The sequence below is a fragment of the Micromys minutus genome (genome assembly GCF_963924665.1).
Source record: "Micromys minutus genome assembly, chromosome: 22".
NCBI classification, from domain to species: domain Eukaryota; kingdom Metazoa; phylum Chordata; class Mammalia; order Rodentia; family Muridae; genus Micromys; species Micromys minutus.
This window is the reverse complement of record NC_137957.1, coordinates 40,311,170-40,455,348: the sequence shown is the minus strand read 5'-3', so window position 1 is coordinate 40,455,348 and position 144,179 is coordinate 40,311,170. Positions and strand designations below refer to the sequence as shown.

Below are 144,179 nucleotides of genomic sequence, written 5' to 3'. Positions count from 1 at the left end.
TACCACTGAGCTATACACTCAACCCTTAAAAAAATGTTTTTTCTGCTAAACCAACAGGTCCTCCGCCTTTGGGTTTTGACCTCTTGAGGCGTCTAAATACCCTTTCACAAGGATCAGTATCATATTCCCTGCATACCAGATATTTATATTACAGCTTATAGCAGTAGCAATGACAGTTATGAAGTAGCAACAAAAATATTTTTATGTTTGGGGTCACCATAACATGAAGAACTGTATTAAAGGGTCAAAGCATTAGGAAGGTTGAGAACCACTGAGCTAGAACCTTTCTAATTCTTAGCTCTCTATAAAGAACATGTTTGCACACTCTGGTATATTTATTTATGTGTAGTCTTCTCTTGTAATTCTTCAGTTCTATGCTCTTCTGTGTTCAAAATGTGGCTGGGCTGAGATTGGCTTGGGAATATGTAGGGAGCGCTGAAGCCCTGTTGCTGGAAGTCAGCACACGTGGGAGACGGAGCTCCCTCTTCCCTGAGATTCTGTGGCAGATGCGAACCCTAAAAGGATCTAAACTAAAAGGAATAGAAATTACAGTATTGAGAACACACAGTCAGCCGACTGTGTAGCGGTGTGTGATACCACTCCGCCATCAGTAGATGCCAAGGAGAGCTAGCACACAGTCAGCCAGACTGACCAGGAAGCAGGCACACCAGGGATGTGAAGAAAAGAAGGTTGTGTTGTGAAACAAACACTGGGGATTCCCTCCACTCTCACCACAGATGAGTAAGACGTATGTCGGCACGTGACCTGGAGCGTGATGAGTCCACTTCCTGATTCTCTCAGCCATTTAATGAAACTACAGTCCCTGAGCCCTCTACTAGAGTACGAGATGGTCTCAGTGGAGTGGAGATTCCTGGGGAAGGGGTTGGGAAATCCCCCACTGCCACTACCAAGTGGGAAATCTACAAAGAAATCCTGGTCCTTTGTGAGCTGACCACTGACAATGGCACAAGCATTGTTTACGGATGCATGCATTCCTCTTGTTCTGATTCTCGTTTTCTCTAACTCAAAGCAGCTCCAGTCTACTTGACTCTAAGTGGCAATAGATGAAGGTGTGAGGACACAGAAAGCTGCTAAGGCTGCACTGTAATGCATCCTCTGGCTCCTCTTAGACCGACAGGGTGGGGTTGCCGCCCTCATTGAGAGGGGACCCTGTTCTATCCAGCCAGTTGACTCTGGGCCAAAAGTTGAGACATATAACAAATGTCCTTGATTGAATTTTTTTTAAGTAGCATTTCGAGCCCTGTGGTCCTTTCACGCCAATGCTTCCCACAAAAACAAAAACAAAAACCATAGCTGGATTAACACTGCTGTGGTTCCTTTATACGTCCCTAAAAAATCAACCAAGCTATAAACCAAAGGTGGGTGGGTACCCAGAGATTAATATTATTTTCTCCTATAATTAATCCTGATTAATGTTATTTCTTGGAATGGGTGGTATATCAAATCAGTCTCATGTTTGGACAGTTAGGAAGTAGGCATTTCAGATTTTTTTCATAGATTGCTTCACTGGGTTTATATGTGTCCAGTCATCTATCCCTGGGGAAGGCTAGTTCTAAAGCCTGTGTAGATTCACAAAGCCACTGACATTCATGTGTCTGCTATAAAGTGATATAGTATGTGTATATGCTATTTACATACATAGTATCATGCACCCTTTATATAATCATACAATGTCAGTGCTATGTAAATGTTTTCCACAGTGTATTATTTGGGAAGTAGACACAAGAAAAGACATCAAGATACAGTTTTTCCTACCCATCCAGAATCACTAATAGCTAATTTTATTTAGGCACCCTTCCAAAATAACAAAGGTAGCAATAACATTTAAGGGTGTGGCCTTTGGATCCAGCCTAGGTCACATCTAGGGGTGTGGTCTTTATAGTCAGCCTATTTTTGACTCCAAGGTTGGTCCCTAGCTTCACAATTTGAACAAGAATACCACTGATCCTTGTTTTCCTTGTCCATAACATAGAGATAGTAGCAGTGCCCATGTCCTGTAGCTAATGTCAGGATTCAGTGAGGCACCATATGCCTACTTTATAATGCATGTTTTCAATAAGTCATAGACTCTAAGGATATTACGAACAGGAGGGACAGCTGTGATACAATATTCTTGCCATTGGTCCCTTGGTTAGGATTTATGTCTCAGGCTTTGGTTCTCAAAATACCTTTAGTGTTTCTTTATTCCACATCTGAGAGGAAAAGTAAAATTTCATATAAATGCACACCTACATTTATTGTGTGCCTGCTGTGAGCCACATACAGGTCCCTGATCTCTAAGCACTGCAGAGCTACTTGGGTTATAAACAAGTAATTACACTAAAATTATATCCCTGTCATCTTGAGGCTGTCCCAGTGCCCAGCAGAATGGGGTCTCCCAGAGGAGAGGTACTGGGCTAGAGACTGAACATTTACTTGTGAGAACATGTGGTAAGTTTGGAGGCATGACAACTCATTAATTCATTAACTCACTTCAGAAGGATGAGCCTTGGGCATTAGGCAGGCATCTGCAATAAAAGCAGCCTGCCATTCCTCAAGCTCTGTATCCATGGGTTTAACCAGCCACAGATTAAAGATTCTCTGTAAAGAACTGACTCTGTACTGAACATGTACTGACTTATTTTCCTTGTCATTGTCCCCTAACCAGTGTTGTACAGTGAGGTATTTGGATGGAATATACATTTGCTCAGTATTTCAAGTCATCTAGAGATGGCATAGAACATATAGGGGTGCTAACAGGTAATGTACAAATACCACCCCATTTTATATGCGATACTTGAGCATCTTCAGTTCAGTCCAAATACACATGGATGGCTGTACTGAGTTTATTCAGCCAAGGAAATGGGCACATTCATTTGAGAAAGATTTTCAACAGCAAGCCTCTTAAACTTGTCTTGATTTTGGCAAGAGCCCCATTTCTAAGGCTTCAAGAGCTGGTAAGGAATTTACTGTAGCTTCCACTACACACATCAGATGTTGAAGAAGAGGAAATCTGGAAAGCCTATCTCTATTTTCTTGCCAAGTATCTCAGGGGCCTTTCATTATCCCAGTGGGTGGATGTGAGAGGCCATACCTGGCCAGAAACCTTAGAAGGTGAATCCAACAAGCTCACTCCGTGCCACTGTCTGAGGCCTCCATGGGAAACCTGGTCTTTTTACCAGGAAGCAAGTCATGACTTGGTGGCCATGCCAAGCCTCCTATACTTGGGGTGAAGCATGGCATTAAACCTTAATAAATATGGTGGGCTGTTCTACCACCTTCCAAAGTATTATCTTTGAAGAAGGTATAATGACATGTAAAAGCTGTTCATGATGCAGCGTTACATAAAAAGCAACTTATAAAAAGTGCACATAAAATATTATCCAGATTTGATATCTAAATTCACATATAAATATTCATATAGTTTATAAAGTACATGAATGTGTACACAAATATAAACTATAGCAGTAGCTACATCCCAGCAGTGGAATTTTATAGGTAAACCTAACTTTGTTCTGTATTCGATATATCTCCAACATTGTCTACACATACTCCTATTATAATTAGGGAAAGTGACCTCCCTCTCTCTCAGCATAAATTAGCAATAAAGAAAGAATCTGCATATTGGCCAGTCAATATGTCAGTTCTGATCTGGATAAACCTCTTGGTAGAGGGGCTCCTCCTGTTCCTAAATACTGATGATTATGATTAGGTGAAGTGTATTTCTATAAACCAGTCGAGTAGTTCCTAGGAGGTCCTTGAGAAATTAGCTGTAGGTAAAGCTAAAGAGATGTCAATAGAATCTGTGAATACACCCAGAATATTCTCAGTTATTTTTGCCTCCGAACGTGGGTGAAGCAAGTTGTAGAGGAAGCTTATTCCCAGCTTTTGGAACACAAGAATTCAAACAAAATAAAGACAAGGGGAACCGTAGCCTCTGGAGGCCATACTGACAACCCAGACAGAAGACACTTTCCTCCATCCCAAGGCTGTCACGGTGTTGGCATTTGCTCAGCAGGTCTTTCTGTGGGAAAAGAGATAAAATAACAAGATGGCCCATCTTGATCTTAAGGTACAGGTTCCTTATCTTAGGGACCTACTGTAGCTTTCTTCTTCATTTTATCTAACACCTGCTGGGTACCAACCATATACGAAGCTCCTAGAGTTGCAAGGTTGAAGGAGACAAGAACCCTTCAAGGCACCCAGTCAACTAGGGAATCAGAGCTACAGAGGGCAAATCCTGACATGCCATAAAATAGCAAAGTTATGCCCAAGGGGTGAGGGACTACAAGAAAGAGACCCTGGCTTAGCCTGGGGTAACAGGAAAGGAAAGTCAGCAAGAACCTTGAGGAGCTCATACCTGGAGGGCGTGTCTCCAAAGATGAGCAGAAATTCACAAGTACAGATTGCAGACAAGAAAGGGGTACAGACTGGGTAAAATGCTTGGCCGTTTGTAATATTTTTGAGGAGGTGATTGTTGGAAGGAAAAGCTTTTCACGGTATCAGGACCGACGTCAGGTACTTGAGGATATGAGGCAAGGTCTCCATTACGAAGCTGCACCCCAGCATTCTTTATTTATTACTTTAAAAAACAGGGCACTGCCCATTGCCTACACTGGCCTTGAGCTCACTTTGTAGCCCAGGCAGGCCTTAAAGTTGCAATCCTCCTGCCTCAGCCTCTTTGATGATCTCGGATTGAAGGCCTGCATCTCCAAGGCCCAGCTAAAATAATGGTATCTCCTAAGATGACGGCAAACCTTGGTGATTGCCTCCTGAAGCTTTAACTGAAGAATTGTTGCAGTCCCCCATCTGGTCTTTGCCAGTTCCTGTTTAGCATGGCTTCAACTATGCGTATCCCTCTGGGACCTCTAATCCTTTACTCATTGATTATATCGCTGACTGGGTGGAGGACTGACATCAGCTTTTCCCCCAGAGAATCCTAGAGCCCCCAGGATAGAAGGAAACCAACAAAAAAAATCCACTTTTCCTTTTCCTCCTTCTTTTCCTCTTCTTCCTCCTTCTCCTCCTCCTCCTCTTCTAAATTTATTTTTTTATTATTTTATGAGTGTTTTGCCCACATGTAGGTCTGTACACCACATGCAGGGCCTTGAGACTGAGGAGGTAGTGAGCCTCTACCTGAGTGCTAGGGAATTGAATCTGCATCCTTTGCAACAACAAGAGCTCTTAACCACTGGGCCCTCGCAGCCTCTTCTCTGTCTCTTCAGCAACACTGGTGAGCATGATAAAGATGTCATCCCTGATGTGCGTAGCAGATGCAGAAAAATCTAAGGTTCACAGTCTACCATTGGAGCCACCTGAGGCTAATCAGGGCGTTAATTAATAATTATTATTAATTAAATAATAATTAATTAATAATTGTTATTGATTAAATAATAGTTAATTAATAATTCTCTGCTCCTGCCTACCAGGTGAAGGCACAGTCCTTGTCATTGAATGTCTGATCCAAACACCTTGCTGGTTTCAAGGAGCCCATGCTGATCTCATGAAGTACTCCTGTTAAGGACTAGCCATATCTAGGGTGTAGTTTCCAGTGCTATGGAACCAACACGTTTCATGATCCCGGTCATGACAATGTGGCCACTGGTTTTCTGATCCTAATGGGAAGTGTAGCTAGACAGGTTGGAATTGTCTTCTCCTAAAGCATGCTTCCCTTTATGACTAGGGGACCCTTCCAACCTCAGCTCACTTCCCTTAGTGTCACACTTACCTAATGGTGTGAATGCCATATCTACCACATTCTTATCAGCATGTTATCAGGAATGGGCTAAGCAAAGTAACCCCTTTGATAATTGTTAAAGTACATGGGCACGCTGCCTTGCTGCGTCCTATACACGATTCAGGATGTGCCCATTAATAGATGCAATAGGCATAAATGTATGGGGACACACAGATGTAAACTATGGAAAATACAGACTAGAGTCCAGACCAGAGTTCTAGAATATCCAAGTTCTAGTGCCCGTTGACTGCAGAGCACTGCATGGTTATCAAGACCAAGTAATACATAGGCCTCTGAACTTCTGGAGGTCAAGGTGAATGGCAGGATCTCTTTGAAAGGAAAGTATACACTTTCACCACAAAAAGCAAATCCCCAGTGAGGCTTAAGTCAGAAAGGATGTCCTTCCCCCTGGTACCCGTGAAGTAGTATTGTTTCTCCATGAGCATCTATACAATGATGTTCTACAACATGGTATCTTAAGAAGGGCAAAAAGAGTGACATCATTCTTGACTTGAATGTGATCATGCCCCCTTTTAATCAGCGTCACTGATTGTGAGTTCCTCATAGACAGAAAGGATATAATTTGGCCTGTATAAGACCTTGTGAGGGTTACAGAGTCCACAGACAGTTCTCAACCTTCCCAATGCTGTGACACTTTGATACAGTGCTTCATCTTGTGGTGACCCCCCCCCCCGCAACCATAAAATTATGCTGTTGATACTTCATAACTCTAATTTTACTGCTGTTGTAAATTGTAATATCAATATATAATATTCAGGATATCTAATATAGGAACCCAAAGGGCTCAAAACCCACAGGTTGAGAACTGCTAGTCTCTGGGACACTATACGGTCCTGTGTCAGTTGCTTAGAAGATTTAGACATAGATTTAGATTTATATCTAGATGTTTCATTGAGATGGGGGAAATGTGGTACATCCCCAGCCCACAGAGGTCAGAGTTGGTGCTACATTCCAACCCCATACAACCATGAGAGTGGACAGAGTATCCACAGGTGAAAGGCCACAAAGCCATGTTTTCTTGGTGGAGCTCGACAGAAGTTAGGCCAAAGACGATTTGATTCTTTCTTTTGTACTTGGAGAAGAGTCTTAGGAGGCTTCAGATTACAGTTGGTACTGGATATTTTAAAATTTACCCGAGCAGATGTTAGAATTGACATCCAATGTGAAAACTGAGAGTCTAAGCAAGATTCATGACCAAATAGATGGCCAGCCTGCTGATCCATGGAGGTGAGCCAGGCTAACACCTGCACGCACGTCCTGAATCATGCTGGAAAACCATCCCCAGTGTTCTCAGCCAGAGGAGGAAAAGGAGGCCTAGAGCCCCAAGGGGAAGCATGAAGAATGACCAGGATGAGTTTCAACATCAAAAGAGAAAAAAGTATTCATCTTCACTTAAATGAAGTTTAAGAGAAGTCATCCACGGCGAGGGTGTAGCTCCTCGATAGAACACCTGCCTAGCGGGTGCGAGGCGCTGAGTGTGATCCTTGGCATTTGCAGATGGAGAAGAGGATGGGGAAAGGAGGAGGGAGAGAAAGAGAGAGAAGGAGGGAGGAAGAGGGAGTGAAGCCTTCTACAAACATAACAGCCATGAAAGCTGGTGTTAATGTTTCAAGACATACATGTTTTCCATACATGTGTTTTTACATCCTCTCTAATGCATGATCCCACTATATGGCCCGGGCTGTCCTAGAACTAGGGACCTTTATGCCTCTGTTCTCTGAGCACTCAGGATTACAGGTGTGCACCGGCAGGCCCAGCTTTTACATCGCTTCTAACCCGCTCTTTTCAGTCATTCAGTTTTCAACTTTCTTTAAAGATTGATTTATTATTGTATGTATATGAGAGTTCTACCTGAATATATGCCTGCATACCAGATTACATTGCAGCCTCTCCCCTGCCCCTCCTTCCATCTTAAATGGCTTCCCGGTATTCCATTGCATGGTACCATGTGCAGTATGAGATGTTCATGAAATTTTTAATGCATCATAATGAATACACTTAGACGCAATGTCATCGAACCCTTGAGCCTAACAGATTTTCAATTACATGTTCCATTCCCTGGGTACCAGAGCCTTTTCTGGGGGAGTGGGAGGGGTACAAGTTGCGTACACTGTATAATACAGTTTTCCAAGTCAGACTGGGATGCAGGAGAACGGGGTACGTTTCTCTTTGATCCTCCTTTGTAGCCAAAAAGAAGCTTAGTGGGACCTTTGGCCCCTTCATCATTGGATGAGCATTTTATGAACACGATAGGTTAGACCCAGGTCAGGGGCAAGGCCGCAACAAGTTCAGCAAACATCCTGATGTGAAGCTGCAACCCTGGCTGCCTGGAAGAATCCACAGTTAATACCAGTGACCTGCACACCCCCAGTTTGCAAAAGAAAAATAAGTTTGCATCTACTGGATTCCATTAGACTTCACACTTGAGGTAGGATGGTCCCTTATGCTTCTTATCCACACATAGGTGTCCTTAGGGAAGATGAAAAGAAAGAAAAGGTGTGATTTTTTAATGTGTACCTCATTTTTGTCCCCACTGAATTGGGACTCCCTGCCTTTATCCTCAGTGATACAGCCTGTCTAGAGCACTTTTCATGGCACGTGGCACACAGGACATTTATGTTGACCCTTTCTGACATTGGGCTTGATATTGTTAATGAGTCTCAAAATGATCCAGTAAGATAGATAGCTATGTATGATAAGAAAACGGAGGGTCAGAGTAAGTGCCTGCCATGATTACCCCCATAACCATACCAAATATACATTACACATGCATGTCACTGTCCTTCACTGGACTGTGTAGTGTAGAAAGCATTCAAAGCCACTTGCCATGTGTCCCTGGAGATTTATGGCGGGCAGTTAAACTGGAGATTGAACCTACAGCCTTGAATGTGCTGGCTAAGCATTCCACCACTGAGCCACATCCTCAGGTCCCAGGTGACTGTCTGCTCATAAGCCACAAAGATGCAGGAGAAGCCTAGGTCACAGCTACATAGCATTTGAGAGTTCTGAGGTAACAAAGACAAACCTAAAGGAATTCCAGTTTATACCCACAGGTGGCCGTAACACAAGATGAGCCTGGCCAGGCTGACTTCAAAGGTTCGAAACATGGGAAGGAATGACTGTGACCTTTGACAGGGACAGACCCCAGATTTCAACTTCTCGGTAGCCACGGATAGGGTAGGATGACTCCGGGATTGGACTCCCATGCCAAACACTGCCCACCACAGCTCAGAGACTGGGGGCTTTGCTTCACACACTGCCTGAGCCCGGGAGGGTTCAGCCAGCCTTCCTTTGTTATTTATGGCAATCTGTTATAGATTGTATAATAAGCACCATGCAAGATGAGGGCACAAAAGCAGCCTCTGCTTCATTATCCTCATAGTTCTCTGAGTCCGCAATTCTGAGGTTCTGCTCTTTGCTCCACCATATCTGGGGTCTCTGTTTGGATGGTTGTAGATGTTCAGCTTATGGTCCCCCCGGGCCTTGAGGTTCCTCCATGTATTTGGTGCCAGATGGCGCCATAAGTCCTACATCTGAGGGCTAGGCTGGGAAATGTGAGGTGGCTGGACTGGTCTAGCCTCAGTCCTTAGGCAGCACCTCCCCCGGCTCTCTCGGCATCCAATCATAGTGGCCTCAGAGTAGTCAGACTTCGTACAGTCCTGACTCCCAGAGCAAGTGCTACCCAGGCAGGAGCTGTCAGACTCCTCCCTTCTGTGCAACAGTAAAATTGCCTTCACATTACTCATGGTAATTAGCGTATTAATATAATGACTATACTTAATGTATAATTAAGTTCTGCTACAATATGGTTTTCTATGCTGGCCTTACAGTGTCCAGCCCTGGGGAAAACCATTCTCCTTCCATTGTGCATGGTGGGGCTGACACAGCTGAGGCAGGCACTATGAGGCTGAAACCAATACACTGGAACATGTGTGCTCAGTCAGGGTCAGGGGATGGCTCCATGGGAGGAGCACCTGCCTGCTCAGGGCCCTGGGTTCCATCCTGGAGAAGAAAGAAAGAGGGGAAGAGAAAGAGGACAGAAGTAGAAAGCAAGAAGGAAGGAAGGGAGGGAGGGTGAGACGGAGGGAGGATGAGAGGGAGGAAGTCGGGATGGAATGCCCTCAGGTCCTATGTGACAATACCTATTCCCTGTAGGTCCTGGTACAGAGACAAACAGAATGGTACAGCCCTCACTACAGGTCTCAGTGCCCAGGGCCCCCCCCCCCCCATCCAGCATCCATGTTTCAAATATTAAGGCTACAGAAAAGACAGAAAGGTAACATGCTGGCACACACCTTTAATCCCAGCACTTGGGAGGCAAAGGCAGGCAAATCTCTGTAAGTTTGAGGCTAGCCTGGTCTACAGAGCTAGTTCCAGCGACAACCAGGGAGAAACAAAGAAACCCTGTCTCAGAGAGAATGCTTAGGGGAGGAAGGGAAGGAGGGAGGGAGGGAGGGGAAGGGGGAAGGGAGGGAGGGGCAGGGGAGAAGAGACACCTGTCATTCCAGCTCTGGAAGGCTGAGGCAGGATGAATGCCTCAAGTTCGAAGCCAGTGGAGGCCAGTGATCTGGTCTCCCTTTCTTCCTTGGGGACTTTCCTAACACCAGTCATTCATTTAGAAAAAGGACAAAACATCTAACCTTGTATCATGCAGAAGCTTTTGGTTTCCCCTAGTAACCCATAGTAACCGTTTAAAAAAAACCTCAGGCACTCAGAGGAGCAGCTTTGGCTTCCATGTGAAGACGCTGTGGTCTCACACAGCTCTCACTCTCAGGAAGTTGTCTGAGGCGAGTCGTGAAGGATTCTGCACGCTAAGCTCACTGCGCCTGTGCGCAGAGGCTTCCTGTTTGCTTCTCACCAGGCTCAGAATACCAGCCACCTTCACAGAAAGAACTGCACCATCCTGACACCAGGGAAGTCAGAAGCCCCCCCCCCCTTGGACTTCCACAGACCCCACCCCCACCTCCGTCCCGCTAGTGCCCCTCCCCCCCAGCACTCCACCACCACCACCACCCTGAGGCAAAGCTGCCAGTGACTGGTGCACAGTGTAGGCAGAGGAGAGGGCTCAGCCCTCTTTGTACAGTGATGGTCAGAGCTGCCTCCCAACCCTCCTCCACTATCATTTGTTGGTGTATTGCTAATTTACTTGTCTGACTCATCCTTGGAGGCAAACATGGTTTAGTGTTCATCGAGGGGAAGTGTGTGGCCTAGCTGTGCAAGGGACAGGATGACAGAATCAATGTCCAGCTGATAGGCGCATGAAGACTGACTCACCCTCTGTCCGACCAGCTCTCAAGATCATAGGCATTGCCCCACATGGGTCCAAGACCAGGACACTTGATAGAGCTTTGACCTAAAGTCCAGCTGGTCAAGTCTTGGTGAGACTCTTCCCCATGGCCTTGGAAAGCCACCCCATGTCATCCATCCTCTCTGAGTGCTGAGGACAGCAGGAATCCCTAACACTTCTCAGAGCATGCTGGGAAGGAGTGGGGGAGGGGAGGTAATAAGAACAGGAAGACATAGTAAGTACACTTTCAGCAGAAACAGAGTGCTACCTGCATTCTGGAGAAAAAGAAATAGCAAGTCATTGTACGGATGGTCACAGAACGAAAAACTTGAGACAGACAATGGCTGTCCCTAGCCGGGGCAGAGGCACTGAGAACATTCTCAGGCTGAGCGTGTGGCTCAATGTCAAGCATTTGCTAAGCATGCACGAGGCTACAGGTACAGTCCCCGGGCATGTTCTGGGTAGACCTGTAGGCACCCACTTCTATGATGCTTTCTGACGGACGGATGTTGTGGCTCAGATCCCGCCTTTGCGCGGGCTAATGTCATGTTGTCCCTGTGGGAGAAGATAAGGGGAAACTGCGTGTGGGAGTGAATGCAGATGTCAAGAGTAAGTGTGAGAAGAAAGGCAGGAACAACCCTGGGAGAACCGGTCTGTGCAAAGGATGTATATCCAAGGAGAGGTTTGGTGTGGTCTCCTGGCCTGACAAACTCTGTCTCTTGGTGATTTGATGATAAAATATAGAGCATAAACCCTTGGGGAGTACAAAAACCTCAAGAAATAGACAGATAATTAGCTCTGTTTGAACAATGTTTGCATGCTCAGTGCCGCAACTGTGAGACTCCACACCAGCATGACTAATGCCTCTCCCCCGGCCTAAATTAGATTCTGATTGTGTTTCATATATATTCACTGCACCACAGATGTTTGAGGTAGAAAAGACCCAAAGTTCTCGGGAACACCTCCCATGGAGTGTGTGGGATCATCTTTGACTGGGATGCTCCAAACACAGGGATGGCGTCGCTACTGACCCCTGTCCCCATCCAAGTCTCAGGAGCAAAGAAGCCACTCACAAGAGAGCTATACCTGGAGGAGCCCCCAGGGCTGGTGGGCTGCAAGAGGACTCGGCTTATTAGGAATTAATGGGGGAGGTCTGGCAGCCTAGCTCTACAAAAGGACGCTACCTCCCTGGCTAATGTCCAGAATGCCCCATTCTGACAGATTTCCCGAGTCACCACAGCTGCTGGTGGGGTAGTTCAAGGTCCACGCTGTTCCTTAGCCATCCATTCACTCTGACCCTTCGTGTACCTATAGTAAATACTTTTAATGTTGGTTTGTTTGTTTGTTTGTTCTTATAGAATTTAGCCTATGAAATCATCCTAACTCTGGGACAGGCATTTGAGGTCGCTTACCAGCTAGCTCTACAAGCAAGAAAAGGGGGCCATTCCTCCACACTTCCAGAGAGCTTTGAGAACAAGCCCTCGAAACCCATCCCAAAGCCCCGAGTTAGCATCCGCAAGTCAGTGGTAAGTATAACACTGAGACATCTCTAGGCCTGCAGCCAGAGGGAAGGGGGTTGCAAACAGAACCTGGTGCGGGTGAGGGAGGCCTTTAGAATTCAGCCTGTCCTCCCCTGCCCTTTCCCATGGTCTCCTGCTGGCATGTGACCACCATTCCTGCAGGCTCAAAGAACCCTCTCCCCAGAACCCAAAATAGAGAAAAATCTCATTTTCTCTGCCACCTGCAGCAACAGTCTTGCGAGAGCAGAACACTAGCTGCTGCTTCTGGCTTACCCCAGCTCACCAGAAGGCCTAGGAGAGTCTGGGGGCAGCCTTCTCTGAGGCCTTGCCTGCCACTCAACCACGGGACAAGCCTCTGCTCTCCAGAGAGATGTACCCTGGCACCCTCCTGGCAAAAGCTAGATACCGCAGCTTCTGTGTCTTTCAGAAGGCCACGGCATCATCTTCAAGATGCCTGGGCCACAGCCTGTGTGCCTTCCCTCTGGACAGCTGAAGCTCTCCCCAGCCTAGTAACTGTTAGAAGGTGATACCCCCTCCTCCTTGTCATCTGCCTCCCTCCAGGAACTTCCTCCCTTCCCTCCCTCCCACAGGCTCCGCAGACATCCTGTCCCAACAGGCTGGTATGACTTCAAAGCGGCCGCCTCTGGTAGTAGCAACACCCCAAAGCTGGAAGGCTCCCAGCCAGCTTCCCATCTGTTCCAGCTACCATCCTGCATCTTAGACTCTCTGGGATTGGCACCGGGCAGGCCCCCAGAATGCGTTGCCCCCTCTCACCCCGCAATCTTTCCATCTGCTACATTCTCCTCCTCCCAGCAGCTCTCGGCCTCCGTGTCATGAGGAAATAGACTTTTTTTTTTAAACCTCCAAAGAGAGGTTCCTTCCGTGGGATGATGTGGCTTCTCTGGATTACACCTTTGGGGTCCCTCTCCTGTCTCTGCTCTTGGTAACCTCAGCACCCATGGGATGATCTCTCAGCATCTGACCTCTTCAAGTCCCTGACCTTGTCCTCCTGCATCCCAGAAGGCCTCTGCTGATTGGCCATTACCAGCGGCTGCTGCACCTCTCAAATCCCACGCCACACTCCTACCTGACCCTCCTGCCTCAACACCTCCCCAGCCCATGCTCCCTGCTTTCCATCCCCAGTCCTTGACACATCGCAGAACCCTAGAAATGTCTGCCGGATGTGTTTTTAAGCATCTCCACCTTCAGGTTTAGCCAGTGCAGATCCTTGCTTCTCTACCCCTGTCCCCAGCCCAGTAAATGACACAACACTTCACCATGCTGCTTGTCGCCAAAGTCCCCAAGTCACCTTGACTGCTGTTGTACCCGCACCCCAGCCCATGAGCAGAGGCTAATCTTTGCTCCCCTGGAACACACCTCCAGCCTGCCCACTCCTCCATCACCCCCCTAATCTGCCCAGTACACACCCCTCCCAGTGACCCCCTTTCTCCACACAGCAAAAAACATGGCACTCTTAAAATACCAGAACCTAATCTCCCATCACACTCCCTAAGTATATACCTAAGTGTATGCTACTCAGTTCTACTGAAGTCTTGACACCACCTATGATTGCTCTCTTCCACCCACCCCACCCCCACCTCTGAATTCTGCACGGCCCCATGGTATCATTCAGGTTTTAGCTGCATGTTTTTCCTGACCACGAAGATGCCTGGGTCACACTGTAGCCGCTGTTCATTCTGTGTAGTACTGACTGGCTTTCTGCTTACCGCTTACTTCTGCCTCTCTCCCTGCACACAAATGTCCGCTCCATGAAGTACGCTGGCATGCTGCCACCCCAGGGTCAGGCCCGTAGCAGCATTCACGAGAACCTGTGCTTACAGACATGAGGTGGTGAGGGTGGACGTCACGGATGTGTCTTTGAGTAGGATGATTAGGCTTCCGAGAGTCGAGGGACGCACAGCATGCTTGTGGGGACTGTCACTCAGACCACTATATTCCTTCTCGAGTGGGCTGGAAAAGTCTGTTCACTGCACGAACTCCTCCCAGCTGGCTTTCCTGCTGTCCACATAGACTCCTCCCAGAGGAACACAATGGGTTTGTTGCCGTAAGGGCTCATAGAATATTCATCTAGATGCCCTCTCTGGGAAAGAGGGGAGTACACAGTCTTTACCTGGCTCAGGATCCAGGCCCCCACCAGACTTCAGAATTCTCATATCCTCGGCTCTGGTTGTTTACTATCAGGAAAGGCACAGCGCTCCTAAAAGCCCCTTTCTCGTTCTATGATGGCACAGTGGAAAACGTGGCAGAAGGCAGCCAGATAGGCACATAAGCCCAGGCCCTGCAGCCTCCGGCAGGTTAAAAAGCAGATAGAGGAAGACCAAGCAGGCCTTCCAGAAATTCCCTGGCCCAGTTTACAGAGCCATGATGTCCAAAGGATGAGCAAGCCATTGGGGAAAGAGCTTAACTCCGGCCCGACAGAGCTCAGACCTTAGCTACTGCTTCGGGAATGACATGCTTGGCTTTATGTAAAGCTCACCGACATCTGAACCCAGGACAGAGTCTGCCAAGGCCCAGCCTGACAGGCCCTTGCTGACCTCTTCCCTTCCTCTGTCTCTGGTACATCCCTCTCTGCCACTTTCCACGCCCCCTGGGATCTGTACCTGCTTTCTGGCCACCCCAGTTCCATTCTTATCCAGGTCGAGCACGCAGTGTCTGAACAGCATTTACTGACTGTACAATTAATTCTTTATTGTAATGCCTGCTTTGCATCGGACTGCCAAGGGCTTTCCCAGTTTTGGAGAAAATAGCAATAAAGTTAACAAAAATCCCACCTTTATGGGCATCCATTGTGGAAGAGGGAGTGGACAGGTGACATGTGTCTGTGTCAGGAAGCAATCGGAAGGGAGAAGCTAAAAAGTTAAGGTGCCATTTGTAGAGGGTGTGGCAAGTACAGCTTCTAGGAGAGGAAGTGCTGGAACCAAGAACTGGACCACATTGACTAGGAGGCCACAGGGAAAGAGCAGAGGCCTCATTCAGGGATGGGCGCCCCAGGGCCAGCTCCAGGACAGCGTGGCTGGAGCTCAGAAAGGCAGCAGGCAAGCGGGCGGGGCGCCACGAGGTCCTCCTGAGGATGTAGGGTTCTTTCGGATCCCGAGATGGGGAGGTGGGAACCGCCGCTGCTCCCCTGCCTCTGCGCCCCGGGGGCGGGGCCGGGTCTCACTCGCGTCACCCTTGCAGGCCCCTGCAGAGTCGCTGTGCAGTACAGGTGCGAAAGCGCGGACGCCGCCGGGGCCGCCCCGCAGCGCGGCTGGGCGAGCGGGGCCCGAGGTGGGGGTCCAGCGGCGCCCACGCGGCCGCGCCGCCGCCCAGCTGCCGGATAACGGGCATCAGCCTTTCTGTTTTAAAGCAGATCGACCCTTCTGAGCAAAAGACTCTGGCCAATCTGCCGTGGATTGTGGAGCCGGGGCAAGAAGCCAAGAGGGGCATTAATACCAAGTATGAAACCACGATTTTCTGATACCCGCCGCCCCGTCCTCGCGGTGCCTTGCTCGCCAAGCAGTCCCCGCAGCAGGCTTTCCTTCGCGCCTCCGTGTCCACCCGCCCCGGGAGGAAGACCGCTCCAGCTCGCGTGGCCTCGTCACGGGCGGAAGGGCGACGGCCATCCCTAGGGAGCCTTCTGCCAGCGAGACTTTGACGCCCCTTAGAGGCGCGAGGGGGGCTGCGCGGGGCGCCCCAACTCCGCTACCACCGCCTCCTCCGAGGTACTGCTCAACTGCCCCCGTACTTGCTTTGCTTTAGTTGGGGGGAGAATACCTTTCTAAAAGTGAAGGGTGGGGACAGGGAGGGTCTCCAGTACTGCCTAAAAGTCTAAACATCGTGGGTTTAAGTTTTCATGGTCAGCCATTTCGAAGGGAAAGTCAGAACAGTACTACCCCCCCCCCCCGCACCTGTAAAGTCATTGTATTACTGAGTACAATTTCATGCAAAAAGACAAAGCAACCCTCACCAGGAAATTTGTCCCCACCCCACCCGATTTCTATATTTGTGGATTTTATATGTAATCAACTATGTCAGATAAAGGAAACCTTTATTGAATGATTCAAAAATTTAAAAAGTGATTTAAAACAGAGGAATTTATTATGCACAGAAAAAAAAATGTGTCTTGTATTAAATATTTTTATTAAAAGAACGTTTCATTAATGCATTCATAAGAAAACTAGGTTTGTTGTGCGGGATGTTTCTGGTTTCGTTTCAAATGACTACATTCCTACAGCCCTGAGGACCGGGCTCAGTTGTGGGGAAACCCTGATGCCCTTGCCTCAAAAGCAGAACAGGCTCAGGGGTGACCCAAAGTGCTGACTCAGCCACAGCCTGCATATGTGGTTTTTTGGGGGTTGCTTTGGGTTTTTTTGTTTTGTTTTGATTTAAGCCTTTAAGGAATTTTAATGAACATGTTTAACAAAACAAAAAAAAAAAAAAAAAAGAATAAATGCTAGGGCTCCTGCTGCCAAGATTTCTGTCAAGGAAATCTTGTTTGAGAGCAATGTTAATAAAATTCTATTGCAAAGTTCTTTTCTAGAAAAAAGAAATAACACAAAAAAAAGAAGAAATTCCAAAGTAATAAAAACTTTTCTTGAAACAGATTTTAAAAAAAAATGTTTGCTTACTATTTGATTAAATAAACTTACTTACGTTTCTTTAAGGTATTTTAATTTTTTAAATGTCTCTGTGGAGTATTTGTATGATACCATAATGTATATTTCTGTAGAAACAAATTATATAAACAGTATCAATATCATTATAGAAAAATAACATTTTAATGTATATTGTTCTAACCAATCATATTGTGACTCATTTTGAAGTTCATTATAGCGATATTGATAAATTGTGAACTTGTCTTAATGTTTTTTTATTAACCAATATTATTTTAAACCTGAGATTATCACATTCATCAGTTGGTGAGTTTGGAAGAAAAACTAAATTTCATTTCAACTGACAAATGTATATGGTTTTAGTTCAGTGTTGAAGAATTTTAATACAATATTAAATTACTTGAACTGAATAGTTCCTTGTATATATTTTGCCTATTCACTGTTGATATGTATGTAGTAAACAGAGAAGAGAATAACATTAAAATATGGTACCAAAAGGAACTTGTATAGGAGCAAAGCCGTCAGTAGCTTTGCTGACTCACAAGCATATGTGTAAATAAGCTTGGGCTTCCAGTTATAAATTTTGTAATTTTTGTCATTATTTATATCCTATATTTAAAAAAAAAAGCACACAAAAATAAAACAGAAGTTGTACAGTGGCTGGTGCCTGGCATCGTTCTGTGAGCACCTCCCCACTCCCACTGAGGAGCAGGACCAAAGGCCCAGCCCTCTCCACAGATAGAGACTTGTTTTCAATTGGCAGCATCAGTGAGAAAAAAAAAAAAAAAAAAAAAAAAAAACTTGCTCATTTCCAAGTTCACAAAGTCTGAAAAAGAAACACTGTCTTCTGAAGCTTGAATTTCAGCCATCAGACACCATGTCCTTTGCACTGTCTTTTTTAAAGTGGCATGTAAGGGGGAAATTGGCAAGATGGACATTTCTAAAACAGAGGGGAACACACACACACACACACACAGGCACACACACACACACGCACTGCTTATGTAGCTTAACGTATAGTTTGCTGGGGAAAGCATCCCCTGCACACCCTTTACATCCTTGAGTCCTTGCATCTTTTTCCTGAAACACGTGCACCGCTATCAAGTGGGTGATGGGCCATCAGAGCTGCGCTGAGTCTGTGGTCGGTGGTACCCATGCTACAGGTCCCTCAACCTCCCTCACCCACTGTCCAGTCCATGACTGCTACCCTCGAAAGCCCAAAGCAGTCTTAGGGTGCTCTCTGCCTGTCATTCAGAGGCCTGGGACTTTGAGCCCAAAAGAGCTGAGCCTGTGAAAGCTGAACTACAATGGTCCCTGGGGCCTGGGGTACCTCAGGCTGGGGTTTTCTACTCTGATGCTTCCACTGGGCCAGTCTGTTCCTTGATTTCTATTTCCTCTGTGCATCACAAGCGTTTTTTGTATCCACAATGATTCCAGCATGAAGTACGCAGCACACTCCAGTTAGGAGAAATTAAGACACAACACTAGCATAGTGGTGATACGAGAGCGTCTTCTTGCCCTGGCACCAGCTTGAAGGGGCAGTTAGGATGAAGCCATGTGGCAGAGTTAGCCCCCTCCAGACAGGGGGTACAGCAGACAGTTGTGGTGAGCCTCAGTGAGAAAGGCAGGGGTAACCCTGATCTCCCTCTCCGCTCTTCACCCAAACCTAAGGGCAGAGCACAAGAGCAGCCCATGGCCAGAGCAAGGCAGGGAACGAAAGGGACGTGCCTGAAGCAGAAAAGCCAGCTCAGGCGTGGGAGACAGGATCTATGGCTGATTTTGTTTAAAGCGAAGGTCGGATGTTTGAGAAATACGGTAACCTGCGGTTGAGAGTGACAAGCCCTTAAATGCTAACATTAATCAAAGGAGAACTTCAAATGGCCCCCTTTACAGAAGGACTTGAATTGAATGGATCCATTTAATTTTCTTCTTATTAAATGGTGTTCTGTAATAAATCTATGAAAGTTCTGCTCGGCCTTGTTAACAAGTCATGGAGGTGGTTTTCCGCAGGTGGAACCGCTTGGGAATGTTGCCAGCCTACCTAATGTTTTGGACGAGATGGAATAGACATTTAAGCTTAAAGGGTGTGTGGCTACATTCCTGAGAATCAGTAAACATTTGCACTTGGACTCCAAGTAAATGTTGCTTCTGTTTTTGAAATGGATTGAAGATGTGGGGAGTAGCCTAGTTTCCAGTGAGCTAGACTGTAATGTCTACGTTCAGAAATCTGTATGGAATAAAGCCTCTTTGCTGATGTTACATCTTTAGGCTCTCTGTGTCTACTGGCCATTCCTATGAAGAGCAGCGTGGTGGTTATAAACATTGTCTTAATAGAAACAGTGACCAACAACACGGCCGGCAGCATCTCTTCAGCCAGCCTCTGCCAGCCGACCCACCCCACTGCTCCCCACAAACCCACTTGACCTCATAAATGTTTACTGCAGCTGGCCCTAGGAGCAGAGCTCTCTTTCCCATAGAAGTCCTCAAGCAAAGAAGAACCTGTGTACAGGGGTCAGGCCTGTTACCTGGTCGCCATTCAGCATACAGGGACGTTTCCCTGTCCCCACAGGATTTGACTGAGCTTTCCTGGCTTCATCTCAGGTCACTATTTACTGGGAACTCACACCCTTCTCCTTCCTCCTGCTTCTGGCCATCATTCCAGACTCAACACACTGTCTTTGGTGTGTAACTCAGGGATTCGTGGCTATACATTTCAGATGTCCATTGTCAAAACTGTCTGGCCTTTCTTCTCCCAGCCCCCCAGAGACCTGTGTTTATAAAAGCTGCCTGTGCCTTGAAACTTTCCAAGAGGGGGTCGTGATGGAGGGAAGGAGGAGGGGGGAGATGAGGCTAAGCCATTCTATGCTGCTCACCTCCAGTGGGGTCACCCAGCTGTCTTCTGCAGCTGCAACTTCATGAATGGCCCTACTCAATTCAGCCAACCGGAGAAAGGTTGGAGTCGGGCGATTGACACGCAAGGGTCCCCAGAGTTCAGAAAAGTTCTACATCATCTTACTGACCTGGTGGAAGAGCTGAGGTGAGACAGGCTTACACACAAACAGCTCACAACGTGGCACTAAAAGTCGTTGAAAGCAACCCATATTCACCACCCAATATAACTGTCCTTCGAGGTCCCCGTGGCTCTGTCCCTGTAGGTGCAGAACGTGCTACTCTCCCTCCCAAGGGGCCACAAGGCAGAACTGAGGAACAACTGAGGCAGCCCCAGGAAGAAGCTACATCGACTGATTTCTTCACATGTCTCAAAAGCACAAGTCTAGTTTTTTGGGGTTTTTTTTTTGTCTGTTTGTTTTGTTTTTTTTTAAGAGCGATAGTGAGAGTCCCGATATGTTGAATGTTGAGTTGGGAAACTGAGATAAAGGACCGCATCCTGGCATGCTTTATCAGCATTCCCAGGGTATGCTCTCGTCAGAGACCTGGGGTGATGAGTAGGGATGGCCTTTAAGAGGCAACTATGCCTGAGCTCCAACCGATTGTCAAGAGTAGAAAGGAAGACCCTGCATCCACAGGCTTCCTAAGAAAGCCGAGTTCTTACAGGAAAGTGACACATCTTGAAATGTTAGCAGCTAACTCATTGTTCCAACGTGGGGGTCAGTGAGATGGGTAGCTCAGCAAAAAAAGGTACTTGCCAGGAAAACCTGAATTCCATTCCTGGGACCCACCTCAAGGTTGAAGAAGAGAGCCAACGCCATAAAGTTGCCCTCTGACGCCCACGTGCATGTAGCACCAGACAGCGAGGGTGGAGGAGGTAGAGGTTAGTGGCTGGAGGTTTGTTGCTGTATCAGAGTATCTATTATAAACTGAATTTAGTGACGGGAATACCAGGCAGAGGCATGGCTCCTAAGGGAGTGGTTGAATTCTCCTTCCTGCCGCATGAATGTCAGAGATGGTCAGTCCAGGCCATGGCAGAAAGGACTCTGTCCAGCCTGAGTGTGGCAAACAGGGCTCTGGGAGACCTTGCCCTCCTCCCCAATTCCCTCTGCCTTGATTTAAAGAAGAAAAAAACAAACAAACAAAAACAAAACAAAAAAAAAAACCCAAAAAAAACAAGGTTGATTACATTCCTAAAGCTGGCCCCTAAGGTCTAGTCCCTTATTTGGCCATTTCCTCCTCCTGAGGCTGACTACCAAAGTCCAACTATCAAAGTATTGAAGTCTAGCAATCAAAAGCCCCCTTTGGCTCATCTAATTAACATGCCAAATTAAAATTAAACACCTCATTCTAACATGGGGTTTCTCCTTGTCCCTTTATTAACTGTCATTTGCCTTTGGGCCACATCTGTCCCCTCTCTATCCAGAGGCAGTCCTTTGTCCTCAGGGACAAATACCCCTTCCCGGTCTCCCTTGATCCTTTCCTCCCCTCTCTCTTGTTCCTTATCTCCCTCTTCCTTTTTCTCCTGTCTTGGTCCCTTACCCCTGCCTTCTATCCCTCTGGGGCAAGTAAACCTCTGTGCTGAGAACTTGGTCTGAGAACTTGGCCCTGGGGTTCTGAGCCAGTACTTTTCCCTTCAGTGGTAGTTGTCATCTTCCTATTCCTTAGGTTCTTCTGGATCCTCACACTGCCAACCTGAGCGTACGGCTTCTGGCCTCAGTATTGGGAAGACTTCGTTGTCTCATTGTGGCCGACAGAACACCATTCTGAGTATTCACATTCCGGGCAGGAGAAAAGACAGTCAGGACTAAAGGGGGTACTGTTGCCTTGATGACCAGGCTTTTAAGAACTTTCCAGAGAGCTCCACCCTCCAATTTCATAAGGCTCACTGACCACCCTCGTTACTACAAAGAAAAAGATGGTTAAGCAATATAAGGGTTGTTAATGAAGAAAAGGGGGGGACACTGGATTTGGTGGCCAGGAAGAGGCCACCACAGGAATAGATAAAAGGTAAACTCGCACAGGCTGGGACTGAGAAGGCAGAGACTGCAGAGGGTACTGGTGATGATCATGGCAGAGTTGCTCAATGAAACCTAACTAGGGAAAAGCCCTAAGCCCCAACCCGTGCTGGCACACACCGGTGCTGCCGGGCTTCTGGAACAAGCTTAAGGACCATCTCATACACTCACTACAGGTGCATTCAGCTGTAGTGCTGAGGGGACAGGCCTGGCCAGGCATCACGGCCAACGGCAAAGGGGGTACCAGAATCACATGGGAACTTTAAAAGCTATTGCCTGGGTCCAGTCTCCTGAGGAGCAATTCTGGATACTTCAGTGAGAAAAATGAGAAGCAGGACCGGCCCCAGAACTGCTCACACCAGCCCTTCCTGCTGAAGCAGATCCTTAAGAAAATGAAACCATGTGCTGTCACACAGCTAAGAACATCAATACAGACAACACAGCTCACTGGCCAACCTGGGTCGGCACACCCAAGCCACATGCCAGGCAAACCCAGGGTCTTAAGTATCCCTTATTCCCAATCCTCCTTGACTGCTCCATTGAAGTACACACAGCCTAAAGGGAATGGAGTTTAGAACAGTTGGGGAGAGAGTAGATGGTAATTTTCCTGATGAGCTGAGGCTCTCTTGAAAGCCAACGGCCATGGAGGGATGGATGGAAACGCAAGCTTCTTAGACAAAGCTGTGTTTCCTGGTGCAGAAGCAGCTTGAGCCTAATCCATAGATGAAGAATCTTAGACAGGACAGGAAGGAAGTTTGTGACAGCGGCAAAGAGACTCACTGAGTCATTTACTGACACTTATGTCATATGCCTGACATGTTCTTTGCTTTCCATAAGTCCTATATCCCTGGCACATTTCCTATCTGATGGATGAGGAAACCAAACGGAAGGAAAAAATAAAGTGAGGAGTTCCAAAGCAGAGGCCGGGAGAGGGCTTTCCTTGGAAGTTTTGAGGACCTGAGTTTGTGCCCCCAGAACCTAGGTAAAAGACATGGTGGGTTAACCTGTAATGCCTGTGTAGAGGAGAGAGGGTACGTAGATCCCTGAGAGATCACTGGCCAGCCAGCCTAGGCTTGTTGGCAAACTCCAAGCCAGTGAGAGACAAACAAAAACTAGATGGCTGAAACCTAAGAAACAACATCCGATATTGATTGTCCCCTGGCCTACATGTCCAAACATGCATGCACATGTGCATATATGCTACAGACACATAAACATGTGCACACATAGGTTTCAAATTAGAAACAAGCCCCTTGAAGGGAGAGTCAGGCAGGGTTAAGGCTAACAACTTCCCACCCTCGATGTCGCAGTCACCTGAGCGCTAAGAGCAATCTGGGGCAGCCGCCAAGTACTGGCAAATTCAAAGCATCCAGGCCTCTGTTGTCCAACAGGCTCTTATCAGTGTGGCTGAAGAGCATCCCAGTGAGCACCAAGAGAGGGAAATCTGACTACAGGAAGGTCCTTGGGAAGAGAAAATGTCTGATGTTGACTGTGGGAGTGGGCAGCTGACGCGTAGCTCACGCTGCTTAGAGCAGACACACAGAATGCGTGAGCGCAGACCCTCCTGACCCCAGCTTCCGCAGAAGGCTGAGTTACCACGGGAGGCAGTTAGATACCCTACTTCCTGCCCCCCCACGTGCATGCATGCGTGCGTACGTACGTACATGCGTGCGTGCGTGTAGCGCTGTTTAGAGATTCAGTTAGATCATGTGTGGAGAGCACCATGTCCCCTGCATAGCACTGAGGGCACTCTCAGGAAGCACTGCTCTCCATTCCTTCCTCCTAAACTGTATTTGTTAGTCTCGGGAGTTAGTCCACGCACCGCTGGAGAGGTGGCTCAGTTGGTAGAGTGCTTGCCTATTACGAAAGAAGACCTTTTAAAAAAAAACTACAGCACTGCATAAAAAACAAAGACACATACTTAAAATCCCAGCACTAGAACAAGTGGTTCAGAAGTTCAAGGTCGTCCTGGACTATATGAGTTTGAAGCCAGCTTAGGCTACTAGGCTACATGAAAGTCCGTCTTTTAAAAGAATTTAAGTTTGTGGACAAACGAGTCCATGGGGAGGAGAGTGGAACCACTGAGGACAAGGCGAGGAGGCTAGCATCGCAGTCAAACTAGGGGACAGAAAGAACATCTCATCACACAAGCTGGTGGGTGATCTTCCCCGGTTACTGACACTCGAGCCTGTGGCCATGCCCACTCGGCACACCCAGGCTGTTCATCTCCACAAAACCCAGCCAGGTCCCACCTGAAACCAGTTACTCAGTCCAGTGGGTCTGGGCTTCCCAAAAATGGAAAACCAAGGTTGGATGCTAGCCCAGGCTTCATCGCTGGTGCCTGGGGGCTAGTGTTTCCAAAACCTGGATGTACCAATATAATCCCAACACGTGGGTGATAGAAGCAAGAGAATTGGAAGTTTGAAACAAGCCTGGAATGAGTCCTTGTCCCAGTAAAAGGGGGATGGGGGGGCGAAGAATAACAAAATGGCTCAGTGAGTGAAGATGTTTGCTACCAAGCCTGATGATATCAGTTCTAAATTCAGTCTCCAGGTGGACTGACTCCTGTCCTCTGACCTCCACCCTCATCCAGGGCATGAGTGCATACACATACACACTGGTTAACACACATGCACACATCCGTGCAGGAGCACACAGGCACACACACACCGATAAGTAAATGTAACAAACAAATCTAATTTAAAGACTGGGGATGCCTAGCCTACAAATCTCCAGCTCTGTGGAGATGAAGGGAGGGTGACCCATGCCTGGAGTGGTCAGGAAGCGCTTCTGAGGGTGACTGGATGTGATGCCCCCACGCTCCCAGTCAAGTCCTTCGAGTCTCCCAAGTGCCCCGAAATCTCTGCTCGGCAGCTCAGACTACACACCCAGAGTGGAGCCTCAGATGCCCTTCGTCCAAGGTGATGGGAAATGACAGGAGTCATCCCCTAGTCACCATCACCTGTACACTATGTGCCATCTGCCGTGTTCCCAGGCCTGACATCCTGACCTCACGGCTGAATTTACAATGGACACTGGCAACTCACTTCCTGGAATTGTAGATGAAAATTCCCCAACTTTTAGTCTCCTGGTACTAGTAAGGAGACCCAGGAGCAAATTGCTGTCCAATACTAAGAGATTTCAAAGTCCTAGTCTCTGATGGGCATCACATTTGATCCAATTCGTCATCCCCTTCCATTTGAACAGATGCCTGGAAGACTATTTTTCCCAAAGTCAATCTCATAGCTCCGGAGTAATGGAGGTTCTCATTCAGGCATCTTAATAACTGCTTAGCTCATCCACAGACCTGCAGGGAGGAGACTGAGCAAGGAATCTTTTCCAGTGACCATCTTCAGAGACTAGGAACTCTTTAAAAGGCACTTCTCCTTCTCTAAGGTCACCAGGAAAATTATAACATAGAGCATTTGTTGAATAATAGATGGCCTCTCCTGCAGAATTCGACACTCTGGGGATATGTTTATTCATTCCCTATAATTTAGTAGCAAACCTCTTTCATCCAAGTGAAGTTTTACAATCCCCTAATGACATTTCACAGGAAAATGATAACAAGGACCATAAAGAAGACTCCAGTGCTACATTACAACACGATTCATCACCTTTGCAATAACCTCATGGCTGGGGGAGCACAGAGAATCTTGTGCGCATCCAGGCACTTGGGAACTTCAATCATGCAACATTCACTAAGGTTCTAGTGGCGGGGCAAGCTACCTTAGGCCCTGGTGTTAAAGAAAGCATAACTTCCTTGCAAGAGTGTATGATCTAACAGGGGACCCAGTCTTCAACTAAGCAACATCAGTATGAAGAAAGAGAGGTGGCAACAGAAAAAGGATATCAGGAGAGGTGGGACAGACCATCAACCTTTGAAGGTTGTTTCAAACTATATATGAAAGATGATGTCCAGAAAAATTAAAATAGGGGCTCAGAAGGAAGAGAACAGGCCACGAAAAGCCATCGAGCCAAGAGAGCATCCAGCACACAGGCCCAGGGTCATGGATTAGTTTGTCCAGAGACGTTCAAAAGTAAGATTAGGAAAAGCCATGGAAAAGAGCACAAATGGGGGTTGGGAGAGATGGCTCATCAGTTAAGAGTGGATACTGCTCTTCCAGACAATCTAAGCTTGGCTCCCAGCTCCCGTGACGGATGGGTCCACAGAGAGCATTCTGTACTGTGTAAGTAGAGGGGAGCTTGCAGGCAGCAGACATTCCTTGCTTTCTTCTTGCTGTGGGCATAATGTGACCAGCTTCTTCAACCTCCTGCTGCCTTGACTTCACCACTTTGGTGGACTATACCCTGAGCGGTGAGCCAAAATAAACACTTAAGTTGCTTTTGTCTATATTTTCCCACAGCAACAGGAAAAGTAACCAGTATGGGATAGATTCAGTAAGAAAGGTTCAAGCCAAGAAGGAGGAAAAGGAGTCTCAAGAATGAAAATCAGATTTCTAGATGAGAGCTTGTGCCAGTCAAGATTGTGGGCAGTTGTGATGGTTTGTATAAGCTTGATCCAGGGAGTGGCACTATTAGGAGGTGTGGTCTTATTGGGGTAGGTGTGGCCTTGTTGGAGTAGGTGTGTCACTGTGGGTGTGGGCTTTAAGACCCTTGTCCTAGCTGTCTGGAAGCCAGTCTTTTCCTAGCAGCCTTCAGATGAAGATGTAGAACTCTTTCAGCTTCTCCTGCACCATGCCTGCCTGGATGCTGCCATGCTCCCACCTTGATGATAATAGACTGAACCTCTGAACCTGTAAGCCAGCCCCAATTAAATGAGATGTCTTTAGAAGAGTTGCCTTGGCCATGGTATCCGCTCACAGCAGTAAAACCCTAACTAAGACAGAAGTTGGTACCAGGACTGGGGCATTGCTGTGATAGATTTAACAATGCTTTTCTTTGGAAGAATGTGTATTTGGGGACTTTGAATTTGGAAAGCAGTGGAATCCTTTCTGTGGTGTTTAATGGGCTATCCTAGTAGGAATATGGGAGACTTTGTTGCTGAGAGTGATTTGAACTGTGTAAACCTGACCCAAGAGGTTTCAGTGGAGAAGAATTTCAGTATATGGCCTAGAGACTGTTCTGTGGTATTTTGGTGAAGAATGTGGCTGCTAAATTTGTCATTGTCCAAAGAGTCTGTCTGTGGTTAAGATGAAGAGATTTAGATAAATTGCTTTGAAAAAGGAAGACTCAAAACACCCTGGTCTAAATTCTGTTGTGTGGTTACTAAAAGTTCACAGTTGAAAAGTGTTGTGATAAAAAGGAGCAAGCCGGGAAAGGAAAAATACAAAATATATGGTTTAAGTATTAAAGGGGCACCAGGAAGTAGAGGAGCTGAATCCTACATTCTAGGGGATAACAGATTAAGGAAGTAGGACTTTGGGACAATAACCTACCCAGCTGAGTTTAGATCCAGGCATGGTGGTACGAATCTTTAATCCCAGCAGACAAAACCAAGCAGATCTCTGAGTTCATGATCAATCTGCAGGGCACATCTCAGGACAACTAAACTTAGGGAGTGGAAGTTTTAGAAAATAGAAAGCTGGTAATAGAATAAGGGGACCATGTTCCAGCCCCAGCAAGCAGCAGAACTTGGCAGTTTGGGCCATGTGGCTCCTCTGGCTTTAGAGTCCAGAATAGAAGGGACTATTTCAACAATTGGTGCTGGTTAGCTGGAGCTAAGAGATTAGTGGTGATTAAGACGGGAACAGCATCGCTGAGGTGAGATCTGGAAAGTGTTTTCTGAGAGCTCAAAGAAACTGTGTTCCAGAGAGAGCCAGGGTTGTACCTCATGCTGCAGCTGTACTTAGTAATGTGTAAGAATCACCCAGGTGATGATGATTTTGAAGCATGAAGGGGTCATGGAAAGCAACTGAGGCTTGGCACTGTGAGAGAGGCCATGGAAGGCCATTGGTGAAGGTGCAGCCTCAGTTGCAGTTGATGGCCCAGGACTGAAGGGGTCATGAAAAGGAGTTAAGGCTTAGTACCATGAAGAAAGCCTATGAGAAGCTATTAGTGAAGCCTTGTAGTAGCAAAAGTCCCAGCATACTAAAGATGCCAGTACCACAGGATGATCACCAAGAACAGCACCAGCAATGGAGTCAACCAGAGCCTAGCTGGAGATATGACCCAAGCCCTTTAGAGGAGCCCAAACATTGGAACAAGAAGCTTTAATGTTGAAGCTGCCTTGGAGACGCCAAAATGTTCGAGATGTCAGAGCCATGGAATATCTTCTGAGGAAAGCTGCTAACAGGGAGTGGAACCAGCCCAGGAGAAAGAACTTTGTTGCAGTCAAAAAAGATGAAAACGGATATCTGAAGACCACTTTGACATAGAGATACAGAGTTAGGAGTTTGCCCAGCTGGTTTCCTGTCTTCTTATAGTTAAGGGAATGTATGAAACTTGAACTTTGGACTTTTAACATTGTTGAGACTGCTATAGACTATGGAGGCTTTGGAAGTTGGACTAAATGTACTTTTTTATTATGCTGTTGGTAGGTATGGCCCTATAGACTCATGTGTTTGAAAAGCCTATGGGGGCCATGGAGTGGAATGCTATGGTTTATATGTGTTCATCCCAGGCACTGTCAGGAAGTGTGGCCTTGTCAGAGTAAGTGTATCACTGTGGGCATGGGCTTTAAGACCCTCATCCTAGCTGCCTGGAAGCCAGTCTTTTCCTAGCAGCCTTCAGATGAAGATGTAGCACTCTCAGCTTTTCCTGCACTATGCCTGCCTGGATTCTGCCATGCTCCTGCCTTGATGATAATAGACTGAACCTCTGAACCTGTAAGCCAGCACCAATTAAATGACCTTTATAAGAGTTGCCTTGGTCATGGTATCTGTTCACGGCAGTAAAACCCTAACAAAGACAGCAGTATATACTGGTGGTAGGCAAAGGCTCCGAGAGAGTTCACAGGGTGAAGCTAAGTGACCACTTCATACATATTGAAGCACTGAGGGAGGTCTGAGAAAGCAGATAAACAATCAGTTCAGTACACAATATGCACATAGAGAACTAAGCAATAGATGGAAGAGGGAAGATACACACACATACACACACATATATACACACACACATAAACACACATACACACACATACACACACACACACACACACACACACACGGTATACCTTTTGAGAAGTCACAATATTTTTGTTTCCTCTAAGTCACAGTGTTTTAACAGCCCAAGAGCCTATAGCTCTAAGCTATGGGTAACAACTGGTTGAGTTCATAAAACTGAGTTCTATGACTGTGCTATAACCATTGCACAAATGTGCAAACCCTCTAGGCTCCTACAATTGCTGGATTGTTTCAAAACTTCCTTTGACAGAAGATTCAAACAGCAGAAATGCTGCAGCTTTCAAATTCTTAGGCCCAGCTCTCTTAGACAATAAGTTTGGTCATTAATTTCCCTCTGTGAGGAATTTCGCCTTTATTTCTCTGCTGGCCCTCAAAAGTATCTCAACAATCTCAACAACCCACAGGAAAAAAGCTTAAATCATTTTGGAGATGTTTAGCATCCTTAGACATCAGGGAGATGCAAATTTAAACTACATGCAGCGTTCATCTCACCTCAGCCAGAGCTACGTTCAAGAAAACAAACAGGAACAGATGCTAGTGAGAGCTGGGGGAAGGAAGCTTCTCGTCCACTGTGGTGAGGGTGCAAACAGATACAGCCACTAAGGAAATCAGTGTGGGGCTTCTCAAAAACCATAAATAGAAGTTCCGTATGACCCAGATTTACCACTTCTGGGCATATATCCAATGGATCCCACATCCTACAACAGAGCAACTTGCTAAGCCTTGTTCATTGCTGCTTGATGCATAACAGTTAGGAAATGGGGGCAGCCTAGGTATCCATCAACTGACAGGTGGATCATGAAAATGTTCCTATAAACACACAGTGGAATTTCTTTTCATTTTATGCATGAGTGCTTTATCTGCGTGCAAGTCTGAACATCACACGTGTGCCTGGTGCTCATGGAGGTCAGAAGAGGGTACCGGGTCCCCTGAACTCTTGAGTGCTAGAAATCAAACAGGTCTTCTGCAAGAATAACCACTGAGCCATCCTTTCATCTGCAGACTAGAATTTTACTCAAGGGTATTCCATAGATTCCCCAAACAGTACAGATGTAAATGTTGTTCTTGGCCACCTATCAGAACTTTACGGTAAAACCACTTACCTGAGTTACAGGACACGAAAATAAAAATCAAGCTGGAAGTGACCTAAAAGTTTCCTCCATATTGGTACGAGTTTACAGTACTGGGAGGTGCTATGCAGAGAGTTTGGGGAGGGGTAGAGTGAGGAAGAGGAGAGTCAAACAGTCTCACCAAGTTGTAGGCTGTAGGCTATAGTAGTGATGATATAATGACTGGTCTGGCACCATAGCAACATGAAATGCTGTAGGCGTGGCCAATGCTGTTTAATTGGGTTGAAGATCTATTCCACAAGACCAGCATTCATGCTTGGTACTGTTAACTGAGCAAAGAACCCTTGGCTAGGTAGATCGAACCCACTATTATTTTGCTAAGTAAATCAAACTGTCTTCTAAAAATTTATCGTTATATTCGTAAATTAGTGCAGCCCTCAACCCTTGTCAGCAAAGCTGCTTTTGGCAGAGGTCAGTGGTTAATATAAAGACTGTCGAGTGCCGGGCCCTAAGTGGGGCATATACATCATGCTCATCACCTACAAGACTCAGAGATCATGGGAAAGTGGCAGAAAGACTAAAAGAACCAGAGGTTGAAGAGAATGACTGGAAGAGGTGATCAAAATACCCCACCCTTGCTGAAGTGTCGGGGCAGTTGATTGCTGCTGGGGGAGGCAGAGTCAGGTTTTTCCTGGAATGTGGCCCCCAGTAAGTTGCCCATATTCTCAGCGTGGCCTTGAACCCATGCACATACTAGCAGCACTAGCTAGACTAGCTGAGCTTCAAAAAGGAAAGGGCATCAAACTTGTCACAGTGGCACCGGCCTGAACTCTCAGAACTCGGAATGCGGATCTCTGTCACTTCAAGGCCACCCTGGTCTACAGAGCAAGATCCAAAATAGTGAGACTCTGTCTCAAAAAACACTGAATGTGTGTATGAAATCTTCAAAGAATTTAAAAAATTTTAAAGTACTTTGGGCTCACAGGTGATGAGCATATTTAGAATTTTGGCTTTCCGGCTAGAAATAAGGAGATGTACGACCATGACTTTGTAAGCAAACTTAGCTAAGTTTAAGTAAGTTATAATTGCTCCCAAGAATGTACTCTATTTTTACAAAAGTAGTATTGGTTTATAGCACATGAAATATTAAAGGTATTTTAATTAATACAGAAAATAGTTTCATGATTCACTAACAGGACCAAGCAAAGACAATGATTTTCCTTCAGATGTTTTTGTTTTTGTTTTTGTTTTTTTAAGATATGATTTAAAATGTTATCTTGGGTGTATGGGCTATTTTTTTAACTGTGTAAATTATTTATCTGAAAGTCAGTTTCTGGTTGCAGTTTCTGGGCTCCAGCAATAAGAATGCCAAGAAAATACACACCACTGTCCTAATGTTCAGTGTTTGGTCTTTAAACATATTAAGATAAACTGATAGTGATTGTCATTGTTTTTGGTAATTCTATGATATGCATTTGAAATCTCGGAAATAAAATGAAGATACCAAAGGAGAACTCACACAATAGGAAAGTCCTTAATACTACCATTGTTTACGGAGAAACGGAATAAGAAGTATCCACCAGGAGGACAGAATAATGTAAGAGAGTCAGAAGATGGAGCTCAAGACTGAAGAATAGCTAACGGTCAAATACCACTAAAAAAGAGGGGTTAAAGTATGATATCAAAAAGAGAAAAACTCAAGAGAGAATAAAACACAAGTTGCACAATGAGGAACATGTCAACAGACGGCCTTATGACAGAACTGTATAAAAAGACACGAGTCTGAGAAAGGTATTTGTAAGAATGTGGGCGAGAGAGAAGGAGGGAAGGTTTTAAAAAGGGGCTGGGGGGGGTGGCAGGCAGTGGTGGCACACGCCTATAATCCCAGCACTTGGGAAGGCGGGCAGATCTCTTAGTTGCAGGCTAGCCTGGTCTACAGAGTAAATTCCAGAACATCCAGGGTTACACAGAGCAACCCTGTCCAGAAAAATCAAAACAAACAAGAAAAAAGCCAAAAGACAAAAAGGAGAGAGAGAACAGTCAGAACACACATACACACATTGAAATCGTCAAAGAACAAACTTAGCTATTTAAAATAAGAGTCTCTGAAAATATTTTTAAAGGAGACACAAAGTGGGGGTAAGAAAGGCAAAAATCATACAATCATCTCAATACATTCAGAAAAGGCATTTGATGAAAACCCAAATCTTTCTTCATAATAAAGAAATGAATGACAGAGTAGAGGAACCAGGCCACCACACAATAAAACATGTCAATGACATTATACTGTGTGGGAGAACATTCAAAATATATCTAACAAAATCAGGAACTAAACAAGGGTGCCCACTTTCTCTAATTCACTGTTGCTTCAAGTCTCAGCTGGAGCAATAAAGACAAAAAGAAAAAAGAAAGAAAAGAAAAGAAAACGGATATAAGTCAGAAAAGAAGTCAAAACACTCCTATTTGGAGATGAAATATTTTACCAGAAAATTCTCACATCTAATAAACACCTTCAGCGATGTGAAATAATACAAGACCAACACAAAGATTAGTAGCTTTCCTCTACAGTAACGGACATTCATGAGACATGAGTGTGAGAAAGAAATCATGGGATAATTCCCATTCTCAACTGCCTTAAGATAAAAAGAGAAGTAAGCTAATAAGATGAACAGTTTTCAAAGAATGAAATATAAGTAACCAATACACATATAAAAATGGTCAGGCTTGTCGGAACACCGTCCGAGAAAGGAGTTTTGTGAGAATTCCGAGTGCTTGTAACTACAAGAAAACAACAAAGAATCCCATGGCCCCAGTTTCCTCAAACACACAAAATTGTTCTTGAAATGCACTCTCACACTCTTCCCAGGGGTAGCACATAGGACGGAGTTTACTTCAGTATATTCATTACAGCTGGCTGTGGGCATCTGTTCATGTGCCTCCTGTTCTTGCATGTGTGGCCTGTGTGGTTATTCAGTTCACTCATGTGACCTTTCTTAACCTCCAGAGTATAAATTGTCTGATGCTCTGAATAAAGTTATCTATCGCATGAGACTTCATTTATTGGCTCCACTCTCCCAGGTACCCAGTGACACAGCCTCACTAGCCATCAGAGAAAGAAAATTTTAAGTAACAAGGAGATTCTGTCTCATCAGAGTGGCAATTAAAAATTTTTAAACACACCAGGTGTGATGGTACACACCTTTAGTTCCAGCATTTGTTAACAAGGTAGGTAAAGTAAGTTCAAGATCAGCCTAGACTACACAAGAACTCCGGGGCTACAGAGCGAGACCCTTAATTTTAAACTAAGCAAAACAAATTCTGCTAAGAATGTGAGGAAAAGGAAATTTTATACACAGCTGGAGGGGATGTAAACTAAACCAACCACTACGGAAGATTCTCAGAAAGACTAAAATAGTAGGTAGGTTATGGACCAAACCTAGATGTCCAAAAAACAAAATAGATAAAGAAAATGTGGCTATGTATACACAATGGAATTCTTCACAGCCCTAAAGGAGGAAACTATGTTATATAAAAATCAATGTACCTGGAGATAATCTGAAAGATCCCCGAATTTGGGGAAGCCCCTCACTCTAGTACCAGAAGAACTCAAACCCAAGAACTCACAGAGAGCCTATCTTGCTGCAATCAGGCAAGAGGTTTATTCAGGGGAGAAGGGGAGGCCAGAGCTCTGGGGATGACACATATCTCAAGCAGGAGCTACAGGAGTCGATCCCGAACTCAATTAGGGGACATACTTATAGGGAAAATTACATAAGCAGTTAGCAACAAGCACATAACAATTTCATTGGTTCATTCAAATTGGCACACTCTGTCTATTTTGGATATGATTCAACCCCAGACCACTCTGTTTTGGGGCACACTGACCTCCATACTAGTTTTTCTCAGGACTACAGAGCCAGGCCTTATCCAGACCAGGTGGTCTGCGGTTTTTATTCTCAGCCTTGAGACATACTTGTCCTCAAGGCAGGGTCAGTGGGGCTAACTTAAAATTTTAACTCTTTCATTCCCCACTTCTTTTAGTGGTTAGTTCTAATCTTAGAACTCTGTATCTTTAGTTTACTTGCAGTCCCTTAATGCATCATATTGCTAGCGAAGCATTAAAATCTGCACTGCACTAACTCTTTCCCTAACAAAAGCTACTAACTTATTAAGGATGCATGGTCTAAATGTAAGAAGCAAAAGCAAAATTAAAAGAGGCCCCACTAATGAGGAGATTAAAGCAGTCAGCCATGGGGATCTGTTAAACTATTTTTTAAACCATGTTTTTTGTTTTTTTCTCAGCTTACTCATAGAGTCTTTAATCACCCCTGAATGATCTACGTTAAAGCAACATTCTTCTCTTAAGGCAGCAACTAGCCCTCTATCTTTAAGGAACAGTAAGTCTAGTCCCCTTCGGTTTTGCAACACCATACGTTAAAGATGTTAAAAGAACGTAGAAAGGACACAAAGTGCTGTGAGATCTCCTCTAAAAAGAAGAATCAGAAAGCAGGATAGCATGGAACAAAAAGCCTTCCAACCAAGACTGCTTTATCCAGCAAAGCTGTGTTTAAAATTCACAGAGGAATAGAGACATCTCCAAAAACACACAAACTAAAGCCATTCATGGCATCAAGCAGGAAGTGTGTGTGTGTGTGTGTTCACATGTAGGTATGTCCATGTGTATGAGAAGGCCTGAGGCCAATATCCGGTGTTGCTCTTGATTTCACTTACCTTATTTTTGGAGACAGTGTCTCTCTGTCAACCTGGAGTTCATCAAGTCAGCTACCCTGGCTGGCCAGTGAATCCCAGGGCTGAGATTAGAGGCTGTTTTGTATGGGTTCTGAGAATCCAACAAAACTCCTCATGGTTTTTGATTTTTTTTTTTTTTTTTTTTTTTTGGAGACAGTTCCTCCATTGTAGCCCTGGCTGTCTTGGAACTCACTCTGTAGACCAGGATAGCCTCTAACTCAGAGATCTGCCTACAGCCGCTTCCCGAGTGCTGAGATTAAAGGCATGTGCCACCACCACCTGGCTACTCCCATCCTACCCCTGAAGGCTATTATCAGTCTCCTAACAGCTGGGAAAAGGAGCAAGGAAGAACTCTGAAATCAAAATTATTTTCCAAAAATTTCAGGAATTTTATTTTTGTTTTTAAAATTCATGTTTAAACAGTATTCCAAGGAAAAAATAATAACACATGTAAATTATAAATACAAAAGGTCTTCAAAGCACATATAACATGATACAAAACCGTCTTCACATATTCAAAGTCCAATGTAATTTCTCACATAAACAGTTCAGCAAGGAGAGGGCTACAAGTGGTCATCCAGGCTACAAGGGCTACAGGCCACACCTTCCCGGTCAGCGGGGAGCTGTGGTATGAACCACAGCGGACTCCTTCCTCTGGTTACTTTCTCTCCACGTTAAGACAAAGACCAAGACTTTTTAAAAACTGACGGTTACTGTTTCACTTCAGCAACAAAACACATAAGCCACTAACCTTATCTGAACATCAAAGTTTGATTTGTTCTCAGCAAGTTCTAAGCAAGACATACCTCTTCAAATATGTATTTTATAAAATTAAGATTTTTCACTTATCACATTAGCTTAAGTCACAGCAAATATGTAAATTGGTTCTTCAACCTAACAAAAAAGATTTAAAAAAAAAAACTTCCTTAACTCTATAAAAAACTTTATTCACTCTTATTTATAGCTCCTAAAAATGCCCAGTGGGAATATCTAATCTAAAAGCCACCGAAGGGCTGGGCATGTAGCCCAGGGGTAGAGTGCTTGTCTAGTGTGTACAAGGCCCTGGCTTCAATCTTCAGCACCATAAGAAGTAAAATCTAAACATGAATCCTCAGTCCCTCTGCCCACACCACAGCTGGTAATGTGCATCAGCGACAGAAACAGCTTTGCTGACTACCAACTACTAATGTTAAGACACATTAATTCCTATTTGCAAAATAAAAATATTTGATTTTTTATTTTATATGAAACATACATCTCTATTGTCTTCAGTAATATTTCAGGTGACAGTGATCAACCTTCAGCTTCAATTAAAGATTCTAAAAAGAGGTTAAAAACAAGACTAGATACCGATGTTGCAAAGTTTTTTTCTGCATTAAAAGACACCTCTCCCAGCTACTTAGGAGTCTGATGCAGGAAAATCACAATTACTGCATAATACAATGAGCTCTTGTTTCCCTGGATGACATGGGTGTATGTATGGGGGGAGGCAGGGTTCTGTGACTCTTGAAAGTCATAAAGAAAACAGCATTGGTGATGACCTACAAGTAAAGAGATCTCAGCCGGAAGTGTGTGTTGCTGTTTCACACGTCACTGGCTTACTAACACCTAGCTATGGAGAAGAGGTTAAAAGAGGTCAAGCTTAGTCAAGTAGTAAGTATAAAACTGAGAGACAGGTGGTGGTGGCAGAGGCAGACCAATCTCTTGAGTTCGAGGCTAGCCTGGTCTACATATTGAGTGCCAAGATAGCCAGGACTATATAGACCCACACTTTAAAAAACAAACCAAACAGCTGGAGAGTGCAGGTTGGCGCCCAATTCAAAGACATTGACAACCAGAGTCCAGCCAAATACAGAGCTATCATCTGGTACAGAGAGAGAGAGAATCTCTCTAACACCTGACTAGCTCATAGAAAGAACTGCTGAAATCCAACACTCACCGAGTTCTCAAAAGAAATGTTTCGGACTGTGCACAGTGACACAATCTCTCAACGCAAATTTAAAGAGTTCGGATAAGCAACATGATTTGTTTGGAAAACCATACCCCCTGGGGTAAGTGTGGTTCAAACAACTGACCACCATCACCTTTCAGCCTAGCCTGCAGAACAATAGCATCACCAAACAGGATTCCTCCAAAGATGCTCATTAATTCTGCCAACCAATCAGAATGCATCAAGGAAGTTTAGCAATAGTGCAGAAGATACATATTTACATTTTATTTGCGTGTTAAGGACAAATTGTTAACACCAGTGATGACTGTATTTAAAAAATAGAGTAAGAGCGTGTTCCTTTGTTTAACTATTCATCCAGCTATACACAGTACTGACTGGGCCGTAAACACTTCTGATGTTTGCAATACTGCAACACAATTCACAGCTTTATAAAAAGTGAACGCAGAATTCCAAATTTTTTCCAATTTGAAATTAAGGAGCTGAACTACATTATTGCTTAGCCATTTTACTCTAAAACCTGTAAAATATATAAAATGCCAAGATTATCAACAGTCACATATGTTCTGAAGTCAGGGGACACATGTATTTTCTTGAGATTTGTTCCATTTGTGTAGAAGGTCTGCAAGGACTCCCCAGTGATAACGTTCCACCACTGTTCAGACAAAAAGAGAACTTTTGTTAGACTGGTAATTTCACTGTACTGTAATTTGTAAAGCTGGCTTCATCCTTTAGCAACTATTCCTGATTCTTTTTTTTTTTTTTTAATTATTGGATATATTTTATTTACATTTCAAATGTTATCCCCTTGCCTGGTTTCTCCTCCATAAACCCCCATTCCATCCTCCCTCCCCCTGCTTCTATGAGTGCCCCACCCACCCACCTCCTCCTGTCTCCTGCCCTGACATTCCAATAAACTGGGGCATTGAGCCTTGGCAGGCCCAAGTGCTTCTCCTCCCATTGATGCCCAACAAGGCCATCCTCTGCTACATATGCAGTTGGAACCATAGGTCCATCCATGGGTACTCTTTGGATAGTGCTTCAATCCTTGGGAGCTCTGGTTGGTTGGTACTGTTTATGGGGTTGAAACCCCTTCAGCTTCTTTAATGTTTTCTCTAACTCCCTGTTTTCAGTTCAATGGTTGGCTGTGAACATCCGCCTCTGTATTTGTCATGATCTGGCAGAGCCTCTCAGGAGAAGCTATATCAGGCTCCTGTCAGCATGTACTTCTTGGCATCAGCAATATTGTCTGGGTTTGTTGCCTGTATAAGGGCTGGATCTCCAGGCACAAAAGTCTCTGGATGGCCTTTGCTTTGGTCTCTGCTTCAAACGCTGTCTCTGTATTTTCTCTTGTGGATATATTTGCTCCCCCTTCTAAAAAGGACTGAAATATCTGCACTTTGGTCTTCCTTCTTCTTGAGCTTCATGTGGTCTGTAAATTGTATCTTGGGTAATCCGAGCTTTTGGGTTAATATCCACTTATCAGTGAGTGCATAACGTGTAGTATTTGTGACTGGGTTACCTCACTCAGGATGAAATTTTCTAGTTTCATCCATTTGCCTAAGAATTTCATGAAGTCATTGTTTTTAATAGCAGAGTAGTACTCCATTGTGTAAATGTACCATATTTTCTGTATCCATTTCTCTGTTGAAGGGCTTCTGAGTTCTTTCCAGCTTCTGGCTATTATAAATAAGGCTGCTATGAACATGGTGGAACATGTGTCCTTGTTATATGTTGGAGCATCTTTTGAGTATCCACATTCTTGCCAGCATCTGCTGTCACCTGAGTTTTTTATCTTAACCATTCTGACTGGTGAGAGGTGAAATCTCAGGGTTGTTTTGATTTGCATTTCCCTGATGACTAGGGATGTTGAGCACTTCTTTAAGTGCTTCTTAGTCATTTGGTATTCCTCAGTTGAGAACTCTGTTTAGCTCTTTCTTCATTTTTTAAATAGGGTTATTTGATTCTCTGGAGTCTAACTTCTTGAGTTCTTTGTATATATTGGATACTAGCCCTCTATCAGATGTAGGATTGGTAAAGATCTTTTCCCAGTCTTTTGGTTGCCATTTTGTCCTATTAACAGTGTCCTTTGCCTTACAGAAGCTTCAAGGTTTTATGAGGTCCCATTTGTCGATTCTTGATCTTAGAGCATAAGACATTGGTGTTCTATTCAGGAAATTTTTCCCAGTGCCCATGTGTTCAAAGCTCTTCCCCACTTTCTCTTCTATTAGTTTCAGAGTACCTGGTTTTATGTGGAGGTCCTTGATCCACTTGGACTTGAGCTTTGTACAGGAGATAAGAATGGATTGATTTGCATTCTTCTACATGCTGACTTCCAGTTGGACCAGCACCATTTATTGAAAATGCTGTCTTTTTTCCACTGGATCATTTTAGCTCCTTTGTCAAAGATCAAGTGGACCATACGTGTGTGGATTTATTTCTGGGTCTTCAATTCTATTCCATTGATCTACCTTCCTGTCTCTGTACCAATACCATACAGTTTTTTACCACTATTGCTCTGTAATACAACTTGAGGTTAGAGATGGTGATTCCCCCAGAAGTTCCTTTATTGTTGAGAATAGTGTTCAAAATCCTGGGCTTTTTGTTATTCCAAATGATTTTGCAAATTGCTCTTTCTAACTCTGCGAAGAATGGAGTTGGGACTTTGATGGGATTACATTGAATCTGTAGATTGCTTTTGGCAAAATGTCCATCTTTACTATATTAATCCTGCCAATCCATAAGCATGGAAAATCTTTTTATCACCTGAGATCTTCTTCAATTTCATCTTCAGAGACTTGAAGTTCTTGTCATGCAGATCTTTCGCTTGCTTGGTTAGAGTCACACCAAGTATTTTATATTACTTGTGGCTATAGTAAAGAGTGTCATTTCCCTAATTTCCTTCTCAGCCTGTTTATCCTTTGAGTAGAGAGAAGAAGGCTACTGATTTGTTTGAGTTAATTTTATATCCAGCCACTTTGCTGAAGTTGTTTATCAGCTGTAGTTCTCTGGTGGAATTTTTGGGGTCACTTAAATATATTCTTGATTCTTAGGCCAAGCAATAAGCAGGAATGGCACCTGAGCAGGACTCCTGCTGACAACTGTACCAGCGGTTCAGCCTTGTTGATTAGCCCTGGTGATGACCTCATGACCAAGTCTGCACCCAGGGCCACTGTAAGGCATTCCAGAGAAACAATAGCCAGTAGAGAGCTAGTTACACAGTGTGTACTGTGGAGGGTTTCTCCGTGGAATGGACACATGACTGCTTCTCTTCACTAAAATAGCCTTCTAGAGTGTACTCCAACCCATACCCAGAGTATTCATAGTACAGACAAAGAACCGTCTTTCTCCAGAAGCCCTTTCTCCAGAAGTGATGTAGGCTATCTATGTGACAGTCTATGCTGAATGCTGATCCCATCAAATGAAGCAGATGCTCTGACATCCTTCCCTTTCCATCACTGAATTCATCAAGAGTATAACACTTATTTTACCGAATGGTGTTCACAAAACTTGCAGTCCTATCTCAGAGCTAAGCTGAGGGAAGAGATAATGCACACAAACGTGGTTTAGAAAAGCTCAGTGTACCAAGAGCCTGAGCATCACAGCCAGAACAGTGTGCTCACGTACGTGCTCAGGACAGAGCCTGGAATGACAGGCAGAGCCTTGCCCATGAGACTGCGTTGAGTATCTGTCTTTATTCTTTGTAGTAGAACCTAATAAAACACATAGCGCATGGAGTTTGGTAAAGCTCACTAAAGAAGCATGCACTTCCTGAAACTGCACCATAACCAAAACCATGGAGAATGTATCCAGCCCAAGGAGACTCACTTGTTTTTAGAGACTAAGGCTTGTAAATTTCATCTCCTAGACCCAACTGCCTCACTTTAGGGAACCTGGGCTCCTGAGAGAATCAAGACTCAGGAGACAGTGGAAGTGGACAGCAAAAGTGGAACAGTTTTTGACTCTCAAATGCAATTTCCCCCTACACACACACACACACACACACACACACACACACACACACACACACAAAGAAAACACTATAGTAGCCACGGGAACAGTATGGACTGGAAATACATGATTTCATAACAGCAGCTAACACAGGGTTTTCAGAGTAATGAATTACTCAACATGATTCTACCACTATAGATACACGTTACCAGAGATTTATCCAAACTCACAAAATGTGCAACATCAAGCCTGATCCTTATGCAAACTCTGCACTTTATGCAATGACAATACATCAGAGAAAATCTATCAGTTGTAACACACATGAATATCTGATGCTGATATTGAAGAAGCCTGAGTATGCTTAGAAGCAAAAGATACATAAATGCAATGTGTACTGTGGTGCTATTATCACTGCACCCTTCTCATAGACGAAACAGAGTAAACCTGTCGAGAGGCAGAGCTGGGATCTGTACTAGGGCAGTTCTGTCCCCAGCCCCACTCATCAATAGTGACAGTGATCTTCTGCCTCTGAGTACACAATGCCTTCATTTACGACCATGTGTTACACATTCTAGCAGTCTGAGTGATGATATGTTTTCATTTATAGTAATTCTGAAAGGTAAGAACATTTTTACTGCCAGACACCTATTTTATCTTATAGGCACTCATACTGCTCAGATTTTAAAGTAAACAGACCCAAAAGGCCTAATTTCTTGGCCACTCTAGCAGCTGTTTCTTCTTACTCCTAATTTGTTCTGTGCCTTTGGATGGTCTCATTAACATGCTGGGTAGATGCAGGCTGGGTTATAACATAATTAGTTTAACCATGCTAGCAATCAAACCAGAAGGCAAAGCACTGATTGTCACTTCAATATACAGACCACACATACAGCCTATAGCTTCTTCTAGCCTCAAGACACAACCTTCACAATACAACAGCAGATCCATCCTGCTACTTCATTTCAAGGTTTGCCAAGAACTCTGAAAAGCTGCTCTTGATCTTCAGAATATCCTAAGAGCCAGATATGCTCATGTGGGGCAGTCTACAGAGCCCAGAGAATATAGAGGCCTGGTGTCAAAGCTGGGTAGCTAAGCTTTTAGCAGCGAAAGACTCAGCTTCCAACACAAAGACTGCAGCATCCCTCCTCGAAGCACCATCCTCAGAGCTCAGAGTTTTTATCTTTATAGTAATGGGGGACAAATGGCATTGCTAGTCCAGGAACTCTTGATGACTAAATGAAAGTGTGCCCCAAAAGGTATGCATTAATACAGCATTAGGAGACTTTTATTTCCAATGCCGGCTGTAGCGATATTATCTCTCACACTGAAAGCATCCCCTCACTGATCTTTTATAAGCTGGATAGTTGAGTAAAACTGCAGTAATGTGGGACCCTCCTAACCAAGACTTACTTCAAACACAGCTGAGCTCTCCACTGGGAGATAATGAGAATCAGCTTTACCTGTCTGTGTTCAGTAAACAGCAGCCAGCTCACAAAACCTTATGGGAACCGATGTAAGTGGCAAAGCTTACAGAATGCAAGCGGCCAGCATAATGCACGGTCACCCTTTCACAAACGACCTGCCCCTTGCTCTCCGCTGTGCCTCCACTTCGATCTTGCAAAATTCTCTCAGGCTCCTCCTATACTTTAGGAATTTTGTTTCCCATTTGTTTCCCGTACGGAACACTAGCCACCACAGGAAAGGGACAAGCCTTAAATATGTACCACAGCACACGACAGGCACTAAGCAGGTCTTACTGAATGGATAAATGGGCCAATAAATAACCTTTGTGTCCTTTAACATGGTTAAGCAACCAAGACTTGGAACTCATAGTTACTAATCACAACGTTTTAGGGAAGTTATTAGCCATCCTGAAAATCACTTTTGCTCATCTATAACCCAAAGCATTAGAAAGATGATTAGTGGACTGATAGAAATAAAACTGCAGATTATAAATTAAAACCCTGCTACTATTACTACCAAGAAAGAGAATTTCACCAAATACATTTTTCAAATAATTACAACAAAAATATTTACTGATGAGTGCCATGGGGGATGAAGTTGGGTCGTGTAGGTTCTGATGGGAGAAGAGAGCTTCACACGGCTGCCACCACCAAAGACTCTGAGACCGGGAGAAAGTGGCCTTGCAGATGTCAGTCTCACCACTGCAAAGCTGGGGTAACAACAACGCAACTGAAAAACGGTCCGTGAAAACCACTTAGATTTGACCGCTCTTTCCTTCACACCCTCAAGTAACTCTTACCTTAAGATATCCTCCAGCAGAGACAAGCATTTTACTGTCAGGAGAGAAGCAAACATCAGTCACCCAGCCTCCATGGGTAGCAGTTCCTTCTTCTACTGAAATCGGAGCACACAGATGAAGGAGCTGGCCATTTGAGACATTCCATATCTACATAAACATAATACATATCCATGAACAAGGTAACCCTGCAGGTTTGCCAGTTTCACAGTATACATATACACCATCTGTGATAGATCTGAAAAGCGTTCTTTTTTTTTTTTTACTTTTTATTACTATTTTTATTGAATATTCTCTGTATTTACATTTCTTTTTTTTTAAACGACTTTATTTTACAAAACAAAGATAAATGTACAGATTTTAATGAAAAGCATTCTTTAAAAGCGAAAAGAATAGTGTGCGGGATCAGAGTGTAGAGGCATAGTGGCACACACCTGATTTTAGTTGCTCGGGAGGCAGAGGCCGAAAGATTTGAGTTCAGATGGTAGGTAACATGATGAGGCCTATATCAAAAGGTGAGACAGTAAAGGAGGGTGTTCTCTGAAATTCTAGGCAATGTGTGAATAAGACAGATCAAGAATTATAATATTTATTATAATCATACTGTTCCTGGAAAGTCAGGCAGAATCTCGACTCCTGTAAGTCCAAACTCTCCTGATTCTCCGCCTGATGCCTGCCTACTCCTCTGCTAGGCCTAATGCCTCCACTTAAGGACAAAAAAAAATAAGAAACCCACCACCAGAAATAAAAAATATCCTCCTCAAAAATACTGGTTACCAAGGCTGCAGAGATGGCTTAACAATTAAAAGCACTTACTGTTCTTCCAGAGGACCCGGGTTCAGTTCCCAGCACCCATATAGTGGCTCACAACCATCTGCAACTCCAGAACCAAGAAATCAGACACCCCTCAAAAACCAGATATAATGTGAGCCTCAGTAGAGCTTCATTAACAAAGACAGACAGTCCAAATACGACTGTAACAAATCCAAGAAGATATGCTAACTAACCAGTACAGTACTGGACAGATCTCTACTTTGAACAAAAGACAAAGCAGAATTTGCAATTCATTTATGACTGTACCATTATTTGGTACAGAGAACCAAATGTAAATACTTACCCACAGAGGTATAAAATGTCTACCTAATGTTTATTTATCTTTAATTGTATTTGGGGAGTTTTTGTTTTGTTTTTGAGATAGGATCTTACCATGTAGCCCTGGCTGGCCTAGAACTCATTTTATATGATTAGGCTGGCTTCAAATTCATAGATGCACTTGCCTCTGCCTTCAGTGTTGGGATTAAAGGTGTACACCAACACAGCACCTGACTTCTCAACTGTAAAATGCAATCTTTCCTGGGGTGAATTCAGTAGCTGTGAATATAGTGTGCACAAGAAACAGAGCAAAGAATGCTCCATCCAACCAAAACCCAGGGCCTGTGCATTCCTCCCATTAAAAGAGGTCTCCCCAATGTTAAGCTCCTGTAATCCCAGCTAAAACAGGAAGATCTGGAGTCAGCCTGGCCTGAGTTGAGCCTAAGCTATACTGCAAGACTCTCTTTCAAAAACCATCAGATGACCAATCTAGTACGGGGAAGAATGCCAGCCTAAGCTGAAGAGGAAAAGCTACCTCAGCCAGCGCCCTACCCTGATTTCTCCATTGTCATCTCCAGTTGCCAACAGGATGCCGTCCATTGAGAAGGCAGAGCAGCGGACACAGCCGTTATGGCCCTTCAGCTCATGAAGAGGAGACAGGAGTTCAAAACTCCAGATCTGGAAGGCAATTCAGATTGTTTAGGAATGGGAAATACAGTCTAAACATCTATAAGGCCCATCCTGGTGCTAAACAGCCAGAAAGTCAATCACGCGCAAGTGAAAACATCTGGTGGGGCAGAAGCTTTCACAAGATGCCCAATCTCTAACCTGCAACCTTGTCATTGTGTGGGGATTTCCCTTGAATTAGATTCTCCAAGTTAAATGTAGCTTTCTTACCTTTGTATTAAGGCTTAAAAAAAGAAACAGAGAATGAGTTAAGGACAGTTTACAGGGTGAGGCAGATGGTCCCTCTACTAAATCCTTGTGACCTCCAACAACTCAGTTTCTCCAGCTTCAGTTTCTGCACTTGTAAAGGGGGGAATGATTCCCATGGTGTGATGATTAGATAGGATTACAGGGGGCTGGAGAGATGGCTCAGTGGTTAAGAGCACTGACTGCTCTTCCAGAGGTCCTGAGTTCAATTCCCAGCAACCACACGGTGGCTCACAACCATTTGTAATGGGATCCGACGCCCTCTTCTGGTGTGTCTGAAGACAGCTACAGTGTACTCACATACATAAAATAAATAAACAAATATTTTTTAAAGAAAGGATTACAAAGGACCAAATACTGGCACAGGACAGAACACACGGACAAAACTCTTTGAAGATTAGTCACCACACTGCCCTACAATATTACTGCTGGGCAAATTCAGTCTTTTTATAACAGGGGGTGAAGGGTAGAGGGAGGGTTGAGGGAGGACAGGGTCCAAGCTGGCTTGAAGCTCACAGAGCTCCTCCTGCCTCTAAAGCTATGAACTACCAGACCTGACTTGCTGTCTTTCTCCCCCCACCCACACCCCAATATTCTCTCTGTGGTTCTGTTATTGCCATTTAGCTAGAACTCAGTGAAAACTATCATGTTCCAGCACTCCCAACTAAGAACCTATGAGATGGAGTAGACATAGTCCCTTTCCTTGACGTTGTTAATCTAGAAAGTGAGCTTGGGACTACTTTGTGAGCACCTGAAATGCTCCAAAGAGCACAAATAAAATGCAATGAAACCTCTGAAGGCAGAGCAGCTAATGCTGCCTGGGGGGTCAGGAAAAGCTTCACCAAAGAGCCAACAAGAAACAGGGGTCTAAAATGTTGTGCCACACCTTGCACATGGAGATGGAGGTGGGGATAAGCAGAAACAGGAAATGGCTATAAAGAAAGGCAGCACAGGTCTCAGAGCCCGCCCACCAGCCTTATGTGGTAACAGGGAAGTGAAGGAGGTGCCCACCAGTCAACAGGCATGGCCTTTGGGAACAAGGATGAGCAGAGGGAACCAAAGCACTGAGCCATGAACAAGAGCACCAAAGGCAGCTAGGTAATGATGTCATTAACAAAGATGGGGGACGGAGAAGAAAACGTAGTGCCGAGAGTCCCTGAGCTGGAAGCACTTCAAAAGTACCAGCTTATACCAAGTGAATAAAGACTGTGTCTACTTACACCCCTTTCGGTTGCTTTTACTGCATATAGAGATTCAATTTGATTATAAATAAAAAGTTATCTTTTTTCTTTTTCTTAATACTTTAAGAATTAAGAGAGTGAGAAATTAAGAATTATTTCTTAAATCTCCCATAAAGAAGAATCAGAATTACTAAATATTACTCATTTAAACAGCACATGAATGCTAATGAGCATCCTCCAAAAGCTCACAGTCCTCTAGCTTTAGTTTCTACATGTGTGGAATTGGAGCAGGGACACCTGTATATATATATATCAGGAACAATGACACCTGTATATGCCTATATATATATATGTAGCAGGAACAATGACACCTGTATGCTCCTATATATATAGCAGGAACAATGACAGCTGTGATGTGATCAAGTAAGAGGTCAGAGAGAGAGAACTCAGCCTCACGAGCAGAACCTCCTGTAAAAAGCTGACAAGCAGCCTACATCTGCAGTGGCAGCATTGCTATGGCAGGGGGAGGGGGAGGGGAACAGGAAACCCACCTGGAAGCCTGTGGTCTGGAGCATACAGCACAGCAAAGGCAGCAGAAACAATGAGAAGCCCTGCCCCCCCTTACATACACACAAAAGATAAGTAAAACCTTAAGAATACATGATACACATATGTAAACCACATCTGTGACCGTCCTCCCCTATACACTGTTTGTACTCATAAGAATAACCAATACTGTAAGTTTTACACATGGACACTTCAAGTGACTAACTGACCTTGGCAGTCTTATCAGCAGAGGTAGAGGAAAACTTGGTCGCATCAGAAGAGATAGCACAGGAAAGCACTGTGCCCTGATGACAGGTAAAGTCTCTTTCTATTCTTCCGGTCACGACATTCCACACCTTAGGGGGAAAAGGTTAGGTGACACTTTTAAGAACATTTTTTCTCATTCATGATGGAACACAACTGTAGCTCCAGGGTAAGGGGGAGCAGAAACAGGCAAACTTGAGCTACACAGGACTTCAAGAAAGCAAAGGATACCTGTTTAGTGTGTGCAAAGCCCAAGGTTTGATTCCTAGAATCACAAAACAAGGAGAGGGGAGGGGAAGGGAAGAAAGGACGCCTTGAAGAGAAGGGTCAGTGAGAGGAGACTGAAAAGGTTCAGTGGTCAAGAGCACTGGCCACTTTCCCAGAGGATCCAGGTTTGGTTTCCAGTACCTACAAGGTTGCTCACAACTACAGATCTCCAGTTCCAGGAGATTCCACGATTTCAGCTTCCATAGGTACCGCATCCATACAGCACACAGATATAAATGCAAGCAAAACACCCACACAAACAAAATTCTTAAAAAAAAAATCTTAGCTACGAAACTTACCCAAAAATCAAGTTTTAGTACAGTAGTTGGTTCTGATCGTGTGGGCTCCTTTTAACATAAATGCTTACAAGCATACAACAGATGAAGGTGACCACACTGAACAGAAAACGAGCATAATACTGAATTTTTTTCATTTAGTTACTTAACATTCCGTGTGCTTTAAAGCTGTCAAATTATAATTACTGCAACATCAGAATGTTTTCTTTAAAAGAACAGTCTGGGGCTGGGTATGGTGGTGCACATGCCTTTAGTTCAGGAAACTCAGGAGGCAGGTGGATCTTTGCAAGTTCAAGACCAGCCTGGTTGGTCTACATATCAAGTTCCAAACCAACCAGGGCTATATAGTGAGACCCTGCTTCGAAATAACATACATACACACACACATACATACATACATACATACATACATACATACATACATACATACATACATTTAATCTGGCATTTGGGTCTGGAAAGGTGATATACTAGCTAGAATCACTAACTGCTCTTCAAGAGAGGCTGGATTCAGCTCTCAGCACCCAGCTCACAAACATCCGTAATTTCAGTTCTGGAGGATCTAAGGCTCCTTGCTCTCTTCTGGGCTCTGAGGACACCAACCACACAGATACAAGGTCCACAGACAAATTCATGCAAGTCAAACACCCACACTCATAGTAAAACAAAATAAATTCAAAGAATATTTTCAAAATAGTTTTTAAAAAAAAAACAAAACATTTCTTTAAAATCTGGTATGCAAATTACCTTCACTGTTCCATCAAATGACCAAGAAAGCAATCTTGAATCTCTCAGGAGCCTGAAGTCCTTTACTGTTTCCTGATGGGCTTGCAAAAATACATAGTCCTCTGTCTGCCAATTCCATACCTTAATACCAAAGAAATAAGACCGTCACAAACCTTCCCCAATAAGAGAGTGTATTCTGTTCCTAGTCTTTAACCATCATAGCATTTCAAACAGAGACGTAACCAAGAATGCTGTTCCCATGTTCTACAAAGAAAAAAAAGTTGAAGTTAATTAGCTTGATAAGGGGGCAAAATAAAATACTTTCCTCCTAAATAAAATTTGTTTTCTTCAGTTGCTTAGAGAGTAGTTAATTAAACCACAGGATAGGACAAAAAAAAAAAAAAAAAAAAAAACCTACAATATGCCAGTGAGCTCACCATCTGATTAAATTTTCCAGAGAAAATTGTCCCCATTGTGTACAGATTTGCAAGTCTGCATGTTGGGTAATGCTAGAGACTGTCACCAGTAAAACTGCTGTACTGCCCAGAAAGGTCAGTGAGCCAGAGAAGTGTAAACACAGGTCATAGAGCTTCTGAGCTTCCAAAGCCTGAGACAGCCCTTACTTAGTTCTCAGCACAAAGGAAGAAACAATAGGCACTGTTGTGCATACGCGGCTTGGGGAAGACACTCTTAGCTACAAGAGAGAGGGAGGAGTTGAAGCAGTGCCAGCAGCTGGGACAAAATAACAAACAAGAGCATCTGAGGCACAGCAGTGAACAGAGATTTCTATGTCATGTCAATATGCGGAATGTCCGTTACTAAATCAAAGCAGCAGTGTTTGCCGGCCTTTCCATCCTTAACTTCAATTAATTTAATAAACGTGTTTCCAAATAAGGCAAATATGAATTAAACAAGGGCCTACCATGAACAAACCTAAGAAATAAGACAATTTAAAAAAAAAAAATCCCTCACCAAGATATTAACTACTGAAGTAAAAGCAATATGAAATTCAAAATAATGATTCCTTAAAGACTGTTTGGTAGAGGCCAAGACTCAAAGGTGTGAAAGTGAGCTCAGCAGTTTAAGAGCACTGGCTGCTTTTGCAGAGGACTTGGGCTCCATTCCCAGTACCCACTAGGCACACGCATAATGCATATGCATGCATGCAGACACACACTCATAAAACAAATAACTTTAAGAGTTTAAAGAAAGATTTGCCAACAAGAATGCATACTGCATTCACAAATGCAGTGAATTTAAAAGGCCGGAAAAGAATTGCAAGAAACAGTCTTGAGAGTCAGGGTCCATGGATGCAGAAGATCAAACAGTTTACGAAAGAATATGAAGACTTAACAAAGCACCAGCTCCCACACAGTAGATACAGCGTTAGCATTCTGGCTCCGGTCTGAGCAAATGTCAAACAGGCAAAGTCATGAAAACAATATCACGTCTTATTTGCCTTTCTTTAGGCTCTACCACGCACAGGCCATCTTCCCCACGAGGTCTTGGTTTTGGATCTCTTCCTGTCTTCCAGTTTGGGGCATTCATTCAAAGCAGGCACACTAGGGGTAGACTCTGCTGTGCAAGAGTCACTGCAGAAGAGGAACCGGAAGTGAGACAGTGCTCTAAAGGAGCATGGGTGATGAGAAACGTCAGTATTCTAAAAGCTCACTGATAGAGGCTGGGAGCTGAGGTATGATAGTCTCCTAGGCTTTTCTGGCTCCCCAAATCATTCTAAAAGGTCACAGCGCCCCGTATGGCAAGGCATAAACACCCTAAGCCATTTCCACTAGGAAGGTGCTGGCTCCCTCCTTCCCTTTCTGGACTTGAGCAGTCTTGAGGATCAATGGCTACTCTTAACTCTTTTCCAGTCTTAACAGCCTGGGCTGTGCCTCATTCAAAGATCAGCCTGACTGAGGTTCTTGTTGCCCTCTACCTCAGGAAATCAAGAGAGCCTTTCTGAATGTGTACTACGGAGAGCTTCCGAAAGGTGATGACAGTGGTGCTTTTAACTGGACTCGGACATACTGTGTTAGTTAAGTCATCTTAGTATAATAGATAAAGTTCTTGTACCATTAATCAAAGGCACTGAAGTTAAATTTGGAGATGCCTACCGTCAGCAATCATTTTTGTGAGTAAACCTACTACAGAATTTTTTTCAGCTTCGGAAATACAATTCAAGTTTTTCAAAAGCTGTTTGGGCATTGTCTATGGTCCCAGCACTGGGGAAGATGGGGAGAAGGGTCACAAGTTTGAAGCAGGACACCAACAGAAAAACACAAAAGCAGCAGTAAACACTTAATTTCTCATACCTTTAAGAATCAATATATTTTTATAAATCAGGTAAACATAGCTAATATATGTACCTCATTTACCTCAAGGGAGAGTGACAAAAGGTACCCAAACAGACCAGTTTTCACAAGGCTCAATGCTATCCGGTGAGTATATTCTTCTAATGCTAGCAATAACTCCGGCCAGACAGAGATTCACTAAAGCTATACCTCAGGCTGGTGATACAAAAGAATTTAAACACACCTTCATTCAGTCATTTACTAAAATAAAGCCAGGTACAACAGCACACACCTGCAATGCCACCCAGCACTGGGGCAAAAGAGCCAGAAGAATCAGGAGTTCAAAGCCAGCCATCGTTACATAGTGAGTTCAAGACCAACCTAAGCTACAGGAAACCCAGACAAAACACCACATGCACAAAGAAAAAAACAAACCAAAAATCTCAACCCATCATATTTTAGAAAAAAAAAAAAAAAAAAACAGTTTCTTTTACAGGAAACACTAGAATTCTTTGCATGGTTCTCGCTTTGGTAACACACAAGCTAAAATTGGAACTACAGAAAAAACAGCATAGATCCTGTTCAAAAATGACAGGCAAATCATGAAGTAGTCCATTTCTTTTTAAAGAAGATTTATTTATTTATTTACTTATTTATTTATTTTATGTATGAGTATACTACTGCTGTTCTCAGACACACCAGAAGAGGGCATCAGGTCCCATTACAGATGGTTGTGAGCCACCATGTGGTTGCTGGGAATTGAACTCAGGACCTCTGGAAGAGCAGCCAGTGTTCTTAACCGCTGAGCCATCTCTCCAGCCCCCCCCCCCACCCTTTTTTTAAAGAGAAAATTTCTTTATGTGGCCCTAGTTGTCTTGGAACTCACTGTATAAACAAGGCTGGTCTCATATCTACCCTCCTCTGCTTCCCAAGTGCTTAAATTAAAAGTGTGCACCACCACACCCAACAGCAGCCCATACTTTTTAAGCCTCGCAGTCTAAGTTGGATCCCTGGAATCCACAGGGCAGAAGAGAACCATGTCTTGCACACTGTACTCTGACCTCCACATGACTCCTTATAGTGCATATGTGTGAGCCTCCACATAAAGTAAGCACATTTTAAAAGCACCGTACATATAAAAACCATTCTAAGTAGTCCACAAAAAGAAGATAAAGTATAACTTGTATTTTTAAAAATAACTCCTATTCTAAAAATATTTCTAAAGATTATTTCTCCCTCTGGCTGAGAATATCTCCAAATAGGTCATAAAACCCTAGGAATTTATGTTCACACCCTATAGAATGTCCCAACAGGATTTATCTGATGTAGTTAAATTTCCTCCTTTTCAAAGACATCTGGAGAGGAAGAAATGTGACTATGACATGAACTTCACAGTTAATAAAGATGTATCCTGGGAGCTTACAGTGAAGTTTCTGTATTAAAGCCAGATTTCATCCAGCCCTACACCTTCTCAAACACACACACAACAAAACTGTTTTTCTGCTACAGTCTTTACTGGGACAGTCAAGAGCTACCATCATGGGAAAGGTGAACTAAATTAGGACTGGAGTGTAACTCAGCAGCAGAGCACTTGCTAGGATAGGGAGCAGTGATGTATGCCTTTTTCGCCCTGGTGCTCACGACACACAGGCAGAGGCAGGGGACCTTTCTGAGTTCAAGGCCAACCTGGGCTACATAACAGGTTTGAAGTGAAGCTTGAGCTATATAGTGAGAGCCCTATCTTAAAAAAAAAAAAAAAAAAAAAAAAAAAAAAAAAAAAAAAAAAAACCAAAAAGGAGGAGGAGGAGGAAGAGGGGGGGGGGCTGTTCTTGGACATTAAAACTGTTACGATAGAAAAAATCAGTAAGAAGGTTGGAAATATAAAAGGTGAAGAAAATTCCGGAATATAAAGCACAGGGAAGAAAGTTTAAATACATAAAACTACAAATGTTATGGTACATGCCTAGACCCAGGAAATGGAAGGAGAGGTCATCCTCAGCTACCTGGTAAGTTCAAATCCAGCCTGGGCTATAAAGGACCCTGCCTCAAACAATAAACTAAAACTGAGGACAAGAGGGCTGGCCTGGGAACCACATATGTAAATAATGAGTTTTACAAAAAGAGAATCAAAGTGGACCAGAAAAGGAAAAAGAGGTAATTTAAGTCAAGTCTGAATTTAAGAGTACTTTTCCTTGAAAGAACAAAACGGAAGGCAGCAAGCGTACACCAAGGCACAGCATCATGAAATTCCACAACTCTGAGGCCAACAGGGAAGATTTCAAAATCTTCCACAAAGATCTAAAAATGTGAATGGTGGTGCGTGCCTTTAGTCCCGGCACTGGGAGACAGAAGCAAGAGGAGTGCTGTGAGTTCAAGGCCAGCCTGGTCTACAGAGTGAGCCAGGCAGAGCTGCACAGTGATCCTGTCCCAATAACAAGGCAAACAAACAAAAACAGAATGATTTTAGACTTCTCAATATAAATTTTGGAACTTGGAGCAAAAGGGGAAGCAAGAATTTTAAAGTTTTAAGGTAAAATAATTTCTAGCCACGCGTGCTTGTAATCCCAGCATTCAAGAAGCTGAGGCAAAGACAATAGGGTACCGTATAGCGAGGTTCGGGACAGCCTGGCTACACAGGAAGAGCCTATCTTAAAATAGAAATAAAATAAAAGGATAAAAAATAAATAAAAGGCAGGAATTGCGTCCGTGATACCCTTTAGTATAGAAGGCAGGAAGTGCATCCATGATACCCTTTAGTATAGAAGACAGGAAGTGCGTCCATGATACCCTTTAGTATAGAAGACAGGAAAGTGCGTCCATGATACCCTTTAGTATAGAAGGCAGGAAGTGCGTCCATGATACTGTTAGTATACCGTGTGCGAGGTCATGGTGATGAGACTGAGGGTCTGAACCTCACACCGGTTCTATCACACCACCATGACGGGGGTCTGGGTGAATTTATGCAGGCACGTGTGTTGGAGACAGGCGAGGTGGGAAGAGAACAAATGCTGAGTCCTCACTATTGGATCCCGCAGTTCTCCAAGTGGAAGATTAAAAATAGCTCAGCAAGCGTGCCATATGGAGGCATGAAGGTAAACATCAGAAGACACGATCTCAAAGATCTAAAAATACCTAAGGATCTAAAACCTACCCATGGTGGTTCTGAAGAATACGCAATGGGGAGGGTCTGTGCTTCACAGCCTTGGAATAAGCAGCTTATTAGCTTAAGTATGTGGACTAGGACTTCATAAAAACTAAATGAAGTTTAAAAGAATATGGAGTAAGCTCAAAGTCTTGATATATATAATTATGGCAAACTACTCATGTTTTTGAGCAGAAGTTTATCAGCACAACAAACACTTTTCTTGATAGGACAGGAAGAATGATGTAAATTGAGCTGGACAGGGTGGTACACGTCTGTAATCCCAGCACTCACGTGGCTGAGACAGGAAGTTTGCCAAAAGTTCAAAGAAAGCCTGGTCTGCACAAAGCAAGGTCTAGGCTATAGAGACCTACATGGCAAGGCCTTGTATCAGGAAAGAATAAAGATACAAAAAAACAAAACAGGACAAAAATTTAAGACAGAATGTAGTTATGAAAATAAAATTACACAAAATGGCAAAAATATATTTATACATAGAAATAAATACCAAGCCAAGATAAATACTTAACTCAAAATAAAAAAAAAAAAAAAAAAAAAAAAAAAAAAAAAAAAACCTTCTCAGGGGACTGCCAACCATGTGCCACACCCACAGAAAAACAGGAACATGAATGGACTCCATAAAGCGCATGTGCACAGTTGGAATGTAGACCAAGCTTTGGCACAGGGTTGAAACAGAAGTGTTCTGCTATTCCTCCTCTAATAGTACAAACGTTAGTTACTCACCTGAATCACAGAATCTTCAGAACTTGAAATCAGCATCTTCCCATCAGCTGTGAACTGGATGTGCCGTACAGCTTTCTTATGCCCAATCCCAGAAGTAAAAACTCTGTTGTTTGGAAGTTCTATAATCTGCAAAACAGACACACACAAAAAACGCACACAGAAAAAATTAATACAAAGAAATTAGCAACACTTAGGTACTATACCCCCACCAATGTATACATATGCAGATGTCACTCACACGCCTTACTCCGCCCCCAGCTCCAATCAAGTATTCACTAGAAAAGCCAAATGGCTGGAGGAACCAATGGGTCCTCTCAGTGCTCAAGGACTCAAGTCAGAAAAGCAGGTGACAGCCAAGCTCAGTCTCCACAATAAAAGTGGCAATTTTGGATGAACGAGAAAGGATAAAAACCTTGGATAAAACCACGTGATAAAGGTCAGGGTTATCTACATACAAACTGATTTCCACTGCAATAGCTTTTCTGCATCAGTGTCTGATTCTTTTCATGTATTGGTTGTGCGAGGTAAGTTCAGAATGTCGTGGGGGGGGTGGGGTGAACAGGTATTCACCTAACATCAAATGTAGAAAAGCAGTGGGCACAGAGGGTCCTGTACTGACATTCTCGAAAGTCCAGAAATGACATCACTGGCTATTTCTAAGAGAGGGAAATGCTTTCTGTACAGTGGGCTAAACGTGTTTAGTTTTTTACTATGTATAGGACAGCAAGACAACTAGACAATGAGAAACACAGAAAGGCGGAGAGGCAGGAATACTGTGCGAAGACACTCATGGAGGACAAGGTGTAGTCTGTGGAACATGGCAACCAGATCCCAGGAAGGTCTGCTTGGTCTTCAGGTGTGCAATGCCAAGCACATGGTTAGTGTTGAGTAAGTACCTCTAGTCGCAGCTCTCAGACCTGAACTAAATACCTTAATGCCTCCATCTTCATCTCCAAATGCAACGTACTCAAGATGTGGGCTTAGGCAGCAGCAGCTCACTTGAGCTTCAGGCAGGTAATCAATCTGGCCTGTTTTTCCAGCAATGAGCTAATGAAAACAGAAGGCAAGTCGGTTATTAGGTGCGTATGCATTTTTCTGTTGTTATTCTTCGGAAGAGAGGCTTCAACTGCAAAGTAAAAGAAAGTACAGAAAATACCCAAAAGTTCTCCGGGAGACAACAAAGGCTGCTCCCAAACTCGGCAGCGGCATTTAGCACTTTGCCCTTTCATTTTACTTCCCTTACGTGGCTCAAATACATTTTCATAAAATAAAACAAGCTTTAAAGAGGTTTGAAGAGCAGCTGCTGAGCCCACCACCTGAGACACATCTGTCTGATACGCAGGCTCACAGCTAGCCCCACATCCTGTCTTTTATTTCTTCCCAAAGTCTGTTTTAATAGGGTGATCATTTGTTATAATACACTTTTCTAAGATCTTCAAAGGGGCTGTGAAACAGGCCTGAGACAGACATTACACACAATGATAACTCAAAATTGAAATTTATATTCTCCGAATCACTCACAAAGCAGGATAAATTAAGATTCCTTCCTTCCTTTGAGGGCATGGAAATAGATCTTACAGAAGAAACTTGAAAGCATGATTCGTGTCACTGAACTTGTAATACTTAAACTAAGATTATCCAATTTCATAACTACTACCTAATGCTAATGATTGTTTTTTTTAAATCCAAAAAAAAAAAATGAGCACCTCAATTAAAAGATATGACCTCAGGAAATACTTCTCAAGCTTAAACCAATTATCAGATACCTTCCTAACTTATGATCTAAAAATCTGAATTATTTCTCAACATGGCACATACAATGAAATTATTTCTGATACAATGATTATAAGGTTAATTAGTAATGTGAAGCTTTTCCTTTAAAACAGTTTGCCCAAAATTCTCTGATCTATTAGGTATTTACAATCAAGACTAAATCACCCCAGGCTGCTAGGGAAGAAGAGTCATCACCGCTCTTACCTCATGGTGGCCTTTCACTACAGCTCAGACCTGTTAAGGAGACTGTGCAATAGCAAAATGACTTCTGTGGGTGGCCTGATGATGCTTGTATTCTAATGCTAATTTGGGGTCCCCAAGACTGGGCCCAGAGACCAGAGAATCAGCACACACTAGCTAAGTGGCCCGGACCCCAGTTAATTGTGATTGGTAAATAAAGATGCCAACAGCCAATAGCTGGGCAGAAGAGGTGGGGTTGAGGTTTTTGAGGGGTTTAGAAGGAGGAAGAAAAGGCCACCATGGGGTAAAAGGAGAATGCACAGAAAAGGAGAAAGGAGAAGATGCCATGGATTAGCTGAGCTATAAAAACATGGCCCTGAGGGCTACCCAACTGAGTTAAGAGCAGCCCAGATGGAACATAGTAAATAGTAAGAAATAACTCGGAGTTACTATGATAGGAAAGTAGATTCTAACAGCTTGGAGGGTAGGCAGCTGCCCAGCTGTTGTGCTGATTAAGGATTGTTGTAAATATAAAGGTTATGAGTATGTCTTTCATCTGAGAACTCAATAACCAAGGCGGAGTAGAAGCCCTGGGTTGGGATTTTAAATATTTACTACAACTGACAACTAAGCTCTTTTGATTGGATTTATGGATTGGTCCATAATGGGAATTCATACCTGGGACTGTAAACCTAGTGGTCAAAACCCCACGGTTGGGCTGGAGAGGTGGTTCAGTGGTTAAGAGCACTGACTGCTCTTCCAGAGGTCCTCAGTTTAATTCCCAGCAACCACATGGTGGCTCATAACCACTTATAATGAGATATGATGCCCTCTTCTTGTGTGTCTGAAGACAGCTACAGTGTACATTAAATAATTAATATACATTAAATAAATAAATTTTTAATTTAAAAAATTTTAAAAACATGGCGTAAGAGGTCACAGGCTCTAAGCAGGGAACCTACTACTGTAAGTGTTGTCAAACTGCCTTCTAAACAGTGTAAGTATGCATTTTTATATCCAGAGACTAATTCATGCTGCTCTCAACCTTGATCAAAGAGGCTTCTTTTTGCAATGAGCAGTAGTTAATGCAGAGACCCATAGCTAGTAACAGTGCTGAGAATTTAGTCACTATTCGGCCTGTATAAGGCACCTATAGCTCCTCCTCCAAGGCTCAGAGAACAACATGGAAGAGGGGACTACAAGAATGTAAAAACTAGGGAATGGAGAGGTATGTCATAAAACACTGTCTCCTGAATATAACTGTTGCAGGCATGAAATCACAGTAACTATGGTTACCTCCATAATCTCTCTACATGCATTAGACCCTTTAACAAATCCATTGTTAGCAAGCGAGAGGGGAGAGAGGAAGTCATCTTCTTCAGCTGGGTCACCACTGACTGATTGCCATACCCCAATTACTAACACCCAATCCATATTAACCTCAGTAGGACACACATGTCACACACACAGAAAGGTAGGTAGGCAATTTGTTGGGGAAAAAGGGGGGCTCAGTTAAGGTGGAAAATAAGTGAGAGGAGGTAATGGGGTATATATAACCAAAATGCACCATATACATACATATATACATGGATGTGTGTGTGTGTGTGTGTGTGTGTGTGTGTGTGTATGTTGAACTACTGAAAACTGATGATCTTCCTCCACAAAAATCAAATTCAACCCTTTTTACTTAATAAATTAAAATTTCTAAGTTTAATCTAAAGAAACTATTATTTGTCCCTTAAACTGTCCTTTAAACTGTGACATTCAGCAAAATAACATTTTTATAATCAGGCAACCTTTGCCATCCTTTGGTTATGACAACTGTTACCAAAAGGCTACATAGGCTTGATTTTACACAATACAATCAAGGAGACAATAAACTTGGAAAGAACTATAATAGAAATATCCCAAGCGAAAGGCTCAGTCTATTAAAATAACATTAAGTAAGGAATTCACATTCAATTTCCTGTCCAAGTTCATACCATAAATACAGAACCTTGATCAACATATTGAGAAGGTAGCGTGTGAACTTACAAAATACAAATCATGACAAACTTAGAGATGTTTTATAACTTGACTCTAAAACCCAGAATAGTAGAAGACAAGTTACCAATGATTTCAGGCAGGAATCTCTTCAACAGAGATTCTGCCTTAACCTAGACCGAGCTGACAGACTGCTGCTTAAGATGAAAGGGACTGAAAGGTGACAAGTGAGCTTCAGAGAAGTGACAAGGTTCAGTTACCCTCACAGAGCAGCTGGTACTGGTCTGATGTGCACTGGGCAAGGTGCTAGGCCAGAGCACTAAGGCTTTGGTACCCCAGCCCCGCCTGCTCTCTGCTTGTCTCCCCAGCTCTCCGTGTGTCCTCTCCTCATCCTACCTCACTCCTGCCCCTTCACATGCGCTCTTTCTCCCCATATGAAGTATAAATCAATAGACTCTGGAGCTGGAGAGATGGCTCAGTGGTTAAGAGCACTTGCTGCTCTTGCAGAGAGCCAGGGGTCAGTTTCCAGCACCCACATGGTAACTCAAAATGGTCTGTAACTCCAGCTCCAGGAAATGCAATGCTGGCCTCTGTGGGTACTGCACACAGAGATATTGAGTTAAACACACATGCACATATTAAAAATAAAATTTTGAGAGAGAAAAAGAAAATCCAACAGATAGGATTATCAGTGCTAATGCATTCCCTAGAAACTAGCAAGGTATTTCAAAGGCTAGGGTTTAGTTCAGTGCTAAGAGTGTTTCCTTCGCATGCATAAGGTCCTGGGTCTGTTCCCCATTACCACCCTGGGGGAAAGTGAGATTAATACAGATTATGTTTTAATCTAAGTACTAATGAAAGGCTCAAAGATAGCTACAAAATCATCCCGAGGACTGCTCATCCTCATCTATGATAGGGTTTCTGTCCTCTCCAGGCCTCTCTCTCAAAAGAATCTCAGGAACAGAGGTGATCTTTCCCAGTTTATGTGAGAGCCACACTGATTCCAGTGACATACTGTCTTTGGCTGCCTCCCTTACCACCCCTCTTAACCACAACTCAGTCACCCAGCTCCTCACAACGATATCTCCTATGAAGGTCTAACAACCAACTGTTCTGTATGGAGAACACCATGGAGACAGCCTCTGTGTCAAGTGAGCATTCTTGCGGCTCTCAGCACCTCCAATGCTGGCCCTCCTTCCAGGACTTCTGTTCAGAGGCCACTTTACTTGGGCCCCCAACTCAGTGGTGCTGACCTGCTAGATGACAATGTCCCTTAGGTTATCTGCTAACAATCACAACCACTCGGAGGCTCAAAAATACCATTCCTATCAGAGGACCTGTGGGACTACTGTCTGTAGCTACAGGGAGATCAGTCTAAGGTAAGCTGTTTGGATCCTTAAGCAACATAGCTATTCTAATATTATTAACACAGCCGTTCTCTCTCCAGGACTAGTACGTATTTAAAGATCCTGAGCAAACGTGTGACTGAGTGAATTAATGAGCAGGATGATTGGGTATGTACAGTCTAGCTCGCTCCACCTCAGCTCTGATGACTGAGACTCCTCCACTTAAGACGATTTGCACTCCCAAAGGCCTTGTTTTCCTTTTCCTGAAGAAAACAAAAGCTTCAGTCTGTATGTTTCCCCCTTGCCCATCCTGAGACACAGACCAATCGCTGCGGTGAGCAAGTTCAAACTTGTCTTTCTGGAGGTCTCAGGACCCCGTGCGAATCGAAAGATGTAATTGCAGACAGACTCTGAGAGAAACAAGGTTAAAGAAGGGGAGGTAGCATCTTACTTAAACCTCAACCCAGGAGCCATGCAGTTATTTAGCAAATGCCTTGTAGGCACCTGTAGGACCATATAATTAATTGTGCCTCATTCTAAACCCAAAAACAAATAGGGAAAAAAAGGCTGAGTTCAAGCAAACATTTCCAATATTTTTCAAAGCATACTCACTTGTAGACCTCTTATGTTGTCAACTGCAAGGACCATCATTTCGTTTTCTTGGAACATGACATCTATTTCCTGCTTTAACATGATGGCAGAGTTCTTGCATACCTTTTTTGTCTCCCAGACCTGAGTAAGAGATAAAGGAACTAAAGTAACTGTGATACTGTATAGACAACTCAGTCTTAAAGCAAGGTAACAAACTGTGATTAACAGTTAAAAGACATATGGTATACATATTCTTAGGCTATAAAACAACAATAAATATGTATTAACACATACTATAGTAAGAAATAGTTACTATCACATGAGTTGTGGGCTCTGAAGTCAAAATGTCTCTGTGAATTCTACTTTAACAGCACCAACAAAAAAAAAAAAAAAAAAAAAAAAAAAGCCAAAAAAAACCAAAAGCAAAAATGCTGTGACATTAGGGAGGTTAGCCCAGGCTAACACCTATCTACAGTAAGATACAGAGCTCACAGCAGAGTGTAAATCATGGGTCACTAAACAACCTGTGCTCTGGCATAGTTTTCTTTTTCTTCCTTCCTTCCTTCCTTCCTTCCTTCCTTCCTTCCTTCCTTCCTTCCTTTTATAAACAAGGCCTTCTTGACAAGGGAAGCCATGAGTTGATTTACATTCTAGGTCAAGTCTAGGAAAATGGTGCATAAAGTAGCAATGGCCTTTCTGGGCTTTTCCGGCACTCAATGTTTCATGCTCTTTTCCTATTGTGAGAATGGGTAAGTCAGTACATGTATAGTACTTTGTACAATGCGTGACAAGTAATAACATTAAATACATTTTAGCTGTGGTTGTATAAAACACTGTACTGGATGTTACAAGCACCAACTAGAATTCCTGAACTCAAAAAGCTGAATGTAATTCTAAAATATATAAATAAGTCAAGGGGCAGTGGAACACTAGAAGGATGGAATAAATCAAATATTTTATAAGTCAGAATTTGACAGGCATCAACCAAAAGTGACACTGAATTACATCACATTCCCCTGAGCAAAGAAGGCTTGGGTAGACTTGAGATGGTGACAACTCTAAGTAGAGAGCCGGAAATAAGTTCGATCAAACTTAAGAAGCTACTTCAGGAACAGAACAAGCAGGGTATCTGGGAATGTTACCTATCAATAAACTGACGGACAGTCTGATCATATGGTGGAGGGTCTGGGCAGCAGACTTAGAGAGTCTATTTACTTTAATAAGCAAAAGAGCCACTGTCTGTTTTGGAGCAAAAATGACATAATCATAAATGTGGGTGTGTCTCAGTGGTAGAAGCCTGAGGCTCTGGGCCTAATCCCCAACACCAATCAAACAAAATAACAGTGAAACTGTAGTGTGTGTATGTGCGTGTGCATGTATGTGTGTGCGCGCGCGCGCAAGCATGTGTCGTACATATATATACATATATACATACATATATATACATATACATATATCCATTATATTACATCATGCAATAAAGTAAGAGAGGAAACATGTCAGAGCCTAACACCTCTCACGACAGAAAGGCAATAGATCTGAAACAGAATGGAATAAGAGAGATAAATAACAATCGAAAGGTAAAACACATGAGCTCTGAGAACTATCAAGTAATTCATGAGATTTCAAGAGGAAGAAGTCAAGCCTTCCCAGGAACCCGTGGTGTACAAGCAGTCTACTCGCTGGTCTTTGCTCAGCAAAGTCAATGAGATGTCGGGTAAAGGAGACATGACTCCTGGAACAGCACTTTTCTAGGAGGTATGTGTGTGTGTATATATATATACCAAGTAGCTTTGTATTTCACGTCCCTTAATACATCCCAAAAAGTTTCTTTCTCTATAAATTTAATTTAAATGTTTGAAATTAAAAATCTCATCATTTCTCACCCTTATTGTTTGGTCATCGGAAGCCGTCAAGAATGATGAGCCATCAGGAGAAAACATCACACCATGAACCCAACTTAAATGCCCTCTACAGTCAGCCACCTTTAAGCGGGAGTCTATGTTCCACAACTACAGAGTAAGCAAAAAACATCGAAAATCACATTCATAAACAGTTTAATATAGCAAACATACTAGAAAGAACAATAATAAGCCAGCCGGACTATCTCAACAGATAAAGCCCCAAAACACATTATCAAAATTTAAAACTGTATTATACATAAATGATTTATTGTATAACCATAGTTTTAACAGTAAATAAACAGAAGGAAGAAAAATTGCCATGTTGGTACAGGTCACATTTTACATTTAGTGAGCACACAGCCCTGGGTTCATTCTACAACACACACACACACACACACACACACACACACACACACACACATTCTCTCTCTCCCTCTCTCTCTTTCCCTCTCCCCACCTCAAAAAAAAAAAACAATTAATGAATATAGTTAGTGTACATAAGAAAAATACCTAGAAAGTGGTAGGAAAACTAACAGAATATATTGTAAGTAGTCACATAATGGAATATTATGAAAAATGGGATGAGAAAAACATCCCTGAAATAACTAAGCCCTATGACATCTATTAAAAGAAAAAAATGAAGAACATACTATTTTTTTTTTTATTTAAGGATTGAATGTATGAAATGCTCAAACAATAAATAAGAGCATTTCTTTAGTTACAAAGTCTGAGAGGGGAGTTTGGTCAGTAAGCCCAGCATGGTGGCAGACGATCGGAAGCTCAGAGTCATTCTTGGCTATGTAGAGGATGTGAGCCTAGCCTGGGCTCCATCAGAATGTCTCAAATGAAAAAGGTGGAAAAGAGACAAGAAAAGGAAGCACATGAACATATAGATGGCTGTAGATACATGCGTGCCCATGCATACAGAAACCTGCTTACACATGCAACACGACGCTGCCGGAGTGGGGACATGGGGGGAGGAAAGAGGCAGTGACAGTGAGATCCCTCTGAGAACAACTTTTTATAGAGCTGACTCTAGAGTCATGCGCATGTTTTATCAGTTTTTTTAAACCAATCTAAAAATAACAGGATGCGTATAAGCAGTTTCCATATAAGCTCTCTTGCATATAATTCTCTCTCTAATACTGTCATCCAACCTTCGTCTGAGCTGCTGCACAACCCTACACTAATTGTAGCATGTACACAGTTCCCTTTCAGCCCGGGCCTTCGACAACCTGTCAGTCGGTCACCGTCCAGGCAGCATTTGTCCTGGGCCCTGCTGTACACCCCTCCAATATACTCCAGCCTAACGAAGGACTGTATGTGTCTGAGTTCCTCTCATTACACTGTGAATCACAGACCGACTTTATGGTTTCAGAATTAGCAGGGACAGAACAAGGACTTCATCACATACCCAGTGGTTCTCACTTGCTGAGGTCTGCTTACAAAATGACTGCATGAAAAGCCTGCCTTATCTCAAGAGTCTAAACTGGGAAATGCCGCAATAAAGAACGGAAATTAGAGTAATCCCACAACTGAAAGATCTCAAGAATCCCTGTTCCTTCCTGCCTTTAATTTGGTTCTCTCTCAGTTGTCACTCTGAGCTTCCACAGCAAAGCCCTTACATTTCAAGAAGGAAGACATTCATTGTTTCCTGGAGCTAGCTTTCTAAGAATGGCAGTGGGTAAAGGGCTTAGAGGTGATGGGAAGCCCAGAACTGTAAACATAAACAAGTCGTTTCTAAGCATTGTTTTATTTGTGCTTGGCAACATCAATGCTCTCCTAACTAATCAGATATACAGCTTCCATCTTACCCTACTCAAATGATCTAAGGGTCTAAACTAACTCATTTATCTTACAAAGAACAGCATCTGGAGCCGGGAGATGGCTCAGTAGGTGAGAATGCTTGTTCTGCAAGCACAAGAACCTGAATTTGAATTCTCAGCACCCATGTGAAAAGCCAAATGTGTGTAGCCCCAGCACTAAGAGCGAGACACAGGCAGATCCGGAGATCCCCGACCAGCCAGCGTAGTCAAAGCAGTGAGATTTTGTTCAGTGTGAGACTGTCTCAAAACAATAAGGAGGCAGGTGATGGAGGAAAACGCCCTCTGGTCTCTGCATGTACACTTAGTCAGATGTTTATACCACACACACACAAATACACACACACACACACACACACACACACACACACACAGAGGAGTGGGGGGACATTAAAACAAAAAAAAAAAAAAAAAAAAAAAATGCCATTCCATGGTTTCTTCACCAAGCACACACTAGATATTCAATAAATGCTGGGTAAATGGTCTTGTCATCCCATCATTGTAAAACCATGTCTCCAATCGCATTAAAATAATAAAGCTAGCCATATAATTGGATGGCCCAACGCTATATGTTATTAGGCTATGAAGAAAACACCATTTTCCAAGAAAGCATCCTCAGCCTCAGCAGGTAAGGCAGACACTCTTGTCATCCTTGGATCTCTGGAGACCCAGATTACACTGAATAAACTCAACTACTCACCTCCACACAGTACTGAGACAGGGCAATCACTGCCAAATGGTCGTAGGGGGAGAAGTCACAGTATTGGATGGTGCTGTGATGACCTGTATGGATCTCTGCCAATAGCCCACTAGTATGAATATCAAAAAGCTGTCAAAATAAAGAGATAGCTATAAAAGACATCTTAAATTATACCTGCCTAAATCTAAATTTATTTTTAAATGATGTTCCTCCTACCTGAAATATAAGATGTAAGTCCTGAAACCCTACAGTTACTGACGGCTGCATAAATGCCAACAGTCATAAATAAGATGTAGAATACTATCTTGTTTTACTCATCTTGAAAGCTACCTTCTGTAAAGGAAAATTCATCACAGGTAAGCTGGCCTAAAGAAAGCAAGACCTTTGTGCATGCATGAACAGGTCATCCAAGTTAACACGCAGAACAGTTCTCCCTGATGCTACTGATTCAAGAAACAAAATGCATACTCATGAGCAAAGATGCTCAAAACCATATACAGCAAAGCCCTGCAAAGATGGAATAAGCTCAGTCAACTCTAGTTCTCTCCAGGGCTACCAAATTACTCCATTAGAATTAATCGTTTTTCCCATTTGTAACCAAGACGGCTATTTTTTTTTTTAGTAATACAGCCTTCGCTTCAGTTCTTCAAACATCAAATACTGAGTGTTTCTTTCAAAGGTTTTGTCAAATGGTAAGAGTATAAATGCCTCACACACACATACAGGAAGTTGATGCAGTCTAGTTATTTAAGACTGTGGCATAGACAGTCCTCGGGAAGAGAAGACGGGCTTCCAGGGGGAGCTATAAGGAAGGGTGGTGAGCACAGCACAGACTCACACACGCTGAGTGGCAAGGCAGAGCAGGCCGGAAACAAAGGATGGGACGTCATACTTAAATGTTTCCTGGGGCAGGGTGTTCTTAAAACTTAGTGGCTAAAAGTGACGGGGGAAAGAACTGGCAAATGTGAAATAGAGAATGGTCCCAGTTGGGGAATGACATCAGAGAAAAGGACTGACAACTGGAGAGGCTAACAGTTCAACCTCAGGTCCGATTCCCCGCACTAGCCAGGGAGAAGGGAATGGCTGTCTGGAAAATGTAAATGAAGCCACCACCTCACACCTACTTCAATGGCTATAAAATTTTAGTGAAGAGTAAACAAAATTGTAAATGGACAGTTGGCAGGCAGTGCTACGGAGGATGTGGAGATGCTGACAGCCGCACGCCCTGCTAGTAGAGATGTAAAAGGAGGCAGCCGCTGTGGGAACGTCACCCCTCCTCAAAACCGTAACGCAGATTATCATGATGCTCCAGCATGATACACTCAGGAGTGTACAGAATGATATTAAAGTTAGGTCTCCAACAGACACAGGTTCACTACCGCTGCAGCATCGCTCACAATAGATGAGGTGGGAAAGGCCAGAAGCCTGCACAGAGCAATGTGATTTCAAAATGTAGTGACTATTCACATACACATATAGAGAGAGGGGGAGGCAGGGAGAGAGGAAGGAAGGGAGGGGGAGGGAGGGAAGGAGAAAAAAGGAGGGAAGGAAAGGGAGAAAGAGAAGGAGGGAAAGGGAGGGAGGGAGGGAGGGAAGAGAAAGGAAAGGAGGGAGAGACAGAAACAAAGAGAGACAGAGAAAGCAATACTGTTTAGTTCTGATATATTCTATAACTCAAGTAAGCCTTTAAGACATTATGCTCAATGAAATGAGTCAAGCATAAATAGACCAGTATTATATAATACCCCTTGTACAATTTCCAGAACAGGCAAAGTCATGCCTCATGTTATTAGTCACCAGGAAGTGGGGATAGAGAACAGAGAATTATTAGTGGTAATGGGGTTTCTTTTTGAGTGATGAAAAATTTTAAAAACATACAGTGGCAGCCAGGTTGTGGTGGCACACACCTTTAATCCTAGCACCCAGGAGGCAGGGGCAGGCTTGAGGCTAGCCTGATCTACAGAACAAGTTCCAGGACAGCCAGAGCTACAGAGAGCTTCTCAAGAAAAGAAAGGCAAAGCAAAGCAAGGCAGGATGGATGGATAGATGGATGGATGGATGGAAGGAAGGAAGGAAGAAAGGAAGGAAGGAAGGAAGGAAGGAAGGATGGAGGATGCATGCAGTGGTAATGGCTGCATTATATTACAAATATGATTATAATGCCAATTATGTACATTTAAAAATTAGGAACATCTTTAATTCCAGCTACTAAGGAGGCTTCTGAAGTAAAAGACTGCAAGCCTAGGCTACACTAATGTGTTCAAGGCTGGCCTAAGCAATTTAGCAAGATGCTATTTCAAAATAAAAACGATAAAGAGCTGAGGTTGTGTAAGGCTCTTGGCCAGGCCACCTAGGAGACAAGTTGCAGTTACCCCCGTCCCTGGGACTTTCCAAAACACCCAAGAATGTTGTGAGGCTCTTAGCCAGGTCAAGTTGCCCCTTCTCTGAGACTTTCTCAAAACACCCAGTTCTGAGAAGCAAAACAAGGACAGAATTTACTGGCTGACAGCCACAAGGTCTCATGGAAAAGTCCCAAATATGCACCATCATCAGCCTAAACCCCCTCATCCAGTGAATCCAAGGGTCACTGTAACCCACCAATGAGACGCCACCACCCCATGCTGTTGCTGAAATCTGCCGTCAGAACTGTATAACAATTGTGTACTATGAAATCTCAGGGTTGCCTCGGTCCCGCTTACAGAACGACCCCAGTGCACTGGACTTATGAGAATTAAATCTCTTGCTTATTGCATCATTCTCAGTCTCTGTGTCTCTGTGGGAAGTGAACACTCCGGTCATTGGACCACATGGGTCCAACAGTTGTATCTCAATGATAAAAGTATTTGCCTAAATCTTATAAGACCCTGAGTTTACACCCTAGTTATCAGAAAAAGCAAAAAAAAAAAAAAAAAAAAAAGCTTAAATAGCAAATTTTACATTTTATATTTTACAACAAAAATCTAATGCTGAATCTTCAAATTTTTACAAATTCAATTGTTTTACATTCTATTTTTATAGACTTTTACATACTTAAGACAAAAGAGCATATTTTCCTTCTTAGTTTCCTGGTAGAGGGGCATAAGTACACAAGTAACCAAACAGCCAGATTCACAATTACTAGATCAGTAAACAGACTCACAAATGACTTTATATATAAATATATCATGGTACCACTGACTTATAATACCTATGCACCACGCCTTTTAAAACAAAAGTATTAGGAATCCAGCTTTGACAAACCATTGTGTCTACTCAGAGCCCAAGTCTCCCGTATGACCACAGCACCATTTTTAATCACACATGTTGGTGAGTAACCATGTTAACATGAAACCTACCGTTTACATTTCTGTCATTATTTACTTTATGAAAATCACAGTTTCATTCAGTTTTGAAGGAGTACTTCTCTCACTAGAGCCATCAGTTGTCAAAGGGATTAATTGTACTCTGAGAGGCTGAAGAGATGGCTCAGCAGCTAAGAGCATGGACGCCCTTCAGAGGACAGAAGTTCGTTTCCCATATCAGGAGGATCCCAGTCACTATGACTCCAGCTTCAGGGGAGCCAACGCCTCTGTCTTTAGCAAGTTCCTCCACTCACTCTTGTGCACACACCCACACACACACAGACATAATACATACACATAATTTAAAACTTTTTAAAGGTATTTTGAAAATCAGCAAAAATCAACCTATTTTAAACTTTTTTAAGTAATGAAGAAAGTATAAACTTGAGGGAGGGGGCAGAGACACGGCTCAGCAGTGAAAAGCACTGGCTGCCCTTCCAGAGGACCAGGGGTTCAATCCCAAGCACCCTCATGACAGCTCTCAACCATCTATAAATACAGTTCCAGGGTATCCAATGCCTTCTTGCACAGGCATTATATACACAGCACAAAGAAATACTTGTAGCCAGAGCACCCATGCACACAAAACAGAAAGTTGAAAATAATAAAACAGTGGATTTGACATTACAATCTGCTCCTGTGGTGTGTGGCTTTACTGTGCTGTTTCATGCTGTGTGTCTTGGGAAAGTACAAAGTATTTCCGACTAGTGTGACTATGACCTTTCTCCAAGGCCTCCCATACCCCCCAGAGAGCAGTTAGGAAGTCTGCCCCAAATCACAGAGGTAGACTAGAGAGGGAAAAAATGTAACAGAATTTGGAACTTTACATCGGAGTGGATCGGGATGGCAGGACTTACGAGGACTTTGTTTTTTGCTGCCACTATTATTTTGTCCCCATCTGCTGACCAGGAACAACATTTCACTATCACCTCCACATCTTCGGGAGGGTCTTCTGAGCTCAGGAAGAAGCGCTTCACATTAATGCTTTTCTTCTCATTTGCTGATCTTACATCCCAAAGCTGTTTCAAAACAAAACAAAAACAAAACTGCTTTACTCACAACGCACACCTCTAGAATTCCAACTAGATTAAATATCATACAAATGTGCTCTACTACATATGCCTAAAATTTTTTTATTAGTTTTTAAACTAAGAAATCCAGCTTCCTGCAGGAACTAGACCTAGGTCCCCTACACATTTGTGGCCAATGTGCAGCTTGGTCTTCATGTGGGCCCCCTAACAAGCAGACCCGGAGCTTAGTCTGCTATTGGATCCCCTTCTCCTACCTGAACTGCCTGAGGCTGGGCCTTAGTAGGAAAGGATGTGCCTAGTCCTGCTGGGACTAGATAGCACTGGGTGGGTGGTACCCAAGGGAGGCTCCGCCCTCTCTTAAAAGAAGGGGAGGGAACAATGGAGAGAGAAATTTGTAAGAGTGGGGCAGGGTGGGGGGGGCTGTGATCAGGATATAAAGTGAATAAGAAAAAAGAAAAGAAGGAGAGAAAGGAGGGAGGGAGGGAGAGAGGAAAGAAAGGAAGGAAGGGGGGAGGGAGGGAGGGAAGGAAGGAAGGAAGGGGGGAGGGAGGGAGGGAAGGAAGGAAGGAAGGAAGGGGGGAGGGAGGGAGGGAAGGAAGGAAGGAAGGAAGGAAGGAAAGAAAGAAACCCAGCTTTCATTTTTCAAAAGCAAACAAACGAAACCCCAGTCAGTAAGATTTAAACACAAAGTTAACTGAGTTGACACATCTATAATGCTAGTACTTTGCAGCAGAGGCAGGAGGATCAGTTGTTTGAAGCCAGTCTGGGCTACAACGAGAGTTCATCTTAAAAGAAAGAAAATAAATTTAACTGGGCCTTGTACAGTGCGGAAGAGGATGAAGATTTGTCTTGACAATAAGGAGCGTAGGAGGGACTCACAGCTGTCTGCTGCTGCCCTCTGCTGGGACAAGCAGGAGATGCACGTCACAGCTAACTCGAGCACAGCAGGAAACTGTACTGAGCGCAGTGCCTGCTGGGCATCCAGTGATAATGAGCCCTCTAAAGGAGAAGCTATACAGAAAGCTATACTGAGAGGAAACATGGCTTCCGCTGTAATGGGTGAGGCTATGCAGTGCTGCAGAACTAACCAGCTCTGAGAAATGGGATACAAAATACTCTAAGCCTTATTCTGGAACAGTCACACAAGTGGAACAAAAAAGCAACAGCCCCTGAAAAGATGCACCTTTCGCTCTCAGGCCTGGAGCAGTGTTCTGGCTTCATGAGGGCTACCATGGACTACACACACACACACACACACACACACACACACACACACACCGAAAAAAAATGTTTTCCTTGAGACAACTGTGTCTACACAGCGTAAAACAAAAGAAACAACAGGAACTAGCATGACTAGCCTTATCTGACTTAGGTTTAAGAACTAAGAGAAAGCTGACACAATCTAATTTCACTAACCTACCAATACTCCATGTGCTTCTGCACCTTCCCAGCCCCTAGCAAGCAATGATAAAGTTTCACACATTAGCAGATGACTCAACCACACCACTGCATTCTGAGGAGGTCACTGCATTGTACCCAGGATCCCTGTGCACCCTAAGCCCTTGTGTGCTTTAAATAACAATCTTTAATAAAACACACTTTAAGATCATTTCTTTAGAAACCACATGCTTATCTACACGATATCCTACAACAAGCTTAGAAATCACAGAGCCTTTGGGGCATAAATAATTTTACAGTTCTCAGTCTCTTCAGACGGCAAAAGCTTTACAAGGCTTTGACCTTGACATGCTGTTATGTAACATCATTTTGCAGGACCTCTGCCTTCCACATGTCACTGTGCAAAGAGTCAGTGACACTGGCTTAATAGCTCTGTGGGAAAGCCATCTTCCACAGGCAGTTCTCCCCAAGTGTAGTGATGCCTGTCCCCCACTGCTAGTGACACTCACACACCAGTAACAGAAATCAAACACCTATCGCTGACCAACACAACATAAAGATGTCTTAGCTCCGGACTGTGACTGGCCACGCCACTGGCTAGTCAACAGAATTAGCCTCTGTGCCCATCAACTGAAGACTGGTAATAAAAGTGTAGACATATTCACAATGAAATGACGGTCAATGCATGACCCATGACTGGCAACGAGCTGAGAGCAGTGACGTCCTAAAGAAGACACGCATACCATTCGTCTGAGGCCCCGGCAACACAGCACGGAGGGTGTGGAAAGGATGTGTCCAGAAGATAGGAAGAGAGGCAGCAAAGCGCCATCTTCTGGGCAAGCTGGGGCGACAGTCGATCACAAACTGGCCTGCAGTCCTGAAACCTGAATGGACACGCAGGCCAATGGAACGGCTCAGCAGGTAAGAGCGCAAACCTGACGCCTGAGCTCAATCTCTAGAATCCATGATGGAGGCAGAGACCAACTCCTGCAAGCTGTCCTCCGGCCTCCACACTTGTGCTGAGCATGTACACACTCACACGCAAAGACAGACAGACAGACAGACAGATACTGTAATTTAAAAAAGGGAACCTGGCATCAGCCTGCCATAAATGGAGAAAAGATTCAAGGGGCATACCCCTCAGGGCTGAACTATTTAATACTGACGAATTCAAAAGGAGGAGGAAACATTTTGGTTTGTAACAACTGGCAATCCACAAGCATAGTCAGTCATACACAGAAATAAACATATGCATTAAAAAAATAATAAAATCTTTAAAATAGAAAGAAGAGAAATCAATCTTGCACATTACTTTGTCATTCTCTTTATACACCTCCCACGTCTCTAACTTTATTCTGAATAGTCAGAATATGGGACGTGCTTTTTTCTTCTAGTATTTAAGACCCAAGGCCTAGTATAGTATCTAACATACACTGGATATTAAATACACAATTTTTAGAAACACATAAGTGAAAAGACAGGTTATATACAAGTTGCAAGCACAGATGTTTAGAAAGTTACTAAAAGAATAAAGCTTATCAGAACGCTCAACCTGATCAAGACAAAAGATTAGCAACAGGAGTTCGTCACCAAAACATGAAAGCCGAGACTACACAATGGCTCGGGGTGTAGATCTGACTCCTGACTCGAGCACTGCCCTCCTGTCTCTACATGCACACGTGCACACGCACACACATGACACCTCCACTCACATGCTCATGAACAAAATGTTTCTTTTCAGATATGAAACCTAAGAACCCTATGAGGAGACACAATTCCCAGTCAGCTTCTTAGTGCTATTCCGGAACAGATCGCCAGGGATTTGATACTGAAGACAGATTTCTAAAAGGTATACAGAAACCAAAATTTTACTCATACTGGCAAAAAGAAAAAATATGGTCATGAAACAGCAGTATAATATTTTTTAAAAATCTAATTCTAAGAACAGGTACTGAAGAGTCTGAGATCAAAATTTTAAAATACTGTTGTGCTTAAAAATACCAGAAAATGAAGTGAAAGAAACTTCCAGTGAGGGAAAATGAGGAAAAGCGAGGAAAAAAAAATCAAAAAACAAATATTCCAGAAAAAGAAAATACAGGAGAAATCAAACAATTCGAGAAGACTCCAAAAGTGACGATAAAATACCACGCATACCCCTCTTCACAGCACTGTAGAGCCCCTAAACTCTTTGACAAGACTAAACTAAAAATAACGCTGGACTTCACACCCTTCAGGAAAGACGGAAGCAGGTTAATCTGCCTCTTGACTCTACAGATCTAAAAATACTAGATGAATACATGTTTAAGATATAATATATGCTTAAAGTTAAGAATTTAAACTCTAGGTTATAGAGCATTCAAAATTAAGAGTATGAGGGAGATTCTTAGAAGCTGAAAGAAAAGCCTTTTCTCTACAAACACATAAAAATGCTGCAACAGTTTAGATCTAGAAACTCTGCGAGGGGGTTAATGAACCGAAGGTGTGGCTCCCAGCCTGGGGCACAGGCATAGCAGGCTGTGGGGCAGTGGCTCTCAAGCTTCCTAACGCTTTGACCCTTTAATACAGTTGCTCATGTTTCGTTGCTACTCCACAACTGTAATTTTTGCCATTCTTGTGAATCACAATGGAAGTATTTCTGAAGACAGGTTTGCCAACAGGGCCATGACGCTCAAGTTGAGAACCACTGTTTTAGAGCCTTAAGTATGAGGGCCTAGAGAAACCAGTCTGGCCTTTAACGGGTATCCCTGAAGGGTGCTCCAGCTCCTTCCTATTTCTCGCTTTGCTTCCAAGACACCATTAGGTAGGCAATTTCTTTCACCACTTGTCATAAGACACTTGCCTCAGCACAGGCACAGAGACAGGGTCAGATTGAAACTTCCGACACTGTAAACAAAAATAGGTCTTCCATCTTTATAGGTTGTCTATCTCATGCTTGTAATCACAGCTTTAGAACACTATTAACACCAACAGAAAGTCCTATTCACCCCAAACCATAAGGGCTTCTCCAAAGTTAAAGCCCTCTCACTTTTGTTCAAAAGCTTACCTTTAGAGTTCCGTCAGCGGAGCAACTAGCCAAGAGCTCATCATCTGGGGAGAACCTGCAGTGGTTGACCGAGTTCGTGTGACCAAACATGGTATTTCGACATTCTTTTTGATTCAAATCCCAGAGCTATTTGGAAAGGGGGAAAGAAACGTTAAAACCACATAAGGCAGTACTGGAGACAGGCATGGCGGACACCGGCAGCTCCGATTACTTTGAAGGATCACTGAAGCTCAAAAGTTCTAGCCCAGCCCAGGCATCTGGAGCTCTGAAACTGTACCCAAGATGGAAAGAGGAAGCGGACTGGGAATGGTGGGTCCATGATGGGTCCATGGTGGGAAAGTGAAAGGAGAGCCAGGTTGGATATGACCGGGATAACTGTATATGTGAATCAAACTACCACAGGATCTATTTTAAGATCTATACTAAACGGGGTCTAGAGAGCGTCTGCTGCTCTCCCAGACACCCAGATTCAGTTCCTAGTACCCACATCAGGTAGCTCACAACCGCCTGTAACTCCTGCTCCAGAGAACTCAACGCCCTCTTCTGTGGCTTCCATGGCAACCCACACACGATGGCATACATGTGCACAAACAAAAGCAATACATAAATTAAATTTAACTTAAAAAAGAAAATTAATCTAGGTTAAATGGGAAAAGTGAAACACTAAATTCTTGCTTTTCATTTGAGCTCCTGGTTACAGAATAATGTCCATAGTAACGTAAAGTTGTCACATACACAGATAAGCTTGTGACAACCTTTAGATCAAATCTCAGTCCACTAAGGGACCTGAAGGCCTTACTAGGTTTTTATTCTGAGCACTAAACTAACTGAACAATTGTTGCTTATTTTTAACTGAGTGGTTTAGAATCATAGTATTTAATTAGCTACAAAAATCAATAAGTCATGTGCAAATTATCTCCATATTTTTTTTAAATACTAGGTTACAAAAATGGTCCAAGCAAGCTTTTCATTTTTCTAAGACTGCCCAAACTTGAGATAACTAATTGTATAAAAGCCATTAATGGCCTAAAAGCTCCAAGACCTTCACTGATACCAGAATATAGGAACTTAAAGCTCAGGGCAAACAGCAGTTCAGTGAGCCGCCCGACAAATCAGGGTGATGTAATCCTCGAGACAAGTAACTCTACTTGCCTAGTAAACTGACACCATGAAGAGGAAAAGGGAGGAAAAAAGAGTTTTTAGCAGAATAAGAGAGACAACCACCAAGAGCCAAGTTTCTCTGGATTCTGAATCTAATAAACCTAATAAACCTATGGGTTTGAGACCAAATATGGGAAAATTAACACCAGCCAGGTATGTATCATAACTACAGTGCACTACTGTTAGGTGTGGACATGGCATGGTGTAGGTTTATGTCAAGGTGATACATGCTTGGACAATAGAGAGTGGGCAAGGAGAAGAGTTTTGGTAAGGCAGAAGGGAAAGGAAAGCGGGAGTTTCAAGATGGAGACAGCAGAGGAGGAGGTTTCGATCAAGGTGAACTAGATCAGTTTTACCTTGTTTAGGTGGGTGGTTTATATCTTTATTAATTGGCAGTGTTATTGTTTGGATATGGATTGAGAATTTAACATATAAATCTGTTTGATAAGTTATTGATTGTTGAGTCATGATTTTACCGGGCTGTGGAGGACAGTGTGTGAAAGCAGTGGTTGAGAGGCAGCTGGAGCGTGCAGTTCCAGCTCTGTTGCCCGCTCGAGGTGAGGATGCGAGGGGTCCGTGGAACGAGATGTGTGGGTACCAGTGTTGGTAACTAAGCACCTAGAGGACTGTGTGAGACTGGGTGTCGGGCTCCCTCGGAGCAACTGCCTCAGGCTGCAGGACCAGTAGCTACAGAATCATTTTTTATCTTCACCGCAACAGCACGGCACTTACATCTAAGAGCGTAGCTGAAACGTTTCGGGTGAAATGGTGTACATATGATCAGCTGTGAACTGCTCTAAACAAAAGGTTTAGTTTGGGATATAGATAGAGCTTTTATAAAATAGGACTGGAAAAATCTTACTTCGGTTTTTTTTACAGTGCTGAGGATTAAACCTGGAGCCATGTATATGCCAGGGTAGCGCTCTCTAACGAAGGTTCAGTGTATCCTTCTGAAGAGTTATAGAACAGCATTTGTCTGAGCCACATATTTACTGTGTAGCCCAGGCTACACACCTCAGGTTCCTCCTGCCTCGGCCTCCCGAGAGCTGGGATTACAAGTACATAACACTACTCAACAGCCTGGAGTTCTCTAAAATGTTTCACATACACCTCCTAAAAATCTGATATCCCACTGTAAAAATAGTGTGACAGTGGACGATTGAAACAAAATTAATTTTTAAAAAAAGTCCAAAAGGAGATAACATCTTTCTAGGACACCAGAGAACTTAATCTACCTGTACTTACCTACTTAAAGAGACTCAAGATATAAACTTTTTTTCTTTTTTAAAGATTTATTAACTTTATGCATATCAGTGCTCTATCTGAATGTATAGCTGCAGGCCAGAAGAGGGCATCAGATCCCATTACAGATGGTTGTGAACCACCATGTGGTTGCTGGGAATTGAACTCAGGACCTCTGGAAGAGCAGTCAGTGCTCTTAACCACTGAGCCATCTCTCCAGCCCAATGTAATCTTTTATAATTCCTAATTACAAGCATATCAAATATACATGAGGTGAACATTTTGGTTTTGCTTATATTCCTACAAATACCTTTTCCTCCTTCCTTCTGCATCTGACAGCAGCACCCTATTCTGGACTGTTTTAATTCAAGCACATCAGACCCGCCTCCCCTTCTCCCTTGGACCTGGTCACACCTGTGACTGGTGTGCAAGCCAGTTGGAGCTGCATTTATGAAACAGTGAGTCTGAACTGTGTGGGGTGAGGTAGGGACTTCTCTAAAATCTGATCTATAGGCTCTGGGAAAGGAGGGGTTGCTCTTCCTCTGGGATTAGAAACTTGGGGACAAACCTGGGGCTGAGGTTATTTCCTGTCACATAAAGACAGCATGACCGGACCATCAAAGACAGCAGAACCCGTGACAGGGAGGGAGGGAGGACCTGAGAATACACCTGACGTGTCAGGAATGCTAACAGCAGAATCCATGCTCACTGTGAACTTTGTAGTTATGTAAGCTAATAATGCCTCTTTTTTTCCTTTATTTTTTGCTTATGAATATGGAATTTAGAATGTGGACATTTCAAACATTGTGACAATAAACTGGAAAGGAGCTGGAGATGCAGCCCAAAGATAGCTTAGCACCCGGGAGGCCCTGAGTCAATCCCTAGCAGTGGGGTTAAAATAAATCAATAAACAGCCAGGTACACAGGACGTCAGTCCTAGCACTTGGGAGGCAGATGGAGGTGAATCTCTGTTTGAGACAGGCCTGGTCTACAGAGTGAGTTGCAGGACAGACAAAAAAAAAAAAAACCCCGATAACATAATGCACATGAGAAAATCAAAGAAGATACTCTGTTGTATCCCTAGTTCATCTGAAAAATCTTCAATACCTATACTTACCTTGAGGAAGAAGTCATTTGACCCAGTGGCCAGAAGAAGGTGATTGCTCTTATTGGTGAAATGGCAGCAATTGACTTGCTCTGAGTGCTCTTCGTAGGTGTGCACGAGCTTCCCAGACGCAGAATCCCAAATCTGAGGCGAGAAAGAAAAGAAAATGCATAAACAGCCACTGTTTCCAAAGGGAAAACAGGAAGAGCAAATGTATGCCACCGTGCAGATGCTGCCCGTCCCCTGTGAGGACCGTCCTGCTGAGCATGACACCAACGTGAATCCACCCCAGTCTCCAAACACAGCTAATTCCGCCTCACTTTAGAATGTTCAGCCCAAAGAGTCAGGCATTAGAGTGCACACACACCTTAAATCCTAGCACTCAGGAAGCAGAGGCAGACAGATCCCTGTGAGTTCCAGGCCAACCCGGTCTACACAGTACGTTCCAGAGCAGCCAGGGCTACACAGTAGGACCCTGTCTCAAAAAAAACAAGCACAGGATCCCTCATGTCAACAGCCGAGTGCCCAGAGGCTAGATCCGACCTCTGCATGCCGGCAGTAGCAGAGGCTAGATCCGACCTCCGCATGCTGTCAGTAGCAGAGGCTAGATCCGATCTCCGCATGCTGTCAGTAGCAGAGGCTAGATCAGCAGTAGCAGAGGTTAGATCCGACCTCCGCATGCTGTCAGTAGCAGAGGTTAGATCAGACCTCCACATGCCGTCAGTAGCAGAGGTTAGATCTAACCTCTGCATGTTGTCAGTAGCAGAGGCTAGATCAGCAGTAGCAGAGGTTAGATCCGACCTCCGAATGCTGTCAGTAGCAGAGGTTAGATCCGACCTCCGCATGCTGTCAGTAGCAGAGGTTAGATCCGACCTCTGCATGCTGTCAGTAGCAGAGGTTAGATCCGACCTCCGTATGCTGTCAGTAGCAGAGGTTAGATCCGACCTCCGTATGCTGTCAGTAGCAGAGGTTAGATCTAACCTCTGCATGTTGTCAGTAGCAGAGGCTAGATCAGCAGTAGCAGAGGTTAGATCCGACCTCTGCATGCTGTCAGTAGCAGAGGCTAGATCCGACCTCCGCATGCTGTCAGTAGCAGAGGCTAGATCCGATCTCCGCATGCTGTCAGTAGCAGAGGCTAGATCAGCAGTAGCAGAGGTTAGATCCGACCTCCGCATGCTGTCAGTAGCAGAGGTTAGATCAGACCTCCACATGCCGTCAGTAGCAGAGGTTAGATCTAACCTCTGCATGTTGTCAGTAGCAGAGGCTAGATCAGCAGTAGCAGAGGTTAGATCCGACCTCCGAATGCTGTCAGTAGCAGAGGTTAGATCCGACCTCCGCATGCTGTCAGTAGCAGAGGTTAGATCCGACCTCTGCATGCTGTCAGTAGCAGAGGTTAGATCCGACCTCCGTATGCTGTCAGTAGCAGAGGTTAGATCCGACCTCCGTATGCTGTCAGTAGCAGAGGTTAGATCTAACCTCTGCATGTTGTCAGTAGCAGAGGCTAGATCAGCAGTAGCAGAGGTTAGATCCGACCTCTGCATGCTGTCAGTAGCAGAGGCTAGATCCGACCTCCGCATGCTGTCAGTAGCAGAGGCTAGATCCGATCTCCGCATGCTGTCAGTAGCAGAGGCTAGATCAGCAGTAGCAGAGGTTAGATCCGACCTCCGCATGCTGTCAGTAGCAGAGGTTAGATCAGACCTCCACATGCCGTCAGTAGCAGAGGTTAGATCTAACCTCTGCATGTTGTCAGTAGCAGAGGCTAGATCAGCAGTAGCAGAGGTTAGATCCGACCTCCGAATGCTGTCAGTAGCAGAGGTTAGATCCGACCTCCGCATGCTGTCAGTAGCAGAGGTTAGATCCGACCTCTGCATGCTGTCAGTAGCAGAGGTTAGATCCGACCTCCGTATGCTGTCAGTAGCAGAGGTTAGATCCGACCTCCGTATGCTGTCAGTAGCAGAGGTTAGATCTAACCTCTGCATGTTGTCAGTAGCAGAGGCTAGATCAGCAGTAGCAGAGGTTAGATCCGACCTCTGCATGCTGTCAGTAGCAGAGGTTAGATCCGACCTCTGCATGCTGTCAGTAGCAGAGGCTAGATCCGACCTCCGCATGCTGTCAGTAGCAGAGGTTAGATCAGACCTCCGCATGCTGTCAGTAACCCACACTTAAAGCTCCCAAGGTCTACTTCCCTGTTCTTCTCATCTGCCACTTCTGCCTTTGTCAGAGCACTTATGAGAATTAAGAGATTCAGAGTTTGCTGTTGTATTTCTGCTTCCTGCTTTGTTTTCAGCACTGAGAACCAGAAACCAGTTTCTCAGTGTAGCCCTCTTTCACTTCTGCTTCCCTCTGACTTTAGAACTTGGGACTGGGCAGCAAGGCCAATCTCAGAGCCAACTCCAGTGGAAGATACAGAGAAAGTAACTGCTGCCTGGAACACTACTGAGCCTACAATAAAACGGGGAAGACGGAATCAGGGGAGTGAACAATGAGCGAATGGGATTGTAATAAAAATATAAGGTGGAGAGTGAGAGGCAGATACTGAAATAAATTATGTACATGTATGAGATTTTCATGATGGAAACAGTGTTATATAGTTAATACTTACTAATAATTTAAAAAAAATAAGAAGGTTGTTATGGTTTATATATGCTCATAAGGTGTGGCCAATTTGAAGTGGGTGTGGGTTTTAGGACCCTTGGCCTAACTACCTGGATGCTGCCATGCTCCTACCTTGATGATAATAGGTTGATAATAAACTGAACCTCTGAACCCGTAAGTCACCCCCAATTAAATGTTGTCATTATAAGACTTGCATTGGTCATGGTGTCTGTTCACAACAATGAAACCCTAAGACAAAGGTTTTACCAACATCTTAGTCTAGTCATCCCACAGACCTCGTCAGGGGCTAAAATCTCCTGAAGAAAACCCAAGCCAACCTTTCTTGCTTCTTATCCACTCCATTTACCCAGATTCACTGTTTTATGAAAAGCTTACAGTGAAGTGGGGCATGGTGGCACATGACTAATCGAAGCACTCAGGATGTCTGGGTTAGTCAGACCCTGTCTCACCCCTTGGAAATAGAACACACACACACACACACACACACACACACACACACACAATATATCTACTTACTCACCTACTTAACTCACACACACATCCTGAAGTGAGGCCTCCCCTCTACATATTAGTGACAAAGCGCCTTTACCTTTCAGTTTCTCTTAAATTCCTTATTAGTAAAAATGTTCCAAATAAAAACTAAAGTTTAGAGAAAAGACCCAAGAAATAATAACAAACAAGATAAAATTATCCTCTTTTCTTTTCCTTGCTTATTTTTTATATCAGTAACCTGTTAGAGTGTTCATGTCTAATTTGCACTGATTTTATAAATCAGCCTATAAGGTTAAAACAAAATCATGCTATATTTGATAAATAATATACTTTACAATATGAATTATATATCACTTTTAAACTATTACTTCTAATCAAATATGTCAAGATATAATATAATATAATATAATATAATATAATATAATATAATATAATATAAATATAGGTCCATAGGTCTATCTATTGATGACAGGCAAATTCACTAATTTATCTAACTTTCCCTTATTGGCTCAATACATCACGCTGATTTTTTTTTCTTTTTTTTTTTTTTTTTTTTTTTTTTTTTGGTACATAAGAATTATAGTAAGGATTTGGGACTCCTGGCCAGGAACCAAGTAGACTGAATGCAGATCTTCACACCTCCCTGGCTGTTTCCTCAGATCCAATCCCCCCAGTTTAATATCTAGCTCTGTAGTGGAACACCTGCTGTGGTCTCCCTTTCATCTCTGACATTAGCCACAACAGATAACAGAGATCTTCTCCTCCGACCTTCCTTCATTGTAGGAATGACAGTATTAGTGATCTCAATTCCCTCAGTAAAAAGACACAGACTAAAAGAGTACATGTGAAAACAGGATTCATCTTTCTACTACATCCAAGAAACACATCTCAACATCAAGGACCAACTATCTCGGGGTAAAGGGATAAAAGGAAAAAAGATATTCCAAGTAAATGGACCTATGAAGCAAACTGGGGTAGACATTTTACCATCTAACAAAATATGACTTCAAACCAAGACTAATCAGAAGAAATAAGGAAAAACACTATATAATCATCAAAGGAAAAATGTACACAAAAAAATTTTTTTAATTCTTAATATCTATGCCCCAAACACAAAGGCATCCAAGTTTGTAAAAGAAACACTACTGTGGCTTAAATCACATATTGAACCTTCAATATGTGACATCAATACTCCATTCTCATCAAAAGTCAGGTCATCCAGACAAAAACTACACAGAGAAATGCAAGAGCTATCAGACATTATAAACCAAATGGATCTAAAGGACATTTACAGAACATTTCACCCAAACACAAAAAAAAGGATATAGCTTCTTCTCTGCACCTCATGGAATGTTCTCTAAAACTGACTACATACTGGCCACAAAGCACAAGAGAGCCGAAATGACTCCCTGCACTCTCTTAGACCACTATGAATGGACATCAATAACAATAGAAAGCTCACAAACTCGTAGAAACTGAATAAAACTTGACTGAATGAAAAAAAAAATGGGTCAAGATGGAAAATAAGAAAAAAATTAGAGACTTCCTAGATCTCTACAAAAATGAATACACAGCACACCTGAACTTAGGACACTATGGAAGCTGTTCTAGGAAGCAGCTCCTCACACTCAACGCCTGAACAAAAACTAGAGAGGTTTCATGCTAGCACTTAACAGTCACACCCGAGAGGAGTAGAGGGAAAGGCACAGTCAAGCTTAGGGCTGCAGTCAGTAAGATAGAAACAAAGACAACAGTTCAAAGAATCAACAAAACCAAGAGCTGGTTCTCCGAGAAAATAATTAACATCAACAATCACTAATTCAAATTAACCAAAAGGTGGAGAGAGAATATTCAAACTAACACAATCAGAAACGGGAAGTGGGACATAACAGCAAACACCAAGAAAATCCACAGAATTATAAGGACTTTAAGAACCTGTACTCCACCAAATTGGAAAATCTACAAGAAATATATAATTTTGATAGGTACAACTTACCAAAATTAAATCAAGAACACATAAGAAATTTAAACAGACCTATAATCCCTAGTTAAATAAAAGCAGTCATTAAAATCTACTGACCAAAAAAAGCCCAGGGCCAGATGGTTTTAGCATAGAATTCTACAAGAATTTTAAAGAACAATTAATACGGATGTTCCTCAAACTATTTCACAAGATAGAAACAGAAGGAACACTGCCCAATTAATTTCATGAGGCTACAGTTACTCAGACGCCCAAACCCCACCAAGAAAATCACAGACCAAATTCCCTTTTGAAGACAGATGCAAGAATAAAATAATAAAATATTTGCGAACCAAATCCAAGAATACAACAAAAAGAGCATCCACCATGATCAAAAGGCATCGTCCCAGAGCTGCAGGGATAACTCAATATGCAAAATCAGTGAGTGTGACCCACCATATAAACAAACTGAAAGAACAATCAGATGCAAAAATGGCCTTTGACAAAGTCCAACACCTCTTCAAGACAAATGTCCTGGAGAGATTAGGGATACAAGGAACATTCCTAAACTTAGTAAAGACAATTTATAATAAACCCATAGCCAATGTCAACTTAAATGGAGAATAGAGAAAAATTCAAAGCAATCCATCAGGAACAAAACTTTCCAAACATGTTCAAAACTGTACTTGAAGACCTAGTTAAAGTAATAAGACAACTGAAGAAGATTAAAGGTCTTCAAGTTGGAAAAGAAGTCAAAGTATTGTTATTTGCAGATGATATGATAGTATACACAAATGACCCTAAAAATTTCACTGTGGGACTCCTACAGCTGATAAGCACTTTAAATAAAGTAGAAGGACACAAGATTAAGTCCCAAAAGTCAGTAGTCCTCCTGTCCTACAAATGACAAATTGAGAAAAAAAAATCAAGAAAATAACACTCTCCACAACAGCCTCAAATAATATAAAAATATATTAGAGTAACACTAACCAACCAAGTAAAAAACAAGTATGATAAAAAACATAAAATCTTTGAAGAAAGAAATAAAAGAAGATCTCAGAAAATGAGATCTCCCATGCTCATGGATCGGTAGGATTAACTTCAAAAATGGCCATCTTACCAAAAGCAATCTACAGATTCAATGCAATTCCCATCAAAATTTCAACATAATTCTTAATAGACCTTGAAAGAAAAATTTGCAACTTCATATGGCAAAGAAAAAAAAAAAAAACAATATAGCTAAACAACCCCGAATAATAAAAAAACTGCTGAAGGTATCAACCCTCCCTGATTTCCAGTTGTACTAGAAACCTACAGTAATAAAAACAACATGGTACTGGCTGGGCTGGAGAGATGGTTCAGAGGGTAAGAGCACTATCTGCTCTTCCACAGGTCCTGAGTTTGAGTCCCAGCAACCAAATGGTGGCTCACAACCATCTGTAATGAGATCTGGTGCCCTCTTCTGGCCTGCAGGCATACATGCAGGCAGAATGTGATATATATAATAAATAAATGTTTTTTAAAAGAATTATTCATAATTAAAAACACAAACAAAAATAAATAAAAAAAATATTTTTTAAAAAGCCACACATTAATCAACAGAATTGAAGACCCAGACACAAATCCACCTACATATGGACACCTGTTTTTAGATAAAGAAGCTAATATGACACACTAGGGGGGGAAACAGCATCTTCAACAAATAGTGCTGATTAAACTGGGCGCCTACATGTAAAAGAGAATACAAACAGATCCTTATCTATTAAAAGCTTTCAGAAAAGAAAAAAAGATATTTATCTATTGCCCTGCACAACTCCAAATGAATCAAAGACCTCAACATAAAACCAGATACGCTGAACCTTCTCCATACAGGAGAAGGTGGGAATCGCCTTGAATGCACCGACTCAGAAGACTAACAGAAAACCAATGGCGCAGGAACTAAGACCAACAGTCAACGATAAGACCTTATGAGACCAAAAAGCTTCTGTAAAGCATAGGACCCTGTCATTCAGACAAAGCAGCAGCCTACAGTATGGGAAAACATTTTTACCAACTCCACACCCAATAGAGGTCTAATATTCAAAATACATAAAGAACTCGAGAAACTAGATATTTAAAAAAAAAAAACAAATAATCCAATTTAAAACGGGAGGTATATACAGATCTAAATAGAGAATTCTCAAAAGAAAAAAAAACCTCAATGGCTGAGAAACACTTTTAAAAATGTTCAGCATCCTTAGCCATCAGGGAAATGCAAATCAAAACTACTTTTAGGTTCCGTCTTATACCTGTTAGAATGACTAAGATTGTTGTTTTTGAACACAAGTGGCAGCTCACACTGGGGAGGGAGTGGGTAAGGGAGTGAACTCTAGTCCACATCTGGTGGGAGTGTAAACCAGGACAAGCACTGTGAAAATCAGTGTGGCGTTTTCTCAGAACACTGAGAATTACTCTACCTCAAGACCCAGCTAGCCCACTCTTAGACACATATCCAAAGGATGTTCTATCCTGTCACAAGGACACTCACTCAACCATGTTGGTTGCCGCTCTATTCACAATAGCCAGACATTGAAAACAACCTAGATGATCCTCAACAGAAATGTGGTACATTTATACAATAGAGTATTTACTCAACCATTTCTTTAAAAAATGACATCATGAAATTTTCATCCAAATAGATGGAACCTTATTCTAAGTGAGGTAACCCAGACCCAGGAAGAAAAATATGATATGTATTTGCTTTTATGTGGATATTAATCATTAAATAAATGGTAACCAGCTGGGTGTGGTAATGTACACCTTTAATCCCAGCACTCTGAGCAGGCGGATCTGTGAGTTCAAGGCAATCTTTGTCCACAAAGTGAGCTCAGGACAGCCAGAGCTTTGCTATACAGAGAAACCCTGCCTCACAAAACAAACAAACAAACAAACAAACGATAACCAGGCCACAACACATAGACCAAAAGGGGTTAGGATACAGGAGGGGACTAGGGGAGACTCATGGATTTCCCTGGGAGGTAAAAATAGAATAGAGTTTATGGGTGGCCTGGGAGGGGTGAGAACTGAAGGATCAGGTAGGGAAGAGAAGGGGAGATGGGGTTGAAAGATGGAATTCAGGGAAAGACAGCTAGAACTGAAGTTCACTGGAAACTTAGTTCACTGGAAACTTTCTAAAATACATGAAGGTGATCCTAATAAAGTCTCCAGTAATGAGAAGGTTGGAGTCCCACATGGCCAGGTTTTGTCACTTTCTGCTAGTACGAGGACTGGGTTATTTACAATCAAGTTGGCCAAAGGGGTCCCATGGAAATCCCAAACAGGCCAGTCAAGACAATAGGTTGTCCTCCACAAACTGACAGCAAGGCCGCACTGCCAACTCACTGAACATAGAGAGGTCAAGCTGGTGCCTAGAGAGAATCTTCACCCCATGTTCCAGTGTCTTTGGACAGGAAGGTACTCTTTAGGCTACCAAAATAAAAACATAAACACCACACCAGCCACAAAACCTCTGATCTACAATCTGTCCTGCCTGAAAAATATGCTAGGGCACAAAAGACAGTGGCACCAAGTTTGTAGGGGTAACTAACCAATGTTTTGACTTAAGTCCCTTCCTACAAGGTAGAATCCACACCTGATACTGCTTGGATGACCAAGAACCAGAGACTACATATCCCAGAAACCTAGGGTAAAACTAAATACTACTGCCCTAAAAAAAAGTTACAGTAAAATGACTCACATGATATTCTGCTATGCTCGTAGATCAGAGAGGCTTCCTCCCTGAAAAAGATGGAAACAAAAACAGGCCCACAGCCACACATTATGCAGAAAGAGACCTTGGAACACACATCTCTAAATAGGGTATCTCCATTAAATCCTACCCCTCAGAGCTCACAGAAGCCCGTAGAAGAGGAAGCAGAAGGGTGGGAACCGGGGGGGGAGGGGGGGGATGGAAGACACTGGAAAAAAGAGCCCTCCAAATCAACTGAACAAGCTTCATATGAAGTCACGGAGGCTGAAGCAGCAAGCATGGGGTCCTCTGTGTAAATATTATAGCTTTCAGTTTAGTGCTTCTGTGGGACTTCTGGGTGTGTGAAAGAAAGAAACACTGGATCTAATTCTCATGTCTGTTCTTGGGGCTCTTTTTTTTCTTCTGTTATTTTGCCTTATCCAACTTCAAAGTGATGGTTTTTGGTTTGTCGTATTATATTTTATTTTGCTGTTTTGTTGTTATCTCTTAGAAGCCTGTTCTTTTATAATAAGAGACAGAAAAACAAAGCGGACTAGAAAAAGAGAAACTGTAATCAGGATATATGGTATCAGAAATCAATCTATTTTTAATAAAAGGGGAAAAATACTCTTTAAACAGTAAGAGAGAAGGAAGGAAAATGGACAGATAGATGATCGGATGGATGGACAGACGAACAAACCAACTTGGGCTTAATGGTTAATTAAGCTGCTCCAGAAGACAGTTCAGTTTCCAGCACTTAATTTAGGAGGCTGACAAATGTCTAGTAACTCCATCTCCATGGGACCCAACACGCTTTTCTGAATTCTGCAGGCATTGCGTTTATGTTTGCACACACACATAAACATACACCCAGGTAGAAAAAAAGACACTGTATAATCATTACCAAATCAAATTCAAAAGAATAACCACATCCTGCAAAGAATCAATAATTACAATTGTTCCCCAAAGTTTCAAGCTTCCCCTATTCCCAGGCCTGTGGCTAAAATAATAATAATTGCAAACTTCTCATTATTTAAACTTCAACTTTTGACTTATTATACTTCAGAGCTCCGAGGTCAGCTACTTGCATTTTCATGTGAATCTAATGATAAATGACATGGCAGATCTGCCAGGCTGTGGCCAGAAATAATCACGGTAACCCTTGACTCAGTAGTTCCCCTAGCTTTTTTTCCTGTACATTGCACACAATGACCCTCTGAAGAGTACCAGTGTTTTGACTTAATTTTACTAATAAATAATTTTATGCATTCTATACTTTCCTATCCATACATATCCAAAAGAGACCAAGAACTACTCTCAGATGTTGTATAAAACTCATTTCATAACTTCAGTAGCTTTTTCCTTTCTCAGGGTCCCAGTGTTGGCTCTGCTTCATTTTCTTAATTTATTTCTAAACTCTCTTTGCAAGTCAAATATTAATCCAAAACTACCATTGTGTAATTATCACATTGTTTCCAAGATAGGAACACACAGCCTGCACCTGGGCCACTCGGACTGTGCTGTGCTGGGCCCCTGTGCCTCAGTTTTTAATTGTTTAAGAATCATTACATCAAGGAACATCTAGTTTCACAGAACTCATCAGAGCAAAAGGAGAAGAGAGCAGGAAAGTCAGATATAATAGAATAATTATGCACACCAAGGCCAACTAAAAAGCAGTCATGCATAAATAAAATCTACACAGCCATGGTCCAGGGCTAAGGTTGGAGAAATGGGGACAAGTTTTTTTTACAAAGAGCTGCCAAGGGCAACTGAGATGTCTCCATTCTGGCCTGCTTCGAGCATTCCTGTCATGGTGTGCTGTCCCCAGCAATAATGAACCAAGTCAGTAGATCATCAGGCAAGAGTCCTTTAACCCCACTCACCCCTGCCTGTTACAGAAAAGAACTGTTGTGATTTCAACTCAAGAAGAAAATGTTTCCCTACCTTAATATTTCTCAATGTATTTCCCCAATGAGTATTTTGCCTGAATCTATGTGTGTGCGCCAGGATCATTCAGTGTTGACAGAGGTCAGAGATGTGTGTCAGATCCCCTGGAATTGGAGGTATAGGGGTTGTGAGCTGCCCTGTGGGTGCTCTGCAAGAGTGGTAAGTTCTCTTGATCACTGAGCACTGCCCCAGCACCATACCTTAACTTTCTTATCCACCGAGCAGGTTGCTATGTAACTGTCATCTGAAGAGAATGCACAACAAAGCACCTCATCTTCGTGAGCTTTGATGTCAAGAAGTTTCTCTCCTGTCTCGGCTTTAAACACCTGCATAACAACAGCAAAGTCTTTCTTACTGTAAACCACTTATCCACAGCACATCCTTTAATAAAAATTCATCTCTGAAAGTTCTTCATCACTGTTATTTTCAAAACAAAAATGAAATTTAACAAAATGACTCAAAAACCAGAATTTGTCAGAATTCCTAAGTGTTTATGCAAGAAAACAGAGACATGCCCATTGTTAAGGGTTGCTAAGTCTCACTAGAAAGAAATGGTGAGTCACAGATTCATTTCTTGGGATTATATTGACAAATTCTAAACAACCAAATATACTTTCTTTGGGGGCTCAAAAACCCCAAATTAAGGCTGCAGATACAGTTCAGGGGTTGAGTGCTTGTCCAACATGCACAAGACCCTGAGTACAATCCCAGCACCATTGGAGGAATTAAGGCCAAAATTAACATAATTAGGGATGAAGTACTATAGAAATGAGTATACAATTATGATCTTGGAAAGATTCAAATATCCTAAATATAAAAGTGTGGAGAAGCAGCTCTCTCTGCACTTCCCAAAAACAGTGGGAGCAGTACCTTTAGAGCCACTCTATCCAATCCCATGGACAGTCAGAAATCTCTCAGCCTCTGACTATTTGTTTAACCAATGTTGTTTTTTAGCAGCAGCAATACTTTGCCTGTTTGCTGGAGTCTGCATGTCTGTTAATTACTGACATTTTCTCGTTACCCATAAACGGTAAGATGTCTGGACAGAAACTGCCAAGGGAAAGAGCTCCTCAATGTCCCTGGCCCGGTTGGAACTACTGAAAACAGCTACAATGTTTTATTTCCAAAGCTTCTACAAATGTTCAAGAGTTTACATTCTTTACTTCTACACTGTCATTTTCCTAGACTTTAGTATTTAAACATATTCTAATTTGCAAAAATAGGCCATGTGCCTCTTCCGGTGTTTTCCAAGAGATATACCTTACCTGTAAGGTTTTATCAGCTCCACAGGAAGCTATTCTCTGACCGTCCTGAGAGAAGCACGCATGGTAAACAGCATCTGTATGGGGGCGGACGACTAAGCGGGACAGGTTCTTGATAGTTTTTTTGTTTCTAAATACAAGGGAAAGATAAAGAGAAATTCAATGATTGGGGATAAAAGTAACATTTTTCTTCAACTAATAAGTCTCTTAATATGGTTGTATCTCTCCCAAATTCAAAACTATTGAACTATTAACACACAAATGAGAGTAGAGACCACCTTTAAAGAAGTAGTCTAACAAAAGGGACATTTACGAGAAATAGTATCTTATATCAAGCCACCTGGCATGTGTTATAAATGTCACTAAGTTAAGAGAAATCTACTTAGGTACATGCCACTTTCTATTTTTCCTTTTTAAAAAAGATATTGTATTTTAATGTGTTTTATCTCACATACATTATGAGTGCCATGGCATGCAGTGGCCACAAAGGTCAGAAAATGGCATGACATCCCCTGGAACTGGAGTTACAGATGACTGTGAGTCACCATCACCGTGTGAACTAAAGCAGGTCCTCTGCAGCAAGTGCTCTCAACCAACAAGCCATCTCTCTAGCCCCTCTATTTTTTCATATACATTAATATAATTTATGTAAGCATTTAATTTTTTAAAACGTAATTTTAAAATTAGAGAAATCACTGCAAAATAGAGCTCATAGTACATGTGACCCCGCACCTACCACTCTGTGACACACGTCTAAAATGTCCTCTCCTATAACTCCGCTCAGATAAAGCAATGTCACTTTCTTCCTCTATGACGTCTACAGAGTGACAACTATGTCTGTCACGAGCAGGGATGTTCCATTATTGCCTGTAGTGGGTTGGTCTGGTGCTGCTTGCATTCTAATGCTAAACACTGGCTCCTCACGATGAGCTTGTACCCGGCAAGCAGATCCTCATGCACTCATGATGCCATGTGAACTTCCTCCCCAGTTTAACTGGTCAGTAAAAGGCTAGAGCCTGTGACTGGGCAGGGGAGGAGACAATGGAGGTTCAAGTGAGGGGGGAGAGGAGGATGGAGAAGGAAGAAGCCATCAGAACCACATGGCCAGGAGAAACAGTAAGTAACAAGAAACTTTATAGCTGGGGAATAAGTTATGATAGCCCTAGCTCTGCCCAGTCTAGGCTTATAGCTTGTATTGCACTAAAACCAGGACCAAGTACTGGAAAAAAACCAGACTAGGAGCCTGTGTAGAAACAACTGCACTTCACCAGATGTGGTAAGTAGGCATCACACAAGAGTTAAAATTATGACAACCCATAAGGACTTGTGTGTTCCTTGTAAAGTCAAGAGGACTACATTAAGGCTTTCCACCAGGTGCAGTGGCACACACCGGTGATCCCAGATAGTTGCGAGCCTAAAGTAGAAGGGCCCATGTGCCAGCCCAGCCTGGACATCTTTAAAACAAGACAAATATAACTCCTCAAAGCTAAGATAGCAATATTCACAGAGCCAGAATACAAAGATAACAAACAAATGTGTGTACAAACTACTGCTCTGAACATTTAAACTCGGATTCCAGATGATGCCAATGCCAACCTTTAAATTTAAAAGGGAAGGTGTCTAGCACTGAAATAAATCATCTTTTAATGGTCTGGTCCAAGCTAGGTGAGGAAAAACAGATCAACAGCTGACTAACCATTCTATGACAGTGTCACAGGCTGGCATGTACTGCAATGGGAGGAAAGACAGCAGAACACAGTAAAAATGCCACCTCTCAGTAACTCCTGAGGGAGAAAGAACTGAATCTGTCTATTTGATCAGACCAAGTGTTAAGAATCTATTTAAGAGCTTGAGACAGGGCCCTGCTGTTGAAGTGCTTACCCCACAAGAGTGAGGACCACAGCTCAGGTTTCCAGGACACACATAAATGTGAGTGGCAGCCTTCCTGCAATTCCTGCACTAGAAGGGAAGGTGGAGGGAGGCGTTTCCTTAGAGCTAGCTGCCTAGTCAGAGGAACACTACTGACCAGCTCTGACTTCAACTAAGAGTAATGGGTAAGGTAGAGAGATAAAGGAAGACTTCAAATGTCAACTTCAGGTCTCTATACAGACACACACGCACACACACACACACAAATGCAAACAATACACACATCCAAACGTACATCCACAAATAATACCAGTACATGTTTAAAAAGAATTTCATTCAGTCACTAACTAAATAGGAATTTATCCAACCTTCCTGCTATGCTATGAGCATGCTATGAAGTAGTATAATTAGGCAAGAGAAGTTGAGTAAATGTTCCCTAATGATACACAACTGTACCTGAGAGCTGGACTTCAAGTCCAGGTCATAAAGTGCAAGAATCCTATTCTAATCCCCAAACTACCGTGCGCTACGGAACAGATAAAGTCACACAAAGAGAACTGAGTAAAAGGATGAACTCAAGAAAGAGAGGCGAGATGGGAAAAAAACAAGGAGTATTCTAGAATATCGACATATCTAACAGAACGTCCACAAGTTAGAAGGCCTGCTACCCTCAGGGGAAGCAAACTTCCACGCTGCCTTAATGGAAGTAAAACTTCACTTCTAAAGAAAATATTAAAAGACGGCTGAGTCTGGGAAAGGGGACTAGGACGTACGGATTTTCATTTTACATCTCTGAATTTCTTAACTAAAAATGTAATATGTGCGAGTCTATAGGTGGGCATGTGCTTGTGAGTGCACTGCCCATGAAGGCCAAGGACGTCACATCCACTGACCTCACTGGGGACTGTAAGCCACCCGCTAGAAACCAGTTAGAGTCATCCCTCTAACTCTTCAATTTGTTGCTGTTTTAACCAACACACGTTGAGAGCTGGCATGATGGCTCAACAGCCACGCCTAGGACAACCTGAGTTCAATCCCTGGGACCCACAGAGCAGAAGAGGGAACCGATTTCTACAAGTTGTTCTCTGATGCCACAGGCGTGTTGTCGCATATCCACCCACACTCAGAAACAGACATACACAAACACACATACACCAAGTAAATGAACAAAGGGGATTTTCAAACATGAGCAATCTCTCCTGCCCTGTCCACAGCCCTTCTTTAAGATATGGAAGAATTGGACTGGAGAGATGGCTCAGTGGTTAAGAGCACTGACTGATCTTCCAGAGGTCATGAGTTCAAATCCCAGCAACCATGGTGGCTCACAACCATCAGATAATGAGATCAGATGCCCTCTTCTGGTGTGCCTGAGACAGTTACAGTGTACTTAATATATAATAATTAAGCAAATCTTAAAAAAAAAAAAAGATACAGAAGAATTGAGGCTGAAGATCTGTGTCAGCAGTCAAGAGCACTTAACTGCTCTTACAGAAGACTCAGGTTTGGTTCTCAGCACCCAAATCAGATGGTTCACAACTACCTGTTAGTCCAGTACTAGAGGTCCAATGCTCTCTGACCGATTCAGGTACCTACATGCATGGATACACATAAACTTAATCAGACACACACCACACACACACACACACACACACACACACACACACACACACACACTACACATAAACAAAAATATATAACATATCTTTTAAAATAATCATGAAGAATCAGGCTGGGGAAATGCCTCAGCAGCAATATGACAGGTGTTTGAATCCCCAGAGCCCATCTAAATGTTAGGTGGGCATGGCTTCCTAGGGTTTCCACATCATCGTGCCCAAACACGCATGCACACTGCACCTACAATTCCAGTCTCAGAAACAAGCGGGTTAGCAACATCAGCCATATTAGGGAGCCCTTGCTTTGACCAAGAGATCCTGCCTCAAAGAATGAGAGCTGTCATGGCAGATTCCTGATATTACTAGGGCTTCCGCATCCACATACCCACACACACATGTGCACGGCGCACATACTTACAAACATCCATACATACAGAGGTGCACACCATATACACAACTATAAAAAGATGAAAAAGACTAAAAATGCTTTTTAAAAAAGACATAGAAGAATGAAAACTCAGTGGCATTAAAATAAATTGCTAAGGCAAAGCAAAGTAAAAGTGACTTTATAGACATTATCTCATTTAAATTTTCATAAAAGTAGTATTTACCTCAAAAAATTATTTCCATTTCACGCACAAGAAAGTAAAGTACACTGTGTTAAAAAGAATCATAAAAGGTCCAAGTTTAGTATGGAGACTCAGAACTAGGTCTGTGGCTCCAAAGCCTATAGTCATCACTGCCACACTGGATTACAGCAGCATTTGATGATGATATTAAGGATGGCCTATCTGTTGCTATTGACTGTGACAATATAATCATTTTCTCCTGTGCTTACTTTTCTGGAACTTTCTGAGTAGGTGTGGTGGTTTAACTATACTTGGCCCAAGGAGTGACACTATTAGGAAGTGCGGCATTGTAGGGGTGGGCTTTGAGAGACCCTCCTCCTAGCTGCCTGGAAACCAGTCTTCTCCTGTTTGCCTTCAGATGAAGATGCAGAACTCTCTCAGCTCCTCCTGTACCATGCCTGCCTGGATGCTGCCATGCTCCCACCTTGGTGATGGACCAAACCTCTGAACCTGTAAGCCAGCTTACTCCAATTAAATGCTGTTATAAGAGTTGCCTTGGTCATGGTGCCTGCTCACAGCAGTAAAACCCTGACTAAGACAGTTTCTAAAGTAGTTAAATCTCACAAAGTGAGTTTACTGACCACCTGGAAAAGAAGAGTTAATAATGGAGTCCCTCTGGATTTTCTAACAACTCACATCCATTCCAGGTAAAGCCGCCCAGTATCCACCTCCTGCTTGGCCTGCAGCTTTGCTTGTTGATAAACTTCGGAAGTTTCTGGCTCACAGAGGCCCAGCTGTACAATATTAGGAAATGGCTGTCGTCCAAGAAGGTGTCCATTTAAAGATAAAAACTCTTGAAAATTCTCACAGACTGCACAATCCTAAGAATAAACTGAAATCTGTTAGACACAGAGCCAGAGCAAAACCTGACATCTCTTTGTTTCCGTGATCTTAACATTTTAAAACTTAGATGAAACATTGCCTACATAAACTAAACTATAACAGCCTGCCACTAGGCAATAAATAGTGTTCCCTCCCCTCCCTTCCTTCCCCTCCTGTACCCTTCCCCCCTCTCTCTCTGCCTCCTGGCTGTTGTCTTAACATGCAAGCTCAAAGCTACTGCTTCAGTGCCAAGCCTGCTTGCATGTTTCCGTGTTCCCTGCTTGCATGTTTCCTTGCTCCCTGCCATGGTGGTCACAGAAACATCCTATAAAACTGTAGGCAAGTGCTCAGGTAAAAGCTTGATTTTACAGGTTGCCTTGGTGTCTCAACAACAGAAAAGTACCTAAGACAGAAGCTGGTACGAGAACTGAGGCACTGCTGAATAAGGCTGCCCATACTGTCTCCTTTTGTTGGGGGGGGGGGGTGTTTGTTTGGTTGTTGTTTTGGAGAAATTTGGGACTTTGCCCTAGAAAAGCAGCTGAGTGTGTAAGTGGGGCTTAACAGGCCATGCTAGCAGGACCCTGGACAACAGAGTAGAGAGCAGCAAGAACTACAGAGGCCCAATTCAAGCGGTTCCAGAGTGAAACAATATTAGCAACTGGGTTAGAGACTAGTTTTGTGATATTTTGGCAAAGAATGTAGCTGTTCTATGGCCATGTTCTATGGAACTGCCTAACGCTAAATTGAAGAGTTTTAGATTAATTTCATTAGCAGAGGAGAATTCAAGAGAAAGCAAAGTATAAAGAAATACTAGACCCATAGGTAGGTAGGTAGGTAGGTAGGTAGGTAGGTAGGTAGTAGGTAGGTAGGTAGGTAGAAGGATGGATAGATGAATAGATAGATGTATGGATGGATAGATAGATATAGCTAGGTAGACAGACAGAGAAGAGACACCAAACCTCTACTGACTTTAAGACTCAGGTTAAAAATCTCATCGTCACCAGGCATGAGGGCTGACACCTTTAATGCCAGCACTTGCAAGGCAGAGGTAGGCAGATCCCTGTGAGTCTGAGACCAGTTTGATCTACAGTCTACATAGTATGTTCCAGGACAGCAAGAGCTATAGTTAAACCCTCTCTGAAAAACCAAAAAACAAATAAAATCTCTCGCTATCAAACACATTTCTCAGCACATACAGAAAAAACAAAAAACAAAACAAAAACCACTAAGAACCATTCTTCCCCAATCCCCCCCCCCCCAATTTTCAAAGTTCAATCCTATGTGTGTTCTCAGTGGGTCAGGAAGCAATGAATTAAAATCAAAGGTCACAGCAAGAAGGTGACCTCTATTCTGCACACTCCCACCACTACACTTAGGAGCAAACGTCAAAATGAGACATCCTTTAACACTAAGCTTTCACACTGATAGATACCTTCTCATCCAATATATGCCTATATGCCACGAACTCATGAATCAGATGGGCGGGGCCGACAAGTTCTGTTTTTGCTTTAATCCAATCCAGGGAAAACATTAAAGCACAAAGTTCCTAAAAAAAAAAAAAAAAAAAAAAAAAAAAAAAAAATAGTAAGATGGGGGTACAGTGTGAAAAACAAAAATCAAAAATTTCATCTAGAACACCATCATCCTAACACTACTGAAAACTGAAAATTTAAGACCAGAGAAAAGGTAGCAAAATAAACACATAATTCAAAATAAATATAAAATGGGGCTCACATCTTCACTCAAAGTAAAACTTCAGTCATATAAAGAATTTAAATATAAAACAGAAAACTTTTTAAAAATATAAAGGATTAGGTAAAGGAAATCTTTGCAACCATGTCACAAAACAAGCAGACATGCATGTGCCCACATGCTCAATCATACAGAAACATACATATACAATTATACAACTACATGTGCACATGCTCACACATGCAACCACACACACACACATACACAAAACAAATACATGTATATGTGCTCACATGTGCAATCACACACACGTACACAAAACATAAATACATACACATTTAACTAGATAAAAATCCAAATATTCTATAAATTACAAAGCAACATCTCTAAAACTTTTTAAAAAATATAAATAAACACTACTGTACCACATAATAAAGTAGGGTTTAATGTGATCCTTTATAGAAAATCATAATAGAACTCAAACAATAAAAAGGATAAATCCCAACAAGGGAAAAAACAAGATAAAAGCTGAGAGGCCTCAGATGTGGTCGCATACCTGAATTCTTAGCAGCATGAGGCTGAGGCAGAAGGACCACAAATTCAAAGCCAGCCTGGGTGGTAAAGAAAAACAGTGTAGCCAAAGCAATAAGAAAAGAATGAGCGCAATTCACAAAATGTATATATAGCCAATTAATCCCGGCACTCTAGAGACATGAGTTCAAAGCCAGCCTGGCCTACAGAATGAGCTAGCTCCAGGGCAGCCAGGACTATACAGAGAAACCCTGCTCAACAAACAAACAAACAGAACAAATGCTCCCATTCACCAGTGGTAGTGACACAGTAGAGAATATTCTTCTTCAGAATGGTTGATGTTTTTTAATAGCAGATTCTATTTAGTCTTTTCAAAGTGTCTATAAACACATTTGTTCCTACCTTCTACCCTCTCTGTTGTTGTTGTTGTTTTTAACTAACTCACTAAATCCAATTAGTTCTGTCCATATGGATAGGAGTATGGGGCAACCCACTGTGGTATAGGCAACCTACCAGTGGTGGCACCCCCAAAGAAAAGGGATTCTTCCTCCCCCGCACTCATCAACTACCAAGCGCTCCTCAGTTAAGGGTGGGACCTTGTTAGCCCATCCCTATCCTGAGCTGAAATTCCTTAGTGTCTTGATCTTTTGCAGGCTTGCTGTAGTCAACAGCCATGTCCTATTCAGTAGGCAGCACTGCAGTGTTACAGTTACTGCTTGACTTCAAATTCCATCTGTGCAATGACTGTATTTTTATCCTTTGCCATAATTCTTAAAACTCCACATCTATTATCTAGCAGCTTACTCAGTATCTGCAGTCAGATGTTTTAGTAGGTAGCTGTATTTGGGTTGAGATATTAAATGTCAATTCTTAACCTTCTCCTTCTGCCTTGCACATTCCACAGCACACAGCTGCAGTCTTTCCACGGCACACGCCTGCGTTCATCTGTGACTGTTCTCTCTCTGTTACAATGTGCAGCAAATCCAAAGAATTCCCTTTATCATCCCTTCCTTCTCTTTCCTAGTTACTCACTGTCTTACTGTAAATGTAGTGTCTCTCTTCCCCAAGGACATAGGATGAGCGAACACTCCATCTAGGATGTAGACTCATGATGAAGAACAAGTCCATGTTCTAACACAGCTGTTCTCAACCTGTGGGTCTTGACCTCTTTGGGGGTCACATATCATATATCCTGTGTATCAGATATTTACATTATGAGTCATAACCATAGCAACGAAATAATTGTGCCACTGAGGGTCACCACAACATGAGGGAATGTAAAATGCCATAGCAGTAGGAAAGTTGAGAAACTGCTCTCACAAGTGTTCAGTAAGTATTCAGTAAATGAATTAACGAATGTCCTTTCCCACCTTCCATTTCCACATAAAACTTATACACAAATCCACGCTGCAGATAAGGGCAGTTATAGATAAGAGGAGAAACTGTTTCATTTTCTATAGTCACTAAAACCCCCCTCCCTTTTATTAATCAAAAGGAAAAATGAAAAAATGGGGGAAAAAATCTTACACAAGATATATCTTCACTAAAAGTCTACCTAGGCAGTGGTGGCACACACATTTAATCCCAGCACTTAAAAGGTAAAGGCAAGCAGATCTCTGAGTTCAAGACCAGCATGGTCTACAGAGCAAGTTCCAGGACAGCCAGGGCTACACAGAGAAACCTCAAAGAACTAAAGAAAGAAAAGAAAGACTTCAGTGGCTAGCAAGATGAGTCAGAGAGTCAAAATGCTTGCCACCAAACCTGTCATCCGAAATTCGATCCTTAGAGCACATATGGTGGAAAGAGACAACTCTCGAATGTTATCCCCCAGCTTCCCCATGCATACCATGCCATGCACACACACACACACACACATACACACACACACACACACACACACAAACACAAATAAGTATATGCAATAGATGAACGTCTTCGAATTCTAATAAGACAAAGCATAACACCAAAAAAAAAAAATTCACATAACATTGAACTATGTAAAAAAGTAAACATCTAGTAAAGTAGAAAGGAACTGGAGGGACTTATAGAAAGGTGGCTGACAGCTTAATGGTTAATAGCACTTGCTGTTCTTGCACAGGACCCAGGTTCTCTTCCCAGGATCCACATCAGACAGCTTACAACCACTTGTAACCCCAGTTGCAGGGGTCTAGAGCCTCTTCTGGCCCTTCTGAGTACAGCACACACCTGGCACACATACATCCATCCAGCCACTACACTCATACACATAAAATAGAAATAAGCAAAATCTTTAAGAAAAATAAATAAACCCCCAGGGGGAAATATTTACAATATATGGACACAGGAAAGTGAAACAGAAGAATTTTCAGATGTACCATCTTACTTTGTGCATATTGGCACTGGCCATGTGGTAGGCCAGGAAGTTGTACCAATACATGCAGTCCTCCTGATCTGGAGACAGCGTGTGCGGCTGGTAATACCTCTGAAACTGAGTGACCATCTTCCTGTGCAGATCCTGAAACCCACATAAAACACGTCAGAAGACACAAACAAAATGATAACCTGGGCAGCACAGTATCTCCCACTTCCAAAGCGATGACGAAAATCTCTCCCTCAAGCTGGTTACAAAAGAGAAAGAGTAGTTTTACAGCGAAGAAATCATGAAAGTACCCCTTTAACCAAATAATCAGCATCTACACTACCCATGAGATACATCAATCCCTGATATAGGGTGTCATAAAGGCACAGCATCACTTCTGTATAATTCTTTAAAAAAAAAGTGTGTGTGTGTTTGTGTGTGTGTGTGTGTGTGTGTGTGTGTTAGTGCACATACAATGCATGTACTCAAAGGGGCCAGAAACTGGAATCACAGGCTGTAGGTTGAAGTCAAGGCAATACATGATTGGACAGTAGAGAGTGGGGCAGGACAACGTTTTTGTAAAGAGGGAGAGAGGAGGAAGGAAGGAGAATCAGGAGGAAGGCCAAAGAAACAACATGAAGGCAGATGTAGATGTTTCTCTCTGGGCATCTCTATATGAATACAGGTTGCTATGCATATTTTATAAGGGATGGAATTATACAGGATGATCTGACTTATCCAGGTGGGCAAATTATATCATACCAATTGGATCAGAGTATTTCGGTGTGTTCTTTGACGTGGTGAATTGAGTTCAAAAGAGGGCGTTTCGGAGTTGGGATGTGTGTGTACTAGGCGTGGTAACAATCCGCCAAGGGAAAGTGATTGAAAACAGCACACTGGGGTGGTCACGAACCACCCAGATCAAAAGCAGCCAGGGCGGACGGAACAGACCACCTGGGTCAGAGGAAGCCCGGTCTGCATGTGCGTGTGGCCTTAATGATGCTGGCACTAGTGCCAGTTAAAAGGTTACTTTTTTTTTTCTTTTTTTTTTTTTTTTACTGCAACAACAGGCAGTTGTGAGCTGCCTAGCATGGGTGCTGAAACAGAACTTGGGTCCTCCGGAAAAATAGCAAGTGTTCTTAACCACTGAGCCATCTCTCCAGCCCCCACCAAATAGGCACAACCTCAACCTTCTCAGAAGACAACAGACAAAACCAAACTAAACAGCAGTATTTAAACTGGCTGGTTAGTGCTCTTCAAAACTACCAAAGCTGGCTGGAGACACAGCTCCGTGTAAAGCTCTTGCCTGATATGCATGAGGCCTTAGGTTTAATTCCCATTAAAGACAAGCACTGAGGAATTTTCACAAATTTAAGGACATTAGGGAGATGACAATTAGGGAAATCAGATGGTGCCATTATCAGATGATTCATGGGATCATGAATTGGATCTAGACCAGAAAAAGAACAATGGTAGAGAAGGTGGTAAAATTCAAATAAATGTGCATTATTAGCTAATAATAGTTCATCAATGGTAATTTTCTAAGTTTGACAATTTTATTATAGTTATGTAATGTGTTAGCAATAAGGAAAATAAGGCAAAGGTTTACACAGAGAAATTCTGCAGTATAGTTTGTACATATTTGCACAGTAAGTGCAGAACTGTTTCCAAGTCAAAAGTAAAAGCACGTGACGTTTAAGTACCTGAAGCTGACTTCGATTCTTCTCTGTAAGAAAATCTACTTGAAGATCATGTAAATAATAACAAAATGACTTTCCATTCCGATTACAGAATAAGAGAGACTTATTGACGAACTCCTGCAGGATGTCTTCAACTTCTTCTGTTTCCAAGTCCCAGAGAACACACAACACCTAGGAACCATTGTAAGCATTTAGTAGACCACAGAAGTACAATCAGCAGTAAGTGTGGGAGAAAAAGTATTTTGATCAATATGCTACATCAAGGATATCTTGGGTTCAATTAGTTCTCAAGGTAAAAAGAGAAAGTGGATGCTTCTCTGACTTCCCGAGAACCATTGAGAAACTTAGAAGCTCAACAGAGCCTTCTGTGAAGACTAACAGCGGAGTGACTTTGGTACCCTCATTCCTCACCTCAGTCCAATTATCAAAGTTCACGTGCCATAAATACCCAATGACAGGGAGTGCTGATCAGGCCATTACCTTTGTAGGTACCTTGACATCCTTCTGAAGGATGGAAAGATCTGTGTAATAGTCTTTGATGTCCTCTCTGAGCATTTCAACACTTATAGACATGGCTTCATCCAGAGCCTCATAATCATAAGATGAAGATTTCCTTATTCTCTTAAACTGCTTGTTCTGGAGCTGTCTGAGGTAGTAGGCCCAGCGATTGGGAAAATCACGTAAAAGCGCACCAATTAAAGACACTACGAGAGGAGAACCTGGGGGGAGGAGGGGCAAGGTGATTATGTTAATACCATCTTAGTTTAAAATCACCACTAAACAATTTTATTTCATTGTTTTAAATCTCTCTCTCCCTAAGCACTCCAAGTGTGTGTGTGTGGGAGTGTGTGGATATGTGAAGGATGTGAGTGTGTGGGGAGGTGGGTGGGGGTGGGGTGAGTGGGTAGAGGAGTGTGACTGTGTGAAGGTCAGAGGACAATTTGTTAGTTCTGCCCCTGCTAACTTTGATGAAACCCAGGCTTCCAGGCTTAGCAGCAAGCATCTCTACCCAACTGAGCCATCTCACCAGCACAGGAGACAATTCTCAGGGCAAGTGACACAAGGCCTAAGAACACTTATATGGCTCCTGGTTCACTTCACTTCCAAGTCTGTCTTCTAAGCAAACCATGAGAAACAAGGCAGATTTCATTCAAGGATGCTCACGACGGTATCATCTGCATCACTCCCTTTGTTCAGTCCCTTTGCTAGGTGGCTGTCAGTCATGCCGGTGCGATGACATCCAGGGAGAATTGCAGAGGCTGACACTGAGAGCAACAGTGGAAGCCCTCCCCTCCCTCCTGAAAACTTATCAATATGCCTGATTCCTGTAAACTGCTCAAACAAATTAACCAAGTCTGAGGAGGAGGTTTCTAGCTGCTGAGTCAGAAGCATGGGTACAACATGGAGCCTGTCAACTGACATCTGAAGCTGGAAGTAGAGAGGGAGGTCGTCATGGGAACCAATCCTTCAACCTGTAGGATGGTCACTTTTTTCATGGAAATCATTTAAGAATTAAACTAGGGGACACACAGCTGGTAAGCACTGCAGAACTGATTATTCACATTAGTCTGGTAAATATATCTACACATGTGGTGTCACAGCGATTTGTGCTGTCAACGTTTAGTAAGAGAAACTAAGGCTGAGAATGTGTTTTCTTGTTTCCCTCATCCTCAGAACACGCAAAAATTTTATTTCACATATGTTGGAGAATAACAGCATTTAATTACCAAACTGAAACTTTAATTTTATAAAAGTCCAAACCAAGTAATTTTAAATGATGTTCATAATGTTTTCTACTGTTTGGCAGCAAAGGTCTTAACTTTATTTCACCTTTCTCATTAACAGAGTCTTTAACATATGGTGGGTACATGTAATGTTGTGTCATGGTTTAAATATGCTTGGCCCAGGGAGTAGCATTATTTGGAGGTGTGGTCTTGTTGGAGTAGGTGTGTCACTGTGGGTGTGGGCTTAAGACCCTCACCTTAGCTACCTAGAAATCAGTCTTCCACTAGCAACCTTCAGATGAAGATGTAGAACTCTCAGTTCCCCCTGTACCATGTCTGCCTGGATGTTTCCATGTTCCTGCCTGAATGATAATGGACTGAACCTCTGAACCTGTAAGCCAGGCCCAATTCAATTTTGTCCTTTATAAGACTTGCCTTGGTCATAGTGTCTGTTCACAGCAGTAAAACCCTAAGACACATTGTTTGAAGAATTAATAAATACCAAGTATATTCACTTAAGGTATCAAAAGTACCTTAAGTACCATAAAGCAGGTTCTGGTGCTCATGTGCTAAGTTACAGTCACCAGCTGGCTTTGTGCCAGAGTGTCAGTGCTTCCACAGCACACACAGACAGCCGTACCTTTGCATTCCTTTATAATACTGTGAGCCTCCACTGGCAGATCTTCTTTCTTCATGTTAACAAAAAGTGACAAAATCTCAAGTCCTTTCTCTCTCCCTAGACCGCTCTCCACAGGGACAACATACTTATGACCTGAAGCAAAATGGTGGCACAAAGTAAGCAATTTGTCATATCACATATGCACATGTACTAAATAAAACAGTGCTTCCTGTGTTAATAACTTTACCATAGTATTAAGAACTAAATTGAAACTCCTTACCCATTACCGAATCTGTAACACTCTTATCTCTGGTTGTAAGAAGAATCTGACACTGATTGTCAAAAGCTTTTAACACCCAAGGATCCCAAACATCATCCAAGATCAACAGAGACCTAAGTTAAGAAAGAAAAAAATAAGACTAAGTATACTTTACACTTCCTTTAAAAAAAAAAAATGGAAAGAATTAGGAGGTGTGGCCTTGTTGGAGGAGCTGTGTCACCAGGGGTGACTTTAAGGTTTCAGAAGCCCACATCAGGGCGAGTGTTTTGTTCTCTAGCAGCTGCCTGTGGGTCAGGATGTCAAGTGTTCAGCTGCTCTCCCAGTGCCATGCCTGTCTGCTTCCTGCCATGATGACAGTGACAAACTCACTGGAACTGTAACCAAGCCTCCAATGAAATGCTTTCTCTATAGAAGCTGCTTGGCCATGATGTCTCTTCACAGCAGCAGAACAGTAACTAAGACGGAAGTCAAGGCTGGAACTGTACAGAAATAAACAAATGAAAGTATGTTTGCGTGTACATATACAGAATAAATTTAACTTAAAAAAAAATAAAACAGGACTGGAAAGATGGCTCAGCCATTAAAAGAACTGTCCACTCTTACGGAGAATTGGCCCCAGAATTCACAGGGCAGCTAACAATAGTCTGCCATTCTAGTTCCAGGGAAATTCATGCCCACTTCTAGCTTCCATGGGCACTGAGCACACACACATACAGTATATGCAGGCAGAATACTAATACAAAGAAAACAATAAAATACAAAAAAGCCAAAAAAACAAACAAAAACAAAGCAATCAGAAGGTTAACACAGAGGGGAAAAAAACAGTAAACAGTCCACATTCCAACATAGCTTCCTAGGCAGGAGAAGAAACAAATCACAAGGTAAGCCAGACAGGCCTCTGGACAAGACTGCCAATCTCAAGAACCAAGGGAAGCCCTCAGTTCTCCCAAGCCTGGAAACTGGTATAGGGATCTGGTGCACCAGCGACACACCATGGCACGCTAGCACTCTCACTAACTCAAGTGCTTATGTGCAGTGATCCTGCCGTGTCAGGAAGGCCTGCCTTTGTGGATTCCTTCACTATTCCTCTGGCTCTTACAATCAGTTTCCTCTCCCACAGAGGTCCCTGAATCCTGAGGGGAGAGATTTCATGGATATATCCCATTTAGGACTGAGTGTTCCAAGGTCTCTCTCTCTGCACAGTGAGTCTCTGATTTTATTCCCAGCTACTGCAGGAAGAAGCTTCTCTGATCATGGCTGAACAAGACACTGATCTATGAGTAATACAGAAGGACTCATTTTACTGCTGTGTTCTTTTAACAAAACAGTAGTATTTGATTTTCTCCTAGGTCCCTGTCTTGGGTTCTTGGTCATCTAAACAATGTCAGGGATGGGTTCCATGCTTTATTTTATAATAGCTGCTTAAAAGAGCTCCTCACAGAAGCTTGGTTACAGTTCCAAAGAGTTTGTCATTGTCATCATGGCAGGAAGCAGACAGGCATGGCACTGGGAGAGCAGCTTTACATCACACTTGCCCTGGCGTGGGCTTCTGAAACTTCGGGGATGGGCCTTAAATCCAGTGAGACTGTGGTTGCTCCCTGGGCTTCGTGCCACTAGTGGGCCAGCGTATCCTGCAGGCAGGTCACCACTGCAGACCAAAGGGTTTGTAGCTGGGTTGTTCTCCTTTGTGGTGTGTTGATTGTCTGTCCAGTTGGTGCTCTACCAGTGAGTGGTGTGCTTTTGCGTGCTTCTGTGAGATAGTTATCCTTTCCCATCTAGTGTAGGACTGCCTTAAGAATCTGTCTTGTAGGGCCAGTCTGGTAATGCTAATTAAGTCAGTTCACTTGGAAAGAATTTACTTGTCCTTCACTTCTAAAGAACAGCGGTTTTAGAAAAGTACCTTTTTTTCTATTTGTTTTTAAGACAGGGTCTCTCTATGTACCCTTGGCTATCCTGGAACTTGCTCTGTAGACCAGGCTGGCCCACCTGACTCCACCTCCCAAGTGCTGAGATAAAAAGCATGTGCTACCACGCCCTCTTCTTGTTGCTTTTTGGAATCAGTTTTGTCTTTGTAGTTATTTATTTTGTCTGATTTAGCACATTTTTTATTTATCTATTTATTTATTTGTTGTGTTTCCTTAAAATCATTATCTTTAATTCATTTTCAGGAATTTTTCAGTTTCCTTTTCTCCTATGTTGGCTGTTAAAAACACATGGTAACATGTCCAAGGCATCATGTTACTAAGCATTTTCATGGTTTTTGTGTGCCAAAGTTGATATCTGAGTCATATTATGCACATAAAAGTCAGAGGACAACTTGCAGAAATCAGTTCTTTCCTTCCACCATATGAGAGCAAGGGGTCAAATTCAAGTTATCAAACCGGACACCAAGCTCCCTGGGCCAGCTTGACTTTTTTACATTTGTCTTTGTCGTTAAGACAGAGTCTCACTATATAGCCCAGGCTATCCCCAAACTCCCATTCCCCCTTCCTCTACTTCCTGGGATTACATGTGTGCATCCTGACACCTGGACCTTGCTGAGTTATTCCGAAAGACTGAGCTTGAAGTTCAGAAATCCTTCTCTCTGCCTGATATAGCTGAGATTCTCAATTATATTTTCTTAAAGATTTTTTAAAATGTATTTCATTTCATGTTTTGCCAACATGTATGTGTGAGGGTGTTGGATAGTGTGAAACCAGAATTACACAGTTGTGAGCTGCCATGTGGGTGCTAGGAATTGAACTTGGGTCATCTGGAAGAGCAGTGAATGCTCTTAACTAAGCCATCTCTCCAGCCCCCTCAGTTTAATTTTAAATCATTTTATTGACGTCAGTGGATTCAACACTAAATTTCTTATTTAGATCATGTACTTAGTCTTAATTTCTTAATTTTTACTCTGTATTCTCTCCTATCACATTGAGGTTCCTTAAAATCATTATCTTTAACTCATTTTCAGGAACTTGTCAATTTCATTTTCTCCTATGTCTGTTGCTAAAAGGCTATTATATCCCTTAGGAGGCATCATGTTACCATGCTTCTTCATGGTTTTTCTGTGCTTAAGCTTCTGGTAGACCAGCTACCAACTTTGGCAATATAAGATTTCCTCCTGTGTCTTTCAGTGCTAGCCAGGTAGGCTACCTTGACTCTGTTCCATGTGGATTTATAGCAGAGTGTTATAAATTTCTTCTGCTATAATCAAACTGTGGACACTCGCAGGCATCTCCATAACAAAGGTTATAGGGTGTGTTGGTTTAAATGAGAATGGTCCCCACAGGCTCACATGTTGAAACAATTGGCCCCTATTAGTTAGTGGAACTATTTGTGAAGGATTTGGAGTTGTGGCCTTGTAGAGAAAGTATTTCACTGGAGCCCACCTAAAGATATGGCCTTGTAGATCCCAGTGTGCCTCTGTCTCCCATTTTTGGTAACTCCCAGCTGTTCCTACTGCCATGCCTTGACTCTGCCTTCATGGACCCTAACTTCCTGAAACTGTAAGCCCAAAAGGAAACTCTCTTCTATAAACTACCTTGGTCATAGAGTTTTATCAGAGCAACAGAAAAGTAACTAGACCAGGGGTTTGTGGGATTGCTCCAGCAGCTAACATGCAGCAGAAGAGATATGGTCACTAGGTCCGTTAGACACTAGCCTGGCCAAACAAACTACAAGCTGTAGGTTCTGTAAGAGACCCTGCATCATGGTAATAAGCCAGAGAGCTGGAAAGGAGGACACCCAACAAGTGCCTCTGACCTCCTCAGATGCACATGTGGGTATATATGCACACATGTGCACACACTACACATAGTTCTCAAGCCAGTGGAATGACTCAGACCTAAGTTCAAATCCCAGAATCCATGGGAGAAAGAAACAACTCCTGAAAGTTGTCTTCTAACCTATACACAAACCTAAATAGACAGACACAGAGAGAGAGAGAGAGAAATACAAATAATAATAATGGATTTTAAAATAAAATAAATGTTATGCAAGGGATAACATGTGCCTAACACATGTTCTTGTGTTCAATCTCCAACCCAATAAAAATAAGAAATCTCCCCTTCTTTCCTTTCTCAGTCTTTACCTAATTGCTTAGATTTTTTTCTTGTTCTATATTTATCCAGTAGAAATAGTATATTCAAATCAGAAAGTTTGTATTTTCTAACAAAGACTACTCACCAACTATTAATTGTAATTCTCAATAGCACATAAGAAACAATGTAACCAATAAGAAGCAAAAGTGAGCAATTTAGACCAAGTGGTAGCCACTTTCTTTTTTAAGTTATGAGAGAGAACAACAGGAAAGCAATGGCTCTAGGAAAAGAACATGCTACTCTCAGGATGCCAGTGAAGTCTTGTACACCAGCTCCATCTGACCACCGTACCTTGGGTGTTTACGCAGCATCAGAACGCGAAGACGGTCTTTGGCCTCCTCAATATTAAGTGGAAGCCTCTGAGAGAAACTCTCGTCTTGATCCAACCGCGTGCAAAGATTCTGCAGTTTCATGAGGAGCCCAGATTTGTCTTGTTTTCCAATGGAGACCCAGTGTACACCCCCTGAAAAACAACCTAATAAGGAAAAGACAAAGAAATGTAAGGCCCCTGAACAAGAGCCCCTCTGAATTGTTTTACTGTTAAACGCCAAGCTTTTATCCCATATCTTTACCTTCTCTTGGGTCAAGCTATGGATTTTGATAGGAGTTTATTGCTGAGCTACAAACCTAAATCTAAAAAAATCTAAAAAAATGAAAATCTAAACTGAAACTGATGATTTTAAGTTGGAACTGTATCTGAGGCTTTCAAGGAACTATTTTTTTCTTTACCAAGCAAATGTGCATAGTCTTTGTTTCAGAGATCGCTGCCCTATAAGGACCATTCTCAGAGTCAGTGTCCTTGACATACAGGGCTGAGTTATTTGTTGGGAGGGGTTTTCCCACCTAAACCATGATGATTAACAGGCTCCTGGTCCTCACTCTGGGATACTAGTAGGATTCTCCCTATCAGTACTGACAACCAAAATATCTTCAAACTTTGTGCAATACCCCAAAGACAGTGAAAAAAATCATCCGGTTAAGAACGAACGACAGCAAGGCAGAAGAGCTGGCCCAGTGGTTACGAGTGCCTGCTGCTCTTACAGAGGACCCAGGGATGGCTCCCAGCAGCCACAGCGGCTCATAACCTTCCTTGACTTCACTTCCAGGGAATCCGACTCCCTCTTCTGGCATCTGAGGGGTAGACATGTGGTGCCTACACACACATGGAGGCAAAACACACACACATAAAATAAAGATAAATACTGTTTAAAGAGAACACAACAGCCATGAACAGATGATGCATCACTATGGTCCTCTGAGAGCTCTCAAGTCCATTTCCCAGTCCTCTCTGTTACACTGGAATGACGCTCTACTTACTGCACAGCTGCCTAGAGAAATTCAAAGTATAAAATGGGATAGGCATGGTGGCACATGCCTTTAGTCCCATCACTAGTGGGGGCAGAAGCAGAAAGATCTCTGTGAGCTCAAGGTCAGCCTGGTCTACACAATGAAATCTATTTCAAAAATAATAATAATAATAAGCTAGGCATGGTGGTGTATGCCTTTAATCCAGCACTCAGAAGGCAAAGCAGGCAAATGTCTGCAAGTTTGATGCAGTTCACAGGCCAGTACAGACCACACAGCAAGATTCCGTCCCAAATCAATCAATAAATAAAAACCTAGTTGGAGTGGTGGTTCCCAGCTACTCCATATTTCCAGCGTTGGGAAACAGCACATAGAGAAAGATGTAGAAGAGTCAGGAAGGCAAACTAGTGCTCCACTGTGGAAAACGACGTGGAGCTCTGTACCCTACGGTACAGCTGTACCACATCTAGATACATACCTAAGGGGTTCTAAGTAACCAAACCACAGAGGCACTTGAACATCCATGTTTACTGCTGCATTAAACAGTAAAGATATGCATCCCGCCCAGAGATCCCTTAACACATAAACTGGTAAATAAAATGTGGTATATATGCCAACAGAATTGTTACATTATTATTACAGGAAAACATGTAACTGGAGATCAACATCTAAAGCAAAATAAACTCAACTGAGAGAGACAAATACTACATTCTCCCTCACTTACGAAAAGTAGATTTAAATTTATAGATGATGAGATGCCTCGGTGGGTAAAGACACATACCACAGATCTGACTGCCTGAGTTCAATTCCCAGGCACAAGGTAGAAAGGAAATAAGCTCTTGAGGGTTGCCCTTTGACCTCCCCTCCCTCTCCCTCTCTCTCTCTCTCTCTCTCTTTCCCACAAATAATGAAATAACTTTTTCAATTCCTTCACTGTGTGTGTGTGTGTGCTTGTGTGTGTTTCAAAGGAAGGGGGCTGGGTAGTGGTGGCACACACCTTTAATCCCTGTACTTGGGAGGCAGAGGCTGGTGGACCTCCCAGTTCAAGACCAGCCTAGTCTACAGAGGGAGATGCCGGTCAGCCAAGGCTACACAGAGATCCTGCCTCAAAAGCCAAGAAGGAAGGAAGGAAAGACAAGTAGGAAGTGAAGGGGAAGAGCTCTAGAGAAGGAAAGGGAAGAATAAAAGAGGAATGGAGAACACAAGAAGTGAGAGAAACGAATAGGGATTATTGAGGAGAACAAGAGGCCAAGCAAATGAGAGAGGACAAAGGGCATTGAAGATACAAGGGTGTGTATGCATGACAACACCCAATGCAGCTCTTCATCTCCAGCTGGCGAGACAGTGCAGCAAGTCAAAGTGACTGGCACACAAGCCTGACAACCTGAGCTTGACCTCTGAAACCCACAGAAGGGTGGAAGGAGAGGATGAAGTTCAGATGTCTTACCTCGGCACGGTAGCACATGCACACACTAATAAATGACCTCGTTTTTTTTTTTTTTTTAAGCTGCTGGGCATGGTGGAACACACTTTTAATCCCAGCACTGAAGGAGGAAGAGGTGGGCAGATCTCTATGCGTTCAAGGTTAGCCTGTTCTATACAATGAGTCTCTACCTCAAGATAAACAAATAATTCACTAAAAATACTTCTTAAAAGAAGCTCACTATTTTGTACGATAACTAAAAAAATAAGTTTAGAAAAGAAAAAGACAAGTCTGAAAAGTATGGTTTGACTACTGTATCTTAGAAGAAGGTAGAAAAGGAATCCTAACACTTGCAGAAACTTCCAGAAGTTCTTCACTAGGATAAAGCAGTAGGTCCTAAAGCCTCGGTCTGAGTGTGTATACTTCGAAACACACTGAAAGTATTTTTTAAAATTTATTCCAGGCTGTTCACTAAGATGACCTTTGAGGTGAGATTTAGAACTTAGGAGACTGGCAAATGAAGACAGCTTGCATTTCTTTTGCTACCTCCCTGTCTGGTGACAGAACTCAAACACTATGTATGCTAGCCCAACACTACCCACTGAGCTAGTCCAGCCATCTTATTGGGTGTTTCTGAGACAGCATCTCACTCTGCAGCCTACATCAGCCTAAACCTCCCAATTCTCTTGCCTCAGACTCCTGAATACACCTTCACACTTAGCTTATGTTTACTTCTTTTAAAATAAAAGGAAAATTCTACCTGTATAACACTTTGATTTCTAATTCTAAAAAAGGTGTTCCCACTTTATTATTTTTTAAATTGTCCCAGAATTTTAAAAAACTAAAACTATCTTAATGGAGCTACTTGGCAAACTCTTCCAAAGTAAAGTATCATTCTCCTAGGTTAAAGCCTTCCTATCCTAAATTTAGGACTACCCTGGGGCATTATAATGCCCATGCAAGAGAAAACAAACGCTGTAAATGCTCTACTGATCTCCAAATCTACCACCACAGCACAGCCTTTTGTTTAACGGTGAACTGTTATTTCTACATTTTAGGAAGAATCTAAACGTCTTAACTATGGGCGCAAGAGGGAGCAATTTAGCCTTGAGTGAAGCTTGTACATCTATTCATTTAGGGAAATTTATTCGAAGAAAAACTGCCTTTATTCAGAAGGGAAAAAAAGAGGTATCATTCTATTTTGACATGAGGTTTTCTGCTAGCAATTAATAAACAACATCAAGAAAAATATTAGAAAAGACAGAATAAATAAGGAAGCAGCCTATAGAAAAGGCTTTCAAGTTGCCAAAACAGAAGAGGGCTGGCAACATAGCTCAGTGAGTAAGGCCCAAACCTGACAACCTCAGTTCAACCCTGAAGTCTACACAGCAGGAAAGGCACCATGGCACACACACATGAAAACACACATATACACTACTGTCATTGGTTTAAAAAATATACCAACATTTTATATAAATTGTGTGTGTATGTGTGTGTGAAACAAAGAGTTAAACTTTCAAAAGAAAACTAGTCTACTTAAAAATGAATCCTAAATTTGGATCTCACCAAGGTATATGAGGGATATGAATTAAGCTCAGATATACCAAAGAGTTACTAGTGTATCTGGGATTTTCTCAAAGCAAAATGGCTGGAGACAGGAGAGATGGCTCTGTTGGTAAAGTGCTTGCACAAACATCAAGCAAGAGGACCTAAATTTAATCCCTAACACCAATGCAAAAAGCCAGGTGTAACTGGGTGGAATAGGTCATGTCTGAAATCTGAGGAGAAAGACATATTCCTGTGACGGGCTGGCCAGCTAGCCAGCAGAGTCAACAAGCTCTAGGTTCAGTGAGAAACCCTGTCTCAAAATATAACTGGAGAGGATACCATAGGTTGACCTCTAACCTCTACTAATACATGTGTACACACATGCTCACACACATACACACACATGTTCACACACACACACACACACACACGCATTTACACACATACACACAGAGACACACACTATGTAGTTAAATTATATATTTCCTAAGCTAATAATCCTATAAGTTTTTATTCATGTTTAACCCCTAAAATTGAAAGTTCATCATCATATAGAGCAACTTAAATGAGGTATTCTTTAAATACATACTTTTTAAAAATTCATCATGAAATTGAAATAAAAACATAATTCTTTACAAAGAAAAAAAAAAACCTAAGCCCATTGTATCCTGAAATATCCTTAGTAACTAATTCTGCAGTAGTTTATTAGGGTTGATTTTGTTTTGTTTTAGACAGGATCTCAGTGTTATAGCCTTGGCTATCCAAGAACTCACTACTAGGTGAAGCTGGCCTTGAACTCAGAGATCTACCCACCACTGCCTCTCATGTGCTGGAATTAATGGCATGAGCCACCACTGCCAGGCAGCTGAAGAAGTTTTTAAAAAACAAGGCTCTGGAGACTTTCAAGGAGCTGGTAAGTCCCAAGAAAAGTCTCTTATAACAGAAAAGAAAAACTAAGAGCTAAAGGCTGGGCATCCTGTCAAAACTGCTATCAATACTGCCAAGAAAGACTAAGAAGTTGTAAACTAAACCCTCATGTGCACAAAGATGTACTCTAGACTCTATCTTGCTGATCTCTTACAAGCTTATTACTTCATCCTTTTACTGTGTCATTTAAACCACCTTGATCACTGATTAAGACTTGTACTTTTAAAATGGTCACTACAAGTCAGAAACTGTCTTCGAATTCCCTGCAAGTATTAACCAAATAGGACTCACTACAAAATGAAGTAGCTGGTGAGACACACAGAGATAAACAGCAAAACCCGACGACCTGAGTTTGGAGCCCCAGAATCTACATGATGGAAGGAGAGAACCAAATCTCACTAACTGTCCTCCATCCTTCACACATGTGCCATGGCATGTGTACTCACGTGTGAATACACGCACACATGCAGCTACACATACATAGAAATGAATATTGCTAGCAATCATAAAAGGATAAAGGAAGCCAAACACTGGGGTAGCTGTACATTTGTTCATGAATATCAGCATACCCTGCCAAGCCAATCCAAACCCTCTTCTGCCCCTCTGTCTTCCATCTCTGCGCCGACCTCACATCACCCGTTCAACCTCACAGCCCCTCCATTCCTAGTCTGCCTAGCAAACTTTTATTCTTACTCTAAAGTTTAGCTAAATGCCACCTCATTCAGAAACTCTTCCTCTAGAAAGTAAGCATCCCTTTCTTCTAACTTCATGCCACTGGCTGCTTTTCCAGATTCCAGAGGTCCTGAGTTCAATTTCCAGCAACCACGTGTTGGCTCACAGCCATCTATAACAGGATCTGATTCCCTCTTCTGGTGTGCATGAAAACAGAGCACTTGTACATATTAAATAAATAAATCTTTCTTTAAATGTATAGCCATCACATACCCTATGTTTTCTACCTTTCAGTTTCCCATATATACAGTAATTTGATCACATCTGTTCCCCCACTAGACTATGAGTGAATCCCTCAAATGTACCACCTTCCTTTTTTGATCTCCCATGCCCAAAACTGTCAATCACATGGTAGGCTCTCAAGCATTGACTGCATACATGAGTTTCTTAAGAAAGGAAGGTCAGTGCAGTAGTTTGAATATGCTTGGCCTAGGGAGCAGCACTATTAGGAGGTGTGGCCTTGTAGGAGTAGGTGTGGCCTTGTAGGAGTAGGTGTGGCCTTGTAGGAGTAGGTGTGGCCTTGTAGGAGTAGGTGTGGCCTTGTAGGAGTAGGTGTGGCCTTGTTGGAAGAAGTATGTCACTCTGGGGATGGGCTTTGAGACACTCCTCCTAGCTGCCTGAAAGCCAGTCTTTTGTTTGCCTTCGATGTAGCACTCTCAGAATCTCCAGCACCATGCCTGCCTGGACTCTGACATGCTTCCCACCATGACAATGGACTGAACCTCAGAACCATAAGCCAACCCCAATTTAATATTATTCTCTATAAGACTCGCCTTGGCATGGTCCTCTTCACAGCAATGGAAACCCTAACTAAGATAGTCAGCTACCACATGATCAATGGGAAAAAGGGGGGCTGAGGAGAGGACCTAGCAGGTAAAAGCACTAGTACAGCAGCAGGACCCGAATTCAGATCACCCCCCACCTGCCCCCCGCACTCATGTACATACCAAGAGGTTGAAGTGGTTCATTTATAATCCAGAGCTCAAGAGGCAGAGACAGGATCCCCAGAGCAAACTGGCTAGTTGTATCCACTTACCCAGCAAGCTCTGGATCCAAGTGAGCAACCCCGCCTCAGCATATAGAGTGGACAGTGACCAAGGAAAACCAATGTCCATCCTTAGCTTTCATACACACATACACACCCACACGGGTACACACATGTGTATCCACACACATGCAAACACACATACAGACAGGCACATACACACACACACCACAAATAAATGCATGTGCTGCTGGACAGTTTTATGTCAACTTGACACAAGCTAAAGTCATTTGAGAAGAGGGAATCTCAATTTTAAAAATGTCTCCATAAGACGTTAAGTGTGTAGGGCATTTTCTTGAGGATTGATGGAGGAGGGCCCAGGCTGGGTAACATAGGTCATGCCACCCCTGGGCTATGGGTCCTGGGTTCTATAAGAAAGCAGGCTGAGCAAGCCATGATCAGCAAGCCACTAAGTAGTATTTGTCCACAGCTTCTACGTGAGCTCCTGCCTCCAGGTTCCTGCCATTTGCATTCCTGTCCTGGCTTCCTTAAGTGATGAACAGTAAGTGTGAGCCAAATAAACCCTTTCTTCCCCAAGCTGCTTTTGGTCATGGTGTTTCACCACAGCAATAGCAACTCTAACCAAGGCAATGCATGAAAAGAAAAAGAAAAAAGAGATATTTATAGAAATGGAAGAACTGAGATCAGAGGGTGAAAGTGCTTGCTGCCAACCCCGGGGACTTGTGTTTGGTACTGGGACACAATGTGGGAACACATGTTGTGGAAGGGGAGAACCAATTCCCATAAAGCATACTCAGGCCTCCATATGCATGCTGTGACACACAAATCCCGAGGCACACCCCTAAGTTTGCACGCACACAAATAAGCAATATAATTTTTAATTTTTTAAGAAATGAATAAGTGGAATTAGTTGTTTACATTAATATCAGCCACCAAATATGTGTAAAAACCATTCGCCAGGAGACTCACTGATAGAAATGAGCTCCTAAGACACTCTTTCCCTACAGCATCATATGCCAGAATAAGAAGATGTAGCACAGTCCTGCCTTTTTCAATCCTATAACCCTCCAAACTGTTACCGTGCTAGAAAACGAGCTTCTCTCCAGTGACACTCTCCAGGAACCATCTGATTCCTCTGGAAGACAAAGAGCTGCACTGTGACAGACAGCCATTCCTAATCTCATATGGCCATGCTGGGCAGAATCGTGGTCTCCTAAAGATGTTCACATCCTATCCACTTAGGAAACATTTTACTGCATATGATAAAGGGGACTATATATTCGATAATTAAGGATTTGGGAGTGGTATTATCCTGGATTATAAAATAACCCCAATGTAACCACGGGGCCCTTATAAAGAGAGAAGCAAGTCCAAGTGAGAAAACAAAATTCGGCCCAGTGTGGTGGTGAATACCTTTAATTCCAGCATTCAGGAGGCAGATCTCTGTGAGTTCAAGGCCAGCCTGAACTACAGAGCAAGTTCTAGGACTGCCAGGGCTCTGCAGAGAGACCCTGTGTCAAAAACAAACAAACAAAAAGTTGGGGGGTAGGGGCACACACTTTTAATCCCAGCACCTGGTTAACAGAGACAGGTGGATCTCTGAGTTCAAGGGCCAGCCTAGTCTACAGAGTGAGCTCAGGACAGCCAGCGCCATGCAGGGAAACCTTGTCTCAAGGGAAATGTGAGGAACAGGAACAAGATGTAAAGATGTGACTCAATGGTAGAACGTCCACTCGCATGCAAAGAGGCCCTGGGTTTGATCCCCAACACCTATGACTCACCCTCAAAAACACAGAGAAACAGGACAGAAGCAAATGAGTATCACAGAGAAACAGGCAAAAAGAGATGCCCTGAACTGCTGGTTTTGAAGAGGGAACTATGAGATAAGGAAATGTAGGCTCCTTCTTAGATGTTGAAAATTCATGGACAGAAATTCTCGGGAGTTTCCAAAGGAATTCAGTTCTAACACTTTGGTTCTAACCTAGTCTTTTCTTTTTTTTTTTTTTTTTTTTTTTTTTTTTTTTTTTTTTTTTTTTTTTCAATATCTAAATCTTTTATTGTCCCCAAATTGTACTTGTGATGAGGATCTTGTTTCTGGAGCTAGGAAACAGTTCTCACTTGTAGCTTGATGAATCAAGAGCTGCTGAATTTGAAACAAGTTCAATATCATTTCCTTCAAGGATTAATTCATCCTTCTGGGCTTGAGAGACAGAACCAACAACACCTGTCCTCATCCGAACCCTGCAGGTGTATTTTTCACCCAAGAAATTCCGGATTTCAACAAAAGACCCATTCTCCTGAATAACGACGTTGATGGGGAAGTGAGCATCCACAGACCTCATCTTGTAACGGAAGCCCAGTGTAACACCCTTGATCATGTTCTGAACATGACTGCACATGGTTCTGACAGTGGCCAGCTCCTTTCTGTTACCCCACCATTTGTCAACACAGAGCCTCTTCTTTTTCTTCCCAAGAAGACTCAGCTCTACATTGATGAGATTGAAATCCCTCCGCAGAGTTCCTCTGGGGCCCTTCACAATGACTGTGCACCCCTTCAGAGTGATGTCAACATTTTCTAGAATGTCGACCATCTGATTGCTAAGAATGGTCTTCATTCTCGAAGTAGACAGGGAAAAGAGAGAACCCCAACCTAGTTATTAAAAAAAAAAAAAAAAAGTTGGCTGGAGAAATGGCTCAGAGGCTAAGAGCACTGGCTGCTCTTCCAGAGGTTCTGAGTTCGATTCCCAACAACCATGTGGTGGCTCACAACCACCTGTAATAAGATCTGGTGCCTTCTTATGGTGTGCAGGCATACATGCAGGCAGAACATTGTATACATTATAATAAATAAATAAATCTTAAAAAAAAAACACAACGGTGTGTTGTTTAAAGTAGCAACAGGAACATCTAGAACCAACAATAACTAAAAAACTACAGTGTTCAAATAAAAACAAGGTCTTGAGAAGCACAGTTCAAGCAAGAGTGACCGCACTTGCCTTCTAAGAGGGAATGGTCTCGAACAGCTTCTGCAGCTAATACAGACTTGCCACAGCCTGCCATTCCGTAGATGGTCACCCACCCTGGTTCTCCATTCAGTTTCCAGAGCTTCTGCTGAATCGCACTGACCAGCTTCTTTCGAGTGACAAAAACAACCGGCCTCTGTGGGACTCCACCTTCACACAGCACTGTCCTTACTGCAATCCAAAATGAGTACGAATGAACAAAACTTAGAAGTGACAACCTTTTGAGTAATCCTCCCATGAAACCCAGGCAAGCACGGCCCAGGGCTTGACCTCAAAGTTCAAAATATGATGACTAGAATATGAGCTCCACCATCTCACAACACAAAGAACAAGAATAAGCCCATATTCTTAGTGATCACACACAATGGAAATCTCCACCTATCCCTGCCTTCCACACACACACCATTGTTCCCTGACCCTCTAGCCTCTTTTGTCTTTACTGAAGGACTAAGGGTATATAGTTCAGTGCCTGAGTTGAATTAACATGTGCAAGGTAATAGGCTTGATCCCAAGAACCAAAGAAAGAAGGAAACAGAAGGGAGCAATAAAGTAGCTCAGCAGGTAAAGAAACTTGCTGCTAAGTTTGAGGACCCGAGTTCTAATTCTCTGACCCCCACATGTACACCACAGCACACACTATAAATAAATGTTTAAAAAAAAAAAAAAAAAAAAAAAAAAACTTTAGGAGACTGGTAAGGATGTAAAGGAAACAATGTTTATGAAATTCCTTTTAAAAATATAGACATCTGGGCTGGAGAGATGGCTCAGGGGTTTAGAGGACCCCTGACTGCTCTTCGAGAGGTCCTGAGTTCAATTCCCAGCAACCACATGGTAGCTCACAACTATCTGTAATGGGATCTGATGCCCTCTTCTGGACTTTGGATGTATATGCAGCAGAGCACTCATACATTAAATAAAATAATTTGGAAAAAAAAGATCCAATGTATGGATAGATACAGGTAAAACATGCAGACACATAAAATGAAATTTTTATTTTAAGAATATAAATGTCTAAAAATCATTTTTCTGTTCTATAAACTCGATATAAACACACAAAAAAATAATTAAGGACCTATAAAAGCTCTTATTAGCTCTGAAATTTAGGATACACATGCTGCAACCTCAACAGTAAGTAGTTCACTGGGCAAGAAAAAAATGGATTTGAACACAAATATTTAAATTTGAACTTAAACTATTTTGGCACAGGCACGGTTCCATGAACTGAAACACACTCTCCGGCCATCTGACTACAGTCAAAGCTGCAAGCACTGTAGTCATGAGCCTGGCAACATGACGCAAGTTTCAGGGATACAAACCAAATGAAGTTATTCCACCGTCTGTGTCCTTGCCGCTGGAGGAAGACACAAGAGGAAGGCTGCCATGCAGAAGCGCAGCAAGGTCTTTATAGCCCTCATGTAGGAGAGCGTTGTAGAAGGAAATGTAGGCGCGGTTGTCTTTATTAAGTATCATTTTAATTAGAGCAGCTGCTCGTTGATATTGAGTGGCCTGGGGGGAAAAAAGTAAATAATGTAAGAATATATCAGCAAATGTGTGTCCAGCAAATTAGCAGAGAATGGTGTAAATTCAATTCCCAGCAGCCACACGATGGCTCACAGCCATCTGTAATGGGATCTGACGCCCTCTTCTGGTGTCTGAAAACAGCTAAAGTGAACTCACATACATTACATAAATAAATCTTTAAAAAAAAAATCTTAAGGGGCTGGAGAGATGGCTCAGTGGGTAAGAGCACTGACTGCTCTTCCAGAGGTTCTGAGTTCAAATCCCAGCAACCACACGGTGGCTCACAACCATCTGTAATGTGATCTGATACCTTCTCCTGCTGTGTCTGAAGACAGCTACAGTGTACTTATATATAATAAATAAATAAATTTTTTTTTTTTTAAATCTTAAAGCATAGAATGCCTCAGGGGCTTTTACCTGACTTTTGACCTTTTCCTCCTCTACTACTGTTAAGATGCCATTACTGATCATGTGATCCATGATGTAGGATGTTTTGATGTCCTTTTCCAGAGCATCTCTATGTTGAAGCAAACAATTTCGAGCCTTTGCATCCATTGTCGTTCAGGTTCTTTTCTCTCCTTGCTGCTGAGCATGAGCTAGAGGCAGAGCACCAAGATATCTGTCACAGTGAGCAACGGGATATGCAATCCCAATGGTGATCAAGAAATGTAAGAAGAACAGGGTTTTTAATCATTCTTTAATTAGGGTTTATATATAAAATGGAGCATTACACAGCCATTTAAAATCAATGCAGAACACAGGCTGACAAGGAAAGATATTTCTGACACTGCTAATTTAAAAATTAGAAACAAAGCCTCAAACAACTCAAAATGTGTCGTGTCACATACATGTATTGAGAAGATGCTCAAGAGTGTCATCAAGGTGTTTGGGAGACTGATAACAAGATTCTTGCTTTCTTCCTTTGTTATTACATACTGTTTGGCCATTTTTCTAATACACAGTTTTTTTACAGTAAACGTTTCACAGTAAAAATTCTGTCTTTTCTTAGGCTGAGGTTCTGTAAAAGTTACTGTAAAACTTAAGTCCTAATGCTTTAAAACGTGTTCCCTTTATCCAACCTAAAAAGCAAGTGGCATTGCTGATACTGGCCTCCTAAAGTGGCTGTCGGCCCCAGATCTTCATTAGTAAGCAGATACTCACAGAACCACAGGAAATCCCCTCTGATGTCATTTCTTGGATCAAGGTAAGGAACAAAGAATATTATGCTTTACAGAAAAATACTTTTCCTTTCCTAACAACTTCCCTACAATACAACAAAAATTATTCCATGGGTATAAAGTTCAGTTTTGAATGTTTGCAAGTTGTAAGAGTACTGACAAAACTCCATACAATGAAGTAAAGTGTGAATGTCTTAAATAGGCTTAATCATTCCTTCCATAGGAGGGTGTGTGTGTGTGTGTGAGTGTGTATAAGCCTTACTATGCACAGTGAACAAACAATTTACTATTAGTGCTCCATAATCTCGGCCCTCAGACATACTGAGCCCTTCCTGAAACTAGAGAAAATTAAGTCATATCCCTGAATTTACAATCTAGTAAAACAAAACAAAAAACAAGACAAAACAACCACAAAAGAGGTGATCAGAATGTGACTGTTCTAAATTCGAGAACTGAAATAGGCACAGAATAATAATATTCAGAGCGCTGAAGAAGGACGAGTATCATTCAACTTTTTTAAAAAAAAATTTTAAGTCATCAAATGTAGCACTTGCAAAAAATAAAGAAGTCATTCGTTTGTGTGCCCAGGACTGGAATGAAACTGAAGAAAAAAAAATCAAAGAAAAAGAAATGATCAGAAACAAGACTTAACATTGGTCTCCTAAAAATTTCTCAGCTGACAGTTATGATAGGATTTTTGCTTATGTCTAATAATTAAGCAAAAAAAATAATACTCTCTAGAAACTAAGTTCCAGTTTTCTCTAGCCTTACTGAAACTCAAATATATACATTTTAAATAACTTTTCTCAAACTTTACACAGACTGGAATACTATAGGCGAATTCCCAGGGCCACACCTCTTTGTGGCCACATCAAAACAGAAAGTCAAACTGGTCCGAGACACAGACCACAAAAAAAAAAAGGCTAAGTCTGTCCAGGAAAACAACAATAGTGGTCTACTTCCTCCTTAGATAATTTCTCTTCCTGGTACAGGAGCAGGAGGATGATTATCAAACATCCCGCGCCCCCTGATCTTTCAGTCCCTGGGAGCTACAACAGAACCTGTCTGGAGGGGTGTGGGGAGGGCGAGAGGGAGGCGGTAAACTTACACAAGCCTTTGCACCGGAGTTGTGCAGAGAAGAGCAGCCGGGGCAGGGTCACAGATGAGAATCGATACAGAGCAGCCCGGGGAGGGTCACAGGTGAGAATCGATTGCCAGAAAGCAGCCGGGGATCCCGCCTGGCATCCGGACACCCCGCGCCCCGGGCAGGTCCAGACACCTCAGGTGCCTTACCTGGGTATCGGCCGCTCGGGGCGCAGGGGGGATGCCCAGGATCTCCGAGCGGCGTCGAGGGGTACTCACCTCGGTGGGCTCCCCTCGGGCCGCACCAGGGGAGGGTACCCAGACCCAGGACACAAAAGCACGGCCACTCCAGCCGCCGCTTCACCCCTCCAGCCGGAGCTGCCCGGGCGGGAAGCGGATGCCGCTCGGAAAGCTGCCGCGACTGTCTCAGCTCCTCCCCGGCGGCTGACCGCACACAGCTCTCGCTGCCGACCCCCGCACACCCTTCTCCACCCTTCCGCGAGCGGAGAGAGCCGTCTGCCCCGCTAGCCACCTCCAGGTCTCTGCCTCAGGACCGCGGAGCACTCAAACACCGCTGGGCCCGCCCAGTCCACCCAGCGCGCGCCCGCGCACGCAAATTCACCCAGGGCGCGCCCCGCCTGGCGCGTGCCCGCAAGCTCGGCTCGAGCGTCCTCGCATGCGCGGTGGGGCGGAGCTAAGCCGCGGGCGCGCGCCCAGCTAGACGTGGCACTCTCGGCCCCGCCCCCTCTCCGCGCCTCCCGGCAGCCTGCGCGCACCCGCGAGTTTGAGTTTTTTCCCCGCAGACTCTGCCTGGTAGCGGAACCCGGAGGCGGGGCGAGCAACTTGGGAGCGAGTAAAGACTTGAGGGGGCGTGGCCTTCCGAAGCAGCACTGCGGCCACATCCCACGGTCCCCCTCTAAAGCCATTCTGGCTTCAAGATCTTTAGAGTTCCAGATATGTCCGAAGTGAAGAGCCGGAAGAAGCCGGGGCCCAAGGTGGCTGCCCCTGAACCCGAGAAGCGGGGTGATGGCAAGAAAAACCCCGAGGCGCGGGGGGGCGCGGGCTGGGCGGACCCCCGCACTGGGCTCAGCCTGCTGTCTCTGGCGACGAGCCTGGGCCTGGCCTGGTAAGTGCGCGATGCTGCAGGCCGTGGGACTGGCCTCGCGTGGGCGCCTAGCACTTCGAGCCTACCCTCTCTCGCTTGAATACGCTCATTTAACTCTGTTCTGGTAGCATGTTCCTTGTCGCTGCCCGCTAAAATCTGGGAACGTGTCACGCAGGACTCGGCATGTCACAAGTTTGCACGTAACTAAAAAAAAAAAAAAAAAAAAAAAAAAACCACTATTTCCTGTCCACTCTGCAGCTTTGTGGATGAGTTTGCGCCACCCTTCCCCGAAAAACCGCACCAAGGAAATGTCTGCAGCCTAAAAAAGAAAGTTCGTTGTTGCTGAGCTACAAATGCTAATGAGGCTTTCACCTACTTAGAACAGTGTGCCTACATTAAAACTATAGCCCTTTATTATTTAGATTTTTTATATATATTTGACTGTGTCGGTGTGTTTGTGCACGTGTGTACAGGTGCGCAAGGATCCCACAAGAGGGTGTCAGATCCGAGGAGCTGGAGTTATACCAATGGTTGTAAGACACCAGACATGCATGTTCTTTACAGCTGACTATAAGACTTCTTATTAGTCTTATTCCTAAATTACAGAATGAACTGTATGTAACACGGTAAAGAATATTTCTTTCCCCTTAAGACTAAAACATTCATTTAGTTTTAGTGTTTTGTTATTGTTGTTTTGGTTTTTTTGATTCAGGGTTTCTCTGTTGTAACCCTGGCTGTCCTATTGAGGGCACCACCACCACCCCACCTCCCCATCCCCAAGCCCCCCATCAACATTTGTGGTTTTGTAACCAAGCATATATTGGTGATGTATCAGTAATATAATGTGGAATAAGAGCGCTAATAGAATTCAGAAGAGACCAGGCTGGAGCATTTTTGATGCTGGTATATTTCCATTTTAATTTATTACTGACACCCTGAATCCTGGGGTTTTGGAGGGTTTTTGGTTGAATGATTGGTTTCGTTGTTTTGAGACAGACTCTTAGGTAATCTGGGTTGGATTAGAATTCACTATGTGGCTAAAGGTGGCTTTGAACCCCTGCCTCCACTTCCCAAGTGCTAGGATTACAGGCATTTGCCACCATATCCTGCTTGAGTACTGGGTTTTGTTTTAAGTTAATAAATATTTGTTAAGCTGAAATATGGAACATTGTTCTCTTTAAAAAGAACGTTAGTTAATGATGGTGTTAGTATTCAAGGATTAAATTAATTTTGACCTAAATGTGTTGGATTTGCTGTTTCAAATAAACTACTCATACCTTAAAATGCATGGCCTTTTTTAGGTAAGCGGGGACATGGTACATTTTGTGTTGGGAAGGAATATTGATGAGTTATTGTTGGTTCTCTCTAGGGCAGTGTTTCTCACCCTGTGGTCTGAGACCCCCCCACAGGGGTCACATATCAGATATCCTGGATAGCAGATATTTATATTATGATGCATAACAGTAGCAAAATTACATTTATGAAAATAACTTTATGGTTGGGGCTCACCAAAACATGAGGAACTGTATCAAACAGACACAGAATTAGGAAGTCTGAGAAGCCCTGCACTGGGGCTTAATACAAGTGGTTTCAGCTTGTTAAATTAATGCAGTTCTCATTAATTAGACAAAGCCTCACAATTCATTAAGTAAACTATATCACAAAATGTTCAGCTTCTTGGTAACTCAAGTTCAATTCCATTGAGACAGCAAGATGGTGTATCTGCCATGTTACATTTTGTTTTACATGTACTTTAGCTCATTGTAACTATTAAGTTTTCAAGGCATACAATCAAACCTTGAAAAAAATCAAGTACTGACTAAAAAATATATTCATATAGTTTTATATAAAAATTATGTTAAAATCTGAAAAAAAAGTACTGACAAAAAATGTATAATTTTAAGCAAAAAATGTTTAAAATCTGTACATTTATCTTTGATTTGTAAAATAAAGTTGTTTAAAAAAAAAAAAAAGATGGTGTATCTGGTAAAGGCATTTACACTGCAAAGCCAGAAGACAGCCTGAATTCTATCCCCAGCACCCACACAGTGGAAGAATCTCAAGAGCTGTCCTCTGACCTCCAGACATGCACTATGAAACACCTGCGACCACACACACAAAAAAAAATAAAATAAAAATAGTAAAGAGGTGGAGAACAATTGACAAAGGCAACCAGCTTCAGTCTCTGACCTACATACACACACACACACACACACACACACACACACACACACACACCTTAAAAAGTTGTGCTTCATCTCAGGGACTTAGGGAGCAAAAAGACAAAATATGTTAGTTACCCTGATTAGAAAGGTTATTTATAAGCTGAGCTTTGTCTGCAAAACGGTTTTTTAAATGCCAAATCAAAATTATGAAGCAGGAAGGTAGCTCAGTGGTAAGGGTGTGATCTATGCAGGTACATGGTACACCCATATGGAGGTAGCTCAGTGGTAAGGGTGTGATCTATGCAGGTACATGGTACACCCATATGGAGGCCACACAGCAATATCTTTGCCTCTCACTCTCCACCTAGAACTGAACCTAGAACTCGCTGGTTGGCTAGACTGGCTGGCCAGAGAATTCCAGTGATGCTGTTGCCTCTAACCCTCTCTCCTCATGTACTAGGGTCACAGACACAGACACAGACACACTCGGCTTTTAGATGAATGTTTAGCTAAGACCTCAGGTCCACTTGCTTGAGGGGCAAGCAGTTTCCCACTGGGCCATCTTCCCAGCTCCTCAAAAGCTCTTTTAACAAAGAATAGGTCTCAGAGCTTCTACTCACCCAGTTTAACTTAATCTATAACTCTTTTAATATCTTAGCTAACTCTATTTCTAGGAGTTTTTTGTTGTTGTTGTTGTTACCAGTGTTAGTAGAGTATCATATAAAATATGGCATTGTGTTTTAAACTCTTAATGGTTATTGTTGGGTGATTTGTGTTTTGGTTTTGGTTGAGATGGGGTTTTCACTTTGTAGCCCTGGGATTAAAGGTGTGTACCATAGCTGGACTTTTTGGTTTTGGCTTTGGTTTTTCAAGATGAGCCTCAACTCAAGGCAATTCTCCTACTTCTCCTTCCAAGCACTGGGATTACAGATATTGGCCATCACCCCCAACCTTGCCCTGGTTTTCTAGAATAGAATATAGTCAGTGTTCCCTTGGACATTAGGTAGCTGTAGATGGTACAAAGCACTGTCAAACCAGCATTGACCCTAATAGTGACTTTGTAATGAACTGTAATAGTAACTGTTTCCTGTGATTATTTGCCCTTTCTCAGTACTAAGTTGAAAGAGAGGCAGAGAAATCCTTAAGTCCTCAGTCAGCTGTCTGCCCCCATGTAAGACTCCCTCAGAGGTGGCACCATGAGCCATTCACTAACGTGGGGTCCTAAACTTGCTTGAAGCCTGGATAGACCACAGTGGCTGTGAGGGAGTGAGGATGCTTTTGGAAGACCCACACTCAAAGCCGATTACCCTCGTGGGTCCTTTCTCCTACCTCTAACACGTGTAAGACTTTACCTGTGTGGTAGTGAGGAAGGCCCAAAGTCCTGATCCCGTAGAGACTTACAAGTGATCGATACATCTGTCCCCTACTTGGTTTGTTACACCCAGTGTTCAGTGGTAGGACTACGGCTTTGACTAAGTACCAACAGAAGGGAGTCATACTCCTTTAAACAGACAGCTGGAGGCGTGTAGGAGAGATGGGAAGGTGCACAAGGGGGTCCAAAAGAGAGGACTAGGGGGCACTTACTTGCTCAGCCTTCATGAGACCCTGAGTACCCCCAGGACCACAGAGGAAGGAAACAAGGACAGAAAGAAGAAAAAGAAAGAAAGATGTCAAGGTCCTCAGTGACCTAGACACTCTAGACACTGTTCTATGTGCTCTTATAAATATGTACTACTTTATTTTTTCAAATCCCATGAGATATTATCATTCCTACTGTCTAGATAGGAAACAGTAGCAAAGATAAACTGTCTAATTTGTTGAAGGTGGTTGGTTATACAGCTAGTAAATGTAGAGCCAAAGGAGTCTAGGTATTTAACCTGTGTAATATGTGGCCTCCCTCAGTGTTGATCCAAAATAAGATCAAGTTTCTGGAGCACAGGGTGGTGAGTGGCCCATGCCTTTCGTCCCAGCACTGAGGAAACAGAGGCTGGCAGATCTCTGGGAGTTCGAGGTCAACCTAGACTACATACTGAGTTCCAGAGCAGCCAGGGCTACATATAAGACCCTGTCTTAAAAGAACAAACAAGCAATCTAGGTGTAGAGAGTGGGAGAGATGAATGCTTGGTGGTTATGACTATTTGCTCTCCTTGCAGAGGACACAGGTTCTGTTCCGAGTACCCACGTAATGCCTCACAGCTTCTATATCTTCTGACCCTCACTTCTGGCTTCCTCATGCACCAGGCACACATGTGGTACATATACATACATGCGTTAGATTAAAAACTCAGACATTATAAAAATAAATAAGGGGCTGGGAGAGATGGCTCAGTGGTTAAGAGCACTGACTGCTCTTCCAGAGATCCTGAGTTCACTTCCAGCAGCCACTTTATATATATATATATAAAGAACGGGATTCTTTGGGGCTCAAGCAGCTCTCTTTTGGTATACTTTCTTATTTTTTAAAGATAATGTTGTAATTAGATTTATGTGCAGAAAGCTTAGTGCACATTTAACCCAGTTTAGTGGCGAGTTCTTTAGCCTGTGCCTTTTCCAGCTTGGCAATATGAGCCACAGACTTAGGTCCTAGAACATTGCCTCCCCATTAGTGGCAGATCTCGTCATATCTCATAGTAATTGGTCCTAATAGTTTCTACCAGCTTAGCCAGAGCACCCTTGTCTTCCGACTTAACCTGTGTGAAGGCAACAGTGGTGCATGTCTTCCTGTGGATCAGGCGCCCCAGCCTGACCTTTCCCTTGATGATGCAGTAGGGCACCCCCATCTTTCAACAGCTCAGTAGGGTCTACATCATGGCCTGTCACCACTGGCTGAGCCTTCTTGTTCTTCATCAAGGTGGCAACTGTATTGACTCCTGCTCAGAGGACAGGCGGTCCCTTAGTTGGGACGTCCCCTTTGCCAGCAGATTTCTTCTCAACACAGGCCAGCAGCCTTTGCTTCTCTTGCTTTGTCTCTGGCCTGTACTTGTGGACAAGCTTAAGCAGCTGGGTAGCTGTTTGCCTGTCCAGGGCCTGGGTGAACTGATTAATGACAGAAGGTACTTTGAGCCACATATAGAGTATGGCTCTTTGCACTGTAGCCTGATGTAGCGTGGCCATTTGACAAAGCATGTGAGATCATTTTTTGGGCTGGATGTCCTGTCTAATGCTGAAATTTTTGGGCCTTTTCTCAAAAGACTGACCACCTTTTTGGCCTCCTACTTCTTGATGACAGAGGAGGTGGGGGCCACCTTCTTCCCCTTGGCCTTCTTTCCTTTGGGCACATTGCTTGGTGGAGGAGAGAGAAAGAAGAGGGAATTGTGGGTAATAAGTAAGCAGCCACCTTGACATACTTTTTTGACTTCTAGAAAACAAACCATTCTCTTCCTTGATTTCAAATGAGTTAATATTTCTGAAATACATACAGGTAGGAACAGGTGGCAAATAAAATGCTTTATAACTCATCAGCACTGTAGAGACCACATTTTTTTCCGTTTTTGATCTTTACCACTAGGTCAGAGAGGCATTCTGCTTTTTCTTGCCTGTATTATCCACTGGTAGCAAGGGTGACTCTTACTTTGGAGAAAAGCTAACCTAAAAGATAAGGAGGGAAAAATAACAACAAAGTATCAGAGGTATTTTCACTAAATTGGCATTGCTTAATGCTTGAATTTGAAGAGAAATCCAGCGGGAGATAGACAACAGTAAAATGTCTAATAAAGTCAAAGGCCTGGGTGCTGGAGAGATGGCTCAGTGGGTAAGAGCACTGACTGCTCTTCCAGAGGTCCTGAGTTCACTTCCCAGCAACCACATGGTGGCTCACAACCATCTGTAATGGGATCTGATGCCCTCTTCTGGTGTTTCTGAAGACAGCTACATAGTGTGCTCATATAAATTAAATAAATAAATCTTTTTTAAAAAAATCAGAAGCCCTCAAATAAGCCCTCTGTCTCTCTCTGAACATCTGTCATCTGCGTGTGAGTGTGCATGGATGTGCGCACATGCTCACACGCATCAGCCTCTGGGCAACATTTGCTGGGAACTAAACTTGGATTTTCTGGAATAGCAGCAAGGACTCTTGATCATTGAAGCCACCTCTCCAGGCTCAGTAAAGCATTTTTATAGTAGATCAACTTTCACTCAAGGTCTCCTATAAAAATATTTCCACTGTGAGTAAACTCTGTGGGATAAGTTTATGAGAATAAATTCATGAAGTAACACATGCAACAATCGATGATAAAACTAGTCACTGAAATTAACTCATTTTTGTGGATGATAAGCCTATGCTATGAAAGACGAAAAGGTTAAAGTTCATAATACAACAAATGAAATTATGGGGATACAGCCCAACAGTGGAGTGCTCCCCCAGCCTGACCCAAGTTGTAGGTTTGCTCCCAGGAAGGGTTTTAAAGAGGTGGAAGGGAAGGAAAAAAGTCTGACCATCACCCATCTTTTAAAATGAGGAAAATAACGATTTTTAGCCTGGGCTTTGTTTAAAAGTTTATATTAATACACAAAAGAGAAGTTGATCTGGACTAATTTTATAACCTGTGACATATGATAGACACTAATATGCATCATCAAAGGAAATTGATTCCATCCAGCAATGTGAATATTTGTTTAGAAAAAGTATCCATTTTTGCTTTAGCATCATACGAGTAGCTAACCCTGAGATACCATTGGAAGTTCAACACACAACTCAGCTGCACTTTGAGAGGCCTCTCACCTCTCTATGAAGCTTTGGAATCCTTGGTCTTCTCTGGGAAAGTATTATAAAATATGATCAGTGAGTGAACCTCAGCTCGACTGCATAGTAGGTTACCGTGGAAGCTGTCAGAATATCCAGTGTCCAAGCCATATACATGACTCACTAATAAGAATCTCTGGAAATGGAGCCCCAGGTACGGATGTGTTAAAGGTGGCTGGTGATTGATTCTAATACTCAGGGAAGATTTGAAGTCACTCACTCATCTAGATCCTGTGACTTAGGGACTTCTCATGAGTCTGCCTACTTGCTTTTTGATGACTCGGTGCACAAAACATGTCAACTGCCTTTTCTGATCCTGGAGAAGTGACTTACAGTAGATAACCGATATGATATTAAGCCTGAGGCACTTCTTTTGTGCCTCCTCATTTCAAAGCTTCTCCAAAAACATGTTCATTTATTGTTTCAAAGGTTAGGATAAGGAGTCTGGCTAACTCATTCAGTAAAGCATCCAATTCTTTTTTCTTTAAGATTTATTTATTTTATTAATATGAATACACTGTTGCTGTCTTTAGACACACCCAAAGAGGGCATTGGATCCCATCACAGATGGTTTTGAGCCATGTGGTTGCTGAGAATTGAACTCAGGACCTCTGGAAGAGCAGTTAGTGCTAACCACTGAGCCATCTCTCCAGCCCAAACATCAGACTCTTAAAGAGTGGGATAGTTTTTTTTTTTTTTTCTTCATAATGTGTCTGTGTGTTTTACCTGCATATCTATGCATCGCATGTGCTTGGTGCCAGTCGGGGTGAGAAGAGGGCATTAGCTCCCCTGAAACTGGAGCTACAAACCATTGTGAGCTGCCATGTGGATGCTTGGGATAAAACCACGTCTTTGAGAAGAGCAGCCAGTGCTCTTAACGCCTGCCCCATCATCTCTTTGGCCCAAGGATGGTTGGTTTTGGTTTTTCCTTCCTTTTCTTCTACCTTTTACTGTTTGCCAGAGGAAGAGAGCTTATTTGCTGGATCACACCTGGGGTCTTTGGCATGTCAGGTAAGCGCACTTCCTATCACTGAGCCATACCCTCAGCACTAATCTTACTTCTTTTGTGTGGCTGTATGAGTGTGCATGTGTGTGTGTGTGTGTGTGTGTGTGTGTGTGTGTGTGTGTAGGCGCCAGAGGTCAACCGCTGTCATCATTCCTCAGGAGACAGCAGCCTTATTTTTTGAGACAGGGTCTCCCCCTGAAACCTGGGTCTCACTCATTAGATTAGGCTGACTGACCAACTAGCCTAGGAATCCTCATGTTCCTGCTTCCCCAGTTCACACGTTTACCTACCGCAAGCATAGTTTTTGATGTGTGTGCTAGGGAGCATACTCGGGTCCTCCTCTTATGGCTAGTGCGTTATCCACGGAGTCATCTCTCTACACCCTCAGCCCTCTTCTCGGAATGACAGCTGCACTATACCTACGAGTATCCTGTTGAGTATAGTCAGATAGAGTTGTCACACCTGCTTTACATATGTATCCTATTACTTTGACAGTGGCTCTCTTCCTCACTTCTTTTTAGGACAAAGTCTCATGTAGCTCCACTATGTAATAGTGGAGGGTAGCATGACCTAGAACCTATGGTCCTCCTGCCTCTGCCTCCCTGAAAAATGCAATTACAGGCATGCATACCACAGTCTGGACGATAGTTTGGGGGATGATAGCTTAGTAGTGCTGGGTATTGAACTACTGGCCTGTATCCTCAGAAGAGATCAAGGGTTTTCTGCCAAAGGGCTCAACCCTGGATGCTTCTAAAACATCTCTTTTTCTTACATCTGTTAGAGATGCTGCTCTGCCTCCCTCTGAGCCCTGAGGAGGCAGCGTTGACTCATCTTTGCAATGAGTTAAGACAGTGTCTCCCACACAGCAGGCCGGGATGGTGGAGTCATCTGACTAATCCTGCAGCAGCTCTCTGGGAATATACATGGTTCTCACCAGGAGTGAGAGATAGTCATTAGTTTTTCTTTTGCAGGCTTGTATTTCAACAATCAAAAAAGTTTGCGAAGGTAGAAAACCAGTACCGGTTCCTGCAAACAGAGAGCAGCGAGTTTCAAGAACTCCAGAGTAAAATCAGTTTAATTTCCAGCAAGGTAATGTATTAATTAACTTATGTGGGGGAGATGCTCCCCTTTCCACTACTGCCATTCTCCTACACCAGGTCTTTCAGAAGAAAACTGTCACTGTTTTAACTCCTAAGCAGACTTTCTCCTCTTGGCATTCTTCCTATGATCCACATTAGTTCATAGGAAGGTTGAAAATTTGGTTGTTGCTCCAACTGGGCATGATATACTTGTCTTTAATATCAGCACTCTGTAGACTGAGGCAGGCAAATCTCTGAGTTCAAGGCTGGCCTGGTCTACACAGCAAGTTCCAGACCAGCCAGGGCTAAACAAAATAACAAAGGCATGTTTGATCCTTAGATATAAGGTTATAACATGGGACCAGCCAGATGGCTTGGTAAGCAACAGCTCTTGTTGCAAGACTGGATATATTCAGCTCCATCTCTTCAACCAAACCTAACACTATTACTAGTTACAAGTGTTTCTCAGAACTTGTGTTTAAATGAACATCTAATGTGGTGTGGCTACATGCATGTATTAAAGTGGCTTTTAGACATGTTGAAGCGTTGTTTTATTAACTAGTCCTGTTATACACGTGTCATATAATACCTGGACAGCACACTATTTCACCTGTTACATAGATCCTTCGTTCAGATGGTTCCAAAAAGCTGTTGCCATACTGAATTCCCTCAGGGGTTTTCTGCGTCTCCCTTATGTCAGATACTGTTCATATTCATCAAGAAGTGTGTTCTGGGAGCTGGAAAGGTGGCTTAGTGGTTAAAAGCACTGGCTGCCTATCAGAGGACCTAGGTTCAGTTCCCAGTACCCACATGGTGGTCCACTACCATCCGTAACTCCCGTTCCAGGAGATCCCAAGCCTTGTTCTGATGTCTGTAGCACTACATAGATATGGTACACATAAACTCATACACAGGACATTTAAAAATCTAAAATGTTAAGAAGAAGAAGAAAGAAAGAAAGAAAGGAAGGAAGGAAGGAAGGAAGGAAGGAAGAAAGAAAGAAAGAAAGAAAGAAAGAAAGAAAGAAAGAAAGAAAGAAAGAAAGTGTTCCAGAAACTCTTGATATTTTGGAACAAAACTCCACCACAACAAAACTGGAAGAAATGTGGACCTTTCAACTCTTTACCTGGCCAGCTGACAGATTTCAGTCATGTTAGGCTTTCCCACTTTACTCTCCTGCCTCATCTCTCCTCTGAGCTTTCAGTGTGCCCTGTTCAGTCCGTCATCACACTGACATCACCAGTTACTAGTTTGTCATCTCCCATACCCCCCTTTAGAACAAACACTGCATCTTCTCTCTGTTTCTCTAACACCTAGAAATGAAACTAGCCCATAAAGGATGAGCAGTAACTCTCATCAGGACCCTAGAGTGTCTAATACAGAAGAGCCAAAGCTCCAACTTATATATACATATACGTGTACATATACATATAGTGGCTGTTTTCAGACAGCATCAGATCCCAGTAAAAATGGTGGTGAGCCAGGATGTGGTTGTGAAAATTGAACTCAGGACTTCTGAAAGGGCAGTCAGTGCTCTTAACTGCTGAACCATCTCTCTAGCCCCAAATTGATATTTTATAACCAGCATCTTGCATAAGGTCTGGCAAACAAAACAAAAACAAAAACCATGGACCACTCAAGGAACTACATGTGGCAACTAATAGTGTAACAGGTACTGCAGGATGTCCCGACTGTTGGGGCTAAGGCTGTGGACTTGTCTTATAAGTATCAGGAATCATCTAAGGTTTTTTTAATGGTATCACATGACATGCTTAGCAGTTTTCAAGGCCTTAATCTGGTAAGTAGTGGGTAAGGTGGTTTAGAAAGGACATGATTATTGTTTGGTCACTGGAGTCTAAGTCAGGACTCCTCTAAGCACTTCCATGTGTCTATCTTGTTAGAGTGCCTGCAAATTGTTTTGTTCCCTAGGTAAAGCACTGAAGGGCAAAACTGTGTCATGTTCAGTGTCCTGTCACAGGACAGTGCTGCAAACACTTCATAGCCTATTAATCATTTCTAGGTTCTCTCTAAAGCTTGTATGCATGTGAGGATAGAAACTAGCTAAGTCTGTGGCATGGCCCTTCCATAGCCCATGCCCATTGTAAGAAGTCCTTGAGGCTTACCCTGACTTACACATAAACCATTCGATGTTACCTGTCTCAACTATTTTTATAAAAAATCATCTTTGCCATTTTACAATCTAATTCTAGTTCTTTCTCTGCAAGCGGTGGGAAAAATAATGGTAACGATTCAGCCAGAAACCTCCAAAGCCATAGGATTTAGGGGAGGTAACGAAGTCTGTGTTGTTACAATTTCCTACAAGCCAACTAGCCACAAAAAGGATGTCTAGTTACTTTCAATGTTTTAAAGAAGGACTGCAATATACTTCAAAAAAAATATTACCCTCATTTCTTTTGACTATGCCCTCATGAAAAAGATATGTTAAATAAGTAGGATTATGAGTTTGGGTTTACATTTTTCTAACATACAGCTATTCTGTTAAATTTGTTTAAACTATTAATAATAAATGTTTCTGTCAATGTGATTCAAATGTGCTTAGATATTTTAGGCATCTTCAGAATTTGGACCTTGTATTTTATGCTCCTGATTGCTAAAGTGTGTTTCTCTAATATAAAAATGACTGAGTAGCTCAGGGATTCTTTTGTGTTATAAATACAGCTTGAGTCTACTGAAAATATCCTGCAGGAAGCTACGTCATCCATGTCTTTGATGACCCAGTTTCAACAGGAAGTATCTGGCCTCCAAAGATCCATCCGTGACATTGAGAGCGGTGAAGAGATGCTCACACAAGAGATGCAATCCCTTAACGAGAAATTCCAGAACATTACGGATTTCTGGAAGAGGACACTGTCCGAAATGAGCAGTAACACAGCGGTTTTCAAATCCGAAGCGAAGAAGACACATTCTGAAGTTACCCTGAAGATTAACTCAGCCGAGCAAGAAATAAAACTGCTCACTGAACGTCTAAGAGACTTGGAAGACAGCACACTACGAAACATCAGAACAGTGAGCAGGCAAGAAGAGGAAGATCTTCTACGCGTAGAGGCTCAGCTTAGCTCCGACACAAAAGCAGTTGAGAAGCTAGAAGAAGAGCAGCACGCACTCCTTGCCCGAGATGAAGACCTGACCAATAAACTTTCCAGCTACGAGCCCAAAGTGGAAGAATGCAAGGCGCATTTGCCAACTATAGAGAATGCTGTCCACTCGGTTCTCAGAGTCTCTCAGGCTCTGATAGGAACAGAAAGGAAGATGGAAGAGCTGACTCTGCAGATGTTCAATATGGAAGACGATATGCTAAGGGCAGTGTCTGAAATCATGGAGATGCAGAAAACCCTTGAGGGAATTCAGTATGACAATAGCTTATTAAAGATGCAGAATGAACTGGTTGTTCTAAAGGGGAAAGTTCATGATTTCATAGCATATTCGAGTGCTCGAGAAAAGGGGACTTCGGGAGAATATAACCTAGAAAATAAGGGACCTGATGATGATTAAACTCACTGCACATCTTCTGAGGAGGTATACTGAGTGAGAATCAGTCAGCCCTGCATCTTTTAGTTGCTGTGTTCTGCCTCAGTTTACCCGAGAATATGAGGTGTATGCACCATATGGAGTATGCATCTAATCAAACTTTTATCTTCTTAAGCTCTAAAACTTACTTTAACTATTTTCATAGAAACTGTTCTAAAATATACACTGCTCTACTTTTTAAGTGGTATATTTAATCTTTGCATGTCTTCCAATAACTAATAGACATCATTATGAAGTGTATTATTATATCTGTCTATTATGGAGATAGAAAGATAGATAATCTATAGTAAATATTTAAACTTTTTACTGTTTCACTATGACCCCCGTTTTCTGATTTCTAAGCCATGTCTGTTTCTCACAGCTTTCCTGTCACCAGCTCTGGCAGCCAGTTGGCAACACACCTTCCTTTCCCAGGTTTTTTGGTTTTGTATTGTCTTTTTATTCAGACAACCAAGTTCATAGGAAACGTATGTAAAATAAATGGCAGCCTTCCTGCAGGAGAACCAGGGGCTCTCCTGTGAGGTAATGCGACATTCTGAGAACTATTTATTTTGCAAAGGTTCGAAACTGTGTTACAGATACTTACAAGAGTTTAAAATGTAAGTCTGTTCTTTTTGTTTGTCCTCATTAATAGCCTTTTCTATTAACTGGTTATGTTTTGAAGTATGAGTTTATGGATTATCTTTGTGTGCCTGGACTTTTATTTCTAAAGTTTGAACTATATGACAGTAGGATTTACTAAATGCAATGAATAGATACTTAAAATTAAAACATATTGATAACCCTGTGCCTATTTTAAAGACAAAACAATATAACAATAAATTGTGATAATAATGACATATTTACATCACTATTTTAAAGATTTTCCAACATATGAAACTAAATTTGTTTCACATGTTAATTTAAAAAAGAAGATTAGAGGTGGAACTAGGTATGGTCACACATGCCTTCAATCCCAGCACTCCAGAGGTGGAAGCAGTCAGATCTCTAAATTCAAGGCCACCCTGGTCTACATAGTGAGACTATGTCTCAAAAAAGGGGGTGGGGGGCTAGGAGATAGCCCAGTAAGTGAGCACAAGGACCTGGATTTGATACCAGACACTGACATAAAAAACTGGGTCTAGCATGCCCTGCCCATAAATCCAGTCCTGGAAAACAGAGACATGAGAAAACTATTGAATATGTGTGTCTGTGTATTCCTTTGCTAAGAAATTTGCTCTGGGGCTGAAGAGACAACTGAATGGTTCAGAGCACTGGTTGTTCTAGCAGAGGACTTGACTTGATTCCCAGCAGCCACGTGATGGCTCACAACCATCTGTAACTCAGCTTCCAGGACATCCAGCACAGTCTTTTGAGTCCTGCAGGTACCATCCATGACATGCATGTGGTACACAGACACATATACAGGCAAAACATTCATATGCATAAAATTACATATATTTTAATTTTCTATTTAGCAAACTTCTCATTGTGGAGGTCTAGATATGTTTAACAAATGTTCCTTTGTTTCTTTTTTGTTTGTTTTGGAGCTTTTTGTTTTGATTTTGAGACAGAGTCTCAGATGTAGTCCAGGTTAGTCTAAAGTCACCCTCTTCCTGCTTCTGCATTTCAGGGAACAGGGAACACAGGTGTATAATGGCACGGGGCTTCATTTTGTCGTGCTTTGTGGCAAATTACCAGGATTATAATCCACACTTTTGTATCTCAGTAATTGATAATAAATTTTATATCAGTTAGAATATGAGAGTACTGTCCATTTATTTCAAAACTTTCAGCGCACACAAAGCAGTTTTACTGCCAGACATGTCTAGTAACTCCTGGTTGTAGCAGGAAGAGTCCAAGTTCAAGGCCAAGCTGGGCCACCTAGCAGGACTCTAACAACAAAAGGTTTGCACAGGGAGGGGCTGAAGAGAGAGTTGGTGGCCAGGAGCTCATGCTGCTGCTGCCGAGAGACAGAGTCGTTTCCCAGCGTCCACTGAAGGCTGTTCACAACCTCCTGTAACTCCAGCTCTAGGGGATTTAGTGCCCTCCTTTGGTCTCCACGGGCAACTGGACTCCCATGCATAAACCCACACACATACAAATGCACACACATGATATTTTTAAAAAGCAAACAATAGAGTAAGTATCACAAAATAAGCACCTAACTACTTCTAAGCTTTTGGGTGTGAAGTTTTAAAATGTATTTATAGCAATAGTTACATCAGGAGCTGGAGAGTCGCCCTGCAGTTAAGAGCACTTACTGTTTTTGAAGAAAACCTGAGTGGTTCCCAGCACCCACATGGTGGCTTACAACATCTGTAACTCCAGTTTCCTCCACAGGCATCAAGGCACACACATGGGATACATAAGTACATGGGGAGGCAAAATACCCACACACATAAGAGTGTCACATTTTTTAATGAAATTTTACAGGCACCTCACTGCTAGACCTGTCCCACTCCAGAGGCTGAGGACTACCTACCTGCTACCCGCTCCACAGACTGCTACTGTCCAGCCTGGGGTACCAGAAATCTGCCGGTAGAACTTGTCTACGACTGTTTCTTGAGAATCAGGAAGGCTATGATTCAGTTACATGTATTATTTTTTTAAGATTTATTTATTTATTATATATAAGTACACTGCAGCTGTCTTCAGACACACCAGAAGAGGGTATCAGATCTTATTACAGATGGCTGTGAGCCACCATGTGGTTGCTGGGAATTGAACTCAGGACCTCTGGAAGAGCAGTCAGTGCTCTTAACCACTGAGCCATCTCTCCAGCCTGCTATATGTATTCTTATTTCACAAATAAGCTAAACTAAGCTCTGTAAATCTGCTAACTGTGCTCAAAAATTCCTTAGGGTTTGATATAAGAAGGAGTCAGTGAATGTTGGAGGAGAAGCCTCGAATTTGAGAAACTGAGGAAAGGGAATCATAAATTCAAGGGTAACTTGGGCTACGTGATGAGCTCCAGGCCAGGCTGAACTACAGAGTGAGATTCTCCAACAAAGTTTCTGAGGCGCAGAGATTGGCCCACAGATCATTCCCTGGAACTGTGGTTCTGTGCTTGTAGATACAGACGTATGAGAAGTTCTTGGGGCTGGGCTGGAGAGACGGCTCAGGGGATGAGAGCACCGACTGCTGCTCTTCCAGAGGACCTGGATCTGATTTCCAGCACCCACATGGCAGCTCACAACGGTAACTCCAATACCAGGGGCACCCAGCACCCCCTTCTTATCTCCACGAGCAGACACATAACTGGTGCATAGACACATGAGCAAAACACCCATACACATAAAATACTAAAATAAATTTTTAAAAATTACAGGCGGGGCTAGAGATACAGCTCGGCTGGTAGAGTGTCTGCCCAGCGTTCCTGAATCACTGGGTTCTGTCTCCAGCACCACACAAACCCAGGCCTGTTGGCACAAGCCTGTGATCGAACACTCCGGAGATGGAAGCCAGATCATAATCTCAGGGTCATCATCAACTACACAGAGAACTTAGAGCCGGCCTGTAACTCTTTCTATGCATATACATATGCCTGCATACATACAGGCTGCAAAAGACTATCTCTACCTACACATGCATATACATACTGGCCGCATGAGACTGTCTCTAAATACACATATACGCACCCATGCAGACATACAGGCTGCTTGAGACTTTGTCTCTACATACATATACACATACATACATACAATTCAACAGTTAAAGGGATAACTAGGGCTGTAGCTCAGGAGAGCAACTGCCCATCATGTGCAAGGTCCTGAACTTGATCTTCAACACTGAAAAGCAAGGAAGAGGAGAGGGGAAAGGAGAGCGGAGGGGGAAGGACCTCACCATCTCTAGTCTGTTAGCAGGCTGTATTGAGTTTCCATTTTCCAAGTTCACACTCAATCTTCTTTTAAGCCACCAAGTGAAACAGCTTCCTACGACCTGCCTCCTAAGAATCATCTCTAAGGTGTCTTCACTGAGCGGTGTGATTAAGCTGTGATTACTCTGTGGCAGTAGATGCTTCAGCAAACGACAGCCTAGTGATAATGCAGACAGAAGCCTTCTCTTCCTCTCACCCATGGGAAGCCACTTCAGCAAATAAGTGAATTTCAAAATGTGATCCCTAGAAACGAAGTATTTCCCAGTTCACTGGTTTCCTTCATGTTTGTAGTATGAACTTAGTGTCATGCTCTGCATAAACTTATCACAAGCTGACTTCCCTACCATGGACACACCCTGGGTCGCCTACTCCAATCACTGATATAGCGTAAAGCCACTGAAGAGAAAATCCTCAAGTATACACTGAGACCAAATGTGCAGTGGGGCCAAGATGGGGTTTGCTACCTTGGATTAAGTAGACATTGTAATCCTTCTGCTACAGTCACTGCTTTTAAAAATCTGCATTCAAAATACTATCTGGGGGCTGGAGAGATGGTTCAGTTGGTTAAGAGCACTGGCTGTTCTTCCAGAGGTCCTGAGTTCAATTCCCGGCAACCACATGGTGGCTCACAGCCATCTGTAATAGAATCTTCTAGTGTGTCTGCAGAGAATGACAGTGTACTCACATACATTAAATAAATAAATAAAATCTTTTAAAAAAATAAATATACTATCTGGGAACCAAGGAGATAGGTCAGCAGGTAAAGCTGAGGATCTGAGATTGGATATCTACTCCCCACATAAAATTTGGGTATACAGAGGTGTAGATAACCCAGTGTTTACTGTTCTTGCAAAGAACTCAAGTTTGTTCCCCAGCACCTACATTCAGGCTCATGACTGCCTGTAATTCCATTTCCAAGGTATCTGAGGCCCTCCCCCAGCCCACACGGGCCCCTGGTCTGTATAGTACATACAAACTCACATAGGTATATACATATATATAAATTCTTTAATGTTTTTCAAAAGTTGGTATTGAGTGCATACCTGTAATTCCAGCACTTGATGGAGACAGGGTGAACCCAGGCACCCACTGGCCAGCTCGTCAGCCAGCTGGTGAGCTCCCTGTATAGAGAGACTTTGACTCAAAAAACAAGGTGGTCCCATGTGTGGTGGCACAAGCCATTGATCCCAGCTCTCAAGAGGCAAAGACAGATGGATCTCTGGGAGTTCGTGGCCAGTCTGATCTACACAGGACCTTTCAGGCCAGGGGTAAATGGTGACACCCTGTCTCTAAAAGAAGAAAAAAAGAAAGGAAGGAAGGAAGGAGGGAGGGAGGAGGGAAGGAAAGAAGGAAGGAGGGAAGGAAGAAAAGTGGAGAGCAATAGTCGAAGACAATCGAGACACACACTGATGTCCACACAGACAAATGAACTCACAAACACCACACAGAGAAGACTTTTCCTTAGAGAAACTATCTTTTACAAAGATTGTCTTAAATGTATGTGTATGTATATGTGTGTTTAACTGTGCTGGTACCTGTGGAGGCTGGCAGATGGTGTGGGATCCTCAGAAGCTGGTACAAGGGTTGTGAGCTGCCTAGCATGACTGCTGAGGTTTTAATGCAGGTCCCTCTGGAAGAGCAGCAGCACTCTTAACTGCTGAGCCATCCCTCCAGCCTCCCTGTTATATCTTAGTAAAGCATCAGGAGTTTCGAAACAGTCTGGACTGCATAGCAAGACTCAAGACTTCAGAAAAAAATAGCATCTGGAGATTTCTTCTCTTCTCTGGCTACAAGGAAAACACTGTCCTTTAGCTCATTCGGTTACTATTTAAGGACCAATGACATAAGAACCATCAAGAAAAGTCGTTTCCTGTAACGTTTTATGAAATGTCCTTAGTAGGTTTCTTACTCGTTAGCAATGTAGTTAAATGATTTTAATATTCTTTTCTAATTCCTTTTGTGGGTTTTTTTCAGTCCTGGGATTCTAAACCCAGAGCCCCCCAGCCCAAGGCTTGCTCTTTCAACGCTATATTTCCAATGCTATATCTTACCTCATGCTTTCCCAAAGAGCAGTAAAGTCATAAGGGACACAAACACATGAAATCTGAACTTTAAATGTTATGCTTTGACTAATTTAATCACTGTGGTATTGTGTTTTCTTATAGTATCAGAAATGCGAAGCACTCTTGGAACAGCTGAAGGCTTTTCAAATAGTGGCTCACCTAAAGCTCTTGCGGGAAGAAATTCATGAGATGAAAACACGGTCCAACGGGATAAGCAAGAAACAGGGTATATTGAATGACACCTTAACAAGTCTTTCCGAAGACATTATAAAAGTAGACCAAGGTACAACTTCCATGGCCAGAGATATGGACCTCAAGATCACGAGTGTGAAAACAGACGTACGGCGGATTTCCGGTTTAGTAACTGAGGTTGGATCATTAACAGACGCTGTGCAAGCCCTGGAAAATAAAGTCAAAAAAGTAGAGGCGGCTACGGTAGAAAGTATAGGTGATCTCCTCTCGAGCAGCATTGACCGAACAACGGCACTCCGAAAGACCGCGAGCGAAAATTCCAAAAGAATTGGCTCAGTCACAAAGAGGCTGGCTGAGCTCCAGGGCGATTTCGATGAGCACACAGACAGGTTCTTAAGCTTAGAAAGTGAGAGGGCTAAAGTTCTGAAGGCCGTGAGTTTTGCAAATGATCTAAAGCCAAAAGTGTATAATCTGAAGAAGGATTTTTCGCGTTTGGAACCCCTGGTAAATGACTTAACACTACGCATTGGGAGGCTAGGTTCTGACTTGATGCAGAGAGAGAAAGAAATTGCTTTCTTAAAGGAAAAAATATCTAATTTAACAACCGTCCAAGCTGCGATTAAGGACATTAAAGATGAGATAACACATATTTCAGATTAGTTTGATATTATGTTAATTAGAGGTAATTTTTTTTAAATGGGATTGCTGTTGTGAATAGACTATAGGAAATACTGATGTTTTGGAATAAATGCCATTTTGTGTTTGACACTATTTTGATCCATAATATTTTTTAACCTGTTCCTATGTATGTGTGGGTGGCTGCCCAGTGCAGGCCAGAGAGTGGACTGGATCCCCCGGAGCTAGGGTTCCAGACAGTTGTGAGCTGTCTGACGTGGGTGCTGGGAACCGAACTCAGGTCCTCTGGCCTGAATTAAGCAAGCACTTAATTGTTGGACAGTCTCTCCAGCCTCCAGTAATAAACTGAAACAGATTGAACATTTGAAAGTTGAACATCCCCCTGGCAGATAACCGTCTAAGCATTTCTACAAGGGTAATTCCAGAGATCCATAAGTAAGTTGGGATGCTCACCATGAAGATGACCCCCACACACACAAAGGGCTGGGATGCCGCACTGAGGAGAAGGACGGAAGTGAATGGAGAACTCAATACTCAGCTCTGCTCTGGACCTCACACCTCTGTCAGCCGTGTCTTTCCTATCAGGACAGACTACACACTCCACGAGCGTGCCGAAGCATACCTGTCCTCTCTTCCCATCAGGTGTTCTGTCACAGCAACCAGGAAGTGATTCTCACACTGCCAGCCAGCAATGGGAGCCTACAGGGCAACTTCTGACTCTCTGTTTGCCCCTCTGGCAGCCTGGAAGCATATGTGTGGTTGTACCCTTGCCAAAGAATGGCCCCTTGGGGAACCACGGCTGTAGCATGTATTACCCAACCAGAGGGAAAGACACTACTAGAAATGTTACTGACAGGGAAGACATTCTACTACCAGTGGGTCCTTCCTGGTTTTAGGAAATGGGAGGAGGAGCAATACTGTGAGCTGCTATATAAGAAATACCAAGGGAGGGTTCTGTTGGGCTCAAGTCTCTCCTAAGCTACGTGTCTCTACCCTCACAAACCGCCATCCCACAAACATGGATCGGGTAATGCAGTTTGTTGAGCCAAGTCGGCAGTTTGTAAAGGACTCAATTCGGCTGGTTAAACAATGTACCAAACCCGACAGAAAAGAATTCCAGAAGATCGCCATGGCCACAGCGATAGGATTTGCTATCATGGGATTCATTGGCTTCTTTGTGAAACTGATCCACATCCCTATTAATAACATTATTGTGGGTGGCTGAGTCCTTTCTCATCCTGAGACTCGTGAACAAATGAGGGGTTGACAAACTCATGAAGTAAAACGTTGCCTGGATGCTTTGTGGTTTTTCTTTCCACCTTCCTATGAGGTTTTTTATTTTTAAATTAAAATAATTTCAAAATTAAAAAAAAAAGAAATACCAAGGGTTTGAATAGAAGGTTCAGTGGTTAAGAGCACTGGCTGCCCTTCCAAAGGACTACAGGTTTGATAACAACAACAACAGACATTTGAGATTCATGATGTTAAATTTTTAAATGCCAAGCGGTTATGGCACAAGCCTTTAATCTCACTACTTTTTGAGGCAGAGACAGGCATATCTCTGTGAGTTCAAGGCCAGCCTGCCTGGTCTAGAGTGAATTCCAGGACAGCAGGGACTACATGGGAAGAAACATTGTCTCAAAAAGACAAAAACAAAAATATAAAATTATAATTAAAAATAATAAAAAGACAACCCCAAACCCAAGCTATCTTTTTACTGTAATTATTTTTTGTTTGTTTTCTTTGGTTTTTGGCTTTAGCTTTGTGAGACAGGGTTTCTCCTTGGCAGCTCTAGAGGTCTTGGAACTTACTCTGTAGACCAGGATGGCCTCAAAGTCAGAGATCCACCTGTCTCTGCCTCCTGGGTGCTGGGATAAAAGGCATGTGTCAGGGATGGAGAAATGGCAGACTCTGTGATTTAAGAGAACTAGTTGATCTTCCGAAGGCCCAGGTTCAATTTCCAGCACCCACGTGGCGGCTTACTACCATCTGTAATTCCACCTCCAGATCTGACACCTTTACCCAAACATATAACAAAATATGTAAGCAATATCTGTGGAATCTGTTCCCCAAAAGGGCTGCCTTGTCTGGCCTCAGTGGGAGAGAATGTGCCCAACCCTGCAGAGACTTGATGCACCAGGGTGGGGGTATGATGGTTTATATATGCTCAGCCCAGGAAGTGGCACTTTTAGAAGGTGTGGCCCTGTTGGAGGTGTGGCCTTCTTGAAGTAGGTGTGTCATTGTGGGCCTTTAATCCCAGCACTCAAGAGGCAGAGACAGGTGGATCTCTGACTTTGAGGCAGCAGATCTCTTTGAGTTGAGGCCAGCCTGGTCTACAGATTGAGTTCCTGGACAGCCAGGCTACACAGAGAGACACTGTCTCAAAAAAAAAAAAAAAAAAAAAAAACCAGATGTCAGCTGCTAACCCAAGTGTTGCTCCTCGGGGGGCAAAAGACAGATCCACAGCCCTCTTTTTTGCTCCCTCACTTTCAATCCCCCCAGTCTCACCCCCAGCTCTGTAGCAGAAAATCTGCCGTGGCCTACCAGGATCACAAAGACCTTCTCCTCCAGCCTTCTTCTCACTTCTTCAGTCCCCAGCCTCCAACCCCAGCAGGCCCTCCCCTTAGACACACCAGCTCAGCAGGGCAGGGAAATAGGAAACATCCAGCCTCCAGACCCTCCACAAATCCAAAAAGGAAAACAGAAACCAAGGGACTTTATTATTTTTTATGGTGAAAAAGGATGCATATTAGAATTCGCCACCCGTACTCAGTTTAAATGATCCCAATCTTATTGGCAACTTCTAGAGAACCGAGTGAACATACGCCTTCTTCTCTCCCTCAGGCCTTATCAGAGTATTGACTTTGGCCACATCAGTGTC

The 144,179-nt window shown here is 42.9% G+C and overlaps 5 protein-coding genes across 21 annotated transcripts in view; 3 read left to right on the top strand and 2 right to left on the bottom strand.

Annotated features, from left to right (window-relative positions):
• Nucleotides 1-16,043, top strand: part of ANKS1B (ankyrin repeat and sterile alpha motif domain containing 1B) — a gene marked incomplete at both ends in the record, with an annotated part of 1,047,539 nt that extends 1,031,496 nt beyond the window's left edge. For 8 of the 16 annotated variants that reach the window (XM_080935870.1, XM_080935862.1, XM_080935867.1 and 5 more), the window contains 2 exons: nucleotides 12,404-12,571; nucleotides 15,933-16,043. In XM_080935870.1, the coding sequence (XP_080791996.1) occupies nucleotides 12,404-12,571; nucleotides 15,933-16,043 (279 nt within the window). Of the gene's footprint in view, nucleotides 1-12,403; nucleotides 12,572-15,916 lie in introns of all 16 variants that reach the window. The other 8 variants (XM_080935868.1, XM_080935865.1, XM_080935863.1 and 5 more) reach the window with 2 other exon arrangements.
• Nucleotides 16,044-37,322: 21,279 nt separating this feature from the next.
• On the bottom strand, nucleotides 37,323-121,025 carry APAF1 (apoptotic peptidase activating factor 1). Its single transcript, XM_080934975.1, has 27 exons — nucleotides 120,929-121,025; nucleotides 119,060-119,238; nucleotides 118,438-118,627; nucleotides 117,095-117,292; nucleotides 107,449-107,632; nucleotides 103,073-103,185; nucleotides 102,814-102,945; nucleotides 100,930-101,168; nucleotides 100,453-100,620; nucleotides 98,774-98,905; nucleotides 95,621-95,734; nucleotides 94,003-94,187; nucleotides 89,259-89,385; nucleotides 88,194-88,319; nucleotides 77,264-77,395; nucleotides 73,744-73,869; nucleotides 69,129-69,290; nucleotides 64,931-65,059; nucleotides 62,390-62,515; nucleotides 60,525-60,644; nucleotides 55,561-55,677; nucleotides 54,631-54,756; nucleotides 48,475-48,594; nucleotides 47,131-47,256; nucleotides 44,793-44,918; nucleotides 43,152-43,298; nucleotides 37,323-37,592 (listed from the first exon to the last, which is right to left on the bottom strand). Exons 2-27 carry the CDS (start codon nucleotides 119,195-119,197, stop codon nucleotides 37,446-37,448), a joined length of 3,750 nt encoding a protein of 1,249 aa, XP_080791101.1. The 5' UTR covers nucleotides 119,198-119,238; nucleotides 120,929-121,025; the 3' UTR covers nucleotides 37,323-37,445.
• Nucleotides 116,213-116,713, bottom strand: LOC308435237 (large ribosomal subunit protein uL6-like; the record flags this gene model as incomplete). Its single annotated transcript, XM_080935919.1, has 1 exon — nucleotides 116,213-116,713. The coding sequence occupies one exon, from the start codon at nucleotides 116,711-116,713 to the stop codon at nucleotides 116,213-116,215; it is 501 nt and encodes a 166-aa protein (XP_080792045.1).
• A 768-nt stretch (nucleotides 121,026-121,793) lies between the features above and the next one.
• IKBIP (IKBKB interacting protein) lies at nucleotides 121,794-141,595 on the top strand. Of its 2 annotated transcripts, none has more exons than XM_080935886.1 (3): nucleotides 121,794-122,029; nucleotides 130,892-131,009; nucleotides 140,573-141,595. In XM_080935886.1, the coding sequence occupies exons 1-3, from the start codon at nucleotides 121,860-121,862 to the stop codon at nucleotides 141,320-141,322; spliced, it is 1,038 nt and encodes a 345-aa protein (XP_080792012.1). In that variant the 5' UTR covers nucleotides 121,794-121,859; the 3' UTR covers nucleotides 141,323-141,595. The 2 variants fall into 2 exon arrangements, with proteins under 2 accessions (XP_080792012.1, XP_080792011.1); XM_080935885.1 differs by lacking the exon at nucleotides 140,573-141,595 and adding an exon at nucleotides 133,679-136,217.
• Nucleotides 141,596-141,699: 104 nt separating this feature from the next.
• On the top strand, nucleotides 141,700-142,523 carry LOC308434656 (protein transport protein Sec61 subunit gamma-like; the record flags this gene model as incomplete). Its single annotated transcript, XM_080935023.1, has 1 exon — nucleotides 141,700-142,523. The coding sequence occupies exon 1, from the start codon at nucleotides 142,317-142,319 to the stop codon at nucleotides 142,521-142,523; it is 207 nt and encodes a 68-aa protein (XP_080791149.1). The 5' UTR covers nucleotides 141,700-142,316.
• Between the last annotated feature and the right edge of the window lie 1,656 nt (nucleotides 142,524-144,179).

Coding starts and splice junctions, on each gene's coding strand:
- APAF1 (XM_080934975.1), bottom strand. CDS start 119,197: ATGGATGCAAAGGCTCGAAATTGTTTGCTTCAACATAGAGATGCTCTG. Junction 89,386..94,002: donor CGGCTTTACCTGGAATGGAT/GTGAGTTGTTAG, acceptor CCTTGTATTTAG/AAACAAAAAAACTATCAAGA. Junction 88,320..89,258: donor GAGCTGATAAAACCTTACAG/GTAAGGTATATC, acceptor GTTGTTATGCAG/GTGTTTAAAGCCGAGACAGG.
- IKBIP (XM_080935885.1), top strand. CDS start 121,860: ATGTCCGAAGTGAAGAGCCGGAAGAAGCCGGGGCCCAAGGTGGCTGCC. Junction 122,030..130,891: donor ACGAGCCTGGGCCTGGCCTG/GTAAGTGCGCGA, acceptor TTTCTTTTGCAG/GCTTGTATTTCAACAATCAA. Junction 131,010..133,678: donor TCAGTTTAATTTCCAGCAAG/GTAATGTATTAA, acceptor TTATAAATACAG/CTTGAGTCTACTGAAAATAT.